At 38.1% G+C, this 129,645-nt stretch overlaps 1 protein-coding gene across 1 annotated transcript; it reads left to right on the forward strand.

Moving 5' to 3' along the window:
* The first annotated feature begins 20,078 nt into the window (after nucleotides 1-20,078).
* On the forward strand, nucleotides 20,079-112,893 carry LGR5 (leucine rich repeat containing G protein-coupled receptor 5). Its single transcript, XM_068190215.1, has 18 exons — nucleotides 20,079-20,476; nucleotides 58,471-58,542; nucleotides 73,027-73,098; nucleotides 74,675-74,746; nucleotides 85,613-85,828; nucleotides 88,176-88,247; nucleotides 90,634-90,702; nucleotides 93,209-93,280; nucleotides 94,098-94,169; nucleotides 94,275-94,343; nucleotides 94,473-94,544; nucleotides 97,319-97,384; nucleotides 97,572-97,643; nucleotides 98,587-98,658; nucleotides 100,540-100,665; nucleotides 105,368-105,513; nucleotides 107,152-107,235; nucleotides 108,906-112,893. The coding sequence occupies exons 1-18, from the start codon at nucleotides 20,256-20,258 to the stop codon at nucleotides 109,994-109,996; spliced, it is 2,736 nt and encodes a 911-aa protein (XP_068046316.1). The 5' UTR covers nucleotides 20,079-20,255; the 3' UTR covers nucleotides 109,997-112,893.
* Nucleotides 112,894-129,645: the final 16,752 nt, after the last annotated feature.

Genomic DNA, 129,645 nt, shown 5'->3' on the forward strand with positions numbered 1-129,645 from the left:
CAGCTCCACTCACAGATCATACCATGCAAACACTGTAATTTCCACCCAGTCTCAGGAAATGCAGCTCTGCACAGATCTAGGAATAGATGCTAAAGGCAAAACCAACACACTGTTACATTAAGCAGGTAGTATTTCTTCTTGTTTGCTTTCTACTCCGTTTCTCACTTTGAGCACATACTGCCTTTAAAAAAAGTAGAATTAGAATCTATTCAGTCTTTATCTTTCTGTACTTTTCAAAGAAAACAAGAGTTAAATCCTTTCATGATACAGCTGTGTAGAACAGAGTAGAAGAAAACTTGATCATGTTGGGGAAGGCATGGGGAGAAGAGGAGGCAATAGTCTTTAGTTGCTTTGTTCCAGACATGCAGGAAGAAAGACAAGATGCAAGGGATGCGGTTTATTTTGGCTGAAACTTTATTAACTCAGCTCCTCTGGGAAGTACCATCAATAACTTGTACAGTACAGGTCGTCATTCTTTCTGTAATCATTCCCACCTGCTGGGGAGCTGCAGTTGGCCTCCTTTCTACCATCACTCCTCCCCTCACTCCTCCCACCCCACCTCCACAGCTGGTCACCAGCTCGCCACTGACCACCAAATCCCCCCAAAAGAGAGTAAAGGGTCTGGAAGAGACAATTGATTCCTTGCTGTTACAGACTTAAGCAATTCTTACTCTCAACTTTTTACCTTTCTCCAATTCTTCCTTCTATTTTATCACAGATTCAGATCTTTGTGGAACAAATGCCTATATTGCACATCTGCCTTATGGAGGAGACAGCAACTAGCTTGGCTGAGCTTGTCCACCCCTCCATCCTGTTTCCCAGAGAGTTAAGAGTGCAGATTTGTGGCTAAGTATAAAGCTGCTATCACACTCTGTGTATACAGACACAGAAAAGTGCCTCAAATAGAAATAAATGCCTTTTATCCAGAATTCTGATTATCATGACATTTACAATTGCTGTAACAATTTTAAAATACCATTTTAAATAGCAACAGAAGTCGGTTTTTACACTGGTCAGCAAAAGCGAGAATCAGAGAATACTCTAATTTCCATTATTTTTATAAACACATCAAATCTCTTTCACTTGATCATAGTCTTTGGCTGTAAGAATGGATAAAATACCTGCAAAGAGGGAGACCAGAGGGCTTGGAATGAGAGGGACAATGTGCTTCACAAGTGTCAAGACTGCATCTAAAGGGGGATGTGCCTACTGACTACCTGAACACACAATCAATCCCTTGGGCTGTTCACACATCAAGTTTATATGAAATGTGTGTCTGCATGTAGACCTGCTCCCCACATTTCCTGGCAGGAAGATGGGCCCAGTGTGTGCAAATTCTGTGTGGAAAAATGAAGGATGAACAAATGCAGCAAGAATTACACTCCTACCAGAAATCTGTCTTTTAAGAAAATAGCAAATATACAATCAAAAGCACACACAGAAAAGGTTTTCTGATACAATGCCAGCCATTTATCAGGTAAAAACCACAAAAGTGTCTATGGAAAATTCCATCTGGTATTCCAATGTTATGACTGCTGCATCTTAAAAAGCAATCAGTCTATTTTTGTACTTCTGTTCGTCTAAGATTTTTTTATTATTATTTGTTTTGGCAATGTATTTTCTATGAATTATCAGTGAATGTGGGAAAGGCTTTCCAGGACCTTCAGTGCAACAAATGTGTTTGGAAATACTTATACTTCTTAAGCCATTAAAATGCAGTTGTAAGCAGTAGCTATGCTATCACTGCCATGTCATTTTAGATAATTATCTCCTTTCTACAAATAACAGCTAGTGCAGACCCACTGACCTTCTGAACTAATTATCTTTTCTCCTCTCTTACTGCTTCAGTAACCAAATTGAAATAATTAAAAGCTATACCAGTTTTAGAGGAAGTGTAAGACAAGACATGGCTCTATTCCCATTGACTTTAGAGAAAATGGGATATCAGTATGCATGATGCTGGCTCCAGGAATACAAAATTAGAAGGACTTTGCCTTTCTGCTTTCATATTTATTTATTTTTCACATTAAATTCATTAGTAAAATCAACTGCATAAATAAAAAATGCATTAATATAAATGGAACACATTTTCATCTGGTTTTTATATTTTCTAAATTGATTCCCTTGAAAATGAAATACATAATTGAAACAGAAATTATGTATTTATTGCTCACAAATATATATCATGCACAAGATGTTGAATGTTGAACTACTTAGAGAAATTTACTCCTTTGCATTTTTCACATGAAGTTGCATTATGGCAACTGATGGATCTTTTCTGGAATCCAGGACATTTGTCTCTGTTCACAAATGCAGGAGAATGGAAATATAGTATTCTATCATTATGCTGTGCTTGGTCCAGGTTCATTAAATTTTTTTCCTCATGTTTTAGAAACATACAGACATTAAAACCAATGTCTGCCTGGCCCAGCAGGAGATAGTAAAATGCTTCACAAACACCAGATGGGATTTTAACAATGTTTGTAAAACATAAAACGCTTGAAGCATTCTCTACAAACCGAAAAACTGAGCATGTTTCATCTCATTATGTCTTTTTTTTCACCTAGTGGATTTTTTAACGTTTTTATTATAAGACTGCCATTAACAGATCTCTGATGTTTAAAAGAGACCTAAAAACCAATTACTTTGGAAACTAGTATTGATACAGATACTTATGTGATGTCACCAGTGTAAATACTGTGTAATCTTTATAATGTGATATGCATGGTCTCAATGCTGGAAAAAGAAAACAAACTATATTTTTGTTTCATTCTTCTATTAAATAACAAAGGCATTTGTGGGTTTCAAGATACTGTATTATGTTTATGCTTCTAACCATCAGATAACATTTTAAAAGCACAAAAGTAGACTGCCTATCCATCATCACATCGGAAGAAATAATAATGAGCTCCTACTCCTCCAGGATTAGGAATGCTGCTGAATGGAAAATTTAAGAAAGCTGCTTTTACCACAAGATATAAAATTATTTAAACTGAAATTGTCTGGGGGAGATGAGCCAAAGGCACTGAATTTCTTATTAAAAAAGGAAAACATTTCAAAAGTATTGAGAATAGTTATTTAGACAACTTTCTAACTAATTTTCTTTTAGTTCAGTCTTCCTTTCAAAGCTATCATCTTAAAATGTATGGCAGCAATAGCTGAAATACTATCCTTTAAAATTGAATTATATATTTAGAAACAATCAAAAATAACAGCTCATGTCAAAGTAATAGTTAAATTCACAACCATTCTGAAATTTCAGCATAGTGCCCTAATAATGGATGAACAGAACCATCACAATTTTGAAAGTCTTCCCAGGATGGGAAATAATTTTAAGCTACATGAAGCAATTAATTTTCATGTAGTATCATAGCATAGCATAGCATAGCATAGCATAGCATAGCATAGCATAGCATTCTTTAAAAGGAGAGACTACTTGTTCTCTTAAGTCCAAACATAATGTAAATTAATGGAATAGTTGAAAGCTTACTGTACAGAAGTATTCTTATTTCTCTTGCTAAACATGTCTTTGCCAAACAAAGGATATGCAGCTCTTGTATAATCTGACAATTTGCTGCCTCCATCAGACAAAGCAATTATTCCAAGCCTAGATCTGTTGCTAGCATTAGTCTGTGTGTGCTCTCCTGATCAAGGAGACCTGGTCTCCCCAGCTTGGCAAGCTGCAAAGTCATGCTTTATGGCTCCCCTTGGATGCAATCTCTTGCATCCCCAGGAGCACAGCAATCTGAGTTTAACCAAAAGGCTCTCCTTTTGTCATGCACTGAAGATGGAGATGGAGCTGCTGCACTCCCAGGGGAAGTGACAGCCAGTGACTCCAGAGAGCCTGGAGCTCCTCTTTCTCTCCTCCTGGCAGAATACTGTGAGCAAACAGGACAGTAGCACTGGTGTTGCTCTAGAGGACAAGAGGTCAGGGTGCAACCACTGAGTGTAAATGGAAGGGTGGCTTTGTATGAGGCAGGAATTCCAAAGTCCTGCAAGCCAGCAGAACTCTGATGGGGCAAACTCCTACCCACCCTGGGGGGCACTTCTGCATGGGCCTGGTGGCAACTTCAAGGGCAATCAGGGTCACACTGAAGAAGTATTAGGCAGCACAAGATGCAATGGTGATAATGGTGGAAACAGCATTTTTGGCTGCTCCTTCAGGAACTAGACACATCATTTAATGCAGTTTCAGCAATCTTCAGCTAAGTGGTGGTAATGCAAAATAGCTTAGCTTAGAAAGATTTAATTCCAGAAATGCCTATTGCCATCTGAGGATACTTAGGAGAGTGCGGCAGTCTAGATATTTTTGCATCGTGTTTACCAGATCCTCTCAATTGCAATTTATATTTATAGTATAATTTTAAAGATGTGTCAAAGGAATTGTGGCCCCCTAGAATATGTCCCTTTTAGTTGTGACTCTTGGATGACTTTATGCATAAAAGGGCAGGGTGTTGAATGAAGTAAAGCCACAAATGAGTAATGCATGGTCATCTTTAAACCAGAAGTGCCTTAAAGTATTTAGTGCCTTTAAGTTTCCCTATCCCTTTGCACTGCAGGCCAGATTTTCATAAGGTGAAGCTTGATAGCCATATATTTTATGAGCCTAACTTTTGCATCAGGAAACGCCACAATTGCATCCTTAAACACAGCTTTATTTCGAGAAAACACACGGATATTTGTGTGACTGAAGGACCAGTGAGGTCTTACTGAATTCAATAGGAACATTTCCACCAACTTCAGTAGGATTAATGTCAACAGTAAAATCATATTTTTATTAAGAAATGATAGATTTCTGAATACAGTTGCACAAAAAAAACAGCAAAAGGATGGAGTCAGATATGTCATGATGTCTGGCTTGCTTTGTGAAAATCCTACACTGAAGGTCATCCAAGAATGATTTCAGGAGAGGCAGTGCTGGCATAACATTTTTGTTATGTTTTTTGTAGAGTTGGTTGTTCTATTAATTTCATAGCAGATATGGCTATAGCAACTGCAATGTAATGAATTATTAATTGATTATTTTCATTTTCTTTTCCTGAGGGTTTCATGTGAAGTGCAGTTTGTGCATTTTGGTTAAATATTTTTAAACCAGTAATACTATTAAGGATAAAGAAAAGACAAAATAAATTCTACTCATGAAAATTTTATTTTGGTTAAGTAATGTATATATATGTACACATGCTACACATTTGGCTTCATCCATTTACAGACAAAATCTGCCTTCATAGAAATTTATGTGCTGAAACAAGGGACAAGCTTTAAAAGCTGGAACACTTCAATAGACATCTTTTTATAACAATCCTATAATTTTAGTTACTCAGTTTCACATGTGGCACCTCCTTGACAACTACAGCAATTGTGAGTCTACAGTCACAGAATTAGGAATATATCATATATTCCTTAGTGATAAAGGTATAAACAGTCAGTGTCCTGAAGGAATTCACAGGATAAAACATATCTCACTATGCAGTCCTTGACTAAAATACTCCTTGTAAAACTCTGGTCTTTGAGTGTTTTTATTTCACAAAGACCTAGTAGATTTTGTATCAATTTCATTCAGTTTACAAGTTAAAATATGCTTCCTTTTGTGCTTCCTTTTGTAAATAGCACCCCTCAAAACTAGGCCTGAAATGTAAAAGTCAAAATAGATTTTCTCAAGTTTATACTCATCATTATCACCTGCAGAAGATGCTTCACAGCTGAAGTTCCATTAGAAATGCTGTTGTACAAGACTGAAAATAAATCAAATCCCTCTCACTAATTTCCTGGCTCTCGAGGAAAAAAACAAAAACAAAAACAAAAACAAACAAACAAACAAACAAAAAACAGCTAAAGATATCGGCAAGGGCTGTAAGTCCCTAGCTCACATATGGCTGTAGAAGGATCTGCTGCAGGCTTCTTACCAGGGCCTGCCTGGTGGTGCCTCAGCTTGTATTCTGCCCTGCTCTACCTTGCTTTGCGTGTCATTTTAGGCTGCAGGGTTCCTTAATCGGTGCTTCCATGCCTTCACGAACCCCAAAGAAGCCCATAACTATAGGGCATGAGTGTTGTGGCTCTCTGGCTTACATGAGAATGACCCTCTAGGGACCACACTCAACGTCAGCACAGCAAGCTGGCAAAGCTCAGCAGATAACAGAGGCAAAAAATTGGAGGAAAAATGAATCATTTTTAGTGCACAATTACTGTGAATTTGAATTTATTCACAGTAATTTTCCTCAGAATTGCTTACATGGAGAGAAGTAGGCTCTGAATTCCAGTGGGAAATGGAAAGCTGTGTCTCCCTTTGCCTCCTTTGAATACAGCTCTCTGTACATTAGTTTTGATGGAACAAGAAAAAAAGTCAGCTTGAAGGAACTTATTTTTTCCAATTTCTTTCTGGCTATAGATTACTGCCAATTACTTTTGCTCTGTGTGTATGCGTCCAGATGCTGCTTTTCAAGTAACACATCCTGCCCAAGCTCCACATTATGACTCCATCCATGCCTAGAGCCTTCAACTGTACTAAATTTTCATTCCTGCCTTCCCTTTCTCATCCAAAAGAGAGTATGAGTCTGCATGAGTCCTGAACTACATCACTTTTAATGAACCCAAATGCTAATTGCCCTTTCTGAATTTAAAAATTTACATCTGGAAACAATAATAAAGTAACTTTGTAAGTAACTCTATCCATGCTATTTACAACTTAAAGAATATTTTATTTGTATTTCTATTTAAATAATTTGAGTAAGGTATCTCTGAGAAGCTGGCTGGTTCTCCTTGTCTTGGCTGAAGGATGCAGCACACACTTTCAACCTCCAAATGAGGTCTTTCTGTCTTTTCTGGAAGAAGTTACTTAGGAAAGCCAGTGGTGTTGTTTCACCTGCCTTCTTCCCTAAAACCTATTATTCATAATTTGGAACACCTACTTGAAGACTGTAAAGGCACAAGCTACTGGCTGGGATTCAGTACATTTCAGCAAACATTACCCCATGTTATTATTACAGCCGACAAACACAATGTGCAAAAGAAATTATTTCAAAAGAATTTACCATTGCAAAGCAGATACACCTAATATAAAACAAAGCTAGAAAAAAACCTAGATTTCATAGCATGTATACTGTATTTTAATGAACATGCTTCTCACAGGATTTTTTTTCAGGCAGCATATGGAATACATTTTTCTTTTGCATTTTGTGATAGGATCAAATACGCAAAAACACAGATAGAACTGAGAGTAGGGTAATCATATTCATATTTTTACAACACATCTTGAAAACCCAGGATTCATGTCAACAGAGTATGGTGTTCTCCAGTACATCAAAAACGTGCCAGAAAATAAAAAGCCAAATAAATCTACTGGCTAAAGCTGTGGTCCTTTTCTTGTTTCAGAAAGAAATGTCTTTGATTCTTCAAGTGCATCTCTACTCTGCAGAACTATTTGATGCAGCTGCTTGGCAATTTGTACAACTTGTGGATGTGGTGCTTAGGGACATCATTTAGTGGGACTTGGTAGTGTTAGGTTAATGGTTAGACTCAATGATTTTAAGAGTGTTTTGCAATCTAAATGATTCTACAATTCTATGGCATGAGCTAGCTCAGTTTTGCATTTGTCCTGAAAGATTTATCTGCTCAAAGCCAGCTCAGGTATTTCAATATAGAAATACACAGGCATGTAAACACCCTTATTCTGTGTCATAATACAGCCCTTGTGAGTTAAAATTTCCACAGACGTAAATTAAAATTAGCATAATAGAGTATGGCCTGAAAGATTGACACCTACAGTTATAAAGAAAACTATTGAAGGAAATTATTCCCTGAACTTATATTTTTCTCAGTGTGAGCTCTACCATTCATAACTATATCCCACCTCAATTATTAGATTTTTTTTCTTTGGTGACAGAAAAACAAAACCTTGAAACCTCACCCTTCAAATTCCAGTATTTTTCATCATGTTTCAAAGCCAGGTATAATGGCAGAGAAGTAGCTAAAGTGAGGGTGCTTTCAAAGCAGTTTTTTTTCTCCATTCATTGCCTGCATAGAGCTTAGAGTGGTAAATGGTGCCTTAAGGGTTTGAATATAAGTGAATCATGCACAGCTATCTAATAAATGTTGTTTATATGGGAAACTTCTAAGGTAATCACATAACAGCAATGAGTTCTAAAAACCTCCAGTTTATTAAGTCCATATATACATATAAGAAATATGCAGACTAACTATATCTATATTCTCCTGTCCTGGCAACATCTGGGTGCCTGCTGAGATACTGAAGATGCAGGTTTGTAAACCTGAAGGAGTATTCTATGGTTTCTGTGTACTATCAACTGCTATCATGCCAATTTAAGTATCAAAAGGATAAAAAATTTATAGATGTGCTATTATAACTAAAATGATTTTTATTGCATTTACATTGTACTACAAAGTCAGTCTAAGAACTGTTATGGCAGGTGTTACAATAGCATCTGGAAATGGTAATATCAGCTGCACACCTTTCTTCACTCTTCTGATAGGCTCCGTTTGGGTCCAGAACTACCATAAATCCTGTGGACTACACTGTAGGTTCAGCATTTTCAGCTGAAAGTATCCCTGAAAAAAAGCAACCTGTAAACATACACTGACTTCAAAGTCAGTTTTACAAATGACATCTGCAATGCCAGCTCCTCCAGGTAAATAGAGGGGTAACTTGCAAAAATAATTTCATGAGGTTTCTCCAAGTTACCTCTGTAACTTCTGATTGCAATCTTTTCCTATTTTCTGAAGAACCATCTAATAAATCAAAGGAATTGTGACCAGGCTATCTGAGGATACAGTGTTCTCATCAGGACTATCATCATAGAACTATCAGGGTGTTTTCTAACCTTCCTTTTCTAACCTATGTGCTTACCTTGTAGCTGGGCTCATCACTGCTAATATGTGACAGATTTAGTCACCCAGTTTCTTAAAAAGTTCAGAGGGTTCCTTCGGAATTGCCCCTTGTAGACTGGGCTTTAGTAACTCCCAAAAAAACCCATCTTGAAATATATCTCATCATAATGCTGGCATCATGTATGTAAAGGAAGTTTTCCAGAAGATTCATTTAAAAAGCATGTCCTTTCTTTGACAGTTACCCTTAATGGAAATCAGAGCACTGGCCCAAACACACCTGTAACCTGACATGTCCATGGCAGAATGAAAGGAATCTGTTGTGTCAAGATGATCTCACCGCTTTTTTATATATAATTCAAACTCATCAGGTGATAAGCAAACTCCACCTCTACCCATGGCCTAAAGAAATGAGAAAATCACGCTGGACACTGGAGTGAGAGAAGGGGAGGAAATATTCACAAAGGTTAGGTTTAGCCTTCAAAGACCAGACTTTCAAACTAATTCCATTGTTAATAGAAGGAGGTGAGCTGTACTAGAGGGAAATATCAAGAATGCCTAGATAACAGCTTCTACTCTATCATCGTCTCACTCTTGATGTATTCTACATTGCCCTGCTTTCCTCTGACACCAGAAACTTCTCTTTCAAACAAGTTATGTACTTCTGTTCACTATTTTGGGGGAGTAAGGAGAGTTCACATTCATCCGCTCTCTTCCCATGCAGTGAACAGTTGTGTCAAGCAAGTCTGTGATAACTTTTGGTCACAATGAAGGGGGTTAAAACCATTCCCTGTCATCTAGACTGTGATGCCTTCGCTCAGTGTAGAGGCATGTCAGAGATCACTACCACTCTGTCTAAGAGATGATGCGCAAGATTGCTTTTAAATGAGCTGTATGTGGTTTTCCACAGCTTTATTAATAGATGGTAGTTAGTACAGGAGACATGCAGCCATTTTCCTTAATGCCCAGGGAGGTGCCCAATTTGCAGCCTTGTCCTCTGCACCTCTATCACACCTCTCCTCTTGTAAAGGCCTGCTGGTATGTAAAGGGTCAAAGTGCAGAAAGGGGACCCAAGCTTCTCTCTCTTTACACAAGCACAATACCATTTTCTACCTTGGAATCTGAAAGGCCTTTCAAGAGGAATATGGGGTTAAAGGCTATCTTATACAAACTCTTTTCCAAAAGTTTAATCATCTTTCTCTCGCATATAGAAGAGAAACATAGACCAGTATATACTGGAAGGAGTTAAAGACTTTACCTTGTTTAATCCCCAGCTCAAGGACCAAATTTAGATTAGGTGTCTCATGGCTTATTCTGTTGAGATCTGAAAAAACCCAATGAATCTTGAGATAAATTATGCCCACAATTTGGGGGTGGCTAAAAAGAGTGAGAGAGGGAATATTAGTTTACTGCTGAGTTTTACAAAAGAACTAGGATTAGTTAATCTGCATCCTCACTTCTCCACTTCTTGTTCCTCTCTTTCAGTACCTGAGATCACAGAAAGTAAAAACTTGTTTCTCTCTAGTATTTTCTTTTCTGGTCTATCTGATGCTCTTTCACCATAAAACTACTGTTATTTCAGAGTGCCTAAGCATTTCGAATGCAATTTTTATACTTCTGATGCATTTTGAAGATTATATCTAATCTGTTTAAATAGATACTTGATGATATTTTTGCCTCAAAGTGTAATTGGTTGAAATAAGCTGCAACTCGTGTCTTCTCAACGCCTGGAGGCAAGGGGCTCAGAGCTCCAGCAGCAACCAGGAGAGGGAGCTCATGCTTTTGGCTTGGTCTTGTCTCACTGACGGCGGGAGCAGTGTGAAAAGGCAACGTCAAGTGTACAGATTCCGTACAGATAAACTCAAGTTTTGATAAGACATGGTAGCCAAATTACTTTTTAATTCCAGCAGAAGTATCTATCTCTTGGGTGTGTGTGCTTTTGGCAAAACAATAAATAAAATCCACAGCTTCCAGTAATAAGCAGTTAAAAAAATTCATTGGTATGAATACACAAGCATATGGGAAAACGTTCAACTTCACGGATAAGCTTGGGGATATGGTTGGAATCTATTAATTAGCCCTTGGCCTCATATGCCTTTTCATCTGTCACTTCTTTTTCAAAATTCAAACTAATGACTTCATCTACTGCTTCATCTTCCTCAGTTCAACCACAGCTTTAGTCTCCAGTGCTGCAAGCAAATCTGTGCACTTATTTTGTCTATATGAGGATTCCCAAAGAAGTCATACAATGTACAAGAAACAGATTTATAATATATACCTGTGACTTTCCGAAAAACTAGTTCATCCTTTTAATGTGTTACTGAAATCTAATTGCTTGTGCTGTTTGGTTTTAAGTTGGTTTGTTTTATTTTTTTCAAACACTCCTTTTCAACACAATCTTTGCGTGAAAGCAACAATAAACATACTTCTCATGTATTATTTGAGAAACATCTATGTACCTTTTATAACATTTTCTTTGTATCTGTCAGCTCAAAGCAGCTGTAAGAGATGAAATAACTCGCATTACTCCAAACTCCTACACATCAAAATAACTTTATTATAAAATTAACTTACTGTTAAACAGGAGGAAATTCTAAACATTAATACTCCAAAATAAAATATATCTTAAATAATCTAATTCAATCAGTGCAGTAAATCTGAATTTAGGATTTAAAAATACCTTTACTTAGTCCAACTTTTGAAACTCTTTTTAAGTTGTTCTCAATTTTTAATTAAGTTGTTCAAAGTTAGAAAGCAAAAACTGCTTGTGCCAAAATTAGCAGTTCGATTTTAAAAGTGCAAATAAATAGAATTACCATACTCTGAAGATTTCTAAGCACAAATGAGCATTACTAAAGAGTGGTGTCTGATTTGACACCTGTATTCACCTGTTAATTCACCTGTAAATAATATGCTTCAGCCCTAAATAAAGTTTAATGCAATGTTAATATATATACACATATTATAATGCATAATCAGACAATTTATCCTTGACTTCTGACACTATGCAGAAGGGGAAAATTTTTCTCTCTGTTACAAATAGGTCAAGCTGTAAGCTGTTGAGGGAATAGAAGTCTGAAACAAAATAATAGGACAGTTTAATTCTGTTGCATGGCCACAAGCAACACAACATCTCTTCTGCAGTCTTTCTTCTGCAGTCTTCCTCTCCTTCCAAATAATTTCAATTGTAATAAATGCCCATGTCTAAAGAAATAATCTCGAAGATCATTAGCCAACAGACCTGACGTTTCTTACTTTTTCTGTAATAAGATTTACTAAAATTCTGGATGAGGAGTACTAGTAGTAGTAGTAGTGGTAGTTGTTGTTGTTGCTGCTGTTGTTGTTGTTATCATTTCCATTATTATCATTAAGTGCATCAAGTGTGTGCATTTACACATAAAGATGTGTTTCCTGAAAAGGAAAACTTAGAATGGAAATGAAAGTGAAAACATACAAATACATTGCTTTTGACTTGTTGCATTCAAAATCCATTCCAAGGGGCCAAAGTAATTATTTTTCAATACCATGCATTGCTCTCTTCTTTTGTCATTTCTTTCTCTTTTTCATTTTTCAATTCCATCTGTTTTTACCATAGTTCAAAGAAATATTTCAGAGAAAAATTAAACTTGACCATCTGCTCCTTTCTATACCACTGCTGCTCCTGCCAGATTCCAAGTGGCATTAGACCAAAATGATAAGTACTGATTTATTTTCAATCTTCTGTTTCACCAGTCTCAGGGGCTCATATATTGAGCCAAATGCAGATCAAAAAAAATGCATAAACAGAACATACTAAACCTGAGCTTTTCATATGAGTCCTTGTTTGTCAGTGTTTCCTGTATGTAACTTCTCAGAGTTCTGATCTATTGCAGAAGTAGCACTAATTGTAATCAATGCCAGGATACTTTTGCTTGGTGATTTAACTATCCACAAATACATTAAATCATTAATGTAGGTGCTTTGAACCACTTTCTGGAGGAGTCTATTGCGCTTAATCAACTTCAGAAAGATGCCTGGGAGATTAAACTTGGGTGGTACAAACATTTTCTCCTCATATCCTACTGTCTCCATTAATTGCTAAAGAAATGTAGCCAAACCCTCAGAGGCCCAAGTTGTTAACAGAAATAAATACACTGGCTTCCGTGGCCCAGGTCCATATAAATTTGGATTTCTTCCAGGCAGTCTTAAAACAAAACTCCTGCAGCAACTAGGCATTAGGAAATTTCAGTTCTCATGACAGCAATTGGAGAGATAACCGAACCATCCAGCATGGGACACTGTAATAGCCTTGAAGAGGCTCTAAGATTCCCTGGGAGATCTCAATAGACAGAGAAAAGGGTTCTCCCAGCTTGAAGCCAGAAGCCAGAAACTGCCTTGAGCAGGTACCTCTTTGTCTGCAATGATGATAGATGAAGATAAATGAAGCCACATCCTGCTCTCTGTTTTGTGGAGATGTTAGTGTCATGGGGCTGGGCTGGCTCTCTGTTGAGATGGGATTTATAAATATAAAACTCTCTCAATTAAGTAGCTTGCTTCAAAGACAAACACATCCCAAAACAAATGTGCCTGCCCTGAAGTCAGCTAACCAACCTTGCCAAGGAAGAGAAGAGCAATGCAATGCAAAGCATGTTATAAACATGTTGATGTTATGCAAGGCCCTGAATCTGACATTCAGTCCAGAAATATATCTCTACATCTTTCCAAAAATTTTAACCCAAATACATAGCAATTCACAGAGTAGTAACAGTATTGGGGTAGTGTTTGTAGAAGAAAGAGCATAGCAACTTGAGAGTTGTGTATTTCAGCCAGCTGAATTTATTGCAGATAAGGCCTTTTGCCTCTTTCTCTTGCAAGTTTTTTCAAGGTGGGCCACCTTCCCTCCTCTTCTCTCTAAAGACATCCCTGTCATTCCCCTGCTCTAAAACTCCTGTTTGCTCTGATTGTCTCCGTTCTCTTTTTTCCAAATACAAGTGTTCATCCGACTCACTCTCATCTTCCTATAAACATCTGTGCTGCAATCATTCTTCCTCCCTTTGCTTTGTGTCCGCCTTCATAAGGCTCTTTCTCTCTTCAGCTCCTGGGCAGCTGTAGAAATCCCACTTTTCCTCTCTGATGGTTGGTCTATTCAGATTCTTGACCGATTCCCTTCCTTCACCTACAGTAAAGGGGTATTTTGCATGATTGCAAGCCATGCAAAAGAAATAGCACTTCTTGTACATCCATGTAACTCTGGCAGGTACTGGTGGAGGCTTTGTGCATGTGTTGAAGGTCACAGATCTGTATTTTGCTCCTTCCCTCCCTTTGTGTCATTTTTCACTGCAGATGGGACAGGATCAACTTCAGACACTCAAAAGGTGGATAAGGTATCCTGACAGTTCATCACCATGGTACAAAGTGTGGATGAAGCACGTGAGCCACAGAAACAAGGACACTTCAACAACTGTTCTGATTAACTAAAAAGCTTTGGGAATTAATTTTGCACTGGGCAGTATGCAAATAGTTTTCAAAAACTCCTTGAAAAATTGAGTCCCATAAGGCATTTCCCATCTGATTTATTAAAGTTCCAGTCAATGATAGAAAAAGCTCTGCTGCCTAGAGGACAGAGATGTTTGAAATCTTTTGGTCTTCCTCATAAAAAAACAAAACCTTGACTTCACTTTCTGCAAAGAAATTTGCCTTTTCTGTGCTTACACCTCAGATGACAAACACACAGAGAAAGAAATAAAAATACAGGCCTCTCCCTCCTTCTGGAGGGGAATTTACAGGAAAACACAGTATTGCACCACATCTAAAGCCTTCTGACAATTTGTCACAATTAGGTGATTCTTTCCTACATACATTTCTTCCTTTTGCATGGCAGCTGATCCCAGAATGACTAAAGCTATTACAACCACAAAAAAAAAAAAAAAAAAAAAAAAAAAAAAAAAAAAAACAGAAGTATTATTGTGACCTCCTTCAAAGAACTACAAAACAATGTAATCACTCATTATACAGTATCATGCAAATGCACTTCAAAACCGCAGGAACCCCAGGGTGTTTGCCACACAGACACAGAGGGAGAAGGAGGAAAGAACTGGACAAAATTTCTATAGGTGCTGCTAAATTAAAAAATTACTCTATTCATGCACATGTACTCTTGTCTTTTACCCAGAGCAGAGTGCAGATTAACAAAGCACATACAGGACACAGAAATACATCATGCCTCTCCACACACACACATATTCAAAGGTTTGACATTTTACAAGCATTTAAGGAAAACAAAAACAATCCTGCAACCCTCTGTGAACTGGAGTTAGCTTCCTCACAGAAGTGGAGGTATTGACTTTCTTCCATGGGAGTGATGAACTTTTGCTGCATTAAGTGAGCAATACTTTGAAGACCTCCCTCAAAGTCCCACTGACTAATATCATGGACTGCAGAGCTCTCTGAACTTAACTACAGTGCTAAAATGCACAGTAGTGCATTTCTAAATCTTTGGTTCTGACACCTGCTATTATAAGGAACAGGTAGCTGTTGATTACTTTTGTGGGGTGAGAAAGTAGAGACCCAAGACTATGCAATTCAGGAAACAGTGATTGTCTGGGGCTACAAGTGAGACAAACTTTGAATGGACAGTTAGATATAGTTTGAGAAAATAAGATTTAGTGTGAGCCAAAAAGGGAGCTCTTGTTTGTTTTCAAATACTAGTTGTTCTGGTAAAAATCTTACTTAATGCCTACCATTCTTCATGCATCTTTAGACACAACTTATATGTTGTCCTCCTTCTTCTTCTGGCTTTACCTGAGACATACAAGGATAAGGTAACAGACCAGTAAGTGCTAGAGTTTACAAGCTTCATTTAAAGTAAAGTTTAAAGCAAATAGTTTCTGTGTTTGTGAAATACTCTCTTAATACTTTTGCAGCCTGGCTGTGATTCTTTGAATGATGTCCCATCCACTCAACTCAAAATAATAGGAGGTTCTTTTCATATACCTTATTTTCACATTTTCACCTTAACACACAGATTTTATATGCTAAACAGAGAATTACTGTAACAACCTGCTTTCATTTCCTCCAAAAAACATTCAGTAAATCAGTAGTTACATTTTCCCCTTGTGTCTTTCCCAAATTTCTATTAAAATGTGCCTGGGTAATCCTGACATTTGCACTAACGTTGCCAAATTTACTATCAGATATTTTCAGACTAAAAATAATGTTCCTGCCAGCATTTGGTTCAAAATTATACATGTAAGACAGCTGTCACCATATGAATTGTAACAGTAAAAAAAAACCTTTTTTCTAGTTTTGTCCCTTCTTTCCATTAGAAACTTGACTATTGAAGCATATTTTAGATGAATCCAAGTAAATCTTTGCTGTCAGATGTTTCACCTCAGTTCTTCCACCACACTGAATACAGAACTGCTGAGGGAAGTGTGCAGCTAGATGGCAGTGTGCCAAATTAAAGAATCAATATGAAATTGACTATTTCTAATAAGACATGACATAGCATGTCTTAGCATGAAAAACTAAAAAATCAAATCCATAATGATAAAATAAAACTGTCAATAACATTATTGTGACTGAAAAGCTGTAGCCAGGTGGAATATTGAGCCAGGACAATTAAAAATCCTGTATTTCATTCTGGTTCAAAGAGTGACTCTACCCTAACCGCCCTACATTTCAGGTACCAGCTCTTATCACTATGTAAAACAGAAACTGTGCCATCTGCCTTGGTTTGAAGAGCATTGTATGGCCTAATAAAGGATGCAAATACTGTGTTAGTTCAAGGTCCTCCACGAAACGGGACAGATAATGTGATGCAAATGAACAGGAACATACACCAATAGGCAAATATGGGACCAAGTGAACACAGCACATAAAAAGCCTTCTGCTGTATGTATGAAAAGCCTCTATAGCAATAAAACTTAAGGCATGAACCATTCTCCAAGGCTAGCTGGGATAAAAGGACAAAGGAGGTATTCTGCAAGGAGGAAAGGATCCTTCTGCTCAGATCACTGGGCTGTTGCTGTACTGTTCTCCAGCAGAACAGCCTCAGGGCTGTGGAGATGCACACTTGCCCACTGAACCCTTTTAATGTAAGGATCTCAGTACATTCAATGAAGAATTTCTTATCCCAATAGGCAGCAAAAGAATTCCCACCCTGCACAGGATCTTTGTTTTCTCCACAGTCTAAACACACAGTTGTACTTACTGCCTTCTAGGAACCTACCCTTCATCTACAGGCAGGAAAGGAAAAAACATGCTACAGTCAGCTATAAACTATTGTTTTCTCTGCTGCTGTGCTTTTTACTTCGGCTCTGTATTGTACTTGCCTTAATATTTAAACTAGCTGCTACCTTTGCTAATGAAAGATCTGTTAACACTTCTGACTTAAACTCCATTTTGGCTGGGACAACTGATCATTTTGGGATTAAGCATAATTTTCCATTGTCAAATGTTTTAGTCACATTTTTTAAAAATAATTTTATTAATTTTACAATATGGAAGTAACAGGCAGTAGTTTAGATGGACAGTTTTCTTTTTACAGTCCTATATTTTAAACCCAAATTTCACTTAAAGTCTAAAATCTGTCACGCTGTAAGTAATGATGTTAAATATATATATATATATACAAATAAAAAATATATAAAAATGTATATCAGCTGTGCATTTTTAACATATGAATTGTTACACTTTTTGTGTGCTAAGAATATATAACACAACATATAATTTTGTTTACTTGTAGGTAATATTTCATAAAGATACCTTTTATACTGGTAAACTTCAGGGTAGAGCATCATCACATCTTGTATCATATCAAAAAGATCAGAGGTTTTGCCTGAGTATCAGGAAGACAGGTTCAAGAGAACATTCTGCTGAGATCCCTGAGGGATTTTGTTTATTGCCTTGATGAAAGCTGAAGACCATTGATGGCTGTACCATGGATGTCACTTCAAGCGACCGGGACATTATGGTGAGATGTTAGAACCTGCAGGAAACCTTTCAGTCCCAGTGGCCTTTTGGAACAGTAACAGCACCTCCCAAAGACATCACCAAACAGACCCTTGCTTTTCCTTTTCCCTTCATGGAGAACCAGAGACCTGGGAGAAACATGAAAAGGAAAAAACTGTACAGCCTAGTTTATATGTACAAAGGTAGGAAATATCCACATCCATTCCTAAAAAATCCCTCTTTTAATCTTCAAGCTACTTTACTTTCAAAAAATCTGTAAGTACAACTGTACAGAAGTACATTAAGTATTTTAAAGAAAGCTACTAGCTCAACAAATGTATTTATGCAAAATAACATAGAGAAGAAGATTTTGCAGTTGAAACCTCACTACTAATTAATGTGTCTGTCTAACTTGTGCAAGCTGATAAATCCAAAACAGAAAATGAAGAAACAATATACACTTGGCTTTATAGAACAAAACAAAACAAAAACCAAAAAAAAAATTGTATAAAAGCCTCAAGTTGCATAAATGAACTGCACTTATGAAAAATATAATCTTATAGATGTGGGCAAAAGAAAAGACAGCCAGAACTTTTGGGGAAAGAGGTTTCCTGGACACATACCATGACAGAATGAAAAATCCTCTTCCTGCAGAATTTTTCTCTTTGGGCACTTCTCAAAGGCACTTTATGCTTTCAACCACTGTTTTTATGATCTTAGGACAAGGTGATGCTTGGGGAAAAGTTTCACAGCAGCACCATAGGCCAAAACATTTTGGTCTTTCTAACTAGCCAGACAGCAGATTCCTTTTTTATTATTTCGATTAAAACACTTGAGTCCCAGTACAAGATCCCTCTTTACTCAGATTATACCAGATTATGGTCCAGAGGTGAAAACAGGTGTTATAATTGGGTAAAATATAAAAGCATGTATTTTGCTGGCCTTCTCATTAGGCTCTCATTTCAGACTTAATTGTAGATTCCAAGAGAGTGTAGCAGAAAACCTTTAACTAATGTTCTCCAAAGCATATTGAGTAGCCTGACCAACAATTTAGTTACCAGTCTAAACAGGAATTGGGCTGGGACTGGGTTCTAGGACTCACAGCTAGTCTCAGATCTAGAGTTTGTGGCCAACTTAGTTCACACTGAAAAGTGATTTGGAAGAAAAAGGTTTTAAAAACCTTGCTATCATCGCCTTTTCCTCACTCAGTCACAGACACATAGCACAAAGGCAAGTTTGTGCACTACCTGAGGAGAACCTCTGGCAAGAAGCTGGGTTTGGGACTTCTCAAGAGCTTTCAGTGGCAGCCTCACTGTGAACTCAGTTTCCCTCAGCAGCCAATCTCCTTTAGAAAATTGTTGTCTGTTGGCAAGCCTGTGATTTAACCATGTGGTGAGGGAAGAGAGTGCATCCCCATCACTGACCATGACCATGGTTTGCAGCTGGGACCGCCAACCAACTAAACAAAGTCTTAGAGTACATCTCCCTACTAGATCTAGCCCACTAGAGCACCCAATCCTTTGTCCCATCACCCCAGAGACCCACCCCTCACCCCATGGCCTCAGGACCATACCCCCAATTCCACAACTGCCTGTTCTCCCACCTTCTAGAAATGCCCACCACGTGCATCCCTACCCTGAGGGAGGATTCCCCCTCAAGAAGAAAGGACTGAGAGGGCATCTCATAAATGTGTTTAAATACCCAATGGGCAGGAGGGAGTGCCAAGAAAGTGAAGGCAGGCTTTTCTAACTGGTGCCAACCACCAGGACACAAAGTGATGGGCAGATGTTGGACAACGTGTGATTCTTGGGGTGTCTTGTGCAAGGCCAGAATTTGGCCTCGATGATCCCGGTGGGTCCCTTCCAACTCAGTTATTCTATGGTTCTATGATTGTATGATGCACAGGAAGATCCACCTGATTATGAGGAAGAACTTCTTTACTGAGCAGGAGATCACTCATTGGAACAGGTTGTGCAGTCTCCCTCACTGGAGGTACTCAGGAACTGCCTGGATGCAATCCTGCGCCGTGTGCTCCGGAATGACTGCTTGGGCAGGGTGACCCACTGCGGCGTCCTGCAGCCCGACCCGCTCTGCGAATGTGAGATGACGGCCCGAGGCGAGCGCCGAGGCGCGGCCCGCACGGAGGGCAGGCGGAGGGCGGCGTTCCCCCGCTCCCTCCTCCCTCCCGCCCGCCCGCCGGGCCCGCGGCCGCCCCCGCCCGCCCGCTCGCTCGCACGGCGGCGCGGGCAGGGCCCGCTGCGCTGCGGCGGGCAAGGCTGGGGCGGCGTCAGCGGGCGCGCGGTGCCGGCTCCAGGGCTTTAAAGCAGCGTGTAAGCTGAGATGCTACCACAGACAGCGGCGCGGCGGCGGCGGCGGCGGCCGCAGGAGCTTCTCGAGCCCAGACGGGCGCCCGCCTTTCGCCCCCGCCGCGCCCCGGGGCATGAGAGCGGCCGCCCCGCGGCTCTAGGTACCCCCCGGGCCCCATGGCGACGACCCGCGCTGCCCGCGCCCTCCTGCTGCCGCTGCTGCTGCTGCTGCTGTGCCCGCCGGGGCTGCGGCGGGGGGCGCGGGGCGGCGGGCAGCGCCCGCGGGGCTGTCCGGCGCCGTGCCGCTGCGAGCTGGACGGAGTGCTGCTCCGCGCCGACTGCTCCGACCGCGGGCTCACCGCCGTGCCCGCCAACCTCAGCGTCTTCACCTCCTACCTGTAAGTGCGGGCGGGCCGGCCAGGGCGCGCCGGCGGCGGCGGGAGGGCTCGGGCCGGCCTCCGGCGCTGACAGGAGGCGCTCCGTGCCCGGAGAGAGCACCCGACTTCAAATCGCATTTTAATCAGCGGGCGCCTCGTAAAGCGTTTATCGTTGTCTGGCTATCGCGGTGCCCGGTCCGGCGCCCGGAGGATCGCTGTGTGATGTGCCGTTTGGAGGGTAATTAAAAGCGATTGCAACAGCAGAAACTCGATGCGATCCTCCGGGACGTTATCTTCACCTTTGCTTCCCGGGACAGGGCTTTGAACTGCGGCCGCTGCTGATTTAATCGTTAACAGAGCTCCCCTCGGGTGGAGCAAAGGCGGTGAATAAAGCGCGCTCCGGGAGGCGGGCAGCGCTCGGGGACCGGAGCGCCTGTGTCCAGACACAGGTGCCTGTGTCCAGATCCGGGCTCCGGCTGGCGCACCCCGCCCCCCGGCAGGCTCCCCCGGGCCTCGCAGTGCCCGCCTGACAGGGCATCCCCGCCGGCACGGGCTGCGGTGCTTGCGGGCTGCGCTGCATCTCGGGCGCGCTGACTTACAGCGTGTAGGGACAGAGCCAGCGAGAACGGAGAAACTTTGTGTTAGCAAAAAAGCCACCCAAAACTGTGGTGAAGCTTTCTTTGTTTCCTTATTTTTTGGTTCAATGTTCGTCGTTTAGCCTCTTGTGGTATCACGTGTTGAAAGTACGGGTGCTCTACTTGTTCCTTTGGTGTTCTCCTTACTGATTCTATAGTTTTTTGTGGTTGCGTGACCAGTAGGTTGTTAATTTACAGGTTATTCTTCGTACCCAGCATAAAGTATGTCTGGTTTTGAACGTGTTTGTCCAGTCTCTGTATTTTGACATGCTGTTAACATGCTTGCTACTATAGTAACTGTGAAGATGCTTTCACAGCGCTTTGTGGCTGAGGTACTAAAGTAATCATTCTGAGCGCACTTCTCTGTTAATACCATGCTTCAAAGGACATAAAACATATCTTACATCTGAAAAATAGAACAAAGTAAGCTAGAAATTGATTTCTATGAGAAGTATAAACTTGACAAAATAGACAAGGTGGAAATTAAGTGCAACCAACCAAATCTAAGTATATATTAGGGGAAAGCCTAATTTAAAGAAAATAACATACATTTATAAAGAGGGTGAGCATCTGAAAGACCTTTTCTTATATATTATGCATGTAAATACTATTCTGAAATTTTTCTTAAGATCAGTTTTAGCTTATTTTATCAGAAACATTTCAAAATCAAAGCTATTGGTAATGTTAGGAGGCAGGAGTCAGCAGTCAGCATTACTGAACGACCACTTACAGTAAAGCAAAACTTTGGCTATGTGTGACAAAGATACAGTCCTTAAAACACATACAAGGTCTGCCACTAGTTCCAAAAGTAGCGGGTCAGGATTTTGGGTACATAAGATACAATGTTTTCTGGTGCTTTGGAAAGCCATAAGCAGAAAGGTAGATAGTGATGTAATAAAGGCATACTTAAGCTGTACACATCCTGTGTTAAGAAGTAGACACCCTAAATTCCTCCCTGCTTGGAGGAATGCTAAAACCAGAAAAATATGAGAGAATCCACTGTTTGACTGTTTTATGAAGAAAAAGAGACCATATGTGTGGTGATGTCAAAATACCATTGCTGGGGTTCTTCTGCCTCTGGTAACCTGCTTTGTGGGAGGATTGTGATCTAGTATGCCCTTTTGTTTTTAAATCCTTCTGTCCTTCAGAAGGAATGTCTTTCTTCAGTCAAAAATCCTCTGTTGTTCAGTAACATACATCCTGAAGTGATAGAATGTTATTTGGACAGGTGGACTTTTAAATGAGCAGGACTGCATGCAGGCAGTATAAAGTATAAAAGACTAGTTCATACACATAGGCAGCTACACTTACTGTTTTCCAAATTTACAAGGCTGCTATCCTTGGATTGATTAATTATTGCCTAATTATGCAGAATTGTAGCTCCTGCCTGCCTTCCGTAAAGAACTGTCAAGTCTCATTGTCTGTAGATGGCTAAGCAATGGCAAATTTTAAAACATGCCTGCTTGTTATAGGCATGTTTGCCTTCCTGAGCTTGGTAATGGCCAATCAGCTGCTTCTTGATTATTCTCCTTTCTGGTGGTTTTTTTGGTTTTTTTTTTTTTTTTCCCCACAAAAAACCCCAGACTTTTTTATGCTGAATTTTTACCTCAGATCAAAGCAAGAGATTAAAATTGTGTACTCACAGTTAATCTCTTCCAAGAAAAAAATAATCTTCTTCAGTCAATTCTGTTCTTGCACCATAGATATATTTGACCAAAACCAGTGTTTAGTACTACCTTGGATTAAGTTTGAGCTTCTAAAGCTTTAGACTTTTTTTTTTTTTAATTTCTGAACTTTTTATCTTAGTTTAACATTCACATAGGAGAAAAAGGTAGCTGTTTTCTTGGTGTGCACTGGAGATGGTGGGAAAAGCTGAAATGCTGAGGCTATTAAAGGTTAGTTTTATTTTGAGACAAATGTCTATAGAGCATGATCTATTATGGTGACTGAATTTTGCATGTACCATCATTTTTTTTATGATGTTGCTCTTGCTGCAAAGCTAAATGCACTCTACAGATGGACCTGCTACGATTTTCTCCATTCTCATTTATAATCCCAGGCAGCAATTCTTTCCTCCCATCAAAAATATTGTTATTTATGATTATGTGTCTGCTGCCATGAACTGTTAGACTTTTTAAGAGCAGGCAAGGAGAATCCATGAGTTTCTTTCCATTCCTTTTTGTTCATTTACTTTTAGGCTAAGTAATGTATTTGGTGTATTCAATGCAACTCCTGTTGACGTAAATGAGAATTCCATGTGCTGATGAAGGGCAGGACTGAGTCTCTGTTTCAAATTAAGAACAGGTTACTTTCCTATCAGTTCACGGTGGAAAGAAGAAGACAGAATCTACCGGTCTTTTGCACATGGGACCCTCATTAATTCTCAAACTAAACCATTGAGTTAATGAAATATTGTTACCATTTGCTGTGATGTGGAAAATTGAAGTGGAGAAGGGCTTGCTCAAAGTTAGAGGCAAAGTTTATGACAAAGCCAGCCATTAAATAAATCCTAACTCCATTGTTTAACCACTACTTTAACCACTACTTTACTTAAGTAATTACTTCTTAAAAATTGTGTGAAATCTGGAAACTCCTGTTCAAGAATATTTAGTCTGACAAGTAATGAAAACAGATTTTCTTTTCAATCTCATGTGATGACAATATAGAAGACAGCACTTACAGATTTTTAAGTTCTTTGGTTTGGGCCTGAACAATATAAAAAAGTAAATTTCTTATAACTATCAGGGCTGTCTAACAATGTATATACTGTGTTTTTGATCAAAACCTGTCAATGATAAGCAGAATGTTTGCAAAATGTTAACATCATAGATTGACAGAGACATGCATGAATACAAATATAAATATTGCAGCATGTTGCCTTTTACATTATAGTTTACTTAAAAAGTTTAGGTGCATTGCATATATGTGTGCTAACACTTGGTGTGATATGATTCATATAATTTTTAAATTTTCATAGAAATAATTTATTAAGAAAAATTATTTCTCAAAACTTTGATAAAATTGATATTACAGTAGAACCTGTGAAGAAGAAATCAGTGCATATTATAAGGTTTCAAATCTTCAAGTAAATTTTGTCCTTTAACTTCATTCATTGCTATACTATTGTATTTGATGATAACTACTACTGTAGAGCACAGTCAAAAAAGACTCTGAAAGCGTTTAAGACTACTAAGCATAAAAAATGAAAAGAAAAAAAAATGCAATGAACCAATGAACCTGAATGAAAAGATCACTTACTATTTTGAAGGTAAAGAAGTATGTTCCCAGAAATTAATAATGCTTCTGAAATAAGAAATACAGTCATTTCTGTGTCAGGAATACCCAAAATCATTAAGAACAATCCTTTGGGGTAAATTTGCATCCTTCTAATCATTCTGATCTCACAGTGCAAATTCAGGTCTTGTCTGGGTCTTTATCAGAGGTATTTTGGGAATGACCATAGTTTTTCAAAGACATCAAACAGCAGCATGTCTTCTTACGAAGAAGTGAGTTATAAAGTCTCTCACACCTTCCAGATCCCTTGACAAGATTTAGGAGTTAGGTATTTCATGAAATGTCTGTTTTTTCTTTACATAGCTACAAACTTTATAGACCTCAAATAAATTAATTATCATGTGGTTGCAGTTAGTAATCTGAATCTTGTCCTGACTGAGAATGAAGGTGAATCCAGGTTCTAGATTTAGAATTTAGTGCTAAATCTCCCTTTTGAAAAGGAAACATAACATTCCCTCTCTACTTATGGCAATAGCACATATGCAAAGATGAAATATACCTGTCAATAAATTAAAGGTAAACAAAAACTGAAGAAGTAACAAACTATGTAAAGTATCATGTTTGCCAGTTTTCAAGAGATTTGCTTTAAATTTCAAAACATAGTGTAACAAGTCAAAGCCAGTTTCTTTGAGAAAAATTTGGATTGAAAATGTATTTTGAAATACCATTCTTCTCGCTTGAGAGTACAGTTTTAAAAATAACTCTTTACACTGCTTCCTAAAGAGCCTTTTGCTGTTCTGAAAGAAAAAAAGGCTCTCACACATTACCTCTCTCCTTTAGCATTTGCTCTGTGGAAACACTGCATAAATTGACAGGGAAAAGGAAGCTGTCTTTAAACTGGGAGAATAGAAGGCACTGACAGAGTGAAGGCACCTTCACTTTGGTTGGTATCTGAAGCACATCAGACAATTGGCTGGGCAGAGGGAGCCTGACTCCAGCTGAGAGCGCGTGCACTGGGCTGACCTTCCCAGTCAGCATGCCAGCAGAGATTAGGCTTCCTTCAAGTGCTCCCTTGTTAACCCAGCCTTTTCTGCAATGTCATTTGTCTTTCAAATGCTTAAAATTGCTACCACTCTTTCAGTAGTCCAGATCACTTTCTTTTATTCTGTGTGTTGGCCAAGATAATATTTCATCTGCATGTACTGCATGTTCTTAATTCTCTGTTGGCTATTTAAATGGTCTTGATTAATACAATTTATGGTGTTTTCCCTGATTTCCATACTTGAACTGTCCAGCAGATCTGATTATTTTCCCAGTAAAAATCATGGTAAATAAGGTGTGGTTCCTCTGGCTCCAAGTAAACTCATTGAAGGCAGAACATGATGTGGTGTTTTTGACATACCAGAACAGCTTTAGACTTCGGTTAGAAGAAAATACCCTAACATCTTTAAAAAAAATAAGATGTGATCAAAGCATGCTTACTCCTCAGAGATTTAACAATTCATGTGGCAAATCCATATGCTTTATGCTCTGTACTCTTTGCTGAGAAATCCTGAGACTCTCCTGTAAAATTTTACTGATCAGATGTGAAAAATTTATTGCCTGCAGAACCATAAAAGAAATAAATGTGGTTGGGGAGGGGTAGGGCCTGAAATGATGTTGCTGTCATTTGTTGAAGGAGTGCTACTTTCTTCTATCTCTTGGAATTTAGGTTAAAATAAAAAATGTACAAAGATAGTGAACTGTTTCAACTTATAGGGAGGCAACTGATGGTACCCCTGACTTAGTCCTAGAGCTTTTTTTTTTTTCCCTGAAAGTCTACAGGCAATATCTGGTAATTTTTGACTTAGAGACCTTTGAATGAGTATTAAAGAAGCTGCAGCATCCAAGTAGAAATACTGTCCTGGAATGTCTTTGCCATTTAGATGAAAAAGACCCCCAGCCAGCTCGTATTATACTAAGCACCAGCAATCCCTGGATCTCTAAGCAGCAATGAAATGGGATTGCAATGCAAGTTCCCAGGAACTGGTGCAGTTTTATCCAGCTTTGCTCAGACAGTACATTCTGTATCATCTTCCAGTTTTATTATTTTGCTGTGTTTTACTAATTTTTAGCTATGAACTTTGGGTTTTAAGGGCTGTGGCCACAGCACTGAGGTCATTCCCTGAAAGGACAAGTTATATTTTCATGTCTATTCACTGCTGCAAAAAATAATTAATCTGAAGTGTAGTGTTATCAAACAATGATAATTATAATAATCAGCCACTCCCAAACTGGGATTTTATTTGTAACAAATGGGCTCTTAGTTTGGGTCCAATTGTATAATTTGGCTTCAGTCCTGCAAATACTTATCCAGATACTTAACTTGAGTGTCAGGAATGGTTCCACTGAAACCACATGTGCAAATGTTTGTTGATCAAGGCCTTTAATAATTCTAAAACAATCATCCCTTTCCCAGGTATCAGCTCATTTGTGGTGAATAGTTTCATTAAGCTGTTCTCCACCACTGTTTCATTGCACAGCCTAAAGCATTTTGTGTATCATAAATCATTTAGTACCATTATTTTTCAAAAATTTTCAAAATCTTGGACTGATTTGAATACTTAGTTTTATCTGGAATGCTCCATCCTCCATCCGCCAACAGTATTAAATTATGTAGTTGGCAGTGAAATAATTCTAAGGACATATTTTAATTAAAAATTTCTAAAACGTTTTGCATTATACTTCAGAAGTATAGTTGGCTTTGTGCAGGTGATATAATATTGTGTGCATGAAGATGTCTGTGCATAGACAGATGTCAAACAAATGTTTAAAAGTATCTATCAGTCTAAAGCAGCACAAACAACTATAATTCCCACCATACAAAATCTCTCCCCACTTTTGATGACAATTAAATGTTTTCTATTTTATTGAGAGAAACCATGCTTAGTGAAATTACTAAACTTAAGCACTAATTACTTAAGTAAGGCAGAAGTATTTTTTGGGTTGGGACTTAATGTGCCTAATGATTGTGAATAAACTTAACCCTTTTTTTTTTTTTTGGCTTGTGTCATACAGATTTTCCCATGAAAAGTGCACAATAATTTGATGCTTTTATTTATGAAGGGGAGGTAGGAGCTAGAAAAGTAAAGCTGGTGTTTGGTACTACTGCTTGTCTTTTTTTTTTATTCTGTTAGTTTCTTCACCTAACACTTCAGCCTGCTTTGTTTGAGGCTAGAAGAGTTAAAGCACTGATATTACAGTGACTATCCAGAAACAGGACTTTCCTGGCCCTCCTTTCTGCAGCAGTAGGCATCTTACGATGCCAGTTGTACCATGCCTTCTGGATCCTGTGATAATAAAAATGCTAGTGTAAGTGAATGAAAGAACAGATGTGAGATGATGTCAGCATCAAGGGAAGTGTAGCTGCACTGATTTGGCATTCACTGAGTTTGTAAATGAGTCTCTGTGTACCCTGAGGGGAGAAGGTCACAGCTGGCAAAGGAAGCAAGTAAGATAAGACAAAGTTCTCTCTCATCCACGATTGAAAGTTACATGTTCTGAACCACCTTGATGAGTAACTTACCTTTGAGCTTGATCCTAAATCAGCTTGGTGTGGAGGCTGCCTCAGAAATTAAATATTTCTCCTGTTGGTCTCGCAAATGATGAGGCTGCATTTATGTTTGTAGTGGAGGGTGAGACCAAGTTATCCAGTGTCCAGTAGTAAGATTTATCCTTATGAAGGCATAGAAACCAAAGTTTATTAAACACCCTAATTCACGGAATTTGTCATTTTGGAAACATGAGAAAAAGGCAGAAACTTCTTCTGCGAACGGGGACTATGATCAGTTAGCCATAACTGGGATTCAGATGGAGAGACCTTTAAGTTCTGCTCCTGGATTAGTAATTTATGGATTCAAGTAAATCACGCAACTTTTCCCTAGTCTTACTCCATAAATGTGATGGCTGGGACAACTACCTACATCTGAATTTGACTACTTTGGTATGGGTATTCTCAGTTCAGTCAGAGAGAAAAAGAGACATTTCTACCAGGCTGGGCCTGGGAGAGAATTGGAAAGGAATGTAAATAATTCTTTATCTCTTTTGTTGTTCATATTGTTTATAGATATGTTCTGCCACCGTGCGTCATTCACAGCACACCAATGGTGTGAGATGTTTTTACTTTAAGACCAATGAAATTAGTCTGCACAATGCTCTCTATAAAAGAGCGATGTATTTGAAATAAAGTGAAGTTTTCTTGCCTTCTAACTGGAGTCCTTCTGTTCCTGTCCTGCCTAAACAGTGACACTTTGGTGGTGGCTGAAAAAAGCTGGAGATTTGTAGATTAAGAGTACTTAATTGGGTGGTAATTATGAGTATGACGTGGTAAAATAAGGGAGTTCCCAAGGAATTTTGTTCTTTTCTAAAGGGTGTATGTCTGCCTTTCAGTTTTGCTCCTTGCTGTCTATGTGACCTGAATTCAGAGATATATAAGTTTCTTATTGGAATGAGTAAAGTCTATGCAGACATCTGAGAGTAATATTTGACCTGCTGACAAGAAATACAGGATACTGCACTTGGTGCAGTTTAGAAGTATTGCCTGCACTTGTGCTGAAGTTGTGCAGACAAGGAATTGGAAGCAGTCCAAAAGAGGTGCACGTTCAACTTTGTGACCTGACAAGGGTCTCAGGGAGTACATTCCTGTCCTAGAGTGTCCCTGCATAAAGCCTCACTATATTGACTGTAACCTGCAACAGGCACACACAGTTACAGGAAGCTTAACAGAGCAACAAAAAGTACTTGGAGAACAAAGAGACAACAGGTTGCTTGGGAATCTGCCTGTATTGGTGCCGTAGAGTAGTGACATGTACCTCTCATCAGGCAGCTCAACCAATTTTAAACATTTTAAACCCTCAGGAGAAGTGGCACTCTAGTCTAGCACTAAATTTTAAATTCACAATTCACATTTGTGTCACGTGTGTGCAGTAAGGCTTTGTAGCGTACAGTTACTGTGGCAGAGTTATTACCAGAAACGTTTGTTTCCTTAGTGGAGATAAGACCTGAGGATATAGTAGTGGTGGGGTGAAGAGTAAAGGTGTGAAGTGCTCTGATAGGTGTTTTTAAAGCTTGAGCGTGAAGCACTGTGGAGGAGTAATTGGTAGCAGGAAAAGGGTTTCATGTGGTCTTTTTTAGGCCTAGCACTGAAAAGGGACAATGTGAAAGCTCTCGATTAGAGAATAGCATCTGGGAAGACTGCAAGTTCCTCAGCATATGGAGGCTTCACTTTGTCTCATACCTGCACATATCTAAAGTAGTGTGAACTGTCAAGTGCCAGAATTTTACTTCCTTCTGGCCAAGAGAGTGGATGTGAAAAGAAAGAGCAGGACAACCCCTTTGTAACATCCTAACTTCCTGAAGGCCAGAGACAGTACAGAACATAGTTAAACACATTCTTGGAATCTTGAGGTACATGTTTTTAGAATAAAAAAGGGTTTACTGAATATGCACTGTGATCTCAGAAATGCTTGTTAGCCCACAGCCTTGATGAACAGCACCTGGGCTAACCTCCTTTTTTTCTTATCAGAAGCCATGTCTGCTGCTAGGAACTAGTTCTGTCTAATGAGCTCCTGTTTTTTTAATGAACAGCCATGTAAACTTATTTTTCTTGCTTGAATGACAATTCAAGTGGAACAACATTTTTTGCTATCAAACTTTCAAAGAAAGTTACCGACCCAAATTGTGACCACTTGTAATGGAAAATTACTAAAACCAACTAAAGCAATTACTAAAGTGACTAAAGCCAGCTCCCTTGCAACCCTATAAACAGCAGTCCTAAGTGAGACCCTTTGAGCTCTCCATGTTCACAGCAGGCTCTGACCAGGAGTCTCCCTCTGTGTGGGACATCTCTCAGAGCCAGGAAACTCTTAAGTTTGCTATACTTGGAGGATCACTGCCAAATGCCACCCATAGAACCTGGGTCAATATCCCCACTCCTTGAGGCTCAAACCTTCACCTGCAGAGAAGATGCAAAGGCATCTGGTATGAGTACTGCACTTAAACAGGAATTTTTCATAGATCTATATCTTGTACGTACTCCTTTAGGTGTTTGTGTGAGTGTGACTATGCTACAGCAAATGTGCTGCGAGTGTTTCTCTCTTAGATTTTTAAGTGGGTTAGATGCATACGGTAGCTCTATAAATGAGTTGCTGTTGCACTTATAGGAAAATCTATTGAATCTTTTGACAAGTTGTTTAAATTGGGCTATTAAGTGCTGCTAAATTTAAATGATTAAAATCTTTAGGTGTAAGCCATTGGTCAAGTCTAGGGCTAAATTTGGCAGGTTTGCTCTAAATTTTGGGAATAAGAGGAAGAGTCTCTCTTACTCCTTTTAATCCTTACCTTTTGTTTTTTCATCCTCAGCCTCCACAGAGATAATTTTTGTTGATTTTTAGATTTTAGTCTGATTTTTCTCTGCATGCTTTAACCATCTTGTTAGCAGTAGAGTGAACCTTGACAATGAGCTGTGTCATGCTTTCACTTTAATATTAAACCTGCTTTTCCCAGTGATTCTTTAAACAACCTAAGATGCCCACTCGTGACACAGATTTCTGTGTGCCATTCCATGTAGGCAAATTAGATTTATGCCAAGGAAGACTTCATATAGTTTCTGCTATGCTTATACTAAAGGAACTAACTTAATTATGTGGAATTGATACTGCTAAAATAAATTGAATTTGAAAATTTTGAAGATTTTGAAAAGTATTAATTAATAGAATTAAATTTAAGCATTTGCTTTGGTTTTAAAGTGCCAACTCTTGACAGAAAAGCTTCTATTTTATCATTAGTATGCACACTGTCCGTCCTTTTGAAATAAACAAAAGTAACTTTTTTCTTTTGAAAAAAAGATTTTAGGCATACCATTGAGTGATCGTCATTATTGCCTTGTTTGCATCAGGATGCAGACTCTGGCAGGCGAGTTGCGTTGTGACAAGGAGTTGTGTCAGCTGTACAGATTTTGCAGGAGTTTGAGGAAGGAAGGAATTTCTTTTGTTTTTCAGTCCTTTTGCGGCCATTGTTGATAGCATTAAGTGAACAGAGCAACAGGGTTTTTTTGGAGGATGCTTACACAGCTTACCCAGTGCTGTAGTACATTCATTACACTCATAGGTAGAAACAACTGTCATACCAAATAGAGTTATCAAAATCACATATCTGTACATATTGGTGCCTCAGCTGTTCTGCCTTCAATGGCTGTCTCTGGTCAATTTGTGAAGAGTCCCATAAACCTGAATCCAGATGTGGTCTGTTTTCTACATTTGTCATCAATCATGGATACGGTGTCTTGTAGTCATGCAGCTGTATGTTCCTGCCTGTCTTTCCATAAAGCAGTGCTGGAAGAGCATCAGATTTCACAAGGAATTTGTAATATCCAGATTTACTGGATGGTATTATTTGCAGTGTTGTATCTCTGTGTGGGAAGTCTATAAGGAAATGCTCTCTGCTCTCAATGTGCTGCTGGTTTAATCCCTTCTGATAAAGATTTATGAAAACTAATTTAGAGCCAGTTTGGTCCCCAATTAAGCTAGAACTGAAACTCCTTTCAATGATGTGGATGGAACCCCTAGTATGTCACAGTTAGTTTTATTGTAGAGGTTTCTGTTGGGACGAGATGAGCCTAATCTAAGGGAAATTACTCACTCTTTATCCAAATATCTCCATATGTTGAGCACACAAGCAGATTTTTTTTTCATATTTAGTGAATGAGTATCAATGAGTATCAATGATAATAATTAATTGTTAATGACATTAATTAGTGGTTTGGGTTATCTTAGCATGGAGAGCTTCCATTAAGTTGTGTTCACAGTTTTTATAAAGCAGTATTAAGGTGGCTGTTCAATAACGACAAAATGAAAATAAGAAATCTGTGAATCATCATTTAACAATATGATTTTGGTAAATGGATGGATGTCCCAGCCACAGGAGATTTACAACAGAAAGACATAAGGGAAAAAAACACACCTTACCAGTAAAGGATTATGTCTATGTTCTTTCAGTTAGTAATATCACTACTAGTATTATAGATAAATGTTTTTTCTCTACATGTAAAATGGTGTTGCTTATCAGAAAAAAATCCAGAAATTAAAAAATGTAGTAATTTAACATTTATTGGCAGGTTTAGACATTAACTGAGTGTTTCTCTATGCTGCTGAGTCTGTTTACAATGAAGTGCCTTGGGCCAGCACTAACCAATAGGACAGTTTAGAAGATGGGTCTAAGGAGTGGACCAAGCAGCTGGTGTATCTGTACACTGTTTAACGCTTGGAGCAGCTCCTGGCTCATTGGGCAAACTGAAGTCTTCAAGCAGAGTGACAAGCAAATGCCCAAGTCAGTCCCCTCAAGTGCAATTAGAGCAGGCCTGTTGCTCCTGCAGTGACCCTGCATGCACTTTGGGAATGCACGGTCCAAGGCTGTGCAAGCTGACCCAAAACAAACAGGGCTGCACCTAGTGGAAGAATGACAGAGGACAAAGGGAGTTCAATTTTTTTCCTTTGTACACTATGGCACAATTATTGATGAAGATGAAAATGAGGTGGAATTTCTCAGTAGTTTGAGTGTGAGATAGAAGCTTTGAAGTTGCATCATAAGATGATTCTGCTGTGCTGCTTCAGAGCGTATAATCCTTGAGTTGGTATTTTAATGATGTGTCTCTTCACTTCTAGTTAAAAAAGATGTATTGAATATTTTGTTCTGTGTCAGGTGAAGCATAAAGAACTACAGGGATTGATTTCAGAAACACAGGTTTTAAAAGTATGGAAAGAAACCCCAACAATATTCAGATATTTATGTTCCCTTTTATGTCATCCACCAAAATACATAATACAGATCATGTAAAACCAAAAGTTTTATTTCCTGTGAATATTGGTTTTATTTCTTTCTTTATCATAATAACCTTGTTCATGCAGTTGTCTCTGCCAGTTTTAGTAAAAATATGTAATTAAATGTTTTGGTAGGCAAGATAATAGTTACATTTACTGATGGCATGGCATCATAAACTAACTTTAAAATTATTATCAAGCCCTCAGAGAATAAATTGTATTAACATAATATTTTGAGTAGTAGCATATTAATTAACATGACACAGTATTGATGGTTTCAAACTGGACAAATGAAAGTGCACATTAGACCAATGGAATAGTATCTTCAAACATATGACATTAAGTAGATGTGCAGTTTTCTATGAATAAATTAATAAAATGCAAGACTCCTGTTGTAGAGAAACAAGTGTGAGATGTTACTGGGTAAGTATATACATAAGGCTGAGTGATATTAAAATGAATAAAAGATTGATTACCAGTTTGAATACCTGTTCTGTCCTTCATGCTACTCTATCAGTATTTCAAAGAGCATGTGATGCCATTGACTGCACTACTTGCAAAGAAGCATTCAGTAAGGGTTATTGTACTAGAGTTTATGGTGCTTCTAAAATTCAGAAGCAAGAGTGGTTAGAGGTATATTTTACTATTTTAAAATATTTTCCTTCATAGGTCACTTAAGACAGTGACACAGCTCACAAAGAAAGGCCTTAGACTGCTTCTTAGAAAAGCAGTCAGCTCATGTATATATAGGGAATTGTTCCACTAATCAGAACTGTCGAGCAGAGTATTTAAAATGTCTTTGTCTGGCTTCTGGGGAGGTTTGCCATAAACCACTGTCTCGTCCCAAGGGGCTGCAGGCGGATGAGGTCTGTTCAGACTGATCCACTCCTCCTCAGTTCTGTTAAAAATGACAGTCTGTTAGAACTGTAAGTTTAGTTCAGCTGTTCAAGCCAGTGGCTATTCCTGGATCTTAAAAAAATTACATCTATGTTCTTAACTATCACATGCAGAAGACATGACAATATAACTACAAGCTTTGCTAGCTCTAAGTACAGCTCACCAGTAAAAATATTTGATTTGTTATACATACTATGTTTTCTGGAGACATAAGTGTAGGCTAATGCCAGCGTAATGATTTCAGTTGCAGTGCTTCTCTATATTGCAGTGCCTTTACACACCCTTTAAGTCCTATCTTTCAAGTGTAAAATATGTTAAGATACAAAAATTAGTGTATTTTTTCTCAGTATCTGAATCCTTCATTCTGTCAAAGTGGAAATACTGCTCAGTTGTACATTAAATTTTTCCTTGGATACAAAGATATCTGGTGTTCATGGGAGTCTGGCAGTGACATTATTTTGGACACAGCTGTTGACCTAGCTGGTTTGTGTCTGGAAGGAAAGATGGATTATGCTGTGACTGGGGTGACATCAGACAATCAGCTGTGGAGACTATTACCCCCATATCTTCTGCTCCTTTCCTAGTATGTCTGTTTGCCCTTTGCATCTCTAAGTGCCTACACAGATTTTATGACCTTTATCCTTACAATCTTTAATGCCTTACACCAGAAAACAAAGTTTTTTCAAGCTTCTCAGATTACTATTCCAGATCTAAGAAGAGACTTTTCCAAAGATTTTTGTAGCTATTGAATCTGAATTAGATGTCTTATTTTTTAGACATTACCTGATAAGATAAAGAAGACTATTTCCTTTCTAAGTTGCACTTGATGGAATACATAGAGATATTGTGTGTGCTTATGTACAGATTGGGAAAAAGCTTCTTGGCATATGTTTGAGCCTTATAATATTTATTTTGGTGTATGTTCTTATGGTAAATTGTTTGGGATTTTTAAAATTCCTTTAAATTAAAGTTCTCAAAATAAATAGTGTCTAGTGAATATATTTTTAAAAAATTATTTACTTATCAAAAGGAAAAAAATACGGAGTAATTGAAATCAGTGCCACCATTGCAGAAGCTACTTTTGAGAGCCAAATTGTTCTTTGCTCTTACTATTCTGCCTGAAAGAACAACAGAATGAAGACATTGAGGACATGTAGTGTTCAGTCCAAAGATTGTACTTGAGGGTATGTAATGAAATCTTACAGCATTAGTGCTTTAGTGAAAGATGTGAGAAAGAGGGCAGGAAAAGCATGATTTGTATGCTTTACTTTCTGATATGTTTAATCTATACACTTTCACTTTTGGTCTGACAAGCACAGAATTTCATCTTTTAAAAGCAGAAGAAACCAAAATGGGCTCTTTTTCCAAGCTGTGAAAGGAAACAGATTTAGGACTGGCTAGACCTGTGAGGAGAAAAAACTTTGAGAAAGTAGACCACCAAAAGTGAACTTCCAAGGTACCAGCAAGCGTGCTGACTCCTGAAGAGTCCTGGCTCAACTGCAGATGATGATTTTGCTTAGCAGGCAGGGCACTGGTAAAATAACTTGCTTTCTGCAGCAGAATTCCCTGTGTAGGAGTTACTTGTCTTTGCTAGTTAAGTTTCTGAATTCACAGAATTGGAAGAAGACAGTGCTCAAAGTTTTCTGTAAGATTGGAGTTGAAAGAGAAAACTCAGGAAAAAATGTGCTTCCATATTAAGAAGCAGAGACATGCTTAGACATTCATATTGGCCTTCCCCTCCCCTTGCAGCCTTTTGTTCCCCTACTCCTGCTCTAGGCTCCATCTCTTTCAGCTGTGCTGACTCAGCTCTTTGTTGGACTGTGCTCCTAAACAGTTCTGTGAAATAATCTAGTTTAAAAAGAAACACATTTCTGGTTGAAAAGTATGCATCTCATTTCACTGATACACCTTAGAATGTAGCCAGAGAAACTGCCAGGCCAGCAGATCGGAATGGACAGAGAAAACAGATTGGGAGTTCGGAGAGCAGATGAAGGGGATCAGAAAACTTTTCAAGTGCCCTTGCACCATTCCAGATTCCTATGCAAAAATGACCCTACAGAAAACCATAAGGACAGGATTTTCTTATCTTTGATTTAGTTGTAGTCATGTGCTCATTAGTAAAAGTATTTTCCCTTGATTAATTTGGTATAGTTAATGAACAATATTTTGTAAAAATTTCATTGGCAATGCTTGTAACAGACACAATATAAATTCTTCAGAGTATTCCAGATGAATCTAGAATTTAGCAAAAACTGAGCAGCCAAACATTCTCGGAGAATCTGAGTTCATTTACAGTGCTTCAATTTAGTAGTCAACCAAGAGAAAAATTTTCACCCAGACATATCTCTAAAAGTCACAGTTCTTGAATTTGTGAGTCTAGTGAATGTGAAGTATATACACAAAATTTCAGATATATACACACAGATAATTTCAAAATAATGACTGGGTAAAAAGCATTTTCCTTAAATAAGGAAAGAAATCCTCTTTATTCCATATTGAAGTATGGGGAAAACATTTTTGTCTGCCTAGTGGCAAACTTCACCCCAGATATATATATATATATAATTAGCTTATAGAGCACACAAGGCCACATTTAAGAAAGTGAAAGATTCACATCAGATATGACTTCACCATTGAAAATGTCCCCTCACTCTGAAGAAGCCATGAAATATATCATCCAGAACAAATTATTAACATTGACAATAATTATTAACCCTATAGAAAAAAGTATGGCTTATGTGTATATACTTTATATCTTGCTACAAAAATAATTCCATTCCTTTGGATACCATAGCACTATTATGATACAATAACGAACAAAAGCATTGTAAGAAGTGATTGCAGCAGCCAATTTCAAATATATTTGTTGGTTTTACCATATTCCATATGCAGAAAGGCAATATTCTCTTCTGTCTTCCAGCTGCCATTACTTGCTGCAAAAATCAACAAAATTCTGCATCCGCAACCAATGCTCAACAAGTAAAACAGATAAAATTACAGCAATCAACCAAATCAATAGGTTATCATCTCATATTATCCCTTTACCAAAAAAAAAACCCAAAAAAACCCCACCACATTTGTTTTTCACAAAAATCCCCTAAATCTTCCAATTTTGTGTTTTGCTTTTCTAAAATTCCAGAATGTAAGAAATGGTACTCTTGGGACACTAAAGAACATGTACCTTTATAACTGAATCATTTCATTATGAGTCTCTTACAGTAGCCAGAAACTGCTCTTTAAATGAGACATACGGCATGACTACATTCATCAGAACTCATTTTTTGTGGCTAAGATTTGTATTTTAACATTTTCAAGGCAGTTCTGTATTATCAAATATCAAAACCCTCAGATGCATTTTAGAATCACCACCCTCTATATATACTTAACATTATAAGAAACTATATTAAATGTATAACCAGGTAAGTACAGCTGTATGTTTCTCTTATGTGGTGTTTGAGGCAAAGAAAACTTATATATGCTTCTGTAACAAGTGTTTATTAAAACTGACTTTTTTTTACAGTTTAGCAAACTCTGCAGGTAGCCTTAAGAGCCTGCTCAATTCTTTACCATTAAATCAACAACCAGATCTTCTTTCTGCCATTCCCTGGCAGGATTAATGGATTTTGGCATGATTTGTGTATTTAACAATGAAAGCTCTTGCTGGGTAAGCTAGCAAGCTTGACTAATTCTCAGTTGTGCTAACTTCATAAACCCATTTTAAGGTTTTAACTTTGACTAAAGATTAAAGATAGTGACACATGCTGCTACCTTTGAATGCTTCTAACATGATTATGGTTAATAAGTGTAACTAAAACATCAAATATATATTGTATGGTACGTGAGAATATATGTATGTTGCAGATATTTTTCAATATTTTGGGGTTTAAAGTGAGATTTCACAAAACAATTGATGTATTAATATTAAAACACATGCATATATTTAAGTGCTTGAAATATTAAATGATACTTTTTAATTACAGAATTAATAAACTCTGTAAGAGGAACAGATAATTTGTATTTCAAAACAACTTACACCTGAATGAGAAAAGTGAGCAATTATTTTATTTGATCTAAAAGCTGGCATTCTCAGCAAATCCATTTTAACCCATCAAACATTCCAATTTCTATCGTTTTTTTCACCTTTTCACACAATCCTAAAATCAGTATTCAGAAAAGCTTGAAGAAAGGAGAAAAGAGAGGAAAAAATATCTTCAGCCTGTCTGACAAGACTACATAAAAAGCTTGTGATCAAAGGATCTTAAATACACGTTACTGGTGTGACAAACAACATTTTTGTCCTTTTATTAGATTTATTTTCCTTCAGAAAACTGGAAAGGCCAGAGTATAGTTTGTGAAAGAAAGCTGGCAGGGTTGTATTCTTTGATTCCTAATTAACACCTTCAGTCTCAAAAGAGAACTAACAGAAATACCATGAAATGTTGCAGCTGCATTGTTATTCCGCTTGGTTGGTTTGTTAAAAGTCGGCTGGGCATTGGCAGCTGCAATAATGGTGAAGCTCAATGGATGTTTTGTATTGTGCCCACTGAAGTGAAAGAAGGCAACCATTTTATTCTCAAATGGGCAGCTGCATAGTGATGTTTAAATGGAGCTAAATGTGAGATTTACTGTTAATTTATAGTAATTAGTTATAAATAAAGTGGCCATATAGCTTGGCTTTCATCTGTTAAAGTCACAGAGCACAAACTGAAGGGGAATGAGTTATGAAGGGTAAAAAGTGAAGGGTAAAATACTAGAGTGATGAAAAAAATGCAGTTACTTAGAAGGAGCAATGGTATTCAGCTTTGCAATGTGATGCAGCATCCACCTTGGAAGCAAGTGGTCAAGCCTTCTTTAGATAGTGCTTTGAGAAGTAAAGGTAGACATCCCTTTGTCCCAGTGTAGAGGAAACCAATGTTTTAATGCCAGGGTTAGAACCAAGTGCAGCTCTGCCTGGAAAGCATAAGCTTGTATTTTCAGTAGTATAATAAAGGAGATGTTTAACTCTGGTCAGATAAATCTCACTCACATTCAAAAAATGCAATTAGGGAAATATGTAAATCTAGATGTTTCATCAAATGCTAGCTAAGGGGTTACCAGTTCTTTCCTTGCACAATGACTGAACTAAAGAACTTCAGTGTCTGTGTAAGAACCATTGTCCCAGCCCCAGAGCCCGTTGGAAACCGAGTCCAGACTGGTCGTGGGAAATACCTACGTATTTGACACAGGCCCCATTTCTGAGAGAAAAGGAGGTGGAATAGAAAGTATGGAGATTTTACTGTTGCATTCTAATCAGCCATGATCTGCCTAATTTGCTTTGATCAGGAAGATAAACTAATTTTCCTATAGGCTAGATAGAAGTAATTAGCAATCCAATGCTTTCATGCTTTTGTAAAGGGTAAAGAAAAGAATAGCAGAAATTATAATGGTGGGAGCAAAGTACTCCTTTTCGGCTCATCTGAAAACATTGTTAATTGAAAATAGGATGGTGCCATAGGAGAGAGGCCCTGATTAAGGTGCCTTTTTGGGCTTGGATATCATTGTTCACCATGATCTATGATATTACACAGCTACATGTTTCTGAAGACTTAATTTCACATGAGTTTTAGTATATTTAGCTTCTGTTCTCTTTAATGGAAAAAGCATATTCCATATAAACAGTACATCTGTCATTCTGAGAGGATGGTGTTTGATTTCACAAGGCATTTTAATATATTTTTCCACAATTGCATTAGAATAATTCAGTGGTTCATTAATGTCTAGATCTGCTGCTGCCATAAGACTTCAAGATGAGGGTTTTTGAGGCCATAATAATGAAATCAAAAACTCTGTAGCCATGGCCAAAGCCAAATTACTGGATATCCTAGTCTCCTAATTCTGTTAGGTAACAATTGCATGGTTCTGTGGGCTTGAACTGTGACTGTTAGCCTGACACATATGCTGTGGTGTAGTATCACTCCACTCAGCTGAGTTTCCTGGGATCTGTCACTCCTCCTTGGCTTTGGCCATTCTACTTCAGTATAAATCAAGATATCTTGCAAAAGTTTCACAGTAAACCCCTTAATATGCAGGCATAATGCCAGGCCATCTTTATCCAGGCAAACTACTCATTCAGATCTTACTGAATTCCATAGGCTGCAGAAACCCTCATTTTTAATATCTGTCTTCCCCTACATTTCCTCATCTTTATATGAATTAATTAGTTCAACAGGCAGTTACAACCAGCTTGCTTAATAATTCTGTCTACCTACCTCTTTATATTTTCAAAGTTTTATTTAAAAAGTCAGATAAGTTAAAGGACTCTATTTATCATTTATGTTACAGTTGTATTGCAGTCCACAACCATAACTGGGATTGTGCATCCACTATGTCAGGAACAGCTAAAGTATAGGTTCAGGCTCTATAAAAGCTTTCATAGGAAAAAAAAAAGAAAAGAAGCTATTGGTGATGAATGGGGAAAACATTTTATGGTGTGGATAAAGAAACAGGGGCATGTGTTCTATCTCAAAGACGCTCCTATTAAAAAAATAATATCCTTTAAAGACGGAGTTTGGAAAATTAATTTCCCCTGCCAGCAAGATGTATTGCATAGTATTTGGAGGAAAAATAGAAGCCCTGTTCCTGTATGATAGCAGTCTTACACTGAACTATATAGCAAATTTTTCAGTTGTCTTTCTACATCCTAAATGACGTTGACATTGTGATAATCTGCAGTGTTTGTATTCCAACATATGATGGCAAAAACTATGTTAGTTTCCATGTGAAAACATGGTAACAAAAATTAAAACTGATGTAAGAGTTATAAAAAAAGTAGAAACATTCATTGAAATAGCACTGAGAGTTGTGTTTACCCTGGGAATATTTATTTGTTTTGCCTAAGGAGGCAGCACTGCCTCACAGATAAAGCATTGATTTGATATTCAAACCTGTATTTTCATTTCCTTACTGCATTGCTTAGTGCCAAAGCTAAATTGTCTCCTACTCTACAGTCTCCTCAACTCTTACTTAGCAATTAACTCTTTATGTTGTTCCTTGAAAAGTATTGCATAATTGAATATTACTGTACAAAGAGTGCAGGAGGGAAAAGACAACAAGCACATAATTTCCCCCACCTGTAGGCAATAAACATCCTTCTTGCGTATGGGTGGGCAGAAGTTGCTCCCCTGGCCCTCTCAAGAGAAGACATAGCAATTCTGTTTCAGACTTTTGAATTACATCACTTTTTCTGTGGGATATGAGCTAGAGTTTAGATTCCTACAGCTATTATTCTCAAACCTGAGGAAAGACTGGAGATTGCTTTTGTGCCTCTTTTTCAGGTGCACAGAAATTAGTTTCCTAAATCCTTAGAGTTTTTTGACATGAAAAGCCTGAGGAAATCAGACTATCTGTAACTCTTACAGGAGGAGTACACTGACTCTAATTATGATTGTCCTTTTTCCCTAGTGTTCTGCTCATTGTGAGGCTGAGCTATTACTGCTTTCTTGTGCTAATATGGAAATAGACAATTATCAAAATGGTGCAGAAAACCAGTTTTACAAATTTCACAATTTTACATTATCACTCCTAGTCCTATGTATGTATGAAATCAGATCTATGGAGACCATTTTAGGGAGATATGTGTGAGCTCTGCCCTTGTTTTGAGCCATCTGGAAACCATCAGCAAAGAACTGAGCCTGACCTTACCTGAGCACTAACCTTACCAAAAAGGATGGTTTTTATCTGGAGACACCTAAGAAACTGCCTGGGAGAAAAACTTGTTCCACCTCATTGGGCCTGAAGGAGTCTGAATACAAGATTGAAACCTACATGAAACTGCAGCCTCTAAGCTCTGCTTTCAGGAAACACATTCTGATTTACAGAGATGAAAGATTTCAAAACTGTTTTAATTGTTGTTACAGCCTAAATTGCATTCACTTTCATTAGGGTTTTACTAGTTTTTATTAAGTCCTCCTTACTAAGTTTTCTGTATTTCTAGAAAGATCTACCTTTTTATATTTTATAAAAGAAGGCCCAACAATCAAGTCACAAGTCTTAAAATGTACTGACAAATGTAAAGGACAGCTTCTCACTTTTCCGTGTAAAGAAAACTAGTTTCTTTCACTAAAAGTTTGAATAATCAACCAGGCATTACAGTATACTTCAGATGTCAGAAAACTTGTATTGCTGCAGATTAGGAATCAGATTTCTTCATTTATTTTCCTTGTTCTACCACTACCTTGTTCTACCACTGTGCATACATTTTGTCTTCTAATTTAGTTGGTCACCCATACCTGCCTCATGCCATTTAAGACAGTCCAGGTTATCTGGGGAGTCTCCATGGGATTCAGATGATATAGGCTCTACAGGAAGTGCATCCTCTTCTGTGCAAACAGCGTTGGTTGGGAGCCAGGCAAGTGCTCTCAAGTGATGAACCACAGCTAGAACAATCTGGCAGTTTAGTTTACTTTTAGTCAGCCCAGAGCCATGGCATGGTTCCCCTAGAAATCTTAAAGATACACAGAGAATTGCAGTATTGTTAACACAGTAACCTGTGTGAAGGGGGACATTTGGAGTAGAAAATACCTTTTTCACTTTGTGTGACAGGCTTCGTATGAGGTTTACAGTGAGCTGGGCTGAGTGTGGATGATCTGTTATGCCATATCCAAGTTGCAGAGAGTTTTCAAATTTAAATTATGAGGTTTCTTCCTTTGATAGTAAAAAACGTGTGGGACATTGTGGCAGGGAAGGAAGGAAGGAAGGAAGGAAGGAAGGAAGGAAGGAAGGAAGGAAGGAAGGAAGGAAGGAAGGAAGGAAGGAAGGAAGGAAGGAAGGAAGGAAGGAAGGAAGGAAGGAAGGAAGGAAGGAAGGAAGGAAGGAAGGAAGGAAGGAAGGAAGGAAGGAAGGAAGGAAGGAAGGAAGGAAGGAAGGAAGGAAGGAAGGAAGGAAGGAAGGAAGGAAGGAAGGAAGGAAGGAAGGAAGGAAGGAAGGAAGGAAGGAAGGGAGGGAGGGAGGGAGGGAGGGAGGGAGGGAGGGAGGGAGGGAGGGAGGGAGGGAAGGAGGGACTTGACTAAGCTTCTCCCTTCCAACAAGTGGGAAGGGTAATCTTTGTGTATCCTGTTGAGGGTTGTCCAGCGATCCCCAGGCTATGTATCCTTGACATTCACAGTAAACTTTCTAATATGGTGGAAAGGTCTATTTGTTCAAACAATGTGATCTGTCTGGATTGGGGGAAATTTGACAGGGGTCTGAATTTTTTTTTTCTTTTAATATAGAAAAAAATTGACTAGCATTGCATTACTGGCATCTCAAACTTTGCCTAGGGTCGCCAAAGTGTGTTGTTCTGTTTTTCTTCTTTCTTTGGTGCTTAAACATTTTGACCATACTATTTCAATAATAATAACAATAATAATAATAATATAATGCCTTGTGCCTGTCAAAGTAGCTCATACCTTGGCTCTGGTTTAAGCTACTGGATATGAAAAGAAAGAAAGAAAGAAAGAAAGAAAGAAAGAAAGAAAGAAAGAAAGAAAGAAAGAAAGAAAGAAAGAAAGAAAGAAAGAAAGAAAGAAAGAAAGAAAGAAAGAAAGAAAGAAAGAAAGAAAGAAAGAAAGAAAGAAAGAAAGAAAGAAAGAAAGAAAGAAAGAAAGAAAGAAAGAAAGAAAGAAAGAAAGAAAGAAAGAAAGAAAGAAAGAAAGAAAGAAAGAAAGAAAAGAAAGAAAAAGAAAGGAAGAAAGAAAGGAAGAAAGAAAGAAAGAAAGAAAGAAAGAAAGAAAGAAAGAAAGAAAGAAAGAAAGAGGGAAAGAGGGAAAGAGGGAAAGAGAGAAAGAGAGAAAGAGAGAAAGAGAGAGAGAAAGAGAGAAAGAGAGAAAGAGAGAAAGAGAGAAAGAGAGAAAGAAAGAAAGAAAGAAAGAAAGAAAGAAAGAAAGAAAGAAAGAAAGAAAGAAAGAAAAGAAAGAAAAGAAAGAAAGGGAAGGGAAGGAAGGGAAAAAGATAAAAAGATAAAAATGTCCCTGGGATGTAAGAGCAGCCTAAAAAATGTTTGTTTGTGTAAGGGGCACAGGTTTTGAGGGTTTAAAGCCTGTCCATTAGCTTTATTTGGAGAAAGTTAAATTAAAACTGTATTGTCCTAAAAGAAACACCAAGCAGTATGTAACATTAGAAATTATTAAACCTTGCAAGTATATAAAGTTTTTATAAAATATAATAAATTATGGATGTTTAATAAGGATTAATATCAATTTCTTGTCTGTACTTTAAATATAAAACAAATAAAAAACTTCTGACATCTGATTAAGGGAAATTTTAGACTGTTTCATTAGATAAAGCAATCAGGTTGTGCTTTAATCAGTGTCTTTGTTGAATTAGAAGAAACAAACCTTCCAGTCTTAAAATAGTAACATAATTGTAAAGTTGTCAGTCTAGGGTTTCTGTTTGAACTGATTACACTTGATAAAAATAACAAACCATGACAAATAGTGGGGCTAGGTTTCAGTAATTCACTGAAGAATGTCTCTACCAAGTCTTTGTGGCAAAATGTCTTGTTTGCAGGACAAATGCAGAGTTGAAATAACAACCCATGAATACCACTGATGAAATGGCTATGTACACAAGGTGAATGCTAAAGTTTTCCCTTCTGAATGGACCTTTTAATCCAGGCATTATCTAGGCTCTGAAAAAGTCTTCACTGGCCTTACGTACAGATTAATGAGAAAATCTGAGACTCGGAGTTGGGCTATTTGCAGAAACAGTTTTCAAGATTTACTGATGGTTGACAAATGCCATTTAAGCTTTCAAAGCCATCAATATGCTATTGAAAGGGATTTAGAGGGAAATCCTCCCACTATAGAGAATGAGGACTTTGAAGGATCTCGGTGGAAGCCCTTGGTCTCCCCACCCCTTCAAACCTTTCAGTGGCTTCCTTCAGCGTATAGAGCCCTGAAACGCGTGGCTATGGGAAAGGGGGGGTAGCCCCTTTGAAAGGGGTTTGTATATAACTGAATGTGCCAATCTGCTTTTGTTCAGGCATGAGAACTGAATAGAAGTGTTTCCAGAAAAAGTCTCTTGTGCTCATGATCAGTTTTTCAATGGGCTTTCTGCTAATAGATTTTTAATATGGGAGCTGGAAATGGTGAAATATGAGTTTGAAAATTCTAGTGAATTGAAAAATTGCCCAAGAAAGTCTCTGCCCTATAGCATTTGTTAAACATGCAACCATATCCTTCTCTAATAGTGGCTTTCAAAGAAAAGGAACTTCATACATTATACATGTGACAAGAAAAATCACCTGAGTTTAATTTTTTGAAACAACATCTTTTATTCCACAGAAATTTTAAAACCTGTTTCTATGTTATTTCTTTTCTTTGGTTATTTAAAAACTAATTTTCAGACCATATGTTTTTATTTAAAATTATCCATTATGGGATTGATTTAGGAAAAAAAGATCATGAACCTTAGATGATTATGTTTTAGTTAAAGGAGTTTTAATTTGATTGGGATGGCTTGAAGTCTTTGCTTTTGTCCATGCTGTTCAGGACCAGCAGGATTCAAGATGAAAATTCTAAACAGCTTAATAAAATTGTACAAATGAAAAAGTGGTAGAACCTGCTGCACAGTTCTGGAAAAAGGGATCTCTGGAATCTCTGGTGGATTATGCAAGGATATACTGGGGCTTTATTCATTAAGTTCCTGAGAGATTTGTGGCTTTCAGTCAGAACAAATGCCCACAAAATCCCCTCTGTGTTCCTTTTAATAGCAACAGTATTTATGCATGTAAAACTGTGTGGTGCTGTCTTCCAGTCTGTCACAAGTATGTGAAAGTTGAGATTCAAATGCCAAGGCCATGACTGAGGAGGCATCCTTCACCTCTAATCTTGACATCACTCCCCACGTGGGACAGGAGAACAAAGCCAAGATGTGGCTGCTGTAGTCTCTTTATAACCAGTGTGTGGTGTGAAGAAGAACGTCATTGTGCATCCCACCAACTCCAAACTCCTCATGAAGAGAAAGGAAGGCTGACTGGATTCTTCAGAATGTGTAAAATAGGACAATACATCTCAGCAGAAGACCTTCTTCTGCTTAGTGAGTTCTTTGACTTTACTTCTGTCCCATATTTCATTTCTATCTGCACCATTGTCATGCTGGCATCCATTTTGCCACCACTTGGAGAAGGAGAGCAGCAGTAACAGCGTGTGACAGCTACTGTCTCATGTGAGGTGTCCAGTGGTCATAAGAAGCCAATGTCATGTAGCAGTTGGGTGTTGTGGTGTTCATCTGTGCTACTTGTTCATTGCAAAGCAAATGAAGCCTAAAGGTGAGCTCCCAGCTTGTCTAAGCCTTCTAGTTCTGAAAAAAGGATGGTGCATCTTCACCCAGAAATAACCGTCTGTTACAGCCCACTTCTCTCCACAGGTTAAGGGGAATGTTGTTTTGATTCACTCCAGGTGATGCATGGGAGAAAACAAAATTCTCAGGACATTCAATACCAAACTTATACTTGCAAACTTTAGAACATTAAGGTAGAATAAGGTACTTGGCAAATTTTTAATAAACTTAGGCAACTTGAACTTATCCAGATATGGATAAGAGGTACTTACAAGGCGTTGACTGGAATTATTTTGTCTAGCTTACAATGTATTTTGAGAAGAAATTAGAAGAAGAGAGAAAGAAAGGGTAAGAGTAGAAAGATATTACCACGCATGGATCCAGCAATGAAACTTGATTGTTGCAATTTAGATGTCTACTAATCAAAGTGATGGTCACAGTCTTGGTCTGCCAGGGTGGGAGAAGCCCATGAAACACAACGTTCAATGGGTTAAGAAATGGTGAGGTTCAACTGGGAATGCCCAGGTACCTCCTCTGGTGAGGGGCACTGAATGTTACACTATTGGATGAACCACTGTGGATCATGTGCAGTCTTCTGGTGGAAGGACCTAGAAATGAGTCTGGGGGTGCTTCGGGGGTCTTTGATGGTTTATGACACTTAAGACATGACAATTGCTTCTCATTAGAGTAGTTGAACCAATTATGCCCCATCAGAGGAGATAAACACCTTCAGACCTACATGTGAATGTCCCAGTATCTCCCCCAAAGGGAAGTTTTACACCTGAGCCAGTTGCATAAAGAAGGACTTGATAAAAAGCACTGCCCCACCTCCCAGGATCTGCTGCTTATCAGCCTTTTCCCTTACCTGGCTCAAGTCCCAGCTCCTTTCTAAACAAAAGTTGATTAGTGGTGGTCATCCTCTGGTCCTCACACCCGCTGCACCTGGGCTGTTACCTTGCACACTGTCAGCAAAACACCCCCTGATTTTTGCAAATGGCCAATTGTTTGGGCCTTTGACCATTAACATTTCAGTCTCTCACTCCATCACAATGTACATTATTCTGAGTAATCCTTCTGGTTTTCTGATGGAGCTGATTGGAAACCTGAACTTGATCTTAAAGAAAAATTGAGCAAAGACTATGGAAAAGAGAGGATGAGAAAGGAAAAATTACCAGAATCAGCTCATCACTTTGAAAAAACATCAGGAATGAAAAGTTAAGTAACAAAAAAAAAAAATTGGATCAGACATGACAATCAAGAGAAAACAAAGAAAGCTGTAACAGCAAAAAATGTTACACTTTCCACTCCTTAGTGACCGACATGACATCTTGCCTTTAACTCAACAGATTTTAGAAATTATAAAATGGCTGAAAAAATGCATTGAAAACTTCCCCGTGAACCTATGAGTACTACATGCACTGTTACAGGCAAGCCAGTGTGCTGTTACATAATTTCCACAACCATGAAATACTGCCTATTGGGAACTTGTAGGCCTGGGATGATGTCTTCCATCCATGGGAGTCACTGGGAGTTTTGCTGCCAGCGTCAGTGGAGCCAGGTGTTTACCCCCAGGCACTGTTCTAGTGCTGACATTGACTTGCTGCATTAGAGGTTTTAAGACTTGTAAATAACAGGGTAACTGATTGTTTCCAACATTTTTATAATTTGGAATAGAAAAAGAGATCTTGGAAAGTTCATTTTGTGAGCAAAATAGGCAGACCAGACAGGTGCAGTAAGGACACACTATTTCACATGTGCACACAGGTGCAATACAGTTGGCAGCAACAGTTTACATTTGGTAAAGGTTTGTTTTGGTTACTGATGTTTTGTGATATTGTCTCCAGGAAGATCCAAAACTCATATTTGAAGCCTGAATCAGACAGGGCAGGGGATTGGGCTGAACAGCACCAGTTAGTTGCTTGCCCTGGAGAAATTTTCTGTTGATCATCATAACAATCAAAAGAAGTGTGGGTGATTGCCCTCAAAATGAGGTTGCCAAACAGTGGACTATGTAAACTCTGTGAATAAAAGGAAGGAAACACGCGTAATTTTTTCTGGATCAGAGTGCTGATCTACTAAATCAGAGTGCTCCTACTAAATACTGGCTTATCCCCTGAACAGCCCAACTGAGCTCAGTAGAAATAGTTCTGAAGTATTTTGCCTCCACATATTAATTGTAAAGCTCTGATCCCATTAATTTAAGTTGTAAAAGGAAACAATTTCTTAAAATAGAACACATTTTTGTACAAAAAGAGTGCAGCTCTTTCTAGTATGATTATGCTGGTATAAGCACATGAAAAAATATGTGCCAGCCCAATACAACACATGAAGTCTCTCTGCTGGAGATTTCTCCTTGTTAGGGTGACTTAGAACATCTCAACCCTGCTCCTTGACCTGAATTGTTTAAAGCTAGCTCAGGGATTTCAGTAGTCTGCCTTTCTGAAGGGTAGCTGATCAGTTACAAGCAAAGAAAATGTGTGGAGACTAGATACAAGTAATGTCAGTATAAGATTAAGGATCTGGTATTTATGTACATTTATACCAGTCCATGTGAAGGTATCTCATGATGAAAGTGAATTTTGATTACTTAAGAAAAAATAAATCATTACCTGATGGAGAAATACGGTGTTTTTAAGTGCACTATCTTTGTAAGAATCAAGCTATGTATTTCTTGGCACTTACTGTTGCAGAAATGTGGATGTTCAACCAGTCAGGAAAAGATCTGACAGCTTTGTCATTCCTCTGAGCTCTGTAGGAAGTGTTGGAAGAGGCTGTCAGCTAGCCAGGAGCTGGCAGATCTAAAGGCCTTTTGTGTGTCAGCAAACAAGCTCTGTCAGACACAAAGAGAAGATGTGCATATAAAAAATCCACAACTTCCTATATCTGAGGAACGTTTACAATATTGACATCCTAGGTATAACATCAGCCTGCATTAGTCCAAGCCAAAACTGCCAACTGAAATAAGCCAGTTCAGCTTCACCTTTCTTATGTGTTTCTCCTCTGTATTTGCACTTGTGGAGGCACAAACACCAAGGTAGTGAACCAATTCAGGGAACTGATTTCACTTAAAACCAATTTTTTTTCTTGCTGGATATTTTTTAAAATATAGATCAGTTGCCAACTCTGGTTAAACAGCATCTTTACAAGGAATGAGGAGTCCTGGATTAGGGGAGAGATCAGGAGAAATTCTTTTGGTAGCAACATTGAATGAAACTGAGTATGTTGATGATATGACATCCATTGGGTTGTCCATGCAATAAAGAGAAGATTCTGTAAATAATTATTTCAGCTAAGCAACAGCACAAAAATGATCAAATTAGTACTTCAAAGTAGAACTCTAGTAGATGTAAAGTATAGCATCATTTGCTTTGCTGAAACTCTTCAATTACTGTTCAACAACACCAGGTACAACTAAGCAGTAGCAAAAGCAGAAGTGACAAGGCTCTGCTAAAATGATTGGACATGATAATATTAATGGTGTTTTCCAGCCTAAACAGTTCTGTGATTCTGAGTCTAAACAGTTCTATGATTCAGCACCAATGCATAGGAAAATGGAAATTTAGAGGATAAGAGTAGCAAAGAAATTTACCAGCATTTTACTGCTGACCAAAAAAAAAAAAAAAAAAATTTCAGTTGTTGAGATTAAAGGCATAGACCCATGTCTTTGCTGACTTTTATTTTTGCCATCTCCTTTTCCAAACCAGAATTTCATCCAGATTATATGTATTTTGCAGTGAACTATTTTGGGAATACTCAATGTATATATCTACAACACCTATCTACAACACCTGCTACATTATGTCACACAAAGTGGCATTGTGCAAAGACCCAGTGTTGTGAAATTGGAACAGCCATAGCATCATCCTGCTGTACCTGGGATAATTAGTCTCTCTGAGGGTACCTAAGGTGGTAATGTATCTTCCAGCTCTGGACCCAGCTCACTCATCTGTACCTGGGGGACCTTTGCACTGTGCAGTGTAGGAGATGTATTTCCTGCCCTGGGTGCACAGATCTGTCGTGCACAGATCTCCAGATGCTCATGCTTACATGAGCACTGTTGAAATGTAGAGTAGATTCTCTCAAAGCTCTTTGGGTTTAAATTCTTCAAATCCGTGCTGTGGAATTGAGTTGAGGCAAATTAAGATGCACAAAATAAATTATTTACACTGTATCATGTTACAAATGAAATCAGGCTAATCATGATTAATTTTCACCCTCAGCATGCTCACAGAAGTTATCTTGGGTGTTTTGGTGAAGATGAGTTTTAAAATTGGTTTGTGTAGCATATAATCTGTGCTGTACATAATTTATGTTTAGATATTCCGACCAATTTACTACCGGTGAGCTGTAATAGTTAATTTAGAAATTTGCACTTTATAACTTATGGGTAATATTTTTAATAGGGTTATATCTTTGTTTACACTCAGATAGATTTTAAATTAGTTTCTGCTGTAGACAAGATGTAGCATGTCAATAAACAAACTATGCTGTGCTTTTTGTACATTTTCTCCTCTCATATAAATAACCGTAATTCAGAAACAGCTTCATTGAAACCAGAAGAATGAAATTATAGACAGGGAATTAGAAGAAAATTGGACCCCCAGTTTCTAAAGTGGATTAATGTGTCCAGTCATTCAGGAGAAGGGAAAAAAAACCAAAAAAATAATAACTAAAAAAAAATTTATTTTTTTCATTTATGTAGCAAATAATTGTAAAAATAAGCAACATCTGGAGTGGCAGAAAATATTCTGAAACCAAGAGTTTCTTTGTCCCAGACTTGGTCACATCTAATAAATATCTGTTGCCAATTTAACTGTTCTATTCTTCAGCAAAATAAGATAAACAGTACTTGATAAACAAGTAATGAAAAACACAATAAACATGCTGGCAGTTGTCTTCATAAGTTACAATAAAAACCAATATTATTTTCCTGTTGTATATTGTTTCAGTATTTGAACAAGATTAATCATGTATGCAGTACTCATATCATCTGTTTGAACTAGTGCAGCAGAAACAAGCAGTAATTCACAAAGTAAAAATGTACTAATACAATCTGTGGGCATGGGTGGAAGAGGAATTCCGTCCAGTCCTCTTTCAACTGCCTCTGCTGTCTTCTGTGTTATAAAATAGTCCTTTTTCTGTTTAAGTTTTTTAATATGTGAGTTAAGTACAGCAAATGATTGACATGTTGGAATGTTTTCATAAATTACCTTAGTAATTAATCCTTAGCAAACTGAGTCTTCAACCTCAAATGAACAGCCATGAATCAGCTTTGAAAGGAAATGGTTAATTTTATCTAGTGAGCATCATGAATTTGATATTTAAAAAAAAAAAAAAAAAAAACAAAACAGAGAGCCAGAATCTTTTTACCTAAAATGATATGTCAGATACTTGTCAGATTAATTCGGCATTGGGTGTGTTTGGTCTGATCTTTGATCTTTACTTTATTTTTTTGACCCTAATTGTTTGCTCTGACCTGCTCCCTCTGCTGGAGTCTTGGATAAACTGAATGGCAAAATTGTTTCCTAAAAAGATTAATCATGCACATACTGTTTGCTTTACAAATGTTCTGCAGTCCAGATATAAGTAAGACTTTGATGATTGTTTATATGGAAGAATTGCCTCTGTTCAAGAATAATGCATGGTGTTTAAAATCACTGTGTTACAGACCTTCTGCGGTAATTAGCCAAATTTTGCTCTCTATGACATCAGAGGAACTCAGTGACAGGTGTTGGGAGTGCAAAAGACTAGCCAAAGCATTTTATTACTTTGTGTTGAATCCAGATGTGACCTATCATCCTGGTTTGCTAGGATCCAGTATTATATCGGCCAATACACAGAAGAGATATAGACAGAGCCCTCCTGACCTTAGTGGATCACCTTTGAGGCTTCCCTAAATTCAAGGTGCTTGATCTTACCATGTATATCTATTTACAGTTGTGGTGGCTGGAACAAGCACCACTGGTGTGACTAGGAAAGGTGCGAGAGGGACAGAGGGAGTATTGTCCATATACTGGCATGAAATTCTCTGGGAGGTGTGCAGGCACACAGGCTCACTGCACATGACCACACAACATCATTTGCTTGTTGTACAGCATGTTTTAATACAAAGGAGTTGGGTCCTTGGAAAGAGTGAGCTTCAATGCCAAGTAACAAAAATTTTCTGTAACAAATGTGTAACGAGTGATCCTCTTTTAGCCTTACACCCCTTCCTGTAAACCTGTACCATGGGATCCATTGCCATTAATTGGCTATTGCAAATAATATTACAGAGGGTAATGAATTTTTAAATACTTAATAATAGCATTTGTCATTATCAATATGCAGAAAGGCAGAAATATCCATGCTATTGCCACTTGTTATTTACCTTGAACACCTTGATAGTGAGATTTCCTACTCTGTGTAATGTCTTTAATGGCTCTCTCTACTGCTTGTTCCTACTAATGTACTCCTTCTTTTTCTAGAAGATTTTTCCAAATACAAAGATGTACTCTTCAAATGTAAATAATTTAGTGGAAATTCATATCTTAATCATAGTTTGCAATAGGATCCTTCAAAGAATCACAGATGAAGTTTGAAGCTAGTTATGAAAAGAAGTACTATGGTTTAATTGTCAGAAAACACTTACAATGCTTATTTATACATGCTCATACTCTGCCCTGTGCTGCTCTGTATAGGTGCATTAAACATGCAAATACGTGACTAGCAAGTTTCATGTTGACTTTGAAAGATAATGTAATCTAGGAACATTAAAATGAAAATACGGTATTTTTGCTTAGTCTATTGACAGCTTATGTATGGAACTTTGGTAAACTGGTGTAAATGCCATGATTGGACTGTGTGCTCTAATGAAAACATTGCTGGACAACTCATCATCAGTGTTGTTTTCCTCTGTGTTGTATAAACTATCTGTTTGCCTGTGAACGTGTCACTTAGCATTAGGTGTTTTAGTTCCCTTTCTGCAAAATGATGGTAATTATTATTCTATTTATTTATTTATATCCTCAAATGAAAACATCTATAGCAATTTATCTGTAAGAAACAGGAGCTTCTATTACTACGATTTTGGCAAATAGATTTATCTCCTTAATGCAGCTGTAGCATATGGAGATATTTTCCATACAGGATGAAGCGTTCGTATTAGTGGATGGCATGCAGTCAATAGCCAACATGTTCTTCCATCATACTGTGGATATTCGTTATACCCTAATATCCTGCCAGCACTAGAAACAAGAGTGCTGTGTTAAAAGTTGCAGAGCAAGGGATGCAGAGCATCCCAAATCCTTGCAGAGCAAGGGATGAGCAGATGTAGGATCCACCTGTTTTCATTATTTTGTGTTACTACATGTAAGCTAGTGTCAAATTTTGCTTTAAATGTATTAAGGAAATTGTCTTCATTTAGAAACTGTTCTCAGCTGGTAACAGCTAATGGACTATATTCAGTCTCTTGACAATATTTTATGAGAGTGCTTTATCTTTCAAAGACTTCCATAAAACGAATTGTTAATACATCTTGGATAAGGCAAGCTTAGGAGAATCAAAATTAAAAATAAGTCTTGATTTTTTTTTTAATCAAACAGGTTGAAACTGTTTAAATAAATTGGCTACAAAATTAATTATCTTTAATATTGGATTATTGTATTAGACCTGAAATGGATAGACAAGTTTGTACCATTCAGTATAATAGACATTTAACCTAGTAGAAGTTTAGCATGTATCCCTAGGCATACTTCTGTTCTCCTTTAAAAGACATAAATATAATGTGAAAAACCAATCTTCCATGATGAATAGTCACTGAAACATCTCTTGTAATAACAGTTAATAAAAGGTTAGTAATGTGGCCTGCAGACTCATCTATTATATGTTCAGAACTAGTTCACTTAACTTGTTTTACTGGCTTTCTGGAAGTCATTGTGAACTACTCACTGTTAAGATGGTAACTGGATGTTTTTTCAGTGTGTTTATTCACGGACAATAAAACTGGGGGAAACAAAGACCTGTCGTATTTGCCTTCTTGGATGCCGTTTTGCAAATGCTCAGAATTTACTCATCCACTCACCCAGAAAAAAAAAACAGGTAGATGCATGTGCAGTTTTCAATATTTTCTGGTCTTCAAAGATTTAATCAGAGCTAGGATTCCTTTAACAAGTCACTAGAGACACTGCACGGTGATTGATTGGTACAGAGTATAAATAAGATATCATTGTACTGAGACGTGTTGCCAAAGCAGTCTCTAAAGCAAAGCTCCTTATCATTTGAAAAGGTGAAAGTTTCATTTTCTGGTATGCTGCTTTTATAGTCAGCAGCTGGAAACAGGCTGCAGGAATGCTGATGGGAGAAGGGACAATGCATTCATTTCACTGTTCAAAATAACATATTGCCTTTTCAGTGTGATATGGCAGCTCATGGTGGTTTTCACCATGGTGGGACTATGGCTGACTCTATTCAGAGCATTTGTAAATTTAGGGTATACTCTTACCATATTGCTCCTACTGTCATCAGTGGGATTTGTATGTGCTGTTGCTGGGAGATGGGAGAGTTCTGTTACACTGAGTTATTTAAACATTTTCAGTATTCAAATGCTTCTAAGTTTTTCATCACTGTAGTTTGTAAGAGTCTGCCAAGATTTGATACAAAATCAGAACCATTCTGCTGAGGATAGTTAAAGTTCCAGTACCTTGATTTTAATATTATTAAGGATTACATTGCAAATGCTGATGTACAAGCCAACTTTCATACCCTTCTCTTTCATAGAGAGAGCAAATTGCTAATTTTTACAGGCCAGCACTGAAAGGAGAAATCAGAAAGCCCATTTGAAGGAAAGAAACCATCATATGTGCAGGACGTAAGACATATCCTCTGCAATTGTTACTGGTTTTCATTGTAATGATATGTAACCCTAGAGTTTACCACCTAGCTGTTTCTGGCTGTTAGCTGTGCTTGATCTAGCTAATGGCTGTAAATCTCATCCTAGCCATGTCTTCTTGGCAGGATGGTCCAAAATGCTAGCAAACCAAAACACTGAGAACCTTCTTTATTTATCTCTAGAGCACTGTGAGGAATTTCTGTTCAGAAGCCCAAACTTTGCAGTATTGTTCGCACAAGATGCAGTGACCGATTGCATTGCATTAATTCTTTTTGTTTGTCTCTGACCTTCTCTGAACATCCCCCCAGAAGTAACTTTGTGCCATGACACTTGTCTCCCTTAGTCATTCCAGTGAACAAAAATTTGATTAAATGCATCCATGGTAATTCTGAAACAAAAGAATATTCTGAATCTAAAAACTGTAAGCACAGACAAACTACTTCTTTGCCAGTGTAAGGGATGTGTGTGTTTTTTAGGGAGAAATAATGTCACCTATTTAGCCATTTGGTACAGCTGGAAGAAGTAGAGAGCTTTGATTTCTGTGTCTGAAAGTTTCTCAGTTTTTCCAACTGTGTTAGCTAGCCTCATCAAATATATTACCTCTCACTACCATAGTCTGCCTTATATTCTTAAAACATTACAGCTACAAGAATAGCACATTGCCAACATAGACTGTAATGTCCTGTGTATTAGTTGCTGGTATCTTAAAAACTACTTTAAAAAGAGATTATTGAGCAAGCTTGGGGAATAATTCCTGTTACCTCCACCATCCATGGAAATATTTAAAAGATACATAGATGTGATACTTGGTTTAGTGATGGACATGGTTTAGTGATTAACTCATGGCAGTGCTGGGTTGATGATTGTACTGGATGACCTGAAGGGTCTTTTCCAGCCCAAACAATTCCATGATTCTGTGAAATATGCATAGGTAATGTTTAGCAATTCTGTTGCACAAAAACACCTTTGTGTGTTATATTCCAAGAAAAAATCATGTGGGGAAAAAGAGTAACCAATCTAACAGAAGGAAATTATTTAACTGATAGGTTTAAAAATAGTTAGAAATTGCTGCAGTGTACACTGGGAAAAAGGAGAGGTTCTTCTCCATCATATGATGTGGTATACATACTTTACCACATGAGTGGAGTCCAAAAAGGAGAGCAGGACATAGCAGTTCACTGTTGCCAAATCCACCTCTGGGGTCTAAAGATGTTATTAAGGAAAATGCACTTATTGTTGATTTTCTCCTTGGTCATCAAAGCATGTAGTGAAAGCCACCTTCTCTTATCCTAATCCTCTTAAGATATTAGGGTCTGGGTAAACTGCTCCTGACTGGTTCGTCATGGGGTCCTGTGGGTGATACAAGCAGACAAGTACTGCCTTCTAGTAATAGAAGTTAATATGCTAGAAAAGCAGACTTCAGGTTTGTCTCGTCAGCCTTAGCACTGGTTAATTTTGGGTTTGTAGAATGCCCTAAATACGTGTGTGTCTGAAGACAAATCATTCCCATCTTCCACCAGGGCTGGCTTTTTAAGTCTAAAATGTGATTTGGCATGCTTTCAAAAACCCATTAAGACATGTGTTGAAAATATCATAATGAAAATGATCTTGTTAAAATATTGGATTTATCTTAATATTCAGTAGTATATAATTCACTACCTGGATGAGTTTTTCTTTTGCCAGATAAATCCATGTTTTTGTTCCTTTGCCAGAATAAATCCTTTGAGCCTTTATCAAAGTGAAAGGGCAATAACCTGCTAAACAGTATGAAAGAATTAGGTGATAAAATGTTACAGTAAAAAATGAATTTAATAAGTACACATTTCTCAAATTATACTTTGATTTTGAAGTGAATGCAGAAACCTTACTCAATATTGATTTGATAATTGTTCTAAAGTATTAACACATTTCCCTTATTTTAAAATCTCTATGTGAAGTATGTTTTTAAATTATGCATTTTAAAATTCACCAAAAGATCAAACATCTAAATTAACTATGCTGACTAAAAGCATATATTCTGTAATGTGAAACAGACTGTGAATAATAAGAACTAGATGGAGTAGGAATAGGATGCCTACCCGCCAAAGTACAGATAACTTATTTACCTTGTAAGCTCTCAACAGCTGGAAGAAATAAAGTTATCTAAATAGTACCCAAAGTAGCTGGAAACTATAAGCACTGCCACAAATGTGTAGTTATGTTTAAGTAGTGGGGAGTTTTAAATTACTGTATAATGCTTGCATAAAATATGCAGGTCACTCCTAATTTTATTTTCAGAATCTACAGAAATTTTGATACAGTTGTGTAAGTTGTATCTTCCACACAGATTTTTATTATGCAATTTGTTTACAGTCTTGGTGCTCAATGAAAAGCAATTATAATGATACTGTAGGGCATGGGGAAGACAGTGGAAAACAATGAATAGGCAAGTAAAGATCAAAGGGTATTATATGAAATTTAGTCTAAAATATAGCTTGAATGAGCTCTGACATAGCTGATATTGCTGGTAGTTTCCTGTACCAGGAACTACTATGGAACCCCACCAGGAAGTGTGTTACAGAGCAGGATCACATTACACCCTTGTTTTATGGTTCATTTCACTTATTTAATGCAATTTGAGTACCTGTAACAAAAGAGCACTCAAAAAGGGAATGTTTATTATTTGAAAATATGTCATTTCTATAAGTCAAGTTGGGTTTTGGGGGCACCTGATGTGCCTGTGTGAGGCAAGGCAGAACAGTATGACCACGCAACAGGCTGTATGGCAAAAACAAAGCGTTACCATATTAATGAAATTTTAAGGATGATGCAAATACTTTGTATCTGTTTGCTTTTGCCTGTCTACTTTAGTAAACCAAGTGTACTACAGCGCTACAACAACAAAAATCATAGTGATTTTCCTTTACTACTCCAAGTACATTTTAATACAGTACAGTGGTTTATTAAAATTATGTCGACTAAAAGTGTTGTTTAGTGTTCTAGCTGATTTATAAAGCATGATAAAACACTCCAAAATCTCTGGAAATGAGGAACATGCTACAGCCTGTATTGGTTTGACAAAGCTGTGTTCGTATGAAAAAGGTGTTTAATGTGCTAAGTAGATGATGATTCATCAATTCTGGCAGAGGAACGAATTTTTATTAATGTAGTACTTAAAAATGTGTGGAATGAACAGCTGGATGCCACAGTTGTGGCATGCCATATTAAGTCTCTGTCTGTTTTCCCCTACAGTGATCTCAGTATGAACAACATTACTAAGCTGCCCTCAAACCCTGTGCACAATCTCCGCTTCCTGGAAGAGCTGTAAGTATCATTGTATCCTTGATGGGCCTAGTCAGCACTAGGCACATTCCTGTGTTTGTCTCTCATACTTACTGTGGGAACCAGATAAAACGGTGCAGGAAAGCTGTCAGCCTGACACTTTTGGCACATGCAGAAACACTTAGTTGGAAAAAAAAAAACAATTGCTTGTGATTCTGGAAATGAACTTATAAAAGAGTTACCATGAGGCTACAACTTCTCTAAGCAGAGACAGAGCCAAACAAATTAAAATTTTTAAACAAGGACTGTTTAAAAGAGCTGGATTGCTTTTTGGAAATAGTTAAGCAGCAGGATATTAAAAGTTTGAATACTGGCTCATGTTTATTACAATCCCAAGTAAAGCTGTAATCAAAACCAAAACCTGCTGCCTTGTTCTGCCAGTGTCAAGGACAATTGAGTCCACATTTCATAGTATGGAGACTTTTTGTCCTAATCACTTTTAATTACTGTTTCCTTACTCTTAAACTTAGCATCCCTGAAGGCTGACTGTGGAGTGCAGAATCCTGCAAAAAGCTTAGTTACGCTATCTGCTGCATTCACCGTGGGGAAAAAGTGCATTGCGAAAACTAGCTGATCAAGCACAACATCAAAAGAGGAATGTTGGCTTGAAGTGATTGTGTCTAATCAAAAGTGAAAAGTATTGTGCATTCATGAGACCTGGATTTGGCAGTGACTGTAGTTATAATGGCCCAGGCTTAAAAGAAAATTTGGGTTTCTGAGGAGTGATAGAGTCTCTCTAACTGATGCACCATAGATCTTGTGGAAAAAAAGCAGGTACCTGCATTTGTATGAGTACCTCTAAATATTGATTAAAAGCCTATTTTCGAACTGAAAACCTGCTTTTTTTAGCACACTTAGCTGCTAACATGCCATAAAATCCATGTAAGATGTGCAAAGTCATGGTGCTACCCTTCTCGCAAAGATATGGTTCGTTTTAAGCTATAAAATGTCTACAGTCCTCTGCAATTTAAGTGGGTATTTCACTGGCAACTTTCAGTATCCTTGCTAACTCTCAATTGAATTTTGCCACCTGGTCTTTCCAGCCAGCATCTACTAAAAAAACCCCAAAAACAGCAACCAACCAAACCAAACCAAACAAATTGAAACCATTTTGTAGGCTATCTTCAGCAATACCCTATTTGCAAACAGGTTTTCCTTTCCTGTCTTATTTTTATAACTCTTACCACTTCTATTTGGATAGCTTTATTTAATTTTATTCTGTCTCTCTTCCTTTACTTACTCCTTTTCTTTGGTTATCAATATCTGTCTTGCCATTAGTGCAACTTTCAAATGATGTAACAAACAGGAACATAACACAGAGGGATGTCACACACCAAGTGTTAACAATATTGAGTGCATATAGATTGAATCATGCCTCAAAGCCCCTGCTTGTGGAGTTCTTCATCATGTTCAGATTTGCTTGTCCAATCTCCTGTCAGTTGTAATAACTTTACTAAAACCTGCCAACCCAATTGCTTTCTGGCCATTAAAGGAAAGAATTTAAACAAAAGTTTGGTCTTTTGCTGGAGGGAGATTCTAATACATCCAGGTTACCTTCACTCTTTCATTTTATGATTAAATCACAGAATCACAGAATCAGTGGAGTTGGAAAAGACGTTTGAGATCATCAAGTCCAACCCATGACCTAACACCACCTTATCAACTGAACCATGGCACAGAGTGCCACATCCAGTATGTTTTTAAACACCTCCAGAGACGGTGACTCCACCTCCCTGGGCAGCTAAATGGCCCAAATTGTAAGACTCAAGTCACTGCCTTGGAAACTGTTCTGTGTTGTATATCATCTTCCTGATCAAGACCTTTGAAGTGTTCTTGCCTTCTCCTTGTGCTGGGCCTACCTTTTTCACTGGAAATATTAAATCTTTATTCTTACAAGCCTCCGCTCCAAATTAAGTAATTCCAGTCTTTCTTTGCTGGTAGTACCAGCAAGGTATTTATTTTTTTACTATGTTTTGTTCTACATATACATAATCAACTCTTCCATTTGTTTCACACCAGCCAATCACTTCTATTTCTCATTAGTTTAGTGCAGTTTCATGAAATCCTTCTAGTTTGTATTCCCTTTAAAAATAAGTTCAAAAAACTGAAGCATTGAAAGATGCGAGGCGACTGATGGGAGGCAATTTCTCATTTTGCTGAGAGATTGTTTGGTATTCAGAAGCATGCAAGACAATTCAGCCTAGTATTATATAGAAAAATGTGTAGACAATGGGAAGAGAATTTTTTTATTTTATTCAGTTTTGAAGTGGGGGAGAAGAGCCATTGTAGTTATCATGCTCCCATATATTAATTTTTGAGCAGAGATTATACATTTGAAATTTTTTTTCCCATCCACATGATTTTTTTCTAGTATACCTGAGAAATCTGTGTTTTGTTTGTGTGGCTCAGTTAAAAGGTACTCTTGGAAAACATAACTTAGCCCATAATTCAGACATTGTTAAAATAAGATTTTATGAGATCTTTACTAAAGCAATGTTTCATAAAATTAAAATCCATCTTAGAAATGTCGATCTGATCTTTGAAGAACACAACAGCAGGAGCTTGAAATGCAGCTTTTAGGGTTTTTCTAGTGTTGAAACAAGTCTTACTAATCCCTTTATTAGAGATCTGGTTCAAACATCTGATAAAAGCTCATGACTGATCCACTGAATTTTAGCTTGGATGTTACATCCTCACTGCCTGGTTTGGCAATACTATTAAGTGATTATCCTGAAAGAACTAAGGTTTTGTTAAAACAGTTAAACTAATTGTTTTGACTCCAAAGCAGTGGCGTATAAGACATGTCTGTCTAGCCAGTTCTGACCTTCCAGGCTGAATCTCATCCACTTTTGCAGGCAAGGTTAGCCACCTCTACATGCAGCATTCTTGCAAACCTTATGATCACGACTAGTGTTATTCTTAACCAAAGACTATGATCACCAAAGTAAAACATATTGTAAGTGTTTTTCAGGTGCATGTTCCTCTGAAAATTTTGGAAAACATTGAAGTAGTTGAGACTTTCTAACTCTCAAAGTAATGAATTCTGGGCAAAATCTTTTATTTGTGAAAATGATGGGCCTTTCAGATTTAATCTTCTCTTAAAGCATATATGACAGAACTCCCACCAAGAAAGAAGTATGCTTCAGTTGCTTGATTATCAGCAAGTTGCTCTGCATGGACTTGTACAACACTATTAAGTCAAGTTCTTCATTATAAATTCAAAATAACTGCAGATATTTATCAGTCTGACCAAATCCGAGACTCACTCTCGTGTGGATTATTTCTAGACATATGTCATTATATAGGATGTGTAGAATGCCTGTTCTAATAGAGCAGTGAATTAGAGTATTGAATGGAAAAAAGATTTTTTAAAAAATCTAAGGGGTGGGACTCAACAGTTTTAGAGGCAACTGCATCTGAGTGCAGACCTAATATTTTATGATTAGTTGCACTTCAAAGCAGTGCCTGAAACTATTTTATTTTAGAAATTAATGTCTCAATGAAATGTGAGGAAGAAAGCCAATAATAATTTAAAACTTTGAATCAGACCAAACTAGAAAATCTCTCCAACTAGATATATATCCACATATAAATATATATGTATAAATATATGCACAGACACCCACACATGCACATATATAAGGCTTTCATTTTAATTTTAAACACAGGAACATTCCACAGATAAGTGAAGCTTCAAGTGATATTTAGTAAATTGCTATTTTTCAGCAACTTAAATTGGGTGTTTTAGTAAAACAGAACAAAAGACTGTTGTATTACAATTACTTTCCTACAGAGCAGGACAGTCCCAAATAACGTCTTTCTACAAAATCAAGCAATAAAGTCACCCCAAATAATTTGCAATCTATATACAAGCAAAAGAATGTTTTTTTGACACACGTGGTTATTTTAAAATAATCTTGAAATCAAATAAATATATCTACAAAGTTTCTAGATTGATCTTGGCATTATTATAGTGATCTCTTAGGCAAAAGTGCCTTTAAAAGTACAATTTACTCTAATACAGAAGTGCAAAATTGCAGATACGGAATGGAAGAGATGTATTATGTGAATCTTACCATGATTTGTGTTGAAATCCCTTTACACTCCAAAAATGGTCAAGAAGCCACTGTATATGTGAAAATAAAGTCCTAAATTACCAGGCATGATCCATTATGACCTGGCTGTTTTTTGTTTTTTCTTTTTATTTCTCCCCCTGTTTGCTCTTTCTTGCTGCAAAGAACGAGCAAAGGGTTATTGGGAATTAGGTGTTCTTTTCCCCACTGACTCTGAGTCATGGAACTGAGATCTCTGGTCATGTACATTTTTGAAGACTGAAAACATTTGCTCTTGAGGTCCTGGACAGTCTTTAGTTTTGTACTGGTATAGGCATATTTGGACTAGCATTGAAAACAGATTCCATACTTTTAACTGTAGCGTAAGCTGGTAGAAAACATGAAAGTGCTGCAGCTATAGTCCAAAACTTTTTTGAGAAAGTGGGGGAATCATTTAATTTACTTCAACAATCTTGGAATGTTATCGTTAAATACTAAAATATTTCCTCAAGGTTAATCTGCATACATTTAAAAACCCCTAAGGCAAGAGTAAAAATGCTGGCAACTGACATGCAGAACTAAAATAAAAATAGAGTATCATCTAGTGGTCTCAAACTCTCCACACATTCCCATGTCACTTCAATACCAGTTTTACAGTTCTTGCAGGGTTTAGAGGAGCTTGTCCTGGTGGAAATTGGTTTGTGTCACCTCCATCAGCTAAAGTTTCAAGAACTGTCACTGCTGAATGGCTTGTGATCCCCTAGATAATTTCAGAGCTGTGCACAATCTAACACCTAAGTTGTGAATTTAGCTTCTTTGTATAAATGGCAAATTTGGTTTTTTCACTTCATGTGTGCATCATGCAGATCAGACTGTGTCACTGTGTTCAATACATGGTGTTTGTCAGCAAGAAATGTCTGTCACCAGCCCAACAAATGGCCCATGGCACACTGTAAATTCTGTTGCTGCAGTACAGATTTTGTTGATACCTGGGGACTGTGGTTTCCCAACTTTGCTTTAATATAGGGATGCACTCAAAGTCCTGACAGAGGGAAGTGCACCAGTTGTCTTGAATGTTGGTAAAAATAGTAAGGAGATGTTTACCTAGTTAATCAGTTGGAAACAATGACAAGTTTTCTCCCCTAGTTTTTGCATGGACAATTTAGGTTTATTAAAAAAGAACAAATTCAAGCACAGAGATTCCTACTGTATGAGCTAACAACTTGTAACCTTTACATCCACAAAGCAAGGGCCCTGATGTTCTGGAGCTCTCACTGCCTTTGATGCCAACCCTTTGATGCCACCAAAGCAAGTAACAACGAAGAACTCGCCCATGTGGATGTGTCAGCCTGACATCCTTCAAACTGCCCTTTTTGCCATCTTATCAAGAATAACAAGATGAGGAACAGGGAGGGGGAAAAAAAAGAGAGAGGGCGAAAAACAACAGAGCAAATGCCTTACTAAATCAGAGCTGCTTGCATTGTTTGTTGAATAGCTTGTGCTGACAGATAATTATTCTGGAAATGTTAATGCAAATTGCGTGGAGCAACCTTGACACTGGAACTGCTGTGCATCTGTGGGGTAAAGGGAAGAAGGGGAGATGGTGGGGTAGGAGAAAGATATAAGAAAACTGAAAACATTTAAGTATGCTTGCAAGCAGAAGCAATAAATGTTCTAGGTTGATATCCAAGAAACCTTGTCAGTGCTGCCGTGTTACTCTTATTGAGGATCTGTTGAAGTTTGGTTTTGGCTTGCAGCTTATAAATTCTTTCTGGTACTTGTAATTTATTATTCAGCAATATTCATTAGTTTAGAACATCAAAAAGAGTGCTTTTTGTGTTTTTTGATCAATACAGATAGTGACATTACACTTAATTAAACTAGGGTGAAGTGTGCTATATATCTATAGATCCTCAGGCAGGATTTTAATTTAAGTCTTACACATTCTGTGTGTACTGCAGTTGCAAGTATGCAGAAATAATTCCCTTTCTTTTGTCAGTGGAAGTTCAGCCTGTTTGTAGACTGCTTAATTTCAGTGCAGTGAGAACTTTTGGTACCTACATGGGTCAACTCTTTTTACTTGCTTAGGATGATGGGTAAGGAATTCAGACCACATCACATTTATATCTAATAGGTTCTCAAGCACAGTAGAACCACATTCTTCCTTCTAAGTTGTTTATTTGAATTTCCAAAGCGGAGTAGATGTAATTCCTCCAGTCATTAATTGCTGTTGCCTCATTGAACCACTCAGGAAACAGCAGCAATCTCAAAACCTGGATCTACACAATTTGTGTTCTTTGCCTATCACACTGAAATTACTAAACAGGTGACACATTTTTCATTATTTTCAGTTTGATCGTACTGCATGGTTCTGCAGTACACTTCAGCCAGTTCCTGCTATTAATGATTATTACTTCCTGCCTTTTCTGATGATACTGATGCTACTGGGATAAAACCAAAACCAGCATCAGAAGTGTGAATGACACCTGGGAGACCCAGCCTAGGAAATATTATGTATATGATCCACCATTTATTGCTCCATCTTGCTGTAACATTTAAATACTGAGAAAAAAATTTTAACAATTTTAAGATAGTTCTGAGAGTTGTGATTTGGTGACAACATTCTTCAAACAAGGAAGTGCTGCCTCTTAATGATTGTATCCATGGGATCCACTGCCAGAAATCAGTGTGGGATGTCCTGGCTGGTGCTGGAATCCCTCCTGACAGTTGTCCTTGCTGCAATTGGAAGGCAGATACTTGGATACCTGTTCAGCAGAAGGACCTGCTGTTGTCAGTGCTGGCTAAGGACAGCTTCACAAAGGAACAGATCAGTTGTCTTTAACACTGATTGGACCACAACCATGCCAGATGCAGAAAGAGTCTGTGCCTTTTTTAAGTTGAGAAAGAAACAGGACTTTTTGAACCATATTCTTAACTGACAAAAATCTATGATCTGTTTCATCAAAGCCAGTCCAAGATCAAATACACACTGATTTCATTCCAACTGCTTTAAGTCTGTTGGAGTTGTTCCAGTTTACACCCTATGAGAATTTGGCACATGCATTTTAAAAGGCAATTAGGCCCTAAAGCAAGAGCAGACCATGTTATATTTGAATTTCCAACTAAAATCTAAGTAGCAATAAATGTAACATACAGCACAATTATGACTTGCACACTCTTCTCCCCTTATTTAAAGAAAGGAGAATATTTTTACATTTTCTTCTTTGATCTCTCTGAACATCAGATTTTTAATAGATCATTTGACTCACATTTCTTTTTATATTACAGTAGTTTTATAGTTTTAATTAACATGACAGATTGAAATATAAAAAGATAATTTAAAATATAATTAAAATACAGACTAAGATTTAAATTCCTAGGCTAGCAAAGTAACTCTTAAAAACCATTTTGAAATATGTGCTGATATCATCCATTAATAATTATCACTGTAATCACCTATTAATTAATACATTTCTATTGCGTTGGCCTGAGAATAATCATTAATACATTTAAAATCAAACTCTTATCTCAAAGTTTTAGTTGGCTTTGGTTAAGTGCTATACGAATATCCATATTGTCAAATCTTTTTTGATGCAAGTAGCAGGAATGTTTCGTGTTACCTATTTGTCAATGTATATGTAAGCTAAAGAAAAATATAAATAAAAATATATAAATTATATATTGGCTATATACTTATATAAGTGAAGTAAATATATGTGTAGTTGTGGGCTTGTGTACCTTTAACAAAGTTTGCCAGGAAACAAAATTGAGGCAAGATTCAAGATTGGTAAATTCTTCCTTGAACAAAGGCAATTTTTTATACCAGAACAAGTTATTCTAGAAAAAGATTTGGAAATTTGTGTTTTCTTGTTATACTTCCATGTTGTTCCTCCCCAAATAGCCATTTCTTCCATTAGATATTGGGCTGTAGATTTAGGAGTGATAGTAGTATTATTGATGCAGCTCCTCAAAGAGAGAAGTAAATTACTGGCAAATATAATACTGTGGCAGGATGCAAATGAGAGCTCTATTTCTACTTGTGTCAGCACAAATTTTTCCCCAGACGTCAATGAGACTGATATTTCACCATGGATCTTTATCAGGTATTAAGAACAATTATGGCAGTTGGAGGAGGCAGATCAGCCTTTTAAGAAAGAAGTTTTAAATTTCAAAAGAGAGGTTCTTATCTGTACACCAGGTATAAGAGACACAGTCCATGATTACATTAATTTTAATGGAATTTTCTACATACTAGTGTTTTAGCACAAAATTCAGGAAGGTATCACACACAGCAGAACAGACCCATCTTTTGGGGTTTTTCACTGTCTCAGGCCTTCTGAACTTTCAATTTATATGCACAAAAAGAAAATTCTTCTATGTGATTTCTTCTCAATTTTCTGTCTGGGGATGTTATTAGCTGGAGCATAACATGGAGTAAATGATGAATAGAACATCTGTTTTCCAAGAAAACATATAAAATTGACTGGATTGTGACTCTGTTGATATTAACCTAGTAGTATATATAGATATAGATATAGATACAGAAATAGATATATGGATATAAACCGATCCATGATAACATTGTCTTAGCATGTGCAGTCTTTGCTCTCATTCCTTAAATAAAATCAGCAAACCAATTAGTGAACAGAAGTAAAATGCAGAGCCAGAAACATTCAGAAAGGATTCTAGTTCACAGAATTATTCTTGTAGAAATCCCTCTGTATCTTTGCACAGTTGAAGAATGATTTCAGATTGCATTCACAATTCCATTCTGTATAGGATATTGCACTACATGGGAACTGATAAAATATAATGCAACACAAGTGATGCAATGACATATAACTTAATCTGTATTAAAGGGCATGCACTGGCATTAGTCTAGAAACATTGAGTCAGTGTGGTATTCATATCATAGTTTACTGGCAAATACTATGACTCAAATATATTTATGAGAAATTTGAGTATAATGAATTTCTACTTAATTGTATCTGTTCTGAAATACAACAGTTTCACTGTTTTTCACTTTGTAATAGTGAAGCTTGACTCTTTTTACATTGTTTATTCCCACTATATGTTGAGTCATGCTGAGATCCAGTACTCCTATCCTGTTCTCCTATGTTTCAACACCTTGCAATATTTGATAAGCAACTTTTCCCAGAAAATTACATTGTGCTAATCCAGTTAGAACACAGCATGAATATGGATCAATGTTTTTCTCAAGGAAAGAGTTACGTCCCTTTCATGTCTTTTCTTTAGTTTTGGTACTACTAGATTTGGAAATACACTTCATAGATGTTTGGTCAGCATTTGCTGGACTAGATCTTATTTAAGCAGAGAAGGAAAGTAGCCACTACCAATATTGTACTGTCAATATCTTCTGCAGACTGAGAAGTAGCTGGGTTAGATATCCCACAGGTTCTTACTACAGTTAGTGGAAATGTGTTGTCTTTATTAAATGTCACAGTTTTTTATCTGTAGAGAAGACTTTGTAGTGTTTCAAGTTCACCTTCATCCCAGTAGTTATAGAGGAGATGCTTGGCACCAGGTAAGGTTTATCCTGGTGCAGAAAACATCCACACCAAAAGCTGGTTTGAGCTGGCAAAGAAAAATTATTGTACTAGAAATGTAAAGTTGACTGTTCTCAGTCACAACTCATATTTATTTGCTTCTTTCTGATGAATGAGGTTTTTCTTTTCAGACAATCAAAGGAAAATAAGAAAAAAGTTTCAGATAATTTTTGGAACTGGGAATGTTCTTTTGACTGGATGACCACCATTTCTCAGAACTGCAGGAGAGGTCAGAATTTGTCAAAGGGGTCAACAGATGGGGAGCACTCAAAGGAGAACCAGACACACCTTTTCTTAGATCTGACCATAGGTCATGAGCATGACCTCCAGCACTACAACTGTTCAAACAGTGAGCACTGATTGCCAGTGCAGCTCAGTGGCATTGAAAGATATTTTATAAATTACTGTCATTTAAAAGTATGGAGGCCACTTGCTTTTCTCTCAGCTCATTTATTTTAGATCTTTTAGAAAGAAACTTGCAGTAATATAAAAACTATGCCTAAGCCAAAAGTATCCTGACTCCAAACATAGCAGGTAACAGGTGATGAAGGAGATATGTGGTGGCTCTCCTCTGTAAACGTTTCCAGCCTCCATTAATTTGAATGATTATTCAAAGCATTGCAAGTAAAATCTAAATCTGAAACAACATAATGCAAAAAATAGGATTATTTTTGATTACTTTTTCATTAAAGATATGTGATATATTTAAGCCTGAATGTACTTAATGGGATATCTCTAATATGAGAGATTTTTAAACTGTCAGATATGCTTAAAATAAAAGAAATTTTAAAAATGGATATTCAAAATTGTTCAATTAAAGTCAACCATTTGGTTATATAAGTTCTAAATCCAAGCAATTTCATTTCTGCTCTCAGAAATTATTAACTAAATGCTCAGCTATAGAAACATGTACTGTGTCCATTTTCATTTGTTCAGGGAAAATTATACTTACCCATTCAGACTAAAATTACTATTCAAAGTACATCCAAAATTCAGTAAAATACTGCGCAGCTTCCCTGAAGTAATTTAGGTAATGGAAAACAAAATACCTGGAGTAGAGAAGAGTGAACCCTGGTAGACACTTGATGCATACGATAGTGTCAACAAAGGAATGAATTTTCCCTTATGCCAAGGCTGAGAATAGAAACACAGGAAAATGAATAGAATAGAATAGAAATAGCAGGGAAATGCTGCAAGGAAGACATTACAAATTATCAGGAATAAATAAACTGAATTTCCTGAGCTTTGAGGCATGCCATAAAGGACTGATGTGCTAACTTTTATCCAGCAATACTAGAAGAATTAGACAGCCATCCAAATGAATATTTATTCTTATTTTTACCAAATACTGCAGTACTGGGGAATTCTAATGGGCTGGGAAGATGCTACTATTGTGCCAGAAGTGGTTTCATCCCATGTCTTGGGAATAGATAGGTGCTTTTGCTGAGCTTGTTCCAGAGAAAAATCATGAAAAGTGCATCATGGAAAAGGGTTTAGCATGGTAAATGAAGGCCAGACAGCATAGTTACATCAAAAATAATTGTTGCCAGATGTCTGCCTTTTCCAACACTGTCAGGTTGCTTGGTGAGAGAACTACATGGACATACATATCCACATATGGCATTTGTGATATACTTGATGTAGCCCTATGCTCTAATACGTAGGGCTGTACATGAAGAGCATAATCTGCTGCTGCATCAGCAGAGGAATATCGTATAAGATATGATTTACAGACATTCTAAGTACTGTCTGTAAAATTAGTGAGAGGTCTTTTCAAATTGAAAAATATTCAAAGCAGAACTTCAAGCATGACCTGAGGTTGAAAATAACTCATAAGGAGTTGTGCCTACCAAAAAGTTTAACATGTTATTTCTACATCTATTTAATTGTTTGTACAAGACATTTTTAATAATTAAGAAGTTGTGATCTAAAAGGAAAAGAAGCAAATTTTTTTTAAAAGTGTTGGAACCTGAGAAAAACCCCAAGTATTAAAAATTATATTTTGGTTCAACAGTTCAGGTAACTACCACTCAGAACATGGCTCAGGAACATGGCTGTACATTTTCAAAAAATGCCAAACATTTAGGCTAGCTGTGGAAAGCCACAAAGGTGCTCCAAAGCTGGGAAAAGTGAGTGTTTAGCCATTGAAGTAAAACTTTAAAGCTGCACAGTGTCCCAATCACATTGTCGCAGCCCTGCATTTACAGCCAGTTGATGCATGCTTGGTAATTGGCACAGCCCTTCTCCAGGAGCTCTTAAATAGGTCTGGTTTTCTCAGCTAGCCCACTTTATGAAGAGTATTAAGTTCAAACAGGGGGTATTAACATGTAGTGCATTTGGCAGTTTGCATTGCCTCAATTGTGAGTGAAAAAGAGGTGGAGGCCAGAAAGAGCATACTCTTGAGTCTTCAAACAAGTGGCTTTAGTTCTCTGCTCTTTACCAAGTTTTTCATATGACACTCACAGCAGTAACTGAAGTGAAAATCTCAATACCTGCACCTTCTTTTTTTCCCAGTACGGTTTTGTAAACCCATAACTTTCTGGTCCATGCCAAGCTCATGTCCAGAATCGTGTCCAATCATGTCATTAAAAAGGCAGAGCAAAAAGGTGCTGTACTGGTGAAGTAGTCTTTAGGTTTTCTATTAAACAATCATATCACAAGAACTGAAATCAGAATTAGACAGGTCTCAGCCTCTATTGGTTAGTTATCCACAAAAGGCATTTATTTCCAGGAGCACAATCTGTTGTGCCTAAACTTGCAGATGCCTGCTTGATCCAAGAACAACCCAAAAGTCATTCCCATTTGTGTTCAGAATGAAAGCTGAAGCTTGCAGAGGGCCCTCACACATCTGAAAAAAAGGCCCTCACATCTGAGCCTGTGAGTGCCTCATCTTGGAGTGAGAGTGAACCAGGTTTGGTTTGCACATCTGCCTGCAGGAATTCAGCTGCATGTGCCCAGTTCTCAGATGTCTGGACATCAGACTCCACTACACTCTGCAGTGAGACACAAGCCCAGCAGCTCTGCCTGATGCTGATTGTCATTGCAGAGCACAATTACCTTTGTGTAACAGAGCTAGCTCAGCATTACAGGTTACATAGTTCAGCAAGGATATCTGTACAGGAAAGAACCTCTTCCACTAACTGAAAATTCCTGATAAGTCTCTGGAGCTAAGATCTAGATGTTTTCTTTTTATTTCTTTTTTTTTTTTTTTCAATGTATAGCCAAATGTATCTTTTTATTTTCAGTATGAAAGCAGCGGCTAAAAACAAGGTGTGCACAGGACCCTGTAGTTAGTTCAGGGAAAGATCATCCCAAAAGACAGCATTTAAGGGCCAGTCAGTGCTGGATCCTTGGGTCTCCAGTCAAAAGTACTCGTCCTTCTCCATGAGCAGTATTGGCAAATCTGGTGCCTATTTCAGTGCTGTAGGTTCCTCTCTGGCAGCTTGGTACCTAAGGAACTTCCTGGAACTAGTCCTGTGTTCTTTCCTAAGGGGCCAGAGGCTGAATCAAATGTCAGCTCTGGTATCACATCAGCTGGGCTCTGCAATTCTGGTGTGCAATATCTTGGCTGATGGGGTGTACAATTCCACTTGGCTTAACTTGTTCTGATAAGGGGGTTACATCATATCAATGTGTGGGCTCTGTCTGCCAAGAGTATACACTGGGGCCCTATTGACTCAAAGTAACTTAACTAGGAAGTTGCCCCTTACCAGTGAGGTTTCCAAGTAGGGTACAGATATCACAGCAAATTCAGGCTGAATTGTGATGTCAGAAGGCTGAATGCAAGATCATAGAGTGGGTTGGGTTGGAAGGGGCATTATTTATTAATAATAATATATTTATTTATTATATTTATTTATTATATTTATTTATTATATTATTATACATTAATTTCAACCCCTTGCCATGGGCAGGGATACCTTCCGCTATACTATGTTGCTCAAAACCCCATCCAGCCTGGCTTTGAGTAATTGATCCTCTGGAGTTGTACTGATGGGGAACATGGAACTGCTATTATTTCATATCAAATAGATTCTGTCTGTCCTAGACACAAGCCTTACAGAACGATGCAGTTTGGTTTGTTTTTTTTTTTAATTATTTTTGGTCAGAGTAACATACTTTACAGAGGTATTTGGTGTACATACCTAGGTATGTAAAATATCTTCAGGCAATCTGAGACCAAGGTGCAGTAGAAGTAGGGGAAAAAAAAGCCCTACACATTTTAACAAATACATGTTTTGCCAACCTATTACACATCTGCTCACAGGGGAAACTGTTATTCCACCAATAAAGCAGCTTAATGTGTAGTTATTTCAGAATGAACTCTAATCATTGCTTTGTAGATATATTTTTATATTTGTGCAAATGAATGAAATGTTCGTGGAAATCATACATGCAAAATTCCAAAAGTGCATACCTGTAAATCCCATGATGCTAATGGTTGTCACTATGTCTGTATTTTAGTTGGGATTGTTCTAAACCTTGAGAAGAATATGAATAATTCGATGTACTTTCTAAACCATAAGCCCAATTTGCAATGAAATTGAATTTTTTCTCTGCAGTCCAGCTTTCAGTGGATCAACAGTGAAGTTACAGACTTATCTTTTTTGTTGTTGTTGTTTTGGGGTTTTTTTCTGTGCCTTTTTTTTGGGTTTTTTTTTTTTTGTTTGAGGGTTTTGGGGATTTTTTGGGGTGTTTTTTAAGTGTATTAAGACAAAACTAGGCCCTTAAACTACTGCCTCTGGCATCAGTCACTCAAACATAGCTGTGTTGCACTTTTTAGCAACCAAATTAATTCCACATGAAGAGAAAAGCTATTCACTCTTTTCGTTTTTCAAACTTTGCAGACGTCTTGCAGGAAATGGCTTGACATACATTCCTAAGGGAGCATTTGCTGGTCTTTTCAGTCTTAAAGTGCTGTAAGTAAACTGTGTGTTGTTTGATATATTTCTGATTTCCTAAATGCTCTAGGGAACTAATTAACCAGTGAAGTTTTGATCAAGTAAATTACATATTTTGATCAGCTCATTTTGAACAATTCAGTTGAAGATACATATGAACATCATTAAATCTTTGTTTTTTCAAATAGAAAGTATCCTAAACAAAAGTTGGAAAACATTAATAGCCTTCTAAAAAAAACTTGCTCATCAAGTAGATGTCTCTGTACAATAACAAAGGCAAAAATTGACTCTGTTAATAGTTTCTTTAATTATCTCAAAATTCCTGATTTCAGCGGAACTTTTTGTTATCACATAAAACTGGCAGTTTCCTTTTCTTGAGAGACATGGGGCAAAAAATGTTATTGTATACAACACAATGTAATTTGAAACAGTTCACATTTCATATATTGTTATTTGCAATGTAATGACGATTAGTTAAATTATTTAAAATATTACAAAATTGTATTATTTGGAGTAATAAGACAGTACATACACTTAACTAAAATTACTAGCAGGCTACATGTCACAGTGTTTACATTAGAGGGGATCTTTGCCCATGTAAACCGTATTACTATACAGAAACTGTATTGTTAGCAAGAACACCAGCCTCCTAGGCAGCGTCAAGCCAGGCCTGATGCTACTGTACAAATCTCTACTGAAAAAATACTTAGCAGGAAGAGAAGTATGAAGAGATTCCCACTCCATCTACTTCTAAGTTGGCAAACTCTGACTCTTATTGGCCCAAGCAAATTTAGGCTGCCAGAAATTATTTCATTTACAATGACCCATTGAATATGCCTCCTTTTGAAGGCAGCACATACTACTTCAGATTTATCCACATAGACTATTTATATATGTAGGAATTCGTCCAAACAAGGGTGTTAAGTAGTATGAATGAAACCATATTCAAAAGGAGGAAAATATTCTTTAGGAGTGGAAAGTGATTTTGCAATCTTTGCAAGATAAATTATGTGATATTTGAGAAAAAAAAATTGTTAAGTCATTGCTAGCAACCTTTCGTTTGAGAAAATTTATTTCACTGAAAAAATATTAGCAGTTTATTTATCGAGATAAAATTTTATTCAAATTAAATCATAAATGTCTCACACAGTTAAGAATTGATTTGCTATTGTATTTTCCTGAGTAAGGATTTCAAGAGTAAGTCCTTTACAGCTTTATCAAAATAGAATCACTTCAGAAGGAGAACAATATCAGTGCATGAGAATGAAAATTTCAGAATCACTGGAGGCAATTAGGAAGTTATAAGCCCTACTGAAAGCAAATCAGATTTATTCTTTTAACTTCCTTAGCTGCTTTGAAAATCCTGCTCAAAGCTGATGGCTGGCTGTTAACAAAGCTAATATGCTACAGGTATTTGTTTGCTTTGAAGAGAGTGGGCCTTTCACAGGGGCAGGGGAATGGACTGTTTGTGTAACTTCCTTTGTAATCTTGAAGTAGGACCAGTAAAAAGAAAGTAAGCTTAGAAGGAAATTTGCAGTTGAAAGAAATTATCTTTACTGTGGTGATTCTGGCTTTTGTGCTACTCAAAATACAGGATGCTGCAGAATAACCAGCTACGCCAGGTTCCTACCGAAGCACTCCAGAACCTGCGCAGCCTGCAGTCTCTGTGAGTATACATGATTAATCAATTTGCAGCCTTGCATGAGCAGTATTATACAATTACCTAATAATTATCTGTTAATATTGCTTTGTAATGTGCTGAATCAACTTTTTCTTTTAATTCTCTTTAGCTGCTGTTCAAGAGAATTGTACTGTCAATTAAACATCAAAAGCAATTGATTTCATTCCAGTAATTTCATGACACTGGCAGCTTCTTTGCAGCATTATAGATTTGTTCAACATCTGAGAAGACACTCCTTGGCCTGCAATGCTTTCTGTCAAGAACATGGTTTCTTGTTAGTGTTATTTTCCAAGGAAGAGAAGGAATCCCAAATTACTCCCTTCTCTTTTTCTTTATTTGGTGTATTTTTTTTCTTTTTAAGCACTATGGAAAACACTAATAACTCATGAAACAATGTGTACTGGAAGATACTTAATTATATTCTGTGCTTCAGGCAGGCCTCTGTATTTTTAGCTCTTGACTGTCCATTCTGATTCAGTCCACGAGCTTCAGTTTTAACAGAACCGCTGCCAGAACTGCTAGACCAAGAGTGAAGATTGGCTGCTTTGTGGTATGAATGAAATTATTTCGATGTGTTTCTGCCCTATAAGAATGTTGTACCAGGTTGTGCTAGTAGCTGACCTAGCCCAGCAACCAGCCTGCAATAACAGGTGCCAAAGGAGAACAATAAAGTCCAGCAAAGAGTATAATACTGCTTTGGTAAACTGTTCCAGAAGCCAGAGATTTGTGCTCAGGGACTCACTGAGTCTATCGTGGCTTTGATAGCTAAAGGGTTTTCTTCTATGGGTTTGTACATTTGCAGTTTGAGCCAGTGAAACACTCATGATTTTTTGGTGACATCATGTCTGCTGATTGGCTAGCATGATGAGGTACCTTCTGATATGTACTTGGAACTTTTGACCACATTTGATGTTCTCTGCAGCATCAGGAGAAACTGAAAGCAGCAGTTCAGTATTCATGTACACCAGATTTATACACCTTTCTTGCATCTCCATTAGTCAATTTTTCAGATGTAATCGGTTAGGATTGTCTCTCATGTGGAAGCTTTTTCATTCCTCTGTCACCTCATCCTTGTCATGTTGCTGAACTCTTTTTCAGTTCTCATGTATTTGATGTGAGATGAGTGAAGGAGAGATAAGCCCTGTACAGAGTGTTTAAAGTGCTTGGCACCATGGGTTTATACAGGGCAAAAATTGATGTGTTTTTGTTTGCTTTCCTACTAATTCAAAACTTTGTTTTGTGTATTTTTTTTAACCTTTTCTGAATGCTAAGCTGTTGTTTTCATTCTTATTGCAACTGCAGGACTTTTTTCTATCATGTTAGGAGCTACTAAAGAACTTGTCCTGTAAAGTTTGAATTGGCTTTTCCCTCAGTGCCTCTCTTGACACTTATCTATACTGGACTTCATCTGCCATGTTCTTGTTCAGGCACTTCGGCATCAGGAGTTTCTTCTGCTGCACTTGCAGTTCATTTTTTGAAACCACAAAGATGTTTTTGCTGTCTAAAGAGAGGATGCAGTAAATTGAGTTAGTTTCTGAACTACCCACAAAATTGTATTGCCACCTGACACAAAAAAAAAAAATCACAACAATTTCTAAAGGAGCTACTAATTTTGAATCTGCAGCATGAAGTATCTAGATGATTGAAAACAGAAAAGTATTTGTTTGCTCAGAGGAAAATGTCGAATGACTCTTCTCTGTGCTTTAGTTCACCACCTTATATTGTCACAGAATTACTCTCAAATGAAATTATTTTCCTAAAATATTTCAAGATCCAAATAAAGAATTCAATCTAGAAGTTCAAATAGCTTTCACAAGAAATGTTGCTACAATGTGCACTGATCACCAACATCACAGGTAAAAGTCTAACATTGGCAAGGACAGAATGAGCGTCTTTACCAATCTGGTTAGAGTTGTGTTGGTTGAGAAATGTGCTATGTTGAAGAAATTTTTTTTGTGTAAGTAAAGAAGTTCCACCAGAAGGCTAATATATTTTATGTACATTTTGTTCAGCCAAAATCTGAAGACCAGAATTAATGAAATTAGTTTATTTTCAGAAAAATCATGTAATCTGTGTATAACTTATACTACACAGACACACATTATACTGTAATAGCTCCCATGTTCTTATGCTTTTCTTGAACTACATTTGCCTCCTTAATATACAAAGCATTTGTTAAGGTTTCTAAAGGTGAAACAGCCCTAAGAATTAATTACCTTGTAATTGTTATTTGGTCAGTGCCTTTTTTCTTTATTGACCAGACACAGACAGAAATATCTCAGCCATATACTTTTGAGGTTACAGTTCTCTCCTTTGATCTTTGAAAAAGTCATGAGAAAATGCTGGTCTAGTGACTATATTAGATTTTGTTTCTGCTAAACAAACAAAAAAATCTTGCTGAGATCACTCTATATACATTCTGGACCAAAACATGATAAGCCAAGCCAACAAGAGTTCCTTTGTTACTCTGAAAGAGATTGTAGAATTTTCAATACAGTTGCTAAACAAAATGACAGTCTCACTCAGGCTTTGTTGCAAATGTTTTTTTTTTCCTTGGGTGAAGAAGTTGAAGAAGTAAACTGGAATTTGTGCAGTCTATTTAAAGGACTGAATTGAAACAGAGGGAGAATAGGAATGGTCAGTAGAAACCTTTAGACAGCTGCCTAGCAGACCCAAGATGGAACGATACAGTTTTGTACAGAAAAACTACTATCACCTGAAAAACGATCACTGGCAAAAGAGACCTCTTTGAGGAAAAGAAAACTATTATTCTTTTGTTTGCTTAAAAGGGGTTGTGCCTGCCAGATAAAGGTGTGCACAGATTCAATTTCTTGTTTCATATGGTCTAGGAATTTTCTGTTCACAAGGTTGTTTTGCATTGGTTTCTGATTTACAATAGGAATTATTTCTTGAAGCCTTTGAAATAGCAGGAGTCTTTTCAAGAGTGTAATTAAGAGGTTAAAAGCCTTCTCAAAAGCAGTTGCTATAAGATAACAACTTCTTCTTTTTATTATGTTTAGGTCTGCAGGTGGCATGATTTCTCAAAGCCTCATTAACCCTTTGCTTTAGTTAGCATACAAGTGGGAGCTAAAAAAAAAGCTGGTGATGGTACTCAAATCTCTTCCTTTTGTGTTTTTTTTCCTCAAGAAAGACAGTCATGCAAAAGGGCAAGCCATAGCAACTGCCTTGATACCTTAATCAATGTGGAGAGGATTATGTTAAAATCATTTTTTCAGAAGTATCCATGTTTAATTGTGCATGTGTGCGCAATACGTACATATGCACACACTAATATTCCATATGCACTCATAATGCAAATTCATCACAAATTTTTGCATCCAGGGTATTTCTGATATGCTCTCCCTATTATCCAGTTCCAGACTAAAAAATGACAGTATAGGTGTCAATATTGATAGAACCATTAATGGATGTTAAATGGCCTGTGGTACAGAGAATAGGAGCTGATGCGTTGCAGGAACAAGCAACAATTTCTTCCACTTTATTGTCCAAGTTGTACTATTGCCAGTATGTAGAAAGGTATGACAAGTTTGAGTGGCAAATATTCATAAATTTCTTAAGGCTTGACTTATCTCTAGAACAGATCAGTCTTATTCAGACAGCAGATATAATAATTACTATAAAATGAGAAATAGCACAAAAGTTTAAAAAATGTAAGAATTGTGAATTTTGCCTTTGACAAGAAAAATAAATTTGAAAACCTGAAAAAATGAACAACAATTTTTTATGTCACTGAGACAAAAAAATAAGACTGAACAATATTAAAATATTCTCCAATTTTATAAAAGTCTTTGTAGCTCAGTAGTCAAAACCACTGAGCTGATGTGCTGCTTTGATTAATAAATGAGTTCAGCTTCCAGAGCTTGGGCAATGTTTGCATAAGATTCTAGTTCCCTATGTGGCAAGAAGATCAAGGAAGTAATGAGTACAAGCTGATTTTGAGATGTAGTTTTGAGCAGAAGGGTATCTGTATTGTTGTATAGTCTATAATTTTCCTCTGAAATCTAGTGTGAACACAAATTATCCGGATTGCTAGTCCTAACAATTGAAATGGCATTTATTTCTGTCAAGCACAAAAGACGGTGCAGGTACTTTGATTGAAAGGGAGGAACACACAACCACTCACATGTCACAACTTAGTACTTGGCAGCAGAGTTCGAAGAGGCACTTGAATACTCTCATCCCTATTAGTCACCTTGAGCAAATGTATTTCTTTAAAACAGACTAGAAGCAGATTATAAGCAGGAAATCTCTGGATTTTGTGTTTCACACATTATCAATATCTCCATTCTGTGTTTAAATCAAGAAAACTTTTAGTGATTTTTAATACGTATGTATATTCAAAAACTTCTTACATATGTATATTGTTATGTTTTTCAAGTGTCATCTTATTTTCTGACAAACTTTTTTTCATTTAATGCAGGTATTTGTTTAAATAGGTATCTTTGTTTCTCTAGTACAGTCATTTTTAATTACACCCTTTTTATAACACAACTGACATATAATTTCAGTATTTTTGAACAAGCAGGGATTGGTCAAAAACTGGCAATGACATATCAATAATATTTTTTTACGTTTTTCCCAAACATGTTAGTACATATTTGATATTACTAGCCACTGAAAAGCTGCAGACCTCCATTTTCAAATGTTGCTAAATAAAGGAAAAAAGGGTAATTGGCATTGCAGATGGAAAAAAAAGCTTTTGTTATTCTTTTATTTGGATTATTGTAACACAACCCTTTGCAGTGAATACTATAGATAAAACTTACATTCCATTTATTTTCTTGTTTAGATATCATTGTTAATAAGCAGCTCTTACTGCTGCATTGTCAGACATAAATAGTCAAAATTAAGAACAGGTCGGGTGCTATCTCACTGCCCATGCCACACCAGTCATGAAGAACATTTCAAAGCAAGCATTATTTACTGTATCACTTGCTGTCATTCCTGTGAAATTCAAAGGACATTTGCTTTGATAGTGGAAAATAGGGCGGAATATAATATAGCCCACAAAGCACTTTAAACAGTTGACAGATGGAAAAAATAAACCATCTTTTCTCCCTTAACAACCTGCAAAGCTGCAATTTAGTGAAGCAAATTAATTGGACTTCACAAGTAACAGCAAAGTAGCATCAATGAAATTTTTTAGAAGTTTCCAACATAATTTATAGATTTCTTAAATTTTATTTATAAGGTATTTCAGTATTTATAGACTCCTTGATGCTGACACCGGGTTTTACACAAAATATTACCTAGAATTCATCTCAGATATTCTCAGTAATTGCCTGTCTGGAACAGGTCAGCAAATGGATTTGTCTTTGTCTCCCTACCCTCCCAAGTATTTGACATTTCCAGAGAAGTTTCCATGCTTAGCCCGCAAAAGCACTGGAAGACTTTGAGGGCACATAGTTCTGCAACTCTTCCAGTTCAGGCTTAAAATTAAAAAGCAGCGCTTTTTTTTCCCCAGAAATGTTAAATTTAAGCAATCATTTTCCACTTTGATGCTTCTGTTATTAATCCTGATTTTTAGTTGAAAGACCAAACTTTGATGAAGTTACATTCTCTCCAGAGAACTGTTTTCATGAAAAGACAGGAGTCTTAGTTGTGGTCTTCCATGTCACACCCCATGATAATGAAGGCTACAGAAGGTATTATCCTTCTTAAGAAAGCTGGTACCTCAACAGGTACCCACAAGCTCCCAGAGGAGGAATTTCCCACATTTGAAATTGAGATTGTTTGTACCCATGCCGATGTCTACACATATCCAAAGAAGTCTCAAAACTCGCTGTTGCAGTCTCCTTGTTTTATTGCACACCTTCACCATCTGGGCTGCTACAGCCCCAGGGCACTGGGCAACAGAAAAGTGACTGAAACATCATGCAGTAGTACAATATCAGAACACCCCTCTCAGCCACAGACATTTTTCTGGATTGATAACCAAGGAGAGGAAGGTAGAGGTGCAAGGTTACCTAAAATGCATTTGCTACTGTTTTTTTTTTAATGTTCAGCTTCTAACTCAACCAGTTAATTGCTCTCAAAGTGGGGTGCAAAGACACTGTATTAGATCAGCAATTCCAGGCCACCGGGTGATGTTTTCTTTCATCCAATAGAAGGTACCAGGCATCCGACTCTTTCCTGTCTTATGAGCAATCTCAAAAGAGGGGGGGTTTATCACATCTCTAAGACAGACAAATTTCTCAACCTCAGAACTGCTAGCCAGAAATCATCCTACATGGCTGAACCCTGCCAGGGTATGGTGGGAGGCAAGAAGCTGCTGTTGGAGTGTTTGGCAGCACAGGGGCTTACAGCAGATTTCCAGTCAGGTCCTGGGGCTGTGGTAATCACTACCAGCCGAGCAGAGCAGGCCGTGCTTCAGAGCACTCCCAGGCTCTGGCCATGGCCGCCCACCCGGCTGCACTCTTAACAGGGTCCTTGGCATGCTTTTGACCCATCCCAAACAACATTCCCCTGAACTTGGGAATGTATTCCTGGGCTTCATCTGGTAGATCACATGCCCCTGGACTGTCCCCAGCAGGTGACACCTTGCTTGGGAGGCTAGGAGAGGTCTCTCCGAGCCATTTGGCTGAGGACTTGTGGGTACTCCCAGACACATCAAACATGCCTATCTGTGGGGTCATAATCTGGGTCTGCAGCCAGGTTCCTGGGATAACCCAACAGCTTCTAGCCCCCACTTTTTCCCAGCTGTAGGGATTGAAAGTACCCAGTATCAGAGCCAGCCTTTGTATAAACATAGCAATGCAGTTGGCTTCTTGTCTGTATGCAGCATGATAGTATCCACCATCTTGAATGCAGATTTTCCAATACCCCTGAGCAGCACATCTGAATGGGAAGAGAAACACTACAGATTGAGAAACTCCCAGGGCTGCAGAAACCTCCTCATGCAAAACTGAGCAGTGGGACAGAAACAAATGATCCTAAACTGTGACTTGTGATTTGTCTTTTCTGGTCTTCTTGTTGCCATGCAGGGTTCTTTGTATCAGTTCTGTAAAACTGAGATGTGAGAGCTGCTGGACTGTTGTGTTGTAATTAAGCTTTTTACAATTGTGCTAGCATTTTCCCCTGTGGACTGAAGGGGATATCCTGCTTAAAAGATCAGGTTTGAAAAACATGGCTTAGAACAGCCAGCTCTATTTTTATTACACCCACATTTCAAAGCTAGTTTAGATGTCACTTGCCATTACTTAAATGAGACTTCAGTCAATCCTGTGAACAAACCCTTGAGAGGGTCTGTGTGCAGACACACGAACAAAGATGGTGGGGACCCTCTCCTGGCCTTTACGCCCTCCCCAGACAGGCCCTGTCCACAACCGCTGTCCATCATTGCTCAATACTTCATGGAGAAACTTGACTGAGGCTCCCTGCATAACAGAGCTGAGTCAGAAGAGGAGAGTGTTATGAGAGGGAGAAGCGCCACCTTCTTTAATCCACCATGCCCAAAATCAGTCCTCCTGTGCTCCCCTTCTCTGCCTCCCCTACCTCTTAGGTACAGTCCCTTTTCCTTTGGTCTTACCTCTGCTACTTTAAACTTAAACATCAAAAGAAACATTTTATCCTTGACTTCTTTGTGGCTTCCCTCTTTTCCAGACCTTTCATTATGTTCTGGCCCTCATCCATTCAAGATGAGGCAATCCATGTAATAGCTGTTCATTTCAGAGGGAAAAATGGCTTGGGAGAAATCTCCTTCCTGATCTCCTATCTAGCATTTGATTTAAACCTGACTGAATGAGCAAGGCACTCTAACAAGATATTAAGGAATTTCTTGGTTGTGAGATTACACAGGTTGTAGCTGTTTTTGAGAGAAGATACAGAAAATGGGGAAAAATTATATATATATATATATATTCCCTTAGAAACCTGCCACTGGCATGAAACTTGGCATCTATTCATGTTAAATTGATTAAAAATGCAAATCAAATCTTTTTCAAACAACTGCCTTTTTCTGTACCAGTAAATGAGGTTTTCATTCTACATAGACGATATCGTTTCATAATTTGTGCACATGGTCACAGAATTCAAAGTGTGTCACAGGAAACACTAGTGGGTTACAGTCCACATAGCTCAAGCATTTGGTTTGAAAAGTTTAGACATTTTAAGTGAGCTCATGGTGAATTTCATAGTGGCTGCTTTATTTACATGCTGCCTATCAGAAGAGATCAAGTATTCCTGTTTCCCTAAATTAGCTCTCTCTGGAATATAATAGCAGCTTTCAAACTCACCACATGTTATCTACATATATTTTTCAGTTATAAATAGGGTCATGTTTGTGAGTTAATGGGTTTAGTTCTGAAAGTGCCAAAACTTTGATCAACACATGTAAAACAATTGGCTGAAAAGGGTGATTTTGATCAGTCTTTTATACATCAGTGTGCATTACCTACAGTATGACAGGAAACATAACCACTACTGAAACCTTTTAATATCTGCAAGAGGGAAAACGGTTCTTGGAAATTTAAAAAAGATTAGATAACAAAAGAGCACTTGAGGCAGTACTTCTTATAAGTACTTGCAGGATATGTAATCCAGTTACAGAACCTGAAGCACAAATCATTGCAGCTTTTTTTGTTTCTTCCAAGCTTTATTTAAACAATAATTCAACTATCTGGAATTTCATTTACAGTACAGCAGTTCTGTTTTTCTTTCTGTTGTGTGGGTTTTGTTTACATATCTAGTGGTGGATTTATATTTGGAAACTTCAGCTATTAAAAAAAAAATCAGTTCCTTGATTTGCTATGAAATATTGGTAAGATAAAAATCCTGGTCTCACTGACGACAGCAGAAATATTGCCATTTCAGCCACAGGGTCACATACAAACGAGTAACTGTTGGCTTCTCCACACAGCCAGGCCTCCTGTGAGTGACTCCCGTGGAGTGAGCAGGGACATCAGGGCTGCACAGGCAGGCTTCCTATTGAACAAGATGTTAACTGCAATACTGCAGCACATGTAGTTTGAATAAAGCCCCCATTCTTTAATCAGTGAAACTGTCAAACTAAGGCAACTGTAACTTCTTAGTTTACATACCAGCATCACCCAGGGAAGAAATTTACTTGTGACTGAACACAAAGAAATCTCATCTACTCATTCAAATTATTCCTTCTTTGAAAACACAGGCATAACATGGTTGTTGCCTGAGGAAAGGAGGAAGAAAAACATGAGTATTTCTAAACATTTCCAGCCTTACCCATTTGTTGACAGACCACTGAGTTATTTTGGAAGCTCTGTCTCTGCTGCCTGACATGTCAGTTATTATATTGAATATTTAATTGTACAAGGGCTTTGACACTGAACCTTATAAATTTGTTCCAACTGACCTTGTCTCAGTTATTTGCCAGCCTGGCATGGAGCCTTAGCAGTCGTTATTTGTTCTCATGAAGTAGGTAGGGCCAGCATGGAACAGGAGATAGAATGGACCTGACATTTTACATGACTGTAAATGAGGAAGCAGCTTTAAATAAAGAGATTAGTATGCCCACCACAAAGAGTATTGCATTTCTCTCAAAGAGACCAAATTCAGGTTGTACAGAATTACTTCTTTGTACCCCAGGTGTGGCTGTTTGTTTTGTAGTATTTTCAAACCCCTATTTAAATTTATTTCTGTTTTACCATTCATTTAATTACTACTCACTAAACATTGCATGAAAATTTTTAGAGCACAGCTTTCATGTTATGGAAAAGGTATAAGTCACTGCAATACATTAAAAGTAGAAAAAGTTTATCAGGGCCCACATCCCCAATTGGGTGTTTCACAAATTTTCAGAAATCTGAAGTGCACTTTTAAATCTTTCCCTGAAAGAATCACAATGAAAAGGTGAAACACAGCAAAAACAAAAGGCAGTGAATAGATTAAATTATATTTGTAGCACCACATCTGAAAAGGTTTGCTAGCTTTAATCCTTAATTATGCAAGTGTAAGAACAAAGCATCACCTGCAGACTCTGCAAAGGTACAACGTGCAGTTGAGCTCCCTCTGTTGGCTCTGCAGCAGCTGAAGTACTTTTAGTAACAAATACATCACATTGGCAGTACTAATCTCTAGGTAAAAATCATTATGTTCCACTACTAAAAAAATGTGAACTTCAGTTCTCGTTAGAATCATTAGGTTAAACAATATTTGCAGTGAAACCGGCTTCCCAGGGAAGTGTTCACAGCAGCAAGCCTGTCTGAGTTCAAGAAGTGTGTGGACAATGCTCCTGGATACATGATGTGACTCTTGTGGATGGTCCTGTGCAGGGCCAGGAGTGGGACTCAATAATCCTTGTGGGTCCCTTCCAACACAGGTTATTCTGTGATTCTATAACTCTGTAATATTAAAGAAAAGGTAAAGCAGGAACCTCCAGAGACTCAAAAGTGAGTTCTATTTATAGGTCTTGGAATGGGAGTTCAGCATTTGGAAATCCAAATTATCTTGCAGCTCAGTGATTTGTAGATTCTGACAGAGAATCTTTGGATGAGTTTCTTCCACTTTTTTGTTCTACGGTTTCAAACAACTGGGAAAGGAAACAAAGTCATACCCAGTCTTTAGAGAGACTCTGCTCAAAAATTGTCAGTGTGTGCTCTCAGCGAGTTGATGGCTCCAAAGGACAGCTGTCTCTGCAGAGCCAGCTGACAAGTAGACATGTAAACATGATTTTAGATCTCAAGGATAAGGCTGCAAGCAAGATGGGAATGTAGAATCTCCAGGAAATGAAAACTGGAAGTGGCAACCCATGTCCATCCTTTGGGGTTATGTTCATGGTGATAACTTCTTATAGCCATTGTGCAAAGACATTTTTCTTTCCTTGAAGTCAATTTTCTCTGTTTCTTCTTCTCCTAGGCGTCTGGATGCCAACCACATCAACTATGTACCCCCCAACTGCTTCAATGGCTTGGTCTCCCTTAGACACCTGTGGCTAGATGATAATTCCTTGACAGAAATTCCTGTCCAAGCTTTTAGGAGTTTACCAGCACTTCAGGCAATGACATTGGCACTGAATAAAATTCACTTCATACCAGACTATGCCTTTGGAAACCTCTCCAGTCTGGTAGTTCTGTAAGTTTTATTGATTGCTTTTTATACACAATGTCGTCTTGCAGGGCTTTGGCCTCTTGGAGAAACAGATTTTTTTGCATCTTTATACAGTTTGACTAGCATATGCTAAACCACTTGTTTTGATCTAGCTTCAAAGTTTCCATCTCAGTAAAAATATTCAAAGGAATTAAAAATCACCCTATCTGGTCAGCAAAACAAACAGGAAGGGGTGCATTGTGTGCTGTCTAAGATTGAAAGAGGGAAGATTAGAAACAGGAAATGAACTGAAATCTTTCTGGGGAACTTGGAAAGAATGCCATCCAGTAGAAAAAATATGTATTTCCTGTCATAGAAAGTATATGTTGTTTTGTATTTGGTTATATTTGCATACCGGTTTAACTAACTGAAACATGCATGGCTGGCACCAAAATCCGGAAGGCATACTATGAATCATGGTTTCAGCTTCTTATCTTCTGGGAATGTACCAAGTGGAGAAAATCTAGACTGGCTGGAGAAACTGAATGGAGAAGTAATTTCAGGATGCTTTGGAAAACATTAACATTATTAAAGAGAGAATTATATAGTCAAGCTGTACAGGCTGTCAGAAACCATGGTCTTATGTAAGACACTTAGCATGTTGTAGCATAGTCTAGCCCCAGTGAAAGCATTGAACCTGGCACACATCAGGGTTCTTCCCTGACAGCTATAGTCACTACCTCTGCCTCCATGGGGCCTCAAAATTGGGGATGAACAGCTGATTTGTGCTGCATAGACTTTGCCTTCTGTTTACATTAAATATCAAACCCATTCAAGTAAAAGAATGGATGGACTTGTGATTGACCTTCTAGACTTATATCAGCAATGGAAAAGGCAAGAGGCTGTCTTGAACATTGTTCTCTAGACCCTACCAGAAATGTAGTGATAAGAGGACAGTTAAGAAATGCAGGAGAAAGTAATTTATTTTCATGCCATGCTTGCTTCTGCTCAGTTAGGTTTCCTTATTTAAGTTCTGCCTTGCTTATTTCTAATCTTCTAGGCTTTATAGTGATTAATAATTGAATCATTCCTCACAACCTACAACAGCTGATCTTTTTGGCTCATCAAACCTTTGTGTGGGGTTCTGCTTTCATTGGGTTGCAACTCTATACAGTATGGCAAATTTTCAACACGGTGGAAAAGTGCATGGTCGATTGGAGCAAGCCAAAATCTTTATAATTAAAGATCCAAACATAATTGAAATTTGAAGATGCACTCTTCATGCTAACTAAAGCATTAAAGGTCAGAATAGTCATTAAAAATACAGAGTTGATTAGATGTCTTCCTAGAAAAGAAAAAACACACAGAACATTTTTGTTTTACTGTTAGAATCTCTGCCTTTGATGGACTCAATTTCTCTAGGTTCTGCAGAACTTTCAGAGTCTCTGATCTTTAAAAATATTTTCAGAGTATAACGAAGGGCCTAGCAGCCACTCGTTCACAGCCATTCTTTTCTCTTAAAGCCCTTCTCCCTTAGTTTCCCTCTGCTACAGGGATAGGATTTTCAGGACAAAATAAAAAGAAAAATCTGGGGAAAAGGCATTCTTTTTAAATCAAATGATCTGAAGTGGCTGCAAGTTGAATCTACTTGCATTAATGAGCTTCACTCGGAGTGGTTTTTTTCCGTGTCAGTCTAAAAGACAGAAATAGGCAGAATTAAGAATCTTGAGATGGGTGGCGGGGAGGAGGCAGTAGAATTGCTTAAAATATATAAAAATTACTTTCAAGTTCTAAATATTTTAGGAAGAAGTTACTGATTTTCATCATTTCAAAGAAAGGCAAGTTACAGAACTTCTAAGATTACTTAGTTTATTCATCTGAGGGAGACTACAACTTTTTTGTGTTATAGCTTTGTGTCTTTTTGCATTCTGCAAGCCTAATGCCCCTTACCTGTCTGCTGTGTTATCCATCTCCTCAATGGCTGCTCTTTTGGGCCCTACCCTCTAACACCCTCTGAATGTACATCTTCCAAATATACACCTCACACCTCACACACAGTTTTTCAGGCATGTTACTTAACTAATTAGCTATCATTGAGAATATGTCTATTCATTATGCAAACCCCAGCCTGGAACTACAGGATATAATACTTTTGAACAATCTAGGTGGTTTTAAAACAGATCCCCTCTGTGAAACCAAATGGAGAGGTATTGGGAGAATGGGTGTCAGGTGGTAGAGGTGCCACCTATACATGCTCCTGCAAAAGCACAATTGCATATAATCAATGCATGCCTGAAAATAAGTTAATTTTGATTTAACCATCAAAATGTTTTGCTTTAGTCCACTGTGTGCAGTGTGCTTTCCTGACTGCGTGCTTAATGTTCCCCTGCAGACATCTCCATAACAATAGAATCTATTCCCTGGGAAAGAAATGCTTTGATGGGCTCCACAGCCTAGAGACATTGTGAGTTGACCTCTTATTTGTTTCTCTTTTTTAGAGTGTTTTCATTAATATTCTGAAAGAATAAAATTAGCCCAAAAGCCAAATGTGGGTTTTGGCTTCCCTAATCGCTACAGGATCTAAGTGATAGTTCACAATGACTATGTAGTAAATCCTATTTTTGACTATAAAATTAGTTTGCCTTTTTAATAAGCATTGTCAATTGATAAATTGTTTGAAAGACTTGAAAACTGTGTTGAGCATAGAAAAATAAGTGACTATTCATGAACTTATGGTTGCCTAGTTTAGTACTATTTATTTGTCTTGTTCAATCAGTAAAGCAAATAGCTAGATTGGGAAATTGTTACAGTGAAAAGCTTTAACATTAAGAAACTGTCTTACCACAGAGGAGAGTTTTAAAATGAGATGGGTTTATTTTTTTATACCTGGACAAAGTAAAAGTTCTAGGTAGTCAAATTATGCATGTGCTTTACAAGTGGGCGAAATGTTTGTTATATCCAAGTTATTCCTCTTTAGAGAGCTCTGATAAAGAATAGCATTGGTAAAGACTGAAACTTCCTCAAGTTTTCACTGTAATTCTGTTTAGACCAACTCTAATTTTCTTGAGTTTTCCAGCAAAAACATAATCTACATAAAATACCAAACAGGAATGCAGTGCAAATGGTTAGCAGAAATTATTTTGCTCCAGTTAGTCAAATACAGATGTTATCTGCTGGAGTCACCCAGACCCCAGAAATGCCACAGGGACAGTAAAACTTTGCATGTGCTTCCTCCCACACCTGCTGCAGTCAGCTGCGTCATTTTCACTGATTTTGGATGTTTTACCCAACTGGGACAGAGGTTAAAAACCCAGTTACGAGAAACAAATAGTTTCAGACATGGATATTACTAGTCTAAAGCTGACTATTTGCTTTCCCATCCACTAACCTGTTTACTGCCCGCTTTCATCTATCATTAAGATTAGGAAGCAAGGAAGTTTGGGCTTCTTGGGGTTTTTTGTCACCAGTTTGAGTGCATTGATCCCTTGCCACTGAATTGCAATTTTACAGTTTGGACTTTTAGCCGCCTGTGAGTTGAGAGGAAGTCCCTCAGTGTAGCACCGGAAAGAGGGACAGGAAAGGAAGAGGGAAAATGTAATGGTTTGGTTTGTTTTTTTAAGTGATATTCACATGGCACTTGGTCACAAATGGGGAAAAAACAGAACAATGGAATAAGTAATTGCAAACCCAGTCCCAGCCACCTGGCACGAGAGAGATGAAAACACAGAGGACAGTCACAAACCTGGGAATAAATGTAGGTGCAGCCGCTTCCCTGCAACAGGACAGTGTAGCACTTGCCTCAAGCACAGTAATTGCATAATGTATAGAGCAGTTCCCAGATAGTCTCAAGATAATCTGAAGAGATCTTGGCGTAAATGATGGACGCCAGCTTTAAGATCATTTGTTTGCATTGAGGCGTAGGTCTGGAAATCACATATCACTAGAGGGCAAAACCAAACCGTACATGCCTGTAATCTCTTTTTGTCAATAAGCAGGAGAGATTTACAAGCAGGAAGGAAAGCCTTGTTGAGTTCAGACAGCAGTTTCCTGCCTGCATTACTTCAGCCTGATACTATTTCAATTTCAATCTATTGTAAACTGTGGCTTGGGTTTTGCCTGCCTGTTTAAAAAGGCTTTTGCTCCAGTTTTTCAGACTATTTTCCTCACAAAGCATTGTCAGAGAGCATCACAGTAAACTGGCATATCTCAATTTTAGTTTCAGCCATCTCCTAAATGCTAAAGGATACATATGTCATGCTGAGGGCAGAAGTAGGATTATAATCCATTCAGCCTACCAGAATAAATTCTAATTACTGCTGCAGCATGAGCACTTCTTAAACCAGAGGTCACTATGATAGCTACACTATCATTTTTACAATTTGTGTGGTTAGAACTATTCTCTTGACTGTTGTCAAGTCTTAAAATTAACAATACAGTTAGAAATATTTATAGAGAAATGCAGTAGGCATGTAAAGCACAGATCACCAAAACCATTGAATATTGTTTTGAACAACTTTTTTCCCTGTTAATACTTTAATGTAATGCTAAGGGTGGGCAATTTATAAAAGAGTAAATCCCTTAGTAGTACTTGAATTTACTTACTCTTTTTTTTTTTTTTTACAAAAGGGCTAGAATGTAACTAAAAATAGAAAGCTGATAAAAATAGGAACAATAATGTGCTGTAAATAGACTTGTTGGAAAATATTCATACACTTTTGAGGATTTCCTGTCTTTTTGCTGAATGTATTTATTCAATGCACAGAAGATGATAGTTCATTACAAATGCCAACAATGCTATGTTATCTGCTATGCAGTGCATAACCACAATAATAATATCTATTTTCACACAGAGATTTAAATTACAACAGTCTGGACGAGTTCCCCACTGCTATCAGGACACTAACAAACCTAAAAGAGCTGTAAGTACAGAGCTCATATTAGGAAGAAGGATGTTTTGTCTAGTATGTGATTTCTTTTTTTAATGCTGGTGATTTTATCAGTGATCCTTAAAAACTGATATCCTAGAAAAAGCTAATAAGCATGCCAACATACATAAAAAATCATTTTCAGTGTTCAGTTTAGACCACTCAAGTTCTGACAGCTTTTATATTGCCTTGTGCAGTAGATCTTTTCGAGGAGCTCCCTTTTTGGAATACAGTAAATAACAAACACAATTAATTCACTTTTAGTCCCAAACACAAGAGTTAGATTTTGCAAACTAGCCAATGTATTAGTCTTCTAGCTAAGAAGGCATGACATCTTTATTATTCCATCAGGTTTAATTAAATTTTACCAACTTCCCTCCCTCACCTCTATTAAATTAAAGCAATTTTTAAAAATATATTTCTTTGTAATGTTGTGAATAAAACACTTTTGGATGCACAGGCATAATTTGCATCAGGAAAATCAACAGTTCAATTAAATTATTCAAATTTATTTTTAAAAATGGTTGAATTATTAAAAATTGAAAGTAATTAAATTATGTTCACACATCATACGCACAATGTACACATTAATGCATATGCTCAGAATTCTTTCCATTTGACTTATTTACCATGTTAGTGATACTATCAGCATACATTTTTAACAAAAATAAGTAATCACGTACTAGTTGGACATGGTTGTACCCCTGCTACATCACAAACTGACCTGAAAACCAATCCTAAGTAGCCACCTGAGATTTTTTCTAGAGCAGGTACCCCCAGATACCATGGACTCCTGCTCAGCACCTCCAGTGTTGCCAGAATGCAGCTCTGGAAGAAGCAGCAGGGCTATGAGTTCCCCAGCCCAAATGTTCTCAGCTGCGGTTTATGCCATAAAATAATTGGTATGAAATCCAGTGACCTCAAAGGATTGCCTTTTTGATGACTTCTGGAGTCAGTAGCCAAAAATGGGTAACCCAGTTTGCACCAAATGGAATGGCAAGCTGCGTGATGTGCCTGAGGTTACATACTGGCCCACACAGGATTTCACCTCTGAGTATCAACTATGTGCAAGAAACATTTGGGGTCAGAAAATGCAACCTGACATCCCAAATGCAGCACAGACCGTGAGACCGTGTGGTTCCGTGCTTTGTGTGGGCCCAGGGAGCTGATCCTGTAAGGGATGTGTTCCACAGAGCCTTGTGGGAGCGCAGCCCCTCAGAGGCTCAGCCCATTGCAGGGCCACCTTCGCAAGGCAGTTTATGGGTGGGACCGCGTGTCTCTCTCAGAGTTTGTGCCTGGGCTGAAAACACAAACCGTGACCTTTTTGTGCACAGCTAGCAGCAGATATTGCTCTGGGAAGTAGTCATGCCATTCCCTTGAGTTTTTTCTGCTGTGCAAGGGATCCCATTCAAAACCAGTCTGTTTACTGGGTCGAGATGAGATGCTCATTCTGCTTAGAGCCTGCAAGCAAAGCAAGCAGGGATGTAAAGCCTGGCTCTGCAGCTCATCACCAGTAGCACAATCCCTAAACAACTAAAACCAATAATGTGGGACCTGTTCAAGTAATGGCCAAGAGTGCTTGCCTCAGTGAACAATTGGAGGCTTAGTAATGCATAAATTTAAGCTGGGAAGCCTTCTTCATACCCGACTGAACTAATGGGAGTTTCCCACACAAATCATCATTGTTCTTTTGAAATCTTAGTTGTTCCTTTTGTTTTTCACAATGGAGAATTACTCATATGAATGAAATCCAGTAATTAATGATGAGATAAAGATTTGGCTCTCTATCCAGCAGGCACAATTACATTTTGTTTGTGTCCACATTTAAAATATCTCAACAAAAAGGTGGTTGTGGGAGGATCAACATTACAATATAGTGTATAAAATAATCTCCTTGATAAACTTGTGCCATCCAGCAAAAAAATAGTTGCAGTTTAACAAGCACAGGGGGAAATATATTGTTAGCTATTTAATTATTAATATCTAACTATTGATGTTTTTAGTTCATATACTTGTATATATTTACATTATATCAATATACGTACATGCATATGCCCTGAATTTTAAAATGCCATTTTGAAGTTTACTTCATCTGAATGCTTTTGTTCAAGTGCAGAATTTCAGCAATTTTGCTCTCTCTTCTCTTCTCTTCTCTTCTCTTCTCTTCTCTTCTCTTCTCTCTTCTCTTCTCTTCTCTTCTCTTCTCTTCTCTTCTCTTCTCTTCTCTTCTCTTCTCTTCTCTTCTCTTCTCTTCTCTTCTCTCCTCTCCTCTCCTCTCCTCTCCTCTCCTCTCCTCTCCTCTCCTCTCCTCTCCTCTCCTCTCCCTTTTTTCTCTGCTTTTGTTTTTTTTCAGTTCTGTCTTATTCCAGAGAACAAGGATATACCTTTACACACAGACACTTTCTTTACTACAAACAGTTACCATCATTGTGCATTGTGATTACAGACTGAGAATTCACTTTTTTTTTTCCCTTACCATAAAAACGTTTTTTCTTTGTAGGGGATTTCATAGCAATAACATCAAGTCAATACCTGAGCGTGCGTTTGTGGGTAATCCTTCACTTATTACAATGTAAGTGATAAGAATCTTTTCCATTACTCTTTGTATTAGAGAATGTGGAACTAAGGATCATATTTTTGGCTAATTGTCAAATAGCTTTTTTTGTGAGTACACTTTGTAGCATGTCACCATACAAGCAAACAAGGTCATATCTTTCCAGCTTTGTGGAAAGAATGGCAGTTTTCAAGCCCTGATTAAGGGAAGCAAGTAGTGGTCTCTGGCCTCTGACCTTTTATTTGAATGGTTACTTCTAAATCTCTTAGCATTACTGGCAACATAAAAGCTGGTAAAAATTACTCTTGATGGACTCCATTCTGAATTCCCATCATCGTACATGAAAATGCACTTAATGAACAGCTTCAAATTAAGAAATTGCAAAATAAGTGTAAGAAAAAAAGTGATTCATCTTGAGTAATATTCCATGAACAAAAGCAGCATGACTCCAAAAGGGCAAGGGAACCTGTTCTGGATAGCAGAAGTTCTGACTTCTTCATGTGCTATCCTTACATTTGTCTCAGGTCGTAACAAAATTCTTCATATGTGAAATTTTGTCTTCACAAATCTGTGAGGAAGAGAGAATATTTTGTTGACTGGCTTCTGGCATTAAAACAGGAAAACAGTGACTACTTGAATGTTCAAAATGTGGCATGTGGCTGGTGCATATAGATTAGAGGGTGAGAAAAGCCCAGAAGGTCATCTCTGCTACAACCAGGGGGGCACAGTCCGTGATTCATCATAGAGAGTTTACTCATTTGTTTATACTATAATAATATATTTAGAATATTTTAAAATACTTTTCATTAAATGTCTTTTTATCCTTTTTTTTCAGACATTTTTATGATAACCCTATCCAGCTCGTTGGAAAATCTGCTTTTCAACACTTACCAGAACTAAGAACTCTGTATGTGTTTACTTTTTATTTTAGTTTTCTATTTATATTGCAATACTAGAGTTGTCCCACACTTCCATCACCATAATTTCATTGAAATTGTTTTTTTAATTGTAGGACTTTAAATGGTGCTTCACAGTTAACAGAGTTTCCTGATCTGACAGGGACTACAAGCCTGGAGAGTTTGTAAGTGCTAGAGAAGTATTTTTGCTTTGTTTTATTTTCTTGTATACTGACTTATTGTAAAGAATGTGCTAAAAAAATTTGGTTTTCAGTCTTCAAAAAGTAACTGTTTTTCATAAATTCTTTCAACAGGACACTCACAGGAGCACAGATCACCTCTCTCCCCAAATCAGCTTGTGACCAGTTACCTAATCTTCAAGTGCTGTATGTTTCAGTAAGATTATTAACATGACAGTAATTCAAGAGATTAATAGACAAATGAAACTATTATGATTTCAAAACTACCCAATTACTGCTATTTCTGTGTATCACATTACTTCTTAGGAATTCAGTTCAGGGAGTTGGTCCCTGTGTTATTTAAAAAGTTTACAACCCACTTACCAACCAGGATTTCTCATACATTGCTGAGAAAGATAATTACTTAGCACATTTTTAGGAAAAGATAAAAAGGTTATTGATTTTCTTTAAAAAAAGATAGAACTACCATATTTTCATTCATTCTCTCTCCTACAGTAGTTTGGGATTTTTTTCTCACTAAGGGAAATAATTCAGTGAAGTGAATAAAAAATATAAGTAAGGATGGCAGTTTTGAGTCCTTGTTATGCTCCTCTTTTAGTTTCTTTCCCAACCAGACATGAGTAGCTGACTGAAGTTTTAATAGACTATTCTTTGACATAGTTAGGCATATTTGGTATACTAAATACACAATATTATTTTAGCTTGGAAATTTCCTTGGAGTTTGCTTAATCACTAACGAAAGTAATCATTGTGTCCACTTCTTTGAGAATGAGCCAAGAGCACTTTCCTCTATGTATTACATCACCAGGAATCTATTTGGTATTGATTCTCTGGCCAATGTTGAAATAGCACTAATTATAATGCATTATTTGAATACCAGAGTGAATGTCAAGAACATTTCCAGAAAAAAATAAGTTTTAGTTAATGGACTAAATATAATCTTTTTTAGAATGATACAAGACAGTCTGCTGCCAGAAAAAAAAGTCTGCACACAGAATTCATTTTAAATATGCCCTGTAACATTCAGAACCAATAAATAATCTCAAAACAGAGTGCAAACAAATAATACAGCAATTAATAACTTACAGAGTTCATCAGTTCTGGCTGTGCCAGGGGGGATTTTGGTGCACTGAACCCACCCATGCCTTACTTGGAGACTGTGACCTTGCAGGGGCTCCCTGGCTCAGACACACTCACAAACAATCCAAGGGCAAACACTGCTCTGAAAGGCAGTTTGTGCATCCTGCTGAGATTAATGTGCACGAGGCTCCCTGGATGTGTGCTCACCTGCAGTAAAGGTGTCTGTGAGAGCGCAGTCCCAGCACAGCTGGGCAGGCACTTCAACACAGGCAACAAAGCCCCTTGTCCTCTGCTGCTGCCAAGGGCCTCATGTATTAAGAAAGTGGGAAAAAGACCTTAAAAATAAACAAGTAAAATATTTCCTGGAGTTCTGACAGAAACTGAGGGGACAAGGGTGTCAAGTTCAGGTTTTTTTCCCATGTGTGAGGAGGGGGTGGGTGTCAGCATGTACAAAATTCAAGCTGGTAACATATTTTTAAGAAGACCTAAGTGATAAACCTGTGGATGACAGAATAGCCAGTGTCTGTCAGACATACAGAACATCCTTTACCTTGGCCTAAAAGCCTCTAGCTCACTTGAACCCTCCTCTGTAATCTCTGATTTGGGCCACAGTGTACCTTTTTTTTGTACACACACGAAAACAAAACAAAATAAACAAAACCAAATTAATTAAAAAAAAAAAAACAAACAAAAAAAAAAAACCCACAGCCCACACATATTGATATTTGCCTTTCTACAGAGTAAAATCAGAGTAGAACATATTAAAGACACACACAGTCATTACTTGCACTACTTCCATTGATCAAATATAAAATAGTCCAAATGCCCCTCTAGGAACAATTACAGTGAAAATACAGTTTTACCAAGGGAGTAAATAGGTGGCGATGAACCAGTTTTAGAGAATTTGAGAAATGAGAAGAATTTCACAAAGTGAAAAGTGAATCTCTTTCCTGTGATAATACCAGATAACTGTGAAAAAGGACATTTTTTTCTAATTCTAGGCATAAGCTTTTTGCTCTATTCTTTTCAGATGCAACTTTCCCATTTAGTTTTCCCTGAACAACACACACACACACACACACACACACATATATATATATATATACACACATACATATATATATTGGATGTGACTCTTGGGTAGTGGGGACTGCTGTCTGGTTCCTTTTTTTTTTTTCCTTCAGTTTCTGCAAATTGCCTGGGCTTGGTTTTGATTAGTTATATTATACTGTAAATCAGTCCAGATGTTTCAGTTATTCTGTAATTTGTTGAGTTTTGGCTCAAGTCTTTTTAAGGTTTTTTTTTTCCCCCCATGTAGTGATTGATTTCAAAGTTAGTTCCAATATTTTTGACCATTTCCCTCAGTTATAAGATGTAGCAGCCTAAGGATCAGAGGCAGTACTGCTTAATTAAAAGTGTGCAATGGGAAGCTGATTGTGACTCTTATCAGAAAAATACAGAATATTCTCTGAAAAAATATGAGTATATATGCTTAGTAGATTATTTAAATTGTTAAAATGTTTATCAGAATTTAAATATGATAAATATGAAGTCTGTGATATAAATCCAGATGGCCAATATCATTGCTATAAAACACTCAGCAGAAGTCTACACTTCAGGCAGGAAATCTTCAGACAAGGCAAGGAAGTTGCAAATGTGGATATGGAGTTAATAAATCTTGCCTTTTCCCCTCCTCTCTCCTCTTCAGTTAGAAATCAGAATGTGACAGATGAGAAATAAGTGAGTTTGTATACTTCTATTCTTCTGTGACTGTGGATAAAAAGAAATTATTTGTAATTGAGCATGAAGGTACATAATGAAAGCTATTTTTCTTTTAACATTCCTTTGATGTTAATCTATTTGTTTCTTGTATAATTCAGGGATCTGTCATATAACCTGCTGGAAGATTTACCCTGTTTTACTGCATGTAAAAAACTCCAAAAAATGTAAGTGTTAAACCACCCTAAAAAACTTAAAAAGAAGCATCTATGTGTGTTTGAGTATAATTAACTTGGTTATTGCTGGCTGATTTGACATACCCCAGTTACACTTTATTGAAGTGCACAATCTAAAACACCCCAAAGTGCCTTCCAAGTGTCTTTGAAACTGAGGAGATCCTTATTGCTATTTCAGTGACTTGCATCACAATGAAATCGCTGAAATCAAAGCAGACACATTTCGGCAGCTGGCTGCTCTTCGCTCTCTGTGAGTACCCCCTAACAGGCATTCACACAGGTTCTCAAAAATATGGGCTGTATAATGTCTGCTCATGATGTACCCCAAAAGACCCCCTAACAGGCATTCACACAGGTTCTCAAAAATATGGGCTGTATAGTGTCCACTCATGATGTACCTCAAAAGATCCTTATTTCAGTTTTTGCTCACCATGGTCGTTCACCATGAGTTCATAACTGTGAAAGGAGAGCAAACATTGTGAGGTTTAGCACCTGCAGCAATGAATTAAAATATATAAGCTTATAGCCATAAAAACTGTCACTTTTAAATGTTTCTGATGGAAGTAGAGAGACTTACTGGCCAGAGTTGGTATCTGTTAGCAGGTTCACGTTATAATCAGCTCTAGCGAGTGGGGAGTCTTTTTACAGAGAACAGCATCTTAAGATGTGGAGTCCAGCCATGTGCAGGTTTCCATTTTTCACACAGACTCATGTTAGAGGAGTGATTTTGTCAAGAAATTGCTCATGGTTGGAATTTTTTGCAGAATTGAAGCCAAACATTTTTTTAAGAGTTGCTTTCAATCTCTTTGACTTTTCGGGGGCGGTGAAAATTGAGATTAGGAAGTTAAGCCTGTTGACCATGGGTTGCTGCTCTTAGTCACATGAGAACATTTTAGAAGATTTAGTCCATATAACCCACCCTTCTTTCTGCTGCCTTTGGGAGCTGTGAAGCAGACTGAAATGCCTTGGGCTGTGGCAGACATTGAGACATATTACGTTGCCAGTTTAAAAAACACCACAACTGATTAATAAAAAAATTAAAAAATACTTTGCACTATGAGATATGCAGGAGCTTATTGAAAATATCGGCATGTAGTTGATACCTTTTTTACATTTAGGCCTCCTAATCAAGTGTTTGAAAACTTCCATATTCACTCAATGGGTATGTAATTTTCTACTCACTTTTCTTGTAGGGATTTAGCTTGGAACAAAATTAAAACTATTCACCCCAATGCCTTCTCCTCTTTACCATCTCTGATCAAACTGTAAGTATTTTAATATCTTTTACATTCAATTTTTGCATTTTTCTTCCAAGAGCATACAAAATTTAATAACTTGGTGCCCCAGCAGAAATTGAGGGTTTCTCTGTTGTAAATCATCTGGTCTGTTGAATCCATATCTAAATGTCTGGTTTCTTGTACTTCCCCAATTCACGTAGGTATTACAGCAAAGCTGCATATAACACTGTGTAATCATTTGGGGTCCATGAAGATTATCAGTGCATCTGCCTCTTTTCATTCAATTTATTAGCAGTTAATCTGTTGTAACAGTGGTAAAGATTTCCTGTTAGTTGTGTTTCAGGCCTCAGGAATTGGATTAAAAATTAAATAAGAAACTTTTTCCAGAATTCATCTCTATTTCATTGCTCCTCATTTGATGAAATAGTTTTTCCTCTTTAGTAAGTTCAGCCAGAGCTGTTAGTGGTCAAAACATCCACAGCCAGTTTTGCAGGCCTTGTTCACAAGCACTTCTCACTGCTTACTAATTTTATTTTCTTCTTCCAACTGTCACTATAATGCTTTTTTGATATGAATTGCTGAGGCATTAGCTGTATGGGGAACATGTGAAAAAAATTCCTCTGGGGTCATCTTGCTGCATGGTTATCACAAAAATATGACACTGGGCATTTGCTCACAGATAATCCGGTAGCTGCTAAACCTAAATTTGGAGAGGTATTATTTTCTGTTGATGTGCAGAGTCCTCTGAATGGTGCACTGACAAATGCCTACACAGACAATTTTGTCTATAATATCCCTTTTGGGGTCCTTCTGAGAACTTACCTACTTTGTGAGGTAACCAGTAAATTGTAGTTTTAGACAATGACATACAACAGTCAGAGGAGGTTAAAGAAAAAAAGCCCTTGAACACAAACAGGAACACAGTGTACCAGTGTTTCCTGACCTAGGTGGACCTCTAACCTTAGTCCACCTCAAGTCAGTGGTCATTTTTAGCATTGCTGTAAGACCTGAATTCCACCTTTGGTCTTTAACGGTGCAGTGTGCAAGAAAACACACACTAAACCAGAGAGGTAGAAGCCCAGTCCATCAACATACCTTATTTTATGCCTAGGCCTTAGATTTCAGTGTATACTCCAGACTTTCCTGTACATAAAAGCATTTCAACTGCATCAGACTGCTTCTTCCTCCTTGACTGTTGACCATCTGAAGTATTGCAGAGTAGATAATTGTGAGGAGGACAGAAAAGACTCATTGAATAAATGGGAGAGAGAGAGAAAAAAATAGAAGACAGTACCTCTGGATTCCCCCTCTTTCACTACTTCGCCTTATCTCCTTGATCACTTACCACTTTTTCATTCACCTGATTTACCTTCCCCAAGTTACCTGTGTTCATCTGCACTGTTCTGTCTTCCCTCAGCCACTCAGACAAACTTCAGCTTGGAAATGTCATCTCTCTCTGCTCCAGCCTAGACCTGTCCCTTCCTGAAATGCACATCTTCCCCACACACCTGACCTGCTCCTTGGGCAGCTTTCAGGGCAGCCATGCCCTCTAGCATCCCGCCTAACCTTTTAAACTGTGAGAAGCTGTTCGGCTCCTTTAATTCAAACAGTCTAGGGAGAAGGTTTTAAATTCATTTGCTAGTCTCAAAACTGGCACTATGAATGTTTTGAGTCAAAATTTGGGAACAGAGACCCAACTAACTACTAGATGTTACTGTTAGCTTTCTGCTAGACATAAAGGTGAGTACTCCTGAGCAGTGCTGGAGCTTTGCTGCATTCACTGGGGCCTCTGTTTAATACAGTCATTTTTTATTGAGTTAGAAAACTTTAACCTATTTTTTCAATGTGACACTTCTAGTGCTAAAAAAAATGAAAACCATAAGCTGATTTTTATTTGCTGTTATGCAGGGATGTGTCATCCAACCTTTTGTCCTCTTTTCCTGTGACGGGGCTACATGGTTTAACTCATTTAAAATTAACAGGAAATCATGCCCTACAAAGTTTGATAACATCTGAAAATTTTCCAGAACTCAAGTGAGTATATCATTAAGACTAATAAGCCACATTTGTGTTCATGTGCAATGGAAGGTGTGTCAGTGTGTAACGCATGTTACTTCGTATTGTCAGTCTTTGATCTGTGCCATTAAAACTAAAGCAAATATGATAAAAATGATAGACTTCTTTTATTATGCTCACTTTCAACTGAAGAAACTATGAAGGTTTTGAAATATTAACCCCAGTACTTGCTTAGTACAAGCCACATCTGCTTCCTGGTGATATGTTTCAAAAGCTGTTAAAACAATATCTCTGGCAGCTTAGTGATATGTCCTTCTTCGACTGGACTGTGCTTACAGAACTCCCCTTATACATAATGAGAACACAGCAAATACAAGGGAAGAATATACTGCTGATAGACCAAAAGATTGCGCCTCTTCTGTTTGAACATGATTTTTCTCTAATCTTTTGATTAAGATTCAGATAATTCTTTGCCAGTATTACTAACACACTTTGATACTAATAATGTCTGTGGGCTCTCTGTGCTACAGGAAGGAAGTGTCCTCTAAAGATCATTTGCAGGTCTTCAGTCACTGGATGACCATAGCCTGTATGGAGTTGAACCCACGACCTTGGCATTATTAGCACAATGCTGTCACCAACTAAACTAATTTCAGGGTCAAAGCAAAGAGGGTTTTGTCTCTCACTTCAGGATTTTTGGGAGTTTCCCCTAACTGTCCTTTCATTTTTATATTTTAGTTAGAAGATGCCAAGTGCAACATATACTTTATCATGTTTTACTGTAAAAGGTTTGGTATCAGAAAATATGTAACAACTAAACAGTGTGCACATAGTTAGAAAATCACAGAGTGGTTGAGGCTGCAAGGGACCTTTGAGGCTGTCTTGTCTAACCACTTGCTCAGGCAGGGGCACCTGGAGCCCATTGCCCAGGACCACATCCAGAGAGCTTTTGAGTATCTCCAAAGGTGGAGAGTCCATCCTTACGTTTTCACTAGATTTGCCTTTTGCACTGGAAAAGGCCCAAGAGTCCTAGCAGGCAGACAGCTCAAGACATGAGCATTAAGGAAAAGGGCCGGAGTGTTTGGAGTCATCAGTAAGGGAATGATGAATAGAAGTGTGGAGCTGATTAAGGCTCTGTGTACAGCACTGGAGGGATCCACCCTAGAACACTTCTGTGATGGCATGTTAACACAAGCTGGGATAAGAGCTGTAAAAAATGGTTCCAAGGTCAGTAAATAATGCCTTAAAGGTCTTAATAAACCAAAAAATGGGTTTGTCATTTGTCTCAGAGGAAATTAGGCAGTGACTTCATCAAGTGCCTGAAACTATAACATTAACATTCAAAGTACTAGAGGCCTTAAACCTCTTTTACATTAGAGATCTTGAGATAGGTCTCAGAGGCCAAGGAGCAAGTACCATGAAAATCATGACTGGTTGAGACTGAGCTTATACCATACTTTTTCTTCTCTTATTGACTTTGCCCAAATGCTGAGGCAGGTGACAATTCTAAAACAACGGAAATTTATTTAAAATAATGTAAATACAAGAAAAGTGATTACTCCAACCTGGCAAATATATAATGATGCATATACCTTGACCTAGAGGCATAAGAGGTGCTGCAGTAATCCTAGAATAATCCATTATTCCACTGAATTATGTATAAGATTTTTTAAATTATTTTCTCAGAATTATACTCTATATGAATTTCCCTTCAGCAAAATTGTGTACATTACTCAAATGAAAGTACAGTGTATTTCATCTGGGCAAATTGTTAACATGGATGTGTCAAACGAACTTAATTCTTTCTAAAAATGTATTCAAAGTATGATATGCAGAGTTAATTAACATCTGTAAGAACAAATTATACCCAGTCAGGAGAGAATATGGTAAAATCCTGACCTACAGCCTGCATGACTTTTACCATAAATCAAAATGAGGTCAAGATTTCACACAGGATCACTGCACAGAAAATGCATAAAGCACCAAACTTAAACAGAAATCTAAAACAAAATGAAAATTCGCAGTTTGCAATTGCTGTAACTAGCCAGTGGTTACATTAAAGACAAATTCCTGTATAAAAACTTCCTATTCATCTAAATTCATCAAAACAGACACATCAAAGAGCTGAGCATCCCCTTCCCCATCATCAGCAATGGCACTAGTACACTCTGCAGAGCTAAGCCCAGCCTATTGCAGCAAGCCTTGAGGAGGAAAAAGTCAGGCTGCCAGCCACTCCTTCCTTCTTTATCTGATGCTTTGATTCAGTGCTGAAAAGAACTCAGTGCTTTGCTCCATTCATCATAACTGTGCCTTCCTGTTCACCATTAACTCCACACCTTTGTGAGGGAGAAAACGACCTTGTGTTCTCTGCTGCTTAATCTAAAAACAGAAAAAAAGAGGCATTCCTTGCTAGAGGAAAAAAAATTATCAAGGATACAGATATCATTAGTAAGATAAGGAGTATATAAAAATAGTTAGGCAGTGTTTCTAAGAGAGTTTAATTTGACAAAGTCCAAATCTAATCACCCACATCAAATAAGCACCAGCCATAAAAAGGAATGCCTCCAGCACTGTACACCTGAAAGTTCCTTCTTTTTTCTTTTTTTTTTTTTTTTTTGTGTTAAATGTAGCTTTTGTGAGAAAGAAAACCTCCTCTGTCACCAAGAAGATCTGATACTTATTTCCCTGCTTTGCAAAGTATGTTTTGTCCTTTGTGTTCTGGGTTGCAGCCATTGTGTGCAGCTGGGTTTTGCACACAGATTAGCATTTGCTAATTTAAGGATTATGTGTATGTCCTAGTAACACAGGCTGGGGGGAAAAACAAACATAAACTGTCCAGATTTAAGAATGGATGCTAGAAATACCTACAGAGAGGATAAGATATGGGAGTCTTGCTCTTTAAATATCATTTAAAAGTCACAGATATTTTTGGCTACATCATCAAAGTAGTGGACCAGTACAATGTGGGAAGTCCACATTTCCAGTGTATTACAGGCCAGCAGGCTGGGAGAAGCGCAAGATCTGGAAATCTGTCATAGAGCTGTTAGAATAATCAGAGACTAGAATACATTTCTGTCAGTCTCTTGTGCCTAAAATATCCACTAACTGTTCATTTCCCCCAGCTATATCTATGTCCTTCCAAAGGTCTGAAGCCACAAGTTGCAGGGATCACCTTGCAGAACTGTCAGTTTTACTTTTGATAATTGTTTTTGTTGTTCCAAAAAAAAGGGAATTTCTGTTTGGGGACTGGGATTGTTTTTATCCCAGATGATTAGCTATGGGTTAGTCTAGTAATCAATGGGTTTGATACTAGTTTATTTAGGAAAGGCTTGTGGGAAATGTGTTCAAAAATGTTTAATCAAGATAATCTCCTTATGTTAAAGGATGGCATGCAGATGAATGCATTACAAATTAAATATTTAAATCTGATGGCCCGAAATTGCTTGACAGTTGGATCTTGGTGATCTTGAACTTTTATTGAGTACCCTAAAAATTTTGTATTGGGCACAAGGGTACAGATTACTGTGGTTAATTACCAACAGAAATGTAAGGTTATAGAATCTAAATGCCCCCACATGCACCAATATAAAAAATCACTTTAGAACTAAAGATTCCGTTTGTACCAAGCTTTTGGCTACTGCACAAGTCTAAGTCCTGTTGGCACTGGGCCTGATTCAGCTTGATTTCTCTGCAGATTTCCCAGGGGGTTAGAGGTTGCTTATTACACTCATTATGTTAATTTACGTTATTAACTTGTTGAAAGTAATCTGATAGGTGGATCTAGTTCTACTTTATTCCTTTTAAGTTAATTCAGAATAACTTCTAATCACCTCTTTATCTTTGAACATTTTGGTATATCAGGCTTTTGGAATTAAGGTGAGTTGTTAGGTTTTACTATTGCTGTTGGTGAACTGTGCAAATTAAATAGCTCTGCTTCCAAAGCATAAAATATATCAATGGAATAGAAGTAGTCTACAGAACTCAGAAAGTAGTTCTTCTATGCTCCCCCAGAATTTGCACATCCCCAAAGGAATTAAATTCACAGTGTAGCAAAAATGTGCAATTTTCTGACAACAGGAGCCTTCATAATCGTTGGAACTGACTGACACATAATAGTGTTAGGAATAAAAATTACCTTAAAAGAATTAAGAATGAGTATCCTGTGTCCTGCAATGACTGTTCTCATTTTTAAGATAATTAATTAAGTAAAACCTTTCTCTCAGTGACATTTCACACACAGTGCCTGATTCACTCACCATTTGGTTTAGAACACTGCTTTCTTGATCTTCTCATAATAAACAATCTCCTTTTTGCCATCTTACTGTGAAATGAGTTGAAGTGGAGAGAGGTGAATAAACTTTGATTTCCAAAAGATCTCATTCTTCCTGAAGTGGAGAAATTCAATTTGGGAAGTGTTTTGTTTTTGCCTAGTAGGCAGGTTATGATCTTTGCATGTGCTTTTTTTTTTTTTTTAAAGAAACCATTAAGAAAGTAACTGTTGGACAAACTGCTGATTTACACAGTAAAGTCATTGAAAATCATAAAAGTACAAATATAGTTCTGAGTAACATTCACTCAACAGTAAGACATAGATCTCCCACTTTCATGTCTCCTATGAAAACACATAAGAAACTTCCTTTGTGTTAACTGTAGAGGAGCAGTACAATTTAGTAACTGGTGCTTAACCACTATCATGGCATGCTGCCTTATCCTTCTGCAGGGTCATGGAAATGCCTTATGCCTATCAGTGCTGTGCCTTTGGAGCTTGTGAGAACCACTACAGAATTTCCAGCCAATGGAACAAAGATGATAATAACAGCCTTGATGACTTCCATAGAAAGGATGCTGGACTGTTACAAATTCAAGGTAACCATCATCTTAGGCTTTTAAGTCTACCTGAAGGCTGTGAGCAACCTCTGCTTTTAAATAAATCCAATCCTCTTTATAGTCATAAATGTGGCCTCTCCCTGTCTCTTACTCAATAATATGTTAAGTATTCCTGTGCTTAGCAAACTCATTATTTTAGGTCTGCCCTTCAAAAATCTCACTCACACCCTCATCATTTCATCCAAATAATATCTATAATAATGTGGTAAATTAAATCTTCCCTTTATATGAGAGACAGGGTAGTTCAGCTGGTATTAACTCCATGCAAGAACGGGCCAGCAAAGATGTAGTTTCTTGCCAGCCTCAGAATCCTAGCACATCCTAGGTTTACCCACACACTTCAGGATGAGTAATAGCCAAAATATGTTGCTACTTTGGCATATTTTTTTCATAAAATTGTAGAATCATAGAGTATGCTGAATTAGAAGGGACCCACAAGGATCATCCAGTTCAAATCCTGAACCTGCACAGGGCAGCCCCAAGAATCACTCCATGTGCCTGAGAGCATTGTCCAAACACTTCTTGATCTCTAAGAGGCTTGGTGCTGTGACCACTTTCCTTTGGAGCCTGTTCCAGTGCCCAATCACCTTATGGGTGAAGAACCTTTTCTTGATATCCAACCTAAACCTGGCTCAGCTTCATGTCATTTCCTCGAGTCCTCTCCCTGGTCATGAGAGGAAGAGTTTAGTACCTGCGCCTCTGCCTCCACTTGTGAGGATATTGAAGACTCAAATGAGGTCTCCCCTCAGTCTCCTCTTCTTCAGGCTGAACAAACCAAGTAACCTCAGCTCGTCATATGGTTTCCCCTCAAAGCTCTTCACCATCCTTGTGATCGTCTTTCAGAAGATCTCTAATATCTTTAGCTTTATATCTTTCTTATATTGTGGCAACCAAAACTGCCTCCATCTCTTGCCCAGCTGGCGATGCTGTGCCTGATGTCCCCCAGGACAGGGTTGGCCCTCCTGGCTGCCAGGGCACTGCTGACTCATGTTCAACTTACCATGGACCATGACCCCCAGGTCACTTTCTGCGGGGCTGCTCTCCAGCATCTTGTTCCCCGGACTATTCACATAACCAAGGTTGCCAGAGAGTGCACTTGTTCTCCAGGACACGAGACTACTGCATTTTTCTTCCCCTTCAGCACTAGGTCTCTTACTGGATCTGTTATGTAGGGGCACACATACATTTACACCACCCTGTTGCTTTCTGTGCTATCTCTGCTCCTGCAAACCATAGGTCTCAGAGTTCAGCAAGAATAGAGCAAAGAATATGCACTAGTGATAACATAAGAAACACAGAAGACTTGATTAATTCTTAATAGTATGGCACAACAGCAGAGTTCATATTTTAAACTCCTTCCAAGGTAGTCATCACACTGCAAATTAGGCAATAGAGAATGTACCTGTAGGTGATTATTTCCACAGAAGTAAAGATGCCATCTTTTAAAATAATCCTGAGTACAATTCAAAACCAAGTAGGCATATGTCTGCTTCTGCTCAGTTTGGCAGGGAAAGAGACAAGACCAGGCCTTAAATACCACAGGCATTTTTGCAAGTTTTACTAAAACCTTTTCCTGAAAATTGCAGTAACAATTATGGATTTTTCTCTCCCCAATAGATGAACGTGATTTTGAGGACTTTTTTCTTGACTTTGAAGAAGATTTGAAATCTCATCATTCTGTGCAATGCTCACCTTCTCCAGGTATGAAACTGCCAGACAGATAGGAATTCAAGGACAATGTTAGTAGATATTTGAGATGCAGAACAAACTGTGAATCAGACACTAGGACAGCAGCATGATGTGCAGTAATTTGATGAGTGTAATACAAATATATTGCACAATAACATACAATATAATATGCAGTATACAATTTTGCATTGAATTCCACAAAACTATTCAGCCACCATGAGTGTAGCAAAAGTTTTGCCCAGTGACTAAGCTCTGGGCCCCTTTTCACCAGAATTGATACCCAATCAAGAAAATGGGAGAGGAAAGACTCTTCTACTAAGATACAGATGATAAAGGCAGCAGAATCTTTGCTCTCTCAGTCTTTTGCAAAGCTAAAGTAGTTCTTCTGAACATCACAGGGTTATTTTACACGCAAGCAACTTGAACAATACACAATGTAGGTCTATGTCTAGGAAAAACTAATCACTCCTGCATTGATGTGCTCATTCCCTCACAAAGGACACCCAGCACTGTCATTTTCTTGTAGAATGTAGCCAGTCATGGTCTTAAGTTTTGGTTGTTTGATTCAGCAAACATTTTCACAAGCCGTTCTTTCATTGTGAAACATGAACAAAAAAACCCCAAGTGACAACTTGTACTTCAACATTCATTTTAAGCCATGATTCTTGTTTGCAACAGCAACTAATAGTAAATTTTTTAAAGTCATATAAAGAGGAATAGAAAAGGCAGGAAACTAAAGAATAGAGTCATTTGACTGTCACATATTCTCCAATGGCCTAAAGTTCTGAGTTCATTAAAACATTGCTATCTTCAAGGTAAGTTATCACCAGGCTTGAGGGAAATTTTAGCTTGGATTTTTCAAATAGTATCTTAGAAAAACTTGCAAAATGACACAGTAGATCCTTATGCTTACCTAATAGCAACAGCTGTAGTCATAGAGAGGTCATTTCAGCTGCAGGGTTTATGTCTTCATGGAAAAGCACAATCCACTGTGAGGGGCCTGCCTTGATGGCTCGTACCAAGACACGTAATGTTTCTCTGACTGCAGAGCATTCAGCTTCAACTGCACAGCATATGCACCTCAGTATACAGAGAATACTTCAAGTATTCAGCAAGCTTCAGTCATAATGACCTGACTTCAGACACAGGAGATCCAAAAAGGCAACACTCCCAAATGCAAAGAGAGACACGATTTCCTTGGACTGTGTAATGACGTGTTTTAAGCTAGCCAAAGTACAGGATGTACTCATGTAATGGATGGCTGTATCCATTACATCATACCCCGCCAGGACTCATTAGGATCCTGTTTTAATTTAGTTAGCAGTAACATTTTCAGCTTTTTTCACACACTGACAAATATCACTGCATTTCTTGAAACTACAAGAGTTGACATTCACATTGTAGTAGTACTGCCAGGCACAAAAAGGAACCCATAGACTACTTGTGATGAAGGACAAAGACTCATGTGCACCACTAATGTAAATATGCATCACACATTTAGCAGCATGTTATCAAGGTCTCAGATTACTCCAGAAAAAGATCAAATTTCCAGCTTCCTTTTTATACTAAAATTCACTCTTTGGCTGTGCTGAGAATCTGCAAGAAGCATGAACTTTAGTGTCTTAGAAAGCATTTTTTTGTTTACATGGGCTTCCCTTACCCTTTTTATTTTGGCATTTCAGGTCCCTTCAAACCATGTGACCATCTGTTTGGTAGCTGGCTGATCCGAATTGGAGTGTGGACCATAGTGGGTTTGACCTTTATTTGCAATGCACTGGTGTCTGCTACAGTTTTCAGATCTCCATTGTATATGTCCTCCATAAAACTTTTGATTGGTTTAATGGCCATTGTAAATGCCCTGATGGGCCTGGCCAGTGGAGTACTGGCTAGCGTGGATGCATCCACTTTTGGTAGCTTTGCTCAGTACGGAGCACAATGGGAAAGTGGAATTGGTTGCCAAATAACTGGCCTTCTCTCCATTTTTGCTTCAGAGGCTTCCATATTCCTCCTTACCCTAGCTGCACTCGAACGTGCATTCTCTGTAAAGCATGCTACAAAGTTTGAAACAAAATCCTCCACTGCTAGTATAAAAATTGCCATTTCCTTTTGCTTTATGTTGGCACTAATCATTGCAGTGATACCCCTTCTCACTGGAAGTGAGTATGGAGTTTCTCCGCTTTGTTTGCCACTCCCGTTTGGAGAGTCCACTGCTATGGGCTACATGGTAGCACTGGTATTGCTGAACTCCCTTTGCTTTCTGGTAATGACTGTTGCTTATACAAAGCTCTACTGCAGTTTAGAAAGGGGAGAACTAGACAACATTTGGGATTGCTCTATGGTCAAACATATAGCCTTGCTACTTTTTACTAATTGCATTCTTTATTGCCCTGTGGCCTTCTTATCTTTTTCCTCCTTACTAAACCTCACATTTATCAGCCCAGAAGTGATTAAGTCAATACTCCTAGTGATTGTCCCACTGCCAGCATGTCTAAACCCACTGCTTTATATACTTTTCAATCCACATTTTAAGGAGGATTTGGGAAGTCTGCGAAAGCAAACTTTGATATGGAGGAGATCAAAACATACCAGTCTGATCTCTGTGAATTCAGAAGACATAGAAAAACAATCTTGTGACTCAACGCAGGCATTGGTAACCTTCACAAGTGCCAGCATATCATATGATATGCCCACCAGCAGTTCGCTAATGCCACCCTCTTATCAAATGACAGAAGGCTGCAATCTTTCCTCAGTCGCATTTGTTCCCTGTCACTAGTTGCAGAAACAGTACAGAAAATACCTCTGTTTACAAAGTTTTTAATCCCAAAAGTAAGTGTGAATGTGTGCATACGAGTGTAGAGTGCCTCTAAATTATTATGACACACCTCAGAAAACAATGACAAAACTTGTGGCAGGCTGAAAATCCAATACTTGAGCCTGCTCAGCCTGCTGCCGAAATGCTGGGATGAAGAGAGGAAATGAAAGCTGCTGAGGTTTATGCAGTTCTATCAGCTGCTCTCTTTTAAAGTAGCACTACTCAGAAAGGGCATCAGTTGGTCAAGAACAAAAATAGCATATTAACCTTGCAATATTTTTTCAAAGTATCACCTGATGTTTCAGGGATTGGGTTATTTTTCTCCGTTTATTGCAATTTGGTTTTAGTAATAGTTTTTCAATGCAATGATTGTTTTTTCTAAGCATCTGTATATGGCCTTTGTTCAGGAAGGTATCTAAATGGAAGAGTAGTCCTGTTCAAGTCCTAGAGGTTTCTGCAGAATACCCTTTAATGAAGTTCCATGTTTGATAAAGCTGATTAAATGGTTTAACTGGCACTGGGTTTGGATTTTGGAAGTCATCTAATTTGACAAAACATTTTTAATTGTCAGGGAAAGCTTAAAAATTAACATGATGTGAATGAAGTTAATCAAAATCCTGTCAAGCATTTAAAATGTAATTGTAAATGGCAAGGCATTGTCACATGGCTATTTTTCTAATGAGGTTCTGCACAGTTTGGTCCTGAATTGCTTTCATGCCAGTAGAATTACTCCCAGAATTACTGGTGATAAAATTGGCAGATGACTTGTTTAATCTGAAGGTGGAAAATACTACATAGAAAGTCATCAATATAAAAAAATTGGCATGCTGAGAACTATTAAAGAACACCAAAGGCACTCAGACAGAAATGTTAATTTAAGGTAATTTGTCTAGGAACAAAAACTGTAATCCTGCTCATGGCATGATCTCTGTTTCATGAAATAGTGATTCTAGAAAGCTGCTAGTTCTTAGTCACGACTCAGTTGAAGCTTTCGAGGTCACCATGTCCTTTTGGATAAGGATAGCCAATATCTTTAGCTAGGGCAATATCAAGTAGGAGTGAAGAGGTTGTGTGATCCGTGTTCTTAGCACTGATGCAAGCACTCCTGGGATATTTCAAACACTTATTGCATTCACATGTTGTATAGAATATTGTGAAATTGGAAAGGATACGAATGTCATACATTTAAAAGAACTTAAGAAATAAGTGATTTGATCACAGTTTATAAGTAGCTGCTTCTGGGATACAGAAGTTTGAAGGCAGAGGACTGCTCATCTGAGAGGAGAAGAGTCTGGTATGCTCAACTGGAAACTGACATTAGGGATATGCAGCATAGAAATAAAGGTGAAAATTGTTGATAGAGATGATCATTACCTAGTGAAATTACTGTCTCCAAAAATATCTAAATTCATATTGTATGTATTGCCAAAAAAGATACTGGAGCAGTTGTTGAAATTCAGGGACTTCTGATTGCTTTAGTTTAGGAAAAGGCTTGATTAGGTTAACAGAGTTCTCTGACTTTAAATCTGTTAATACTTTGCTGAATCAAGGCGTGTATGTTGACACATCAGAAGCATCCTAGTTAGAAAGAAGAGACTGCAGTCCTTACCAAGTCTACTGTTAAAATAGCTCAGACAACAGAGCCACCTAGAATATAATTCTTTGACCTTATCCAAGCCATCAGGGGATATCCCAGTATTCTTTTCTCAGAGCTGACAGCTTTTGCTTGAATAAGCTGATCATTTGAGACAGAAAAATGCACAAATTTACCTATTTTTGTTGTTGTTAAAAAGAGCTCCCTGAGGAGTAACATTTAATAGCCCAGTATTCACTGCTCAGTTAATGGCCACTCAACCTCTAGGTGAATGAGGCTAATTTTTTAACTTTAGGAAGGCCCAGCAATTAAGGTAATCCGTTACAGATGATCTCTGTTGTTCATCTGTTCCTGTATATAAAACTTCCTGGGACTCCAAGGATGGATTTTCACAATGAAGAATTTGCTGCCAACAATGCATATGCCTTAATTTTCTTGTCCATTCACACTGGCATATTTTTAGTTTTGCAGTTACAGATGGCATCAGTTGACTTTGGCTGACATAGTCATCCTTCAGGGAAAAAAAAATGAACCAATTCTGAAATTATGTATGATAAAGTCAGCTGGGTACTTATCTTAATCCTTTATCTGTTGTGGCTTTTGAAGCACTGCAGCACACAGCTGCAGAAACGATGCCTGAAACCACTTTGGATTAAACAGAGGATCAGTCAACCATTGCACAATACCTATTACCATGTTTACTTAGCTTTAATTTAACTGGGGTCCATCTGTGCTGCTCTGCTTAATGTCAGTGAGGTTCCTTTCAGCTTGCTATATTTAAGAAGTTTGTAAAGAAATTTGAGAAGCAAAATAATGTTATAATTTTAAAGGCTAGTTAAAGAAAGCTTCTTTTATCAGAACTTTTTTAGCTTGCAGAAGGTCCTAAAGGCTTTGTGTCTTATTTTTATAAGCATGTTTGAAATATTTTGATCAGATATTTTTAACTTGAAATTGTTAAAATTCATTTAACAGATTTTTAAAGTAAAATGTGTAAATATAGAACTGTATTTATTATTACAGTGAAATGCAACTACAGTAAAGGACATGAGATTAAGCCCTGTACAGTTTCATATTGATATTTGCTATATTTTCTGCTCATATATGTTACTAGATTCATTATCTGTAAATAATATAATGTAAATGTGTAGTGATTGTAAATAGGTGACATGCTTTCTTTTCTATCAGTGTCCAAACATATGTAAGTTGTAATAAAATGTGACTACACAGTAAAGAGCATTTAATCATGACCTAACACCTCACAAAATGGTGTTCATTCTCAATTAATCCTTCCCAACTTATTGCAATACTTAAACTAACCTCCCTAGATATCTGAAATTCCTGACAAAATATAAGTTACAGGTTGTGTGCCTAACAAAAAAGAAAAGTAGTGTTTAATTTCAAGAAAGACTAAATCTTTTACCAAAACTTCTCACAGACCCTTATGAAGAGATCCTGCTGCCTGTGCACGCTGCTGTGTTTTGCTGATGACCTCTCACAGTTGCCACAGGTGACACCAGCACCTCCAGCTGTGTGACAAGGGTGTGCATCAGGTCAGGCACGAGTTACCCACAACCTGCAGACCATAAACAAGAGAGGTGCAATTCAGCTGCACTTCTAATACTGCTGCTTCTAATAAGACAGCAAATTCTCCTACATAATTTCTTATTTTCTCTCCGACCCCTAACCTGGCAGGTGAAGCTGGTGTGGGGATAACCAAAGAGCAGGCAGAGCTCATCTGATATGTGGCAGAGGGGCAGCAGCACCATCAGGTATGAAATGGATGCAGGTGTTAAGGGCAAATGAAAGGTGGGGGTTAAAAGAGGACTTGGCAAGAGCCAAGTTGCTCAGGCTGCACCAGAACTTCCAGCTCAGTTGGATTAAAGGCAGGCAGCAGCTAAGCACAGCTGTGTCATTTTGTAGGCAACAAGACCGGGTGAAACAGTGCATGCATTCTTGTAAAGAGAGACTGCAGCACGGAACAGTTACACCTGCTTGATTTTTTGGAGAAGGTGATTATAGGTAATTTCTATGAAATACTTGAAAGAAAGAAGTAAAATGCTAATGAAGCAAAAACTCTCAGAAAGCAATTGTTTCATCAGGAATTCATATGGCAAGTAATGAATTGCAAAAAAAATTTTAAAGAAAGTAGAATTGTCCTATATTTAAATGGATTTTAGAATAGCATGCAGGTTCTCATGATAGCTGAGGCTACTTTGGGAAAGGTCATTTCAGCCAGAAGGGCCTGTGCAGAAGTAAGTTTGTTGGGTGAGGATTAGAACAGTCTTATTGGGATAGGACAGGAACAGCAGAGAATGGGAATAAGAAAGTCATTCATTATCTTTAGGAGCAAAAAAACGAAAGTATGACAAAGCACAGGGGAGTGCACAACTCAGGGAGGACAAAGGCTTTCAGAAGACAGGATGCAAATGGGTGGAGTTTTATGAGATATTGAGAAGCATAAAGGAGTTTTGTGACAAATGGGGAGCTCAGAGTGGATACAAAAGGATGGAAGAGTTGTGATGGCTAAGGACATTGAAATGGTAAGAAAACAAGCAAGTAAAGATGATTTCACATGCATGTGTGCACCAGTGTAAGTGATATTGGAGCCAGGAACCATAAGGAAGAAGAATGAAATTGCATTATTTTAGGAGGAAGATAGTACAACTTGAGTGATGAAGAGAAAGAAAATACCTACAAAGGAAGAATGAGCTGGTTGGTGAAAGCTTCGATGCAGAAGGGAAAAACAGGCACCAAGGATATACATATTGATATGTGGAAGTAAGACTTTTATTAATGATGTACCAAATAGGGAGCAGTAAGGCCTGAGGTCACAATATCAGTGTTCTGGGCAATGTGCTAGCACACATGCACACGGGACTTCTCTCTGAAAGCACTCAGGCCACAGACGTGTAGTGTTCTCTGCAGTAACAACCAAAGGAGATTTCATTGCAGGTTTGTGCAGCAGGTTATCTAGGGAGACCAGACAGAGCATGCCACTACTCTGGCTCATTAGATACATTACTGAGTTTTATTTGGGAACTCAGTCCTCAGAGAAGTTGCAGATGGCCAAGAAAAAAGAGCTAGTCAGAGATACAGTGAAAGCCATAAAGAAGATGGGATTTCCTGTAAAATAATGGATGGGGATAAAGGCCAAGCCTTAGCAGACACTAGCAGAGAAGCACAGAGAATGACAGCATATAAGCAGTGCTGTAGCAGGTAGGCATGCAGCTTCAGTCTCTGCCCCCAAAAGAGGGGAGGATATCCCTGAGTAATCTGGTGATAGTAATTGATCTCAAATGGAGACCAGCCACTTGTGCAGTCCTTGCTGTTGCTGCTGCTCCATATTTGCTTCCTATCTCTGTGACCTACATGTACTAGACAGTAGTAGTGACCTATATATACTAGAGAGCAAGAAAGCTGCTACCATATAAAGTACCAAACTATCTCCTATCCAAATCATCTGCAACAGGAATTTCAGCTTATCAGGGGCACCATTTTTTTTCCTATGACTTTGTGTAAAACTGTAATAAAAATATCATAATCAGACATTTTTCTGCCATAGTTTAGATTGTTATATGAAAGGTAAGATGCTGAAAATTTCATTGATTGATCACTTAAGAAGGTTTCAAATAATTTAAAATGTAGCAAAAGTAATGTTTTCCTTAGGAAAACACTGGAAGACAAGGTAGTGGGAGACAGAAGAATAAGAACATGGATACAAAAAGCTAACAATGTAAAAACAGAAGTGGGATCACAACAGCAGCAGGAACAGTCTCAGAAAATTCTTTCTACAGTAATTGTGTGGATACTTAGGTGCTGAAGAAGACAGCTCTCAAACCCCAGGAGAGCTGTACTGCTTCCACCAGCAAAGGAGGGACCAAGATCTCCACCAGCCATAATAAGCACCTCGTGTTCTCTTTCATTAACATGTGCTAAACAAGAGATAAATCTGTCCTTCTGCACCAGTGTTATTATGAAAAATAATGTGAAGCTAAGCCTAGAAAACTGATTGAACTCTATATGTTCTTGCTTGAACAGAATCCCAGCTACATGTGATTAGAAATTTTAAAGGAAAATACAAATTTACCCATGCTAATATATAAAGCAGAAGAGATTCCATGTGTTATACCTAACCCTGGCAAATATACTGGAAAGAAAAGGCAGTATCAACATTAGGAACATCTTGTTCATATAATGAGGATCACAGACTTGTGGTCCAGTGACTCTGGAGACATAGGAAACATGAGTATGTTCTCTCCATAAAAAAATTTGTTGTGGCATTTTCAAAATTATCTAAAGATCCAATCTCAGTCATAAGAAAAAACAAACATTAAGAATATTCCTCTTGAGAGCTGGCCCATAGCCAGGATTTCTAAAAAAAACTTAGCCACAGACAAAGAGTCCACTTAAAATCCCTATTTAATTTTTTCACAGGTGGCAACTTGTCACCTTTACTTCCACTTGTCAAGTAAAAAATATGCTTTGTTTACAAGAGGAAAACTGTCCATCTTTGAATCTAAATACTTCCACTAAGCTTTATGCATGCACATACCAGAGTCTTCTGCAGGCAGCCCTGAAGGTCTCAGGATTCCAAAACTAATTCTAGAAGGAAGTTTCAAACATCTCCTTCTGCATCTGGTGTCATTCTCTATATGTAATCACTGTTTTGACAGCTGTCTGCAGTTATTAATTTGGTTCCATACATAACAACAGCTTCTCAGGACTATCAATAGGGGTCACTGCAGTTATTATCAGCATTTCCCATTCATAAACTAACCTATTCCTGGAGGAAGGAGCTCTCCCAGCCTTCTAAGAAAAAAGTAATAGGGGAGATTTTTCTACTCAAAACAGGTGTTTCATCTCTCATAGGAAGTACCTCACCTCTCTGGGAAGTCCTTCTAGGTCTCTTTACTGGTTGGCTATGAAAATGAACTCCAGAGATCTTTGTGTGGCCAGAGAATGAATTCTAGAATATGAAATCTCTGCTTCAGTGTGAGACACTGACATGCCAGTAGTGAATGGCTAAAACAACTGGCCATTTGCAAAAGCAGCAGGTGCTTTGCTGACATCAATGTCCAAGGGAACAGCCCAGGTACAGAGGGGCTGCACACCCTCCACCAGAGGCTACAAAAAGGAGTTTTAGCCAGATAAGGGAAGAGAAGAAGCAGATCTTGGGAGATGGGACAATACTTCTTATCATCCCAGAATCCTACATTACATAATTGGCTCAGGTGTAAACTTCCCTTGGAGGGAGATACTGGGACATTTACAGGTAGGTCTGAAGGTAATGGGGAGTAATTGGCTCAACTGTGCTGATGTGAGAGGCAGCTGTCATGTCTTAGAAGGTGTCATAAACTATCAAAGACCCCTGAAGTGCCACATGATCCAAAGTGTTGCATCAGACAGTGTAAAACTGCCCTGTTGCAGGAGGTACCTGGGCGTTCCCACTGAGCCTGAGCATATATTAACACACTGAACTTTGTGCTTCATGGGCTTCCCCCAGCCCTAGCAGATCAAGACTGCCACCATCACTTTGACCAGCAGACATCTAAATTGCAAGAATCAAGTCTCATCACTGCATCCAAGGATGGTGATTGTATACCTTTCTCCCTCCTTTTTCTTCCTCTCTACTTTCTCTTTTTCTCTCTTTCTTCCCCTAACTTCTTCTCAAAATATATTGTAAGCCAGACTTAAAACTTCTAGTCAGTGCCTCAGTGCCTCGTTATGTCTGGATAAGTTAAAGGTGGCTACACTTAAGTTTGTGAAGCTAAAGTTTGTGAAGTTCATTACTTTGTCTGGATCTGGATTTGGAATGTGATAAGTACCTTAGTCTGCCTTAATGTTCTAAGTTTTCAAGCAAATGTTTGTTATTCAACCTCCTGAGAATTTTTTTGTTTCTTCTGTGCACCATCCACAGTGAATCTAACAACATTCCCCTAAACCCATGGAGTGGATTGCAGCATAACATTTTAATGCATGAAGTGGGAAAAGTTTCCTGACATAACTGAATGCCTTGACTGTGAATGCAAAGTATGAGGAAATTTGCTTTATTTGAGAAATATTTGTCCCAGTATACAGATAATCCTCCAAATTGTTGAAATTTCCCATGGGTTTTTTGTTAGGGGAGTTTTGCTGGGGTTTGTGGTTCTTCTGTGTTTTTTTGGTAGCTTTGGACAACAGGACATATTCTGGAAAAGCCTCTACTCCCCTGGATACCCAGTCCTGCTCAACCTGGCCACTCAGGAGGCCTTCTCCATCCTGTTCTGGAGGACTTGGGGAGCTAAAGACACCAAGTCCTAAGGCATTGAAGAATACGTGTCTAAGGGACAGTGACATTGATGCTGAGCTGAAATAAGGAAATAAAGCACACAGGATGGAAGCTAGGAACACTCACAGCAGGGTTTGACATGTGTTCATTACCATAAAGACAAGGAGTCAATGTGCTCTGTCAGAGAAAAATACACTTTCACTTGGTAGGGAGGTAAAGTCAGACCAGACTGAAAACTCTGTAGGATCTCCATGGGCCAAAAAGCTTGTGCAATTACCTTGGAAAAAAACAGAGACTTCATATCAGAAAAATATTCTTTTGGAGTTTTCTTCAGAGAAAGATCCCAAGCTCTCCAGTAAGAGGTTTCTGTCTGTGCAGTGAGTGGTGCCAAAATATCTGCCTCAGGAAATGCCACCTCTGGAACTGAAAGCAGCATCTGTGGCTTCCTGAAAAAAGCCACTTTGCAACTGAAAGTCATGAGCCCTCCTTGCTCTGGGCTTAAAAGTACCATAAGTTGCCCATCTCTAAGAGAGCAAACACAGAGAGGTTGTATAGAGATTGAGTTTCTTTTTGTGGTAAAAAAAAACACAGGGAAAGAGCTTTGAAGATGCTGGAGCAAAAGCACTTTAAAAATCTCACAGTCATCAAGTTTCTCATTCAAAAAAGCAGCAAAGAGAAACCAAAATTACAGTGGGCAGACTGTTTTATGGCCCGATGTGCTGGACACAGGGGAGGACTGTACTATACCTTTTATTGGTATTACAGAAATGGTAGAAAACAAACAAAACAATAAATAATTGTGTTTTATTGGGTTCATCAAGTGTTAAGTTTGGTGAACTGACAGACTATTCAAAATTCAAATAGCTTTACACTTATATTCACGCCACTTAAATAGGAGCAGGTAATACCAGCTTGGACAGAAATTAAATACAGGTCAAAGTGAAATATAAGTATTTATAATTTAGTTTCTATCCCTGAATACTGCTTTTCTACATATAAAAACTGATTGGCTTTCCCTTGAAAAAATAATCTCTCTTTTTCCCATTCTCTTGACACTATTCTTTATACAAGACTCTGGGTGTATGTTGACTATGGGTGTATGTAGGACTTTCCAGGTCTTCAAGCAATTTCCCCCCACCCCCCAGAGGATTTAACAGCAATAAGAAATCCATTTTGTGAGCCATAAATGAACTGTTTTCAGTATCAATTTCTCTCTACTTTTATTATTATATGTGTTAGGAGAGCACTTTGGAGCTTTGGTCTCAGACCAAAATCTGACTGCTCTAAGCACTACAAAAACAAAAAAGAAAAAGCCTAGTTGGAAGCTCTCAGAGCTATATTGTGAACACAAGTGAGCATAAGAAGAAAGAAGAAAAATGGGTAAAAAAGCCCACAGGCCTTTGTAGTGTAGAATTCCGAAGCTTTCCAAGGAATTTCTTCACTTCAGTGAATTTCAGCAAGTGTTTATTCCCATACCAAATATTCCTATTTGCACAGTGGAATTTCTCACATTTGTAGGCAGTGAACTACAGCATAGTCCTAAAAACTGTTGCTTTATGGTAGAGGGAAGCACTTCTCATCAAATCTGGGCCCTCATAAATAAAACATTAGGTTTAATTTTAAATTTTTTTTAATAGATGACAAACAATAGAGCTATTGTCCACTAAGTTCCATTCTTACACCAAGAGCCTTTCATAATGACAGCAGCACCTTAAAAGTGTTTTGATCTATGAAGGATCAAATATCTTTGTTTCCTATTAACATAGCTCTCTTTCCCAATAGAGCACAGAGCATTTCTGGTAATGGCACTCTTATTACAATAATTAGAAAAAGATTGTTCAGCTCTATTTCCCCCTTACAGCTCCCTGGCAAATTTCTCCTTTTGTGTCATTCAGATTTTCTACCCCAAATACCTCTGTCATAAGGAAAAAAAAATTAAAGTTTCACTTTTTATGGCTCAGAAGTTTAGGCTGCCAATGTGATGTTAACCAGCCATTAAAAGATTCAGAAGAAGGATCCAGACTAAAAAGTAAGCCATCACTTTCTCAAAATAATGTATTTTTAAAATGTGAGTGAGATTTTCAATAAATATCATAGATCTTTTAATAAGGTAGCAGAAATGTGCTCTGGCTTTATTTGCAAGGGAGACATGAGAAAACACTCCAGGAAAAGCTTCCCCAAGGGATTTGAGGGTGTAATATGACCAGAAGCAGAATTCGCAGAACAGATGACAGACAGAGGAAGATACTTGCTAAGAGAGTATTCCCAGACATCCTATTGGAAGCTTAGATTTCTTACTTTGTGCTGCTCTGCAATACTCAGCCTTTTGCCTCTTCCATTAGGGATGTAGCTCTGAGGTCGCAGGCAGTCAGGGCTGGATAGAGAACGTCAGGCTTTTTTTGCCAGGCGCTTAGTGCCACCATGTGCCCAAGCGTGCCTCACTGCCGCTGGGAAACACTCCTTTACAGTTTCTGGTTCAGTGAGTCCTCCCTTTTCTGAAAGGTTCAGAGGGACAGTTTGAGAAAACTCCCCGTGTAAATTTGAGGAATTCTGGCAGAAGGCACCTTTCCAGCCTCTGCCTCCTTGGTGGTGGTGGAGATGGACAAAAGACTGGCAATGTCTTGGTGGTGGTGGAGATGGACAAAGGACTGGCAATGTCTTTTGTCCTTCATCTTCAACAGTTTTCCAGTCTGAAACAGCATCCTTAATCAGCAAGGTTGCAAGTCACAGCAAAACCTTTTACATGCAGAAGGGGAACAATCAAAGAATAGATCAACTGATAAACTCATCAAAGAACTCCAGCATTATAAGAGAAAAGGATCTCATCAACAGCATGAGGAAAATTACATCAGGAAAGTCAAAGGCAAAGAAAACAGACCCCAGCCAAGCAGATCTGGGAAAACAGTGGCTAAGAAATCATGTGCAGAGGACTCCCATGTCCATACAGAAGAATGATCAGGAAATCGAGGAAACTAAGTGTATTGACACTGTTACTCATATCTATGTATTTATTATTTTATGAAAGGCCATATTCTTGTTTTCTTCAGCTATCTAAAAATTGTAAGGATTTAAATCCAGGGTATTTGGAAGACTGAAGATAGGACAGGGATGTCCTGAATCTATTGATGTGTTACAGTTCACGATTCCAAAATCATACAGCAGGTGAGACATTAGAAAGTGTGCTGGAGTAGCCAAGGAGATGGTCAATACTGCAGCTGACTTTGCCCCCATGTACACAACCTAAATGCTTGCAGCCTAGCAAGTGTGCAGGTGGGCACATCACAGTAAGGATGTATGACCACTCCTCAAAAGCAGAAATGTCTTAGAAAGTACCTCCATCTGCACACATTTGACTGCTCAGTCAAGTTGGAATCTCCAATTGGAGATTGGAGTTGCCATCACCACCACCACAGTTTCTATAAGCTTTATGGAAAAATAATAATTTTATTGAGAAATTATCCCCTCTTTCACCCTGTATAATTCTTTATATACTTGTTCTTTAAACCCTACAGTCCTGGGAAGGTTGACATGCTAGCTCAGAGGAAGAGATGTGGGCTGCACTGCAGAGCTTCAGCAGAAAGAGCATTCGGGTAGTGCCAGCAAAAGGCATCAGGATCCCTCCCTCAGCATTTTGGGCACTCAAGGCTTCCAGGGTCCCAGTTCTATCCAGCAAAAAGCCAGGAGGCTTGTGCTTGGTTCTGTGAGCTCCTCTGGCTCCAGAGTCCCAGCACACACCCTGCCCCCTGCCTCTAGACACAGCAGCTAGTTCTGTACTGTGAATTAAACTGGGGATATTGTCTGCCCTCAAAGCATCATCCAGGTGTAGCTACACACTCACTCCAATCCCTCTTTCCCCCAAAATAGAATGGTCTTGTCCATAAACCATCTCAGGATCAGTGTCTGATCTACACATTAATTCACCAAACAGAACTGGGACAGGTGCTGTGTGGGCCCAAACCACATCAGGGAGCCTGCTAATAGCAGGCTGAACTATTAGCCTCAGCTTAAGTCTGTGTCTTGTCCAGTCACATTAATACAACCAATGTTTCTGATTTCCTGGCACAAATCCAATGGTTCAGAGGGATGGAGTTCGGGGTGTAGGTTTAGTATTCTATCAATTTGTCCAGCAGAACTGGATGCAGTATATCCAAGGAAACTAGGTGTTTTTCTTGACTTTGCTTAGAGACTTTCCAGTCCACTCCATTGTCCAGTTGCCTGCAATCTAGGAAACACAAAACCCAGTGCTGGATGAGGCCCAGTTGTCAAGCCTCATCAATGGGTGCTTTGTGACTGGATCAAGACTTCTTCTATGGATGATTGTGCAGCCATTTCTATATATTACAGCTTAGGACTTCCACTAAATCAAAAACCAGTGTTCAGTACACAGAGTGACCTCAGGTCCTGGCATTGTACCTGCATGTTCTGTGCCCCTCTAACTGCTAGCTGAGAAGGCCAGGCTGAAATAGTTTTTATTGCTCCATTTCCACAAAAGCTTTTCATTACATAAAGCCTCTGGACTGCTTAGTAGAATTGGGCAGAAAAAGAGGCAGAAAGACACACAGAAAAAAATAATCAAGCCTAACCTTTGATCTCAGTTCATCTGATAAAGCCCTGGCACAAGGCCTTCAAAAATAACTCAATATAGAACTCTGGAAGGATTATGCTAAACAAGTGATAAAAGCACATGCTTTATTTTCATTGGCACTTTACAGACCCTGACCCTCTCATGTGCTGATTTCAGACAAAAACCACTTACCTTTTGCCTCCCAGATGAATTTCACTGATCGTTTTCCTATCATGTAATTATAAAGCCACTTACATTATATTTGGTGTGGCATCTTTCTCTCTTCACAATAATCTCCAGAAATCCATCAGATTATGCTGAGGCTTTACAGCCAGAAAATATATGGAAGCAGGAGCTCCTACTTACAGAGTCAAAACTACTCCACTGAGCTGGTGCACAAGCACCACATGCCAGTCCTCCTTGGCATTTCTCAGCTGAAGCAAACAGATGCTCTATAAAACCAAGTTTTTTTCAGTCTGAACAAGACTGTTACCCATAATTCAGTCTTTGCCTTTATCCAAGTCCCCTACATTTGGCTTCTGACAACACAGCACTGTAGTATGCACCTGCTACAGGACTTGGTCTTGCTATGCACCATCTCCCGCATCCATCACAAAACCCTCTGCACAGACCGCATAGCCTCAGCTATCTTATGACTTTTGTGATCATAATTTTTTTAACCATGTAGTTTGTCCTCTCAGGAGAGAGATCCTCTCTCAATCACTTTAGAAATTATGGCATCATACCTGTAATTGCAGTTTGGAACCACTGCCCTTTTGAAAGCATTCTCCAGTCTTCCTGGTCTATGTCAGGTGATGTAAAGAATGTACTGCCCCTCTTTCCTGCTGAACCAACAAGGGTTTTCAAAGTTTGACTTTTCTTGACTGTACAGTTTTGAACAGTGCAACTCATGGTGTTCATCTTTCTACTGAAATCCATCCAATCTATCCTGGCAGAGAAAGGTGCCTTAAGGTCTCTTCTAGAAGACAGAAGAAATTCACAGAATATTTCAAAGTCCTGATTTTGGCCAGGGTAGAGTTAATTTTCTTTCTAGTAGCTGGTACGGTGTTGTGTTTTGGATGTAGTATGAGAATAATGTTGATAACACAGTGGTGTTTTGGTTGTTGCCATGTAATGCTTATACCAAGTCAAGGATTTTCAGCTTCTCATGGTCAGCCAGGACAGATGACCCAAACTGGCCAAATGGATATTCCAGACCCTAGAGTGTCATGCTGAACAATAAAACTGTAACTGGTCAGGTTAAGGGGATCCCTGCTCAAGGATGGCCTAGGCATCAATCAGTGGGTGATGAGCAACTGCACCGTACATCACTGGGATTTTGGGTGGGGGGTTTTGAGGCAAGTGGGTTATTTTTGTTTTCTCCCTTTCAAATACAACTGTCATTGTAATTGTAAGCATATTATATTTTATTTTAATTATTAAAGTTTGTGTGTTCCTAAACTTCAACTGTTCTTACACTAACCCATGCATTTTACCTTCTTCCTGATTCTCCGCCTTTCGCACCAGGGAGGGAGGGGGTGTGAGTGAGCAGGTGTGTGGTACTGAGTTGCTGGCTGGTGTTAAACCATGACATTTTTTTTGGTGCCTGACATGGGGCAAGGAAGGGTTGAGATAACAACAAATATGATTATAGCATATTAGAACAAACCTGTTATAAACATTCATTATTAATAGTCACTGATCAGAATGTTGATGTACTTGCTCTCAGAGCTGTTGTGCTTGTTTTCTGAGTTTTATCACGTTGTACTTTCATGCTGGTGTATGATAAGACAGAATTGCTGGTTATGAAACTTAATCCGTTATTTGTACTCGGCACTGCTGTCATCTTCATACTTTGTGAGCGTCCATTGGAAACTATACATAGTATCTTCTACCTTTTCTCCTCAGAGAGCCAATCCATGGGAGAGACGTCTACACTCCTCCTCCAGGCTAGTTACTACAGCTCTTGCAAATTTCAAATATCCTTGGGATGTTCAAACCAGCAGTTTTATTCCTATGTCCTCTGACTGTGTTCCAGGTCTTGTTGAACAACTACTTAAGAAAACCACCCAGAGATCTGCACTGAGATTGGACACCTGTGAGTGGACAGGTGTTTAGGACAGTGTGGGCAAGTGCCTAGGACAGTGGGTACCTTCCAGCATTTTGGAACTTCCCCCTGAACAAGTGCAGGATCCAGAAAAACTAGGAAAATACTTGGAAAAAAGATGCCCTCAGCCTGGCAATTCCAGAGAGACACAAATCACTGCAACATGCTGGGTCCTGGCCTACTGAGCCCAGTTCAACACTATTCAGGATCCTCAAAGGAAAAGAATCTCCATGGATTTGATGACAAAGTGACAGGCACTGCAGCTGCTCCAACCCTGGCCCCAGGCCCTGCAGCTGACACAGAGCACCAAGCCCTGCCAGCATCAGTCACCCCTTCTCACCAGAAGAAATGGACACAAGAGAACAAAGGAGAACAAAGCAGGACCATCACAAGAGCAAGAAGAAGAGCCAGAACAAGAGGGAACCACTCACTCCCTATCCCTGAGAGAGCTGTGGGACATGCAAAAAGATTTCAGCCATCACCCAGGTGAGCAGGTGATCACCTGACTGCTTGGATGCTGGGGAACAGGGCTAGGAGCCTGGAATTAGAGGCTAGGGAAACCAAGCAGCTGGGATCACCTTCTAAGCTCTGGAACACCTGCAATATATTGATGATGTGATCATGTGAGGCACTAAGCAACAGAATCTTTTGAGAAAGGAAGGAAAACACTAAAAAGTATTATTAATTATTAAACATTTCTTATCTCAACCCATGGATTTTACCTTCTTTCCCATTTTTCTGCCCAACCCAACAGGAAATGGAGCAGTATTAGCAAATGGCTGTGTGGTACTTGGCTGCTGACTGGGGTTAATCCACAACACAGAGGGCGAAGAAAGCCTCAAGAGGGAAAGGTGAGAGCTGATGTGATTACAGAAAGTACGTGCTGAAAATATATGGGCTATTTCCACATCACAAAAAATCACAACTAAAACTTCCTCTTGGAAGCTAGTAGCAGCAGTTCTTCTGTCTTCCTACTCATGCTGCATTAACCCTGGTCAATACAAGAGAAAACATCACTGCCCTCAAGACCCATTCTTAAAAGTTCCTCAACCACCTTTCCTCAGCCACACAGTTTTCTCAAACTGACCAGAAAACCTAACTCCAAGGGTCACAAATGAAAGCCAGATTGACAGTCATGAAAATAAATAGAGACAGAAATCAATAAGGATTATTATCTCACAGAGGAATTTCTCACAGATCACCTGTGGCCATCACATGCTGTGGCAGCACTGAGAAATTACTTAAATCATTACCTTTTCCACAGATACAGTGTTTTTCCCAGCTCACTCTGAAGCAAGTCACTTACATAACAACATCACTGTATTTTCTGTGGTACTTTCTGCTAGATCAAGCCTTCCTGACTGCACTGAAAGGCTTCTGCCCATTTAATCTTTCTCAACGTTTTACTGAGCCATCACACAGTCACTGCTGCCAGTACCCCAGGTGCAGCAGTGCAAACTTTATGGGGGCATTTTATGCTCCCATTAACAGATAACAAACAGACACATTGGTAATTCACTGCTAACAGCTTTACAAGGTTTAAGTTTCAGTTACAGGCCATGCTCTGCTTTATTATCTGCTACTCTGGTAGGACAATAACAAATAGTTGCATGCAATAAAAAAGAAAAGCAGCAGTTAACGTTTATATCCTCTTTTAAGGTAAATTTTGATCTTGGGCTCCTTGCAAACATTAAGCCACCTTACCGATAAAGATAAGCTGACACTCCTGCTCTGGTCTGGAAAACAAACCTTTTCTGCCCTCAACTCCTTTTTGACTGCTCCTTAAAATGGATGCTTACCAGTCTCAGGTGAAATGGCAGGTCACATAAGGACACAGTCTAGACTCCCCAGGTAAGATGCAGCTCACTGCCCTGTAATTCTGAATGACATTTAACGGGATGGGAACTGAAATTACCCGTGAGGAGGAAAGGGCTTAGTCAAGGTCTGACCAGCATAAGGAGAGATTCAGGCTACCCAGGGAAGTGGTGGAATCACACCACCCCTGGAAGTGTTCAAAAAAAAATGAGTGGACCTGGCACTGGTTTAGTAGGCATGATGGTATGAGGGCAAAGGTTGAACTTGATTTTGCAGACCTTTTCCAACCGTAACAATTCAACGTGAGCTCTCTGGAGCCTCACAGACATAACTCATTTCACAGAACATTTATAGCAAAATCCAAGAGAAAAGGGAGCCAAGGAAAAGCACCCTATCTTTCATTATCAACACAATCTTGACCTTGGGTATATTGTGAAATTGGATCAAAGCATCCAGTTGGACACAGTATACATGGAGGACAGCAGCACAGGCCAGTGAATGTATGGGAGTTTGGGCTGCACTGGGTTCTGCTGGGAAGCTGCAGGATGTGGAAATTTTCACAGCCCCTTTTCACATAGCTCACCTAAAGATTATGTGAACTTCTAATGTTTGGTGGGATATTGCCACTTTGTAAAATTAGCTACCCCTCAGTAGTAGTAACTACTGAGTAGTTACTACTCAGTAGTAGTTACTGAGCACAGCAGCAGCAGTACAGGTGCACAAGGAATATGCCTGAAGGATTTTGAAAGCAAACCTATCCTACACATTCCCCTCTCACAGATGAGGCAAGGTCTCACCTGCTGCACAAGATCGACACACCTCCTTACTCTTCTCAATTTAAACCATTCATTTTTCTGTTTCTGACAATCATCTTAATAAAAACTTACATAAAATAAATTTTTTTAAAACCCTAAAATATAACTTTCATCCAGAATTAATGAAGCCAGGCAGGAAGTCTCTATCAGTAACTGCAATCAGTGCACTGGCTATATAAAACAAAAGGTGCAGTGCGGGAACACCTCAATAAAAACTTTAAAGACACTGTGAAGTCCATAGCTAGTTCTTCAGCTCTTGTATATACTAAGGCAAGAATTATTTACAAAGTTAGACAAGTGCAAAAGATCATACACTCACAGCTCTACCTCAGCCAGAGATGGCCAGAAAGGACCAACACCGCTAGCCTGGCCCTGTGCTTTTTACCCTTGACTAAAGAGCATAGAGAGAACTAGGGAGGAAGGTGAGGTTGGTAAGACAAAGGTGGTGAAAGCACACAGATTTATGTACACCAGGAACGTGACAGCGTCACAAAATCACTGAAGCTGGAAGGGATCTCTGGAAATCACCTGCTCCAAACCTCTGCTCAAACAGGAACATCTAGAGCCAGTTGTCCAGAACCACAGCCAGGCAGCTTTTTAATGTTTCCGTTATCTCTCTGGCCACCTGTGCCAATGCTCAGTCACTTTCACAGTTAAAAAAAAGTGTCCCAACGTTCACCCAAAACCTTCCACATTTCAGTTTATGCCAAATGGTTCTAGCCCTGCCACTGGTCACCACTAAGAGCTTAGCTCTTTACATCCTCCTTTTGTACACATTGAGAAGCTCTTCCCAGTATTTCTTCAGGCTGAAAAGTCCCAGCTCTTGCAGCCTTCCCATATATGTGGGATGTTCACCTATTATTTATCTGTATGGCCACTCAGTGCTCTCTTCAGTAACTCCATACCTCTTTTGAACTGGGATCCAGACTAGGATGCATGGCTGCAGAATGGCTTTGCCAGTGCAGATGAGAAAGTTCACCTACCTGGACCAGCTGGCTACATTTTACCTAATGGAGCACAGGAGGGGGGTAATGGCCTTTGCCAGAGCTGAATGTAAGAGCACCAGCTGTCCCGTGGGAACTAGCAAGCACTAAAATAACCAATACTGAATGAGATTAGTAGATTCAATGTAGAACTACATGAAGATAAAGAAAACTAACACTAATTTATATTTATTCATCCTAATAAATGCAGCTGAATGTTTTGCTCACACTGATGTGCCTTTGGAAGAACCAGTAATGAAAAATACTGTACTGGGAGTAGTTTGGTCCAGTACTATTAAAGATCTACACTTTATTTCCACAGAGACTTAAATTACCAAAAAATCAATCCAACCTTCATAAAGCAGCTGTTCTGAGCACAGAACAAGTAGCAGCGTAACTTTAGTTTACAAATTACTGTGCTTTCCTCTTATTTTTCCTCTTAAGCACCTAGTAGTTTGCTCAATTGACTGGAATTATCCTTTATTTACAGTTCTTCACCACCACTGCTGGTAATCAGAAATTGTTTGTAGAATAGAAGTTCTTAGGAAAGATCACTAATTTGAAAGACTAGTATGTAGATGAAATTAATACCCTTGGCAAATTTAAGGCTTCCTGGTAAATAATTAATGAAGTTTTGCAAATGATAGCTAGAAATCCCCTAGTTTCTGGAAGAGAAAGCCCTGTTAATAGAATATCAGAGCCTGGAGAGTATTCCATGGTAAGTGCAGATCTGTGGAAGCATTAACTCTTTCCCGGAACTTCTACATTACCCAGCAGTGCACTTTTCTTCTTTCTTCATAAAAAAAAAAAAAAAAAAAAAAAAAAAAAAAAGTTGATACTGCTCTGAAGACCATACAGCTTCTTCATACTTTTTCATTTCAGCTTCTAAATTAACAGTTCCTATTACAATCAGCCACTTTTATATATACATCAAGCAAGACTAGGTCAAAAGGCCACATAAATCAACCATGAGTATTTTAATCAGAACAATATGGATTAAGGCCAATGGAGATCAGAACATTGTGGGCTTCAGTTTCCCCTTCCCTACCTCCAAGTACGTTGAGAAGCCATTAAGGCAGAGTATACATGGTCAATCCCTGATGAAAATGTAAAGCTTAATGTCTCCTTTAAAAAAGTCTTTTGCTATAAAGTCACTATACAGCAAGGCAAGAAAGGTCACAACAGCCCTAAGTGCAACATGAGACTAAGGTAAGGGTCGCACAGAGCAGCATTACAAGTGCTCTAGCCCTTGACAGCTTTTCCATTTTTAATAATGGAATAGATAAAATGCTATCCCACTAAAAAAAACATTGCTGCAGCAAAATATCAACTGCTTATCTGGAAAATGTTAAAGACAAACTACGAAAAAATATTTGGCTAATCTATGTAAGACAGCATTCATCAAACTTAAGGGGATTTTCAGTAGAAAAACTGAATACTGCACTTGTGTGGAGTGTGCCACAC

The sequence above is a fragment of the Anomalospiza imberbis genome, chromosome 5 (genome assembly GCF_031753505.1).
Source record: "Anomalospiza imberbis isolate Cuckoo-Finch-1a 21T00152 chromosome 5, ASM3175350v1, whole genome shotgun sequence".
In the NCBI taxonomy this organism is placed as follows: domain Eukaryota; kingdom Metazoa; phylum Chordata; class Aves; order Passeriformes; family Viduidae; genus Anomalospiza; species Anomalospiza imberbis.

Bases quoted from the DNA above. Each gene is read 5' to 3' on its own strand.
- LGR5 (XM_068190215.1), top strand. From the start codon at position 20,256: ATGGCGACGACCCGCGCTGCCCGCGCCCTCCTGCTGCCGCTGCTGCTG. The intron at 90,703-93,208 runs GTAAGTACAGAG...TTTTCTTTGTAG, and splicing joins CTAACAAACCTAAAAGAGCT to GGGATTTCATAGCAATAACA. The intron at 97,385-97,571 runs GTAAGTGTTAAA...TTGCTATTTCAG, and splicing joins TGTAAAAAACTCCAAAAAAT to TGACTTGCATCACAATGAAA.